Consider the following 144,179-nt stretch of genomic DNA (forward strand, 5'->3'; position numbering starts at 1 on the left):
GAGATTAAAAAAGGGAGGGTTATTCAGCTAAAATCCCTTCCTGGTTTAAAGTTGGCTGACATCTCTCCTATGAGATGGGGTCAATTGTTATTAGATTCAAAATCAAATTCTCCGTTGGCAAAATGAAAAATAAAGAGAGTTCTGTTGCTTCAGAATTTTTCAGCACTGCAACCACGCACAGTGATCTAGGAATAGCCCTCTGTGTGTGAGTGTGAGAAAGAGTTTCTTAGACCAACGGGTGTCCCTTGTGTATGTGGAGCAACTAAGGGATATGCTTTACCTTAATATCAAGAGGAGGCTTGTTAATCACAATATCTCTGTTCACCATCAGGACTTCACCACCACATTCTGGTTCTGAGACAGCTACCACTCTCATAATGTTGTAGTCAGAGAGGTGAGACCCATATTGGTCAAATGGTATGTGTAGTGGGATTGTTTTCACTGCAAAGTAAAATTATTGTTATCACTAATCTGTTTCTCTCAGCTGATATCTCCTGTCATTTCCATCCTGTAATTTGACTGGCACTAAACAGTACAGGTTATACAGTAGTTTGTTGAATGTCATGATATCCCATTGTCTTTGAGTGCGGACATGACATCTGCTGGTTAAAGGAGATGCATTACTATCCTTAACACTGTGGCCAGTTTCAAGAATCTTTAAGTATATCATTGCATTCACCAAGAAGTTCCTCCTTAATTAAAACTTCAAAGCAGGAGATTTCATTGTGCTGTGTTTCCTAATCCTCAGTGATATCCCAATCTCAAGAATTTAAATTTAGTAAAAATGAATCCAAACACTAAGGAAGTGATGGTTTGATATTCATATAGTATATGGAGAGAGCTTGTTGTTTCTGGAAAGAAAAATATTATTAATCACAAGCTAAGTGTTTGTGATGTGACATCCTTCCTGTTTTCTTTATTCTGTGGCTTATCTGGTAGTAATGCTTGGAATGTTCAAGGCCTGGGATCCCATTTCACTTGAGAGATATCATAATCTCCTCTAGTCGAAGATATATACAGCTATGCTCAAACCTTTGGCTGATATCACAGCTTTCAGAGAACTGTAGCTACATCAGTGTATTTAACATAAAACTGTTCCTTAGTTAAAACCCAGACCAGAAGATTTAATGGTAACGAACTTCTGTATGCTCACCAATATCCCTAACCTTTGGAATTTTGCTCTGGTAAAAATGAATCCAAATACCATGCAGGGCCTACGACCCACCCAGAAGCATACAAGCCATGCAGTGAATTTGCTGATCTTCGGAGGATTAATCCAAAAGCAATCCAACTATCAATATTAAAGGATGTAGAGCCCCATTAATTTAATCTCCTAGGGCTGTTAAAAGGCCTCTGACTAATCCTGATCACAAGTATTCACCTATCTCTTGAGGATAGTGCTGACTTTGGACCAACAAGAGTGAATTATATAGTTCCAATGTTTCTTACCTTCCCTTGGACCCAGAATGACATTCATATTGTCCTTCCAGAACTGATCCAATGGACATCCATTGCATGTCATCACCTGAGCACACAAGTTGAAATTCAGGTTCTTGGGCTCCTTACGTAAGTTTTCAAGCACCCATTGCAGATAGACATCTTGGCCATATACAGGGCAATTAGCCATCTTAAGCCTCATAGCAATACCAGCATCACTCAGGAATGGGTTTCGGAGAGATGCTACCTCCCTGTCTATATCTGAATTGGGAGCATTACAGTATCCAGAATGAATTTTTCTATAAGCTCTGTAAAATGCTTCTTTGTCTTTCAGAGAACCTGTTGAAGAAGATATGGGACATTTAACCTGTTGGAGATGCTAGAGATCGTAACTCTCTCAGTCCCAAAAGTGATTAAATTCCTTCTTCTTCTCTCCTCTCCTTAGAGCTAACCTGGTACAGTCAAGTGTAGAACTAGAACGTAAAGAAAATGCACCTCCTGTCCTGTTCAAGGAGACAGGAATGCTGAAATGAAGTCACTTGGAAAACATGCTTAGCTGCAGTTTGTTACCTTATTTTATATCTGTAGAGTAAATAAATAACAAAACAGTATTCAGCATAAGTCTCAGAACCAGCTCTACAAGGACCCCAATGTGTACAATAGACCACATTACATATATCTTTCTAAACACTAGAGATATCCATATGAAGACACTCTCGTAAATGTCCAGCTTCTTAACCATGCTCCTGTTGTCCCTCAGACATAGTCATCCAGGGGTTTCATTTTTACAGTTAGCTCCAACCCATTTCACACTCATGTAAGTGTTGTGCTGTATAATCCCTTAACTAATGTTGGATGGTGAATGTAGCCCAGTAGCAACTTACACTGACAAAAAAAAATTAATATGAGAGTACACTAGATATGTGAGGGGGCTAATTAATAATTATGTGTCTTGACATCTCTGGTACACTAGGTGAGAATGAAGAGGTTAACTCCTGCTTGAAGAATGATTTCGGGCCTTTCAGAGGTCCTAAGAAACCCCATCCTGATCTCTATTACCCAACTAAGGAACAGGCAGGGCCAGAATATGAATGAAAATAGTGGGAGTGAATGACTTTAAGCACAATCTTTAAAAAAATCAATTATATTTAGAAGCCTTTGGAATAATGTTTCTTTCCAAAAACTAGATCAGTCTGGAGAAGTTTTACTTTAAAACAGGGAACTTTCACAATGAACAGAATATGTTTATTTATATTTCTTATGATCAGCATTTCAAATTCCTGTGAATCCAGGTAAAGTCTTTGGTCCATACCTAATTCATACTTGTAAGCTCTGGTGATATCCTCACGTAGGTCACTACCAATGCACTTGGTGCTGATGTATTGCCCACAAGGCCAAATGTCGTAGTATAGTTTTGTCTTTGAGACAGAGCCTTGGGAAAGCCAGCCAACACAGCCTGCATTCAGCCGAGAGAACATATGATGGCCGTCATAGTCCAAGTCCAGATTTCCATCTTTGATGCTTCTGACCGAAGTAGGACCACAGCATATTGAACCTAACATAGATCAAGTCAACCATATTACTACATTATGTAACATAGCATGCTACTATACAACCTGAAGAATAGGACAGTAATGACTTCTACAGAACCACAGGGTTCATTTACCTCTACCAGTCTCCAGGGGTGTTGGATCCAGACACTGCCAATCACCACAGCATTGATTTAGATCTCTGCGGGCCATCCAAGATTCATTCCAGCAGTGGTAGCTCCTGTAGGATGTAAAAGTTCAGAGACTTTGTAAAGAACTTTCAGAGGCCAGTCTTTGGTACAAGTCAAAATTCTGGACCAATCCGACTAGGAACGGGTAGGGTAGGAATATGAAAGCTACCATTGGTGTGCGATAGTGATCTAGCTGGGTGTATGCTGTATTGGAGCCAAACACTACAGCCATAGTGCTCTTCACCAGTGATAAGGAGCCTCAAGAAGCCAGTTATCAAAGAAAAGATTATCAACTAAGTGATCATGATGGAAGATGATGGCCCTGATCCCTGATGGATTTGTGTTTCATGATGCAGTCAGTATTTTTGGAGCCACTCCAAGATAGATGACCTCATTTGTAGGTAGTATTAAGTACTTATGAGTTTGGTGAATGTTTTATGAGCATCTGATTCTTATGTAGATTCAGCAATCAAGCAAGTACTACTAGTGTATAATTATATCTTGTAATGTGTCATCACAAAACTGAATTATTGCAACAGTCTTGCAACACCAAAGAAATGGCCCATGGTCAGGCTTATGTGAGTTCTTGTACATCAGTAATAGCATTCACTCATTGTTGATTTCACACTTACCAAAGGCTGTCTTTGCCACGCAGGGTTTTGCCAGTACAGTCAAAAAGTTCATTGACAACAAGGGGATTCTCAGCACGTTGAGGAGAATAGAAGTTTGTGACAACACGGCTTGGGATTCCCAAACACCTCATCACTGTAAGGGAAAAAGTGCTCCAGAGTCCAGAACACTTACTCAAAAGTCCCTATAAAGAATGCTTCCCTGGAATAAGTTAGCCAATTCCTTTCCTTCCTATTTTTCAAATAATTTCTCCTATAATTGACAAATACCATGTAAATAGTTTGAGCTAAAATCTCCAACAAAAAATACTGAGTGCACATAACACTAATGGTGCAAAGTCAGCTTCTCTAGGGGACTTCATTTTGGTGTTGGGAAAGTAGCAAAGGGGGACCTAGAAGTAGGAAATAGGATGTTAGGCTTTCTTCCTGGGTCCTTTAGGAGGATCAACAATAATGGTGTCTGACTAACAAAACATCAAGAGTCCTCCATAACGTTAATTGCAAATGAAGCATAGATTCAATTGCTCTATATTACAAAACATCCCCACCAACCAACTTAGAAATTGATTTACCTCAGTAAGTAATCACTTATAACAGTGGTTCTCAAACTAGGGCCACCACTAGTTCAGGGAAAGCCCCTGGTGGGCTAGGCCAGTTTGTTTACCTGCCGCGTCCGCAGGTTCGGCTGATTGCAGCTCCCACTGGCTGCGGTTCGCCGCTCCAGGCCAATGGGGGCTTCAGAAAGGGCAGCCAGCACATCCCTCGGCCTGTGCTGCTTCCCACAGCCCCCATTGGCCTGGAGTGGCGAACCGTGGCCAGTGGGAGCCACGATCGGCCGAACCTGCAGATGCGGCAGGTAAACAAACTGGCCTGGCCTGCCAGGGGCTTTCCCTGAACAAGCGGCGACCCTAGTTTGAGAACCACTGGGCTAGCTCACTAAAATATCCTCTCTTTTCATAGGAAAGGATAGTAGTTTGCAGCTCATTGCTTTGGCTCCCAGATTTTAGGAAGAGATACAATCAAGCATTTTATTGCAATTGTCACTGCTTGTTCTTCTGATTCATCATCCAAGCTTGTGCTAGAAGAATATGCTACCACATACAGTACACTGTACTTACTCTGCCTTTTATCACTGGCGGAAATGCTCAGCAAACACTGAAGCATATAGTACTGACGGGAGTCAGGGCCAGAAGGGTGAGTACTGTTTTTCTTCCTGCTCTGATCACTGCTGAGACAAAGCTGGATCTCACCCTAGTCAGCCACTTTACAGTGAATTTATTTTGATAACAAAAAATAGATCCACTTTTTTTTTCCGGTGACATACAGATCACGTCAGCTGCTTGCTATAGGCTTGTTTTCCTTCACAGGTGTGGATATATCATTCCCCACCAACTTGGGGGGGCTAGCATACCTGTGCACATTACTGATGCAAGAGACGCAGAGTCTCCATATCTGACCGGCCTGCATCGGCCTTTATACCACTGCTGAAGGATGGGAACACTTCCATTCCATGACAGTGGTTTAGCCCCCTGAAGGTAATCATTGTTTTGTGGGACCTTCATGATGCTGTTACTGCTATGGCCACAGATCTGGAAAACAGACAACAATAAATCTAAATATCTGATCACTTCTCTACATCCTAAGACTTTTCCAAGATACAAATTCTGTATTCTGAGCTATTGAAACTGTGGAAATTCTGATTTATATGGTTAGTCAAATTCCTCCCTGTTTAGCTCCATATGTGGTATATGTGTCTGTGGTTCCTGTGTGTTTCACTCTTCTCCTACAACATAGCTCACTGCTGCTGATGCATTCAGAGGTCATATGTGATTAACCATTCACTTACCATGTGGTTTACCACCATGCTGACATGCACAGGATCATTGCGCCAACTACTTTCTCGGTCAGAGTCATGATGGTAATTTGCACCCATATCCAGGAGTTTCAGGCAGATATCCAAAATGCCATCTTCAAACTATGTGCACAAGGAAAGACGGATATTACAGACACTATGGAATGCTGGCTTTGATATGTTTCCTTTTGTTTTCCTTGTATGGCTGACATCTCTTTATGCCTGTGAGCAGACCCCTTTTTCTAAAGGCCAGTGCCCATAACTTTGCATTGTATCTCATATCTACTGGCAGAAAGGACAGAATTCCTTTTAGCACACGCCAGGGTAACTCCTTGCTTGGCCAATGGGATCATTTCCACCTTTCATTCAGAGGCTCAATGCAAGGTACCTCACCCTTTCTTCCAGGGAAGTCTCTACAGCCTTCCCAACCCCTGTCGGGCCAAAGTGAAGTTAATTCACCTTTTCCCCCAGAGATGAGTGTCTATCCTGTAGTCCTCACTAGGTCTGGGTGGGAAGTGGTTTTCCCCTCCTGTGAAAACTTTTGAGATTTCAAAATGTTTCTCGTTCTGTAGCAGGTTTAAACTGAGACCCTTCAAAATTTCCTTCTGAATTTGTTTTGTGAGAATCAGAGAGAGAGAGTCACCAACCCAGAGTAGCCAGATGGTTAGGGATCGCACCTGGGATGTGAAAGGTTCAAATCCTTGATCCGAATGGTGCAAAGCAGTGACTTTAGCTTGGATCTCCTACATACTAGGTAAGTGCGTTAACCTCCAGACCTTGGAGTCATTTTCTCTCCCTGACCCAATGAATATTGATATAAAGTGGAACAGGTCAAATAGGAGAGATTGACTGATTGACTATATAGCCCAGTGGTTAGGGCACTCCCTGTGATGTGGGAGACACAGGTTCTGAATCAGGCAGAGCCTGGGTTTCCTCGGTGAATGCCCGGTCCCTCACCACTGGGCTATCAGGTCTCTCTGCTCTAGTGATCTTATGGTGGATTTTTTTTTTAACTGTATGTTAAAGTATTGAGACCGGAGCATGGTCTGGATTGGCACAAGAAAAACTCACACAATTCTGTAATATGCCAGATATTTATGTAAATCTTGGCTTGCACCAGTGCTACAGAAAGGCAAGATCAGTCTGGCTACGCTCTGTCAACGTCATCTTTTGAATCACTGTTGGGTTCTACAAGTTCTGAACAAGTCTCACAGTGTGATATTTACCTGTCCAAAGTGCCACGGTCTAGAAGTAATGTGCTTGTGAACTCCCTGGTACAGCATTCCTTGTTCATTCAGGACATATTCTTTTCTGTGGGCCTCATTGTACATATACACAGGGTCATCTGGAAAAGAAGCAGAGACAGAACTATTAGTCTAATTTCTCTACCACTCACTTTCTCTTTCCCTTCTCTCTTTCTTTACAAATCTGTTTTTTTTTCCTGTCTTTAACTTAAACTTGAGCAACATTTTTAAGTGTGTCATCTCCTTGGAAACATTGCTGGTGTTTTGGATAAATTGTTTAATAACTCACTGTATATTTAGAAGCTTGATTTTTGTCAAATCATTTTTCCCTTAACAGGTCTCACCCAACTTTATATATGTACAGCCTGAATTTCAGAGGTCCTGAGAACCTCAGACTTCCACTGACGTGGTTACTGAGCACATCTGAAATTCAAACAGTGTGTGTTTAAATTTGGCACCTAAAAACTGAGGCACCCAAAATTACAGACTGTTTTTTAATACTTGGCACTTACTGACTCACTTAAGGTCATACAGGGTAAGTCTACACAGCCTGGATGTGACTGGTCCATGTCAGCTGACTTGGGCTCATGGGACTCGGGCTCATGGGGCTCGGGCTGTGGGGTTAAAAATTGCTGTGTTGTCATTCGGGCTCAGGCTGGACCCCAGGATCTAGGACTATTCCCTCATTGTGGGGTCCCAGAGCTTGGGATCCAGTCTGAGCCTGAAGTCTATACAGCAATTTTACAGCCCTGCATGGCCAAGCCCCAGGACCCTGAGTCAACTGACATGGGCTAGCCAGGGGTGTTTAACTGTTGTGTAGATGTACCCACAGAGTCAGTAGTAACATCCAGGAACCTACCCAAACCTACTGACTCCTGTCCTGTGCTCTATCCACTGGATAATAGTGCCTCCCAGCTTAGACTAATTTACTTTTCAGTGATATCATGAGGCGCTTTAATATTCTGATGGAAATTGCTGTAGAAGTGTGTGTGGGGGGAAACATTATACTTTAAAACTAATAGCATTAAATGACCAAATGAAAAAATGAGCTCCAAATGTCTCTGGATTTTGGAATCTTCAGAATCTAGATTGGGATATCCCAGGACTTGCAGGAGAGAAAATGAACATGCAAAATCTGAACCTGAGTTGCGCATCTCAAGTCCATCTCTTCTGAGACTATTTTTTACTATCTGACCCAAACACCCTCTCCCTTGAGCCAACTGTTCCTTATAATTTTGTTAATTTCAAACTCCTTCTATAAGCAAAATAATAAATATCTCCAGCATTTCTCTAACCACAGATTTCCTATGGGTTTCTTACCAGCACACCAAGGATTAAAGAGGATGTAAAAGTCTCCCAGGCACCGGTCATATGTGCGATCACAAGATGTGACATGCATGTTGAGAATGTGGCGGCCAATACAGGCATTGGTTGGTGGAAACAGGGTGATGTTCATGCACCTTTTTTGATGAGGTTTGTAGCAAGCGCTCCAGCAGCTGTGATCTATACATTTGCCTAGAGAGAAGTTGCACTTTGTCCCATTTGACTCACAGGGTCTGATGCCTTTTCAGGAAAGGAAAAATACAAGTCTGAATAAAAATAGACAAATCATATTCAACAGACACATACTTTGTCGAAATGCCATTTGCAATGTAAAGCTTCTAAGATATAAGGTCTCTTATTTATGTTTATTTAATAATGCACAGCACAGTTGGGGGGAGATTAAAACTCCATATGAAATACAAGGAGGCTTGGAGATGTCTATCGGCACAGGTGGTGAATGGGGAAAGACTATTTATCAGGAGAGGACTGGGGGACGATCATGCAGCTTGGAAGTGATTACCTGTCTCCACAGTGAAGGAGATGGTGTCCCTGGCATCATCCCATTCCCGGTTTTGGAAATTCACATAAAAGTTGAAGGCCTGGCCTCTTCTTACTATCTGTTTGTCAGTGCCGAAGAAATGAGTGTTATGGTTTTTGCAGTTGTAAGGACAGTTCAGGTCGACATCTGCCAGTGCAATAGCTGCAGGAAAAGAGAGGAATGAACCCAATGAGAAAAAATATATCATTGAGGACACATTATTTAACAGCTGTTGCCAAGGTTTCTGCGGGAGGGGGAAAAAGATGACAGACAAATAGGGAGCATAGAAATTAATCAAAGCAATATATTTTCATTCTGAAGAGCTAGGTAAAGAACAAGAAATATTTCAAGTCTTCAAAGGGTTGAGGAATTGGTCAGTAGAAGCAGATAGGGCATATGCCCATATGAAGTTAATTCCCTTTGCGGGCTACACAGAGCCTACCCCTGCTCCTAAAAGCATCACATGTTGAACTAAGAAAATGGCAGAACTGAACTCTATGGAAAGTCTTACAACTATTGTCAACCCTAACCAAAAGCATCTCTCAGTAAGAAAAGACTAGAGCCTCCTAGGGGTTGCAGATGAATCTGTAACTCATGGTCAGCAGTATCAAAGTCAACTTCATCTATCACCTGGAGGAGACTGACAACCTACGCACAACCAGCACATCTACACCACGTTGAGGCATAAGCCCAATTTAATTGGGGAGAAGGAAACCAGGGGAATCCAGATGCCATTTAAGCTGCCTTGCCAAAACCTTCTCAGTGAACTCTGTAAAAGTAGGTTATTCTAAACAGGGTAATAACTTGAGTTAATCAGCATAGCCAGATAGTATTTTTTGAGTAATGATCTAACAATTGCTTCTTTAAAGGAAGCTAGTATCTTGCTGTCAGCTAAGAGAGCCACTGATAATCAACTCTAGTACCTCCCATTGGTTTTCTCCAGTCAATGGGAATTTAGCTCTAAATCACTGGGAACACAGAACATTATAAAATAAACTATATGTAAAGCAGAAAGTAAAAATAATTAATTTGCCTTTTCATTCCTCTCAGAAATGGCCATCACATCATCTCCTCATCATATTTCCCATCATTCTCTAGGTTTAAAAATAACTTTTGATATCTGTAGGGTCTGAGCTATTTTTGTTGTTGTTTTTTAAAGGAGGGAAAACTGAGTTCAAATGTAAAGTAATTATTACAGAAAATATTATCTTCTTATGACAAAATGATCTCTCGGCTTGAATTTCCACAGTAGGATGCACACATTTTGTCCATGTTTCTGGCAGATTCATTAGTCTGCTTGCCTTGTCTGCCACCTGCTTTCAGATGTTAGTCACATGATAGCAAAGCTCCAAAGCACTCACCTTCCATTTTCTGTGCACACAGACCAGTTTCTTAAGCAGACTAGCACCGAGTCCAATTACTCCTTAGCAAGCTCGATGCTATACCCCAAGATCTGGTTGAGTTAATCTGTGACTGTAAACCTCATCTCCTGTCAGTAGTATTTATACTCAGAACTACAATATGCTTATGCATATTGCATCAACAAAATGCCAATTAACTAGAACATGTTTAGGGTGAGGCCTCACCCACACATTCACTGATGCTCATAAACATCTCAGAGTAATTTTCACTTCAAGCATTACCAGAGTGAGTCCTGCTGAAGGCAGGGAGGAATTTTGTTTCTTTGCCAATAGCATAGATGTCTCCAGTGGCCCAGGTCTCTGGGATACTTCAGTGCAATGATGAATCTGAAAACCTCCTGAGCATAGAAAAGAATGTGGTGATATAAGTCACACAAGTTGAGAACACTTTGTGCCCACCTTTACTTATAACAAAGAATTTACTGGACAGAAATTGGAGTGAATCAGTATAGCCAGATAACATCAAAAAATTCCTGTGGAATGTAGTCTCACGGAGCAGCCTACTATGTGGCATTACTTGCCAGAGTGGAGGCTCAGAGTGCAATATACCCAAGTGGAAACTTTCTTATCATAAACCATAATATAACTGCTTTTAGAAATTAGAGTAAGTTTCTACCTGGAAACTACACTGTTCCTTCAAAGATGTCTGTGTGTGTGTGTGTGTGTGTGTGTATTTAAATTATGCATGTATAATTTAAAGAACTCAACCCTTCACTATTCAAAGACAAGGAGCAAAAATTGAGAATATGTTAAAACTAGGGCTTCACTTTGATATAGCTATATTTAAGCCCAATAGAATATTTAGATTTTCACAAAGCTCCAGAAGTGTTCTGGAGAATTATGGTTAGTATATAGTATAGTATATATATACAGCATCAGATTCACGTATGTGACACTGAACACTTACATATATTTGTGATAAAATACATATATTCAACACTGAATAGATATATCTGAGCTGCTAGTGCCAAAGCTCCACCCTCCAAACCGGATATACTAGGGCTTTTGTCACATAGCAATAGGTGGCGGGTAAGGAAGTTAGGTAAGCACAAGTATTGATCCCCCTTGTCAGATACTTTGCAATTGATGCACAGACTTGTATTTGTTTGCATGCTATACTAGTCAAATATCTTCAAACACTCAATAGATTCACTATTAAGGAAGCTAGTTTGTGAATGTTTCACAAATCTCCCACCTGCCCATTAAATGATATGATGCATTTAATATTTATGCAATATGACTCAACTAGGTCTAACAGATATTTTAGTGGCACTATTTAAAATAAAATGATTCCATATATCACTTTTTTCTAAAAGCTTATCTTAACAGAATAGTCTCAATAAACCAGAGCAGTCTTGAAGTAGTCACATTACCTTTCTAACTAAATAATTTTCTAACGACAAATTTTGATTTTTTTCCTCTTTGGACTATATCCTTAATTAATTACATTTAAATGGTAAGTTACATGCTGATTTTTTTTACAAAATGTGTTTAGTAATCATTTGCTGAGAACAAAGAAAACCAACCTAAGGTTCTTATAAAAACTGTTAATGAGACAAAAATAAAATCTGGTGTGATCTACAGTAATCATCCACTGACACCCGTTTACACCCGTTTTTAATTGACTTTAAAGCATTATGTTTTTAATTTCTCAGAAAAGGAAAGAAGAAAGCCAATGAAGATAGCACTGCCTAACCTTGGCAGGTTCTGTAGGCAATTCAACACCACCTCATGGTCAATGATATAAATGGCTGATGACTCATTTAATGCAAATTCAACATGCACCCCTAAGTTTTGAACATAGTTTGCACCTTGTTGGATATATCAATATACTTTCTGTGCTATAACAGGACCTGGAAACAGACTGATAGCATCTAAAAAAAGCCCTCATATATACATTTAGCCCACCAGAATCTATTGTAGAGCCCTCAGAAAAGAGGGATGCAATCATTGTTTCAACAAAGGCCCAACCACTGTTTGTCCTCCCATAGAGAGCGACAATTGTCATCTAACTTTCTACAATAATTCCCCACTATCTCTCAACAATGCAAAGATCTTAGCCTCAGCAGCAAATCTGTAGAACCTCAGTAAGGCCAAATCCAAGGCCCATTGAAATCAGTGGAAAGACTCCAATTGACTTCAATGGGATTTGAATCAGATTTAATAATTTTATTAAGATGATGTTAAAATAAAAAGAAAATGGTTACTAAGGGTATATCTACACTGCACAGAAAAACCCACAACACCAAGTCTCAGAGCGTAGTCAACTGACTCAGGCTCACAGGGCTTGGGCTGTGCGGCTAAAAATCAGCAGTGTAGCTGTTCACTGAAGAGACTGAAGAAAACTCAGCTAATCCTGCTCTGACACCCTTCTCTGTCAAACTGATCTAAATCTGATCAATCTTATCAGTGAACAACAAGTTCAGCACAAAGAGAAATACTCTGAGGACTACTGCCCCTGTTGCTGGCAATACTGAATGGAAGCAGTTTGTATTTAGCAGGCTGCTCAATGCTCAGAACAGCTCTGCTGGTCCAGTTTTCATAGATTTTATGACAGAGCAAAAGAAAGATTTCTTCATCTGCACCACAACTATGATTTAGCACCAGTGTGTGTCAATAAGAACAGAGAAATTGAAAATTTCACAGGTGGAAGTGGATGTTATTTGTGGGGTAATATTTGTTGTTCACAAGCATTTGGATGGCCACAGGGTATCTGAATCCCAAATGTTTCATTAATTGTAGCCTGAATGATCAGTCATCTGAAGACACAGATGGATTTTGCAATGTAAGCTGTTTTGTATTTATTATTTGTCATTCTTCTGTTTAAAAGCTTGTAGTCATTCGACCAGAGGGCAGAAATAATATCATGTGAATTAGTTGGCCATTCAAACACCACAAAAAAGTGGCAATTAGTAAAGCGTCCAAGTGTACAAGTCACAGACAATCCAGAGGCTAATATCCCAGGTGGCTGACAAGCCATTTTTTTCTCTGCAAAAAAAAATTCAGTGAAAAATCTGTTTGATATTTTTTCTACTTTTGGAAATGAAACTAAATTGGAAATTTTAATCTCAATTTGATTTGAATATTTTTTTCATTTCAATTCAACTTTTCATTAGAGTTTTGAAAATCAAATAATTTTTGAAAACTTCAATTTTTTGTTTCTTTCCCCTTCCTCTTTTTGCAATAGAATTTAAAAATTTACATTTCACCCTCAAACTTTCCCCTTTCTTTTTTTCATTTCCCTTGTACTATTCTATGATAGCTTGGGAAGTCTGTAATTATTTTTCCTTTTGCCACTCCGTAACCATTACAAATTCAGAGAACTTTGAAAAGTTACAAGAAAAAAACCCACAAAAATTGAAAACAAAATACAAACAATCTAGGTATCCTTCGTTATGTTGAATTCAGCAGCAAAAAGGAACAATGGAAAGAGGAAGAGAGAAAAACAACAAAAATCTGAAATCTGAAATTTTGAACGTATAAAAAAATTGGTTTCCAAAAAACACACCAGAACTAAAATTCCCTTTGTTTTGAAATTTCCTTTTAAAATAATTTTAAAAATATTTTATAATCTACATTTTCCCACATAAAGTTTTGTTTCTGATGAAGTGCCATTTTTTGGTAGGAAAATATCTTGACCAAAAAATATTTCAACCACCTCTAGCTATATGTGGGTTCAGATAAATGATTCATTTAGTACTTTAAAATGATTAATTAAAAATGATGTAGTCACCAAAATGAGAACTGATTGAAAACCATTCAGTGAACAGGGGAAAAGAGGGCTACATTTACAGTGGATGACCAGACCAATGTAGGAACATTTAAATTGACTATTCGTGCCATACTTAGATTCAAAGCAGCATGATTGCTACTGGCCTTCTACCAGCAAATCTGAAATTGGTGAGATTCCCCAGCAATTAAGTGATAGCCAGAGTCTTGTAAATAGATGGAAACATTCTGATCTGCAACAAGGTTTTGTTTTTCGTCACCACAGGATTAATAACTGAAGAGCACTATACAAAAATAGTACAGCTGTGTGCAGTCCTAAAGAACAGACTAATTAAAGTCTCCACAATACCTCTACTCACTTGCCTAAAAGATCTCAATAAATGAAAGCTTGTGACAAACAGAGGAAAATAAATAAGCACCAGGAAATGGCTGGACTGCTCAGGTTCGAAGAGTGTTTGTTATAACTGAAGAACGTCAATGAATTATCAGTCTGATCCTGTAAGGTGCAGAGCATCTCCAGCATTGATGTGAGTCACTGACTTCTGCTGGAACTGAGAGCACTGGAATCTATGTCACAAAATAGTGAAGAGGCTTTATGGCTCGCCATTATTGCTATTAAAAATATTGTTGCCTAGGCAAAAAGACACAGCCGGCCTACCTTTGCCCATTAAAAGATACTTGTATAACAATTATTTTTGGCAACTCCCAGGACTTTGATAATGTGGCATTTTAGACTGACCGATACATACTGAGCCTTGGGTAAGTAAAGTGGTGTTCCTGCTAGAGTCCAGAAAACTTTCATAGCTCTCAATTGCCCATTACAACAGTAAGACGGGGTGAGAATTGAAGAATAGGACAATGCAATCACAGCAAGAATACCTGTGGAGTGCATTTAGGCAATTCCATAGTATCTCTAATGTATTCAGGAACAATAGAAAAGTCAAAGTAATCAAGAATTCAATGAAAGCCTTTCAAGAGAAAGAATACAAAATGACAGCTCAATGGGGGATATTAAAAGAGGCATTAGACTATACCTGGGTTGTGATTTTAATGTGTTTCATTGAAAGTGTCATCTAGTGGCTTGTTTCAGTAATTGCAACTGTTTGCACTTTGCCTGGCATTCTAGAAGCTGCAAGTTGTGTTGAGAGGTGCAGCATGGCTGTGACTTGGCCACAAAACATTTCACTTCCTTTAACACAGCTACATACATTCCATATCAAGAGGCTATATTGGAAGAAGTCATCAGCTGGCATCCCCCTCCACTCCCAATAGCCCAGTAGGATTCATGTGTAGCCATTAAAGGTTACAGAGCAAATATGAAAAGCTGTAGGGAAATCTAAGATTAGTGCAAATCTGCAGCGAGTTACTTGATCTGAAACTCCAAATATGCTGGGATGAGTATTCATCCAACGTGTTGTACATTCAGCTTTCCCTAATTACAGCAGTGAGTCATTGTGGACTGACTTACTTGAAAAACTGCTGCAGAACACACCCCAAAGTTTCTAATTAAAAAAATAATTTGCATTGACAGCATCTTTCATTTGAGGAGCAGAAAGCACTGAGGACTATTACATTGGGAGTGGGCAAGTAATATTAAACCCAATTTACAGATAAACAAATGCAAAGAAACAGGTATGCTCAAATAAGGGCTTAAACATTAAACAAAAATCAAATATATGTGCTAAATAAGGGTGTGGGTAGATGGCTCTTACAGCCATCTGAGTGAAAGCCTGTCTTTCCAGAAGCTGGAGAGAAACAATAGAAAACTTGGAATAGGATCATTCTGTGAGGCTCCTCTTATGTTCTTTCTTTGGAGGCCCTTTCCTCCCTGTACCAAGGCTGTTAGACTCAGGGTGCCATGTTAATTTCTCTTGTTCCTGGCCGCTCTTTGAAATCTCTACCTCTTGGCAATATGTGTCTTTAAGTGTCATAGAGAAAAAGCATTTAGACGTGTTCTGGGACTCAACTGCCTTAGCACCTGATGCACCGGAGAGGCACAGTCTGATTTTTAACAAGACTGTTTCCCATAGGCACCGTCTCCATGCGTGCTCCAGACCTGGAGCATCCACGGAAAAAAAAAATAGCAGGTGCTTAGCACCCACCAGCAGCCAAGTTTCCTCCCTCCCCCTTGTGCCTCTCACCCACCAGCAGCCCCGCTGATCAACTCCTCGCCCTCCCTCCCAGCACCTCCCGGAGTGGAGGACGGGACGTGCTCGGGGGCGGAAAGAGCCGGTGAAGAGACAGGACAGGAGTGGGGCAGGAGCAAGAAGAGGAGGGGCGGAGTGGAGACTTGGGGGAAGGGGTGGAGTGGGGGTGTGGCAGGGGGCTGAAGCACCCCTAGTAGAGAGGAAGTTGGCGCCTATACTGTTTTCTAGCATTTCATTTTTTTTTTCAAATTATTTCTGCTCTATGAGCTAAGTTTCCATGTTTGCTACATTTTATTATATAAAATATGTCATGACACCTCCTAAAAAAGACTTTATAAAAGCTGCTTAAGAGTTATTTTCTCCACAATAACCAAATGGGTGACAGTAAAGGGGTTCAGGAGTCTAGGTAGGCCTATTAACTCCTCAGGCTGCACCTAAAGGAAGAGCCACGTTCAGCTGTGCAGGAATAGGTGGGGCCTATAAAGCCAGGAAGCAGGCAACAGGAAGGGGCTGCTGCTGGGAAAGGGCAGTCACTCCCTGGGAAGAGGGAGGAAGATTTGGAGCTCGTACACCCAGAGTAAGGAGGAGAACTAGAAGAGTAGGAAGCAGGCCAGGGAAGGAACAGTGACGGCTTGGAGAGGAAAGCCCAGAACTGCTAGGTGAAGGGTTCCCTGGACTGGAACGCAGAGTGGAGGGTGGGCCGGGGTTCCCCTACCAGCCACTGAAGGAGTGGCCCCTGAGGCAGTGAAAGGGAAGACTGGCTAGGATTGCTGAAGAAAAGACTGTGATATACCCTGGAAGGGGGAAAATGCTGAGTGACCTAACCAGAAAGCTGAGTCATGAAGAGGACGCTGCAGACCTGAGAGAGAGAGACAGTGTACGACTATGGGAAGGGGCATCAGCCTCGAGAGATAATCCCCAGAGTGACCAGGAGGAGGCACCAGACCAGCGATGAATGGTGCACCCCTGTCACAGTGACCACTCAGACAGAAAGAACACTACCTCTGTTTAACTTTAAGTAGAGTTTTTATTTGATCTGAATAGCATATAGTTCAGTTCCATATATACAGTACAACTCAGTTTTGCCAAAAGGCTTTGGTTTAGCAATGGGATTTAAATTAGCCAGGAGAGGTTATTTCTGATTCATCATCGACTTTAGACAGAAGGCTTATAGATCACTGGGATGACAATCTATCCTGCTGACCAATATTGTCTCACTGTTTCCTTGTACTCCCTGTTTGTCTGTATTCATCTATTGTCTCTTGTCTTATACTTAGATTGTCAGCTCTTTGGGGTAGGGACTGTCTTTTTTTGTTCTGTGTTTGTACAGCATTTAACACAATAGGGTCCGGTCCATGTCTGGGGCTCTTAAGCACTGGAGTGATAGCCAATATTATGGGCTAAACTGCAAAACCCTACTCATGCCGAGCAGTACCCTACTCCACAAGCTCTCCCATTGAAGTCCAGTGGGACTGCTTGTCATGTAAGGTACTGTTCAGTCTGAGTAAAGGTATTGCAACCTGGTCCTACATGTTTAAAATTCAGTCCTACTTGAAAAGTGATTCTAAAAATGGCATCATGGGTTTCTTGATGCACAAGGAGGAATAGCATCTAACTAGCATACCTCCTATTAGCACTACAGAGCCAGCATAGTGCCTAAAATGCAATACGAACTTTATTTGTCATTAAATAAGCAGGAAAGAATCTACATATACACAAAGAGCACATCTTTCATGTGTGTAGGTTCCAGTTTTTCCAGATGCTTTTCTGACTACAGCTACATTTTAAGACCACATAAAAGTGCAATGAGTACAGTTTTTGTTTTCACTCTGACTGTATAAAAGCTTGGGTGCTTTTTTTTTTTTTTTTAAAGAAACATTGTTAAATTACATTATGTATAATCTTGGTTTTCTCTCCCTTAAAAAGTTATTTTAAATTGCATAACCTACTAATATTCTCTTTATTCAGGTTTTAGCTTGATCCTACTTTTGGATCAATTTAATTTTAAAACTGCTTGTGGTGTGATCTTTCCAAAGCATGGCAGTTACACACCAGAATGTCTTGTAGACTTATAGAGGAATCATTTGAGCTCATTAGTGACCAAAGGGCAAAGCATCAAAAAGAGAACTGCAAAGAGTGTGAACCCAACAGTCCTGTGCACTACTTTGAATTTTTTTTAGCTTCTTTGGAGGAAAAAACCAAGAAGACTTAGCTGCAATTTTTCCTCACCAGTGGTGATATTTGTATTAGAGCCACATTCCCTCACCACCTGCTCTCCCTTTATTGAGCTAGGCAATCATTGTGGTCTTCATATTGAATTATCACAGTATTTCTTAAGGTGGGGACCAGGGAGGTCAGACAACAATTTACACGAGTGGTGGCCAAGAGGCTACAAGATTGATACTCAGAGCAAGGTCTGGGAGCCACAAGTGACTCTTTAATGTGGCTCCTGCAGCTCTTTGTAGCACATATTAAAACACAGTGTGATTTAATTATTCCCAATCAGGATGCTTTTACTATGTTGTTAAGCAATTGTAGAATACTTGGTCAGTCATTTTGCTGTGAGAATAGCATATACAAATAGTAAATGAAATAATGAATTTACACTACTGTGGCTCTTTTGGGTTATGGTGATCACTAATTTGGCTCCTGAACCACTGAGGTCTGCATATCACTGGACTACAACTATATTTCAATAAAGGAAACATGACTTTGCACAAGTAGAATCATCCCCAAACTTCTCGCTCTCCATCCCAGACCACCACCTTTCCATATTCAAATATTAGTGTGTACAAACTGGCCACAGGCATAAATAAAACCACCTGCAACTTATTAGTATTCAGTGGTAGTGGAACAGCAGAAGCTGCCCTCCTGGCTGCCCTATTGCCTACAGCTATTTGAATGCGGCAAGGCCTTAAAGAACAAGCAACAAAAGCATGAGTTACTTTATCTTTAATGCCCTGTGACCACAAGGGTGCCTGACTAGAGCTGTTGTCAGTGGCATTTTATTTGGAACACATACCCACAGTCTCTCATATACACTCACATACAGGCACATGCAAATTCTGCAAGCACAAGTGCCTAACTTTATGTGGGATTACTGGGACTACTCACATGTGTAAAGTTAATTACATGACATGGTGGATTTATATATAGTCGCTAGTTACATCAAATACCCACGCTGGCAAAATTCCAAGATCAAGTTTATTGGAGGACTTTTATGCAAAGAACATGCAAGAATCATGCCTAGTTAAGGACAACTTTATATATTCCATGCTGGATCTCTGAATCACTCTTGTGTGATCGCTGTAGGATTATGGTAAACACATGACGATGTAAGTATTTTCTAGAGCTGATTGGAACGTTTTATATTAAAACAACATTAATACAAAAAGGGAGAAAAAATTGAACACGTTTGTGAAAACCTTTTCCTCTTTTCCAGCTAGCTCTTATTTTCTCTTGCAGGTAATATTTGATAAGTGTATGAGATTTAACCTTTCAAACTGGGTTTCTTTTTAATCCAAATACTTTTTTTTTCATGCAACAAAACACTTGAGTTTTTGCAGTCGACAGCCAATATACCACATACACACCAGGGGCATGTTAAGACATAGAGCTACACATCAGACCTCACCACACGCATAGCGATGAGGCTGCACACACGCCTGTGGAACGTATTGTTGCTTGCTCATAAAACTGACTGGAGACATTTTATTAGTGTGACTGGCTGCTTCCCAAGCTGACAGGGTAAAGAGAGTTTTAATTTAAAAGGAGAGTACCTCAAAGCACAGCACTGAGAATCTGTGTTTACAAGTCATTTTTAGCTCTGCTATATTTCATTTCATACAAAATCTTATCATCATGAAACATTACACAAGACTAAAATTACAACATGACAAGGCATGGATACAAGTTTTAGCAACACTTAGAGTCACAATCAGTTCCAAGTACAATAAACAGGTTAATAAAAGTAAGTTAACACTCAGAATATTTTGCCCCAGGAAGGTATGTGATGTTTGAAATGCAAGAAATATGTAATTATAGAGGAATTCCTATTTAGCACGGCTGTCACCAGGGCAGGGCAAGCGGGGCAGCTGCCCAGCGTGCCAAGCAGCTTGATTGGGCCGGCCCTGCACGATGGGGCTCAGGGAAGAAGCACCACCTTCACCCCGACTCACCTCAGCCAGTCACCCAGCCTATCTGAGTTGGTGGGTCACAACCAAAAAATCCAGAGAGGAGTGGGAGGGGCACGTAAGCCCAGGGTGCCAGACCACGTTGCCTCTGGGTGGAAAAATGATGAAAAAATGATAGGGGGTGCAAATATGCTTGCTCACCCCGGGGTGCTAAATGCCTAGTTATGGCTCTGTTATTTAGTTAAAGTAATAGAGAACACATGATAAAAAACACAGGAAGAAGGCACTCTATCTGTAGAGATATGCTTATGAAATATTGTGATTTAGAGATGCTCCCTTATAATCATAGAATCATAGAATATCAGGGTTGGAAGGGACCTTAGGAGGTCATCTAGTCCAACCCCCTGCTCAAAGGAGGACCAATCCCCAACTAAATCATCCAATGGATGAGGAACAGTATTATGACTGTGGGAATTTGGAGATGTGCCCTGGAGGTGGGGGTTGGGAACACTGCCTGGGTGTGCAGCAGCTCACTACAGAAGTTCTCCCATTTGTTTTATTGCAGTTCCATTCCTCTCTCATTCACTGGTTTGTTATTTAATGAACCCCAAGATCGTTACACTATCGAGCACCTCAAAGGCATATCTAATTATCATTTGCTATTCGTTGTAATGGACAAATTAACCTTGCAAAACAGATTTCCAATGAAATTCCATTGCTTTCATAGTAGCATTAGTGGAGTTTGCCACTTACTGAAGTAAAGCAATCTGGGACAACATTTTTAATATGACCTGCCAAGGAAAATATAAATCTCAAAACTGGTTGACCATCATGACAATAGTTTGAACCAATTTCTTTTTCTCCCCTGTGCCCAAAGTGATATTATAAATTGTGTTGTGTATGTTCTAATCAGATAGATACACACATATAGTTAATCTATTCTGGCACTGATTATATACATTTCTTTGTCCAATGTCTATTTATATGGGGATGGGAAGATTGCTACAGAGAATGTTTTTCCAATAAGTTTTCTTTGATGTCTGTTTAGCATGATTTCTTTTTCTTTTCTTTTTTTTTTTAATTCAAAGATCCAGTGAGAAATAAGTCAATCACATCCATAAATTTTTGCCTTTACCTCCTGACCAAAATGTTATGATCTTTCTACAATTCCAAACCACATGCATAAAACCAAAGTTCCCTATATTATATTTATTAAACAGCTGCAAAATAGAGTTATGCATCATGGTTTTTAGTTTTGCAGCCATTTATAAGCTCTACTGAAAATTAAATAATATGATCTGGTGTTTTAGTATTTATTCGTACAAATTTAACCCGCTCATATATCAATCACTGATTATCCTCTGAATAATCTGTATTTAATTCTGCATTCCACCATTTTAATGACCTTTGAAAATATCCCTCATGACCACCAATCAAAAAATGATATAAATTAGAAATGTTTAGATCTTGTTGGCATAATTAATCATTTCACTTTCCAAAACACTCAGCTGAAGCTCTTTCAGTTCAGGTCTAAAAATGCATTCAGATATTCTCAAACTAATGAGAGTCAGTAAAATATGACTAGCTGGAATGTGACAGAAAAAATATATGCCCTTACCAGACACATTATTTACCGAATTATTTACCTTTTCTTTTTGGTCCCACGGTTTATACATGGAATACTTAAAAAGCTAAGCAATCTAGTTTATACCAGGATATGAAGCCTTCAGCCATTAAGAAAACCAATTAGTACAGAACGCTGCTGTGTATCTCCACAGCAACACAGGCTACCATGAGCACATCAAACCTGTCATCTTCTCTCTATGTTGGCTTCCCATAGAATGTTAAGTCAAATTCAAGGGCTCAGTCCTTATCTTCAAAACACCCTGGGCTGAAGCAACAGAGCATTTAAGAGAACATCTAAAGCTCTGGGATGAGGTCGTGGTTGGCAACTATGCTCCTCAGGCACAAGGGAACTACATAGAATAATGGTAAAGCTCATCTGTGCAGCCGAAGAACTTTCTCAGTGGCCGGTTTGAGCATCGCCAACCTCACCAACTTTCGCTCCAAATCCGAGGTACATTTGTTGATCTGCCTTCTTTAACATAACGTGTATATTTAAAATCAAAGCAAACAAAGAAAAAACCCTAACAAAACATTGGGAAGAGGAGGAGAGAACAGACAACATATAGAGACATTAGTAATGTTAGTAACTTTAGTACTGGAAGGTGCTCAGTGACAAGCATGTACATTAAAGTAGCTATAGCAAATATATATAAGGAAGATCTATTTTGATTTATTTCTACATTACACTGATGTGAAATGAGAGCAATATCATGTAAATGAAACTTCAACCCTAATATGGCCCTAATCTATTTTGTTCCTAGTTCTCATTTATATTAAGGCCCCCTTTACAGTGCTCTGGCTTTAAAGCTGACATAAATATACTTCCAGAGTAATATGACCTAAGTGTAAACAAGAATCAAGTCACTTGTATTTAGGAAAAGGGATTTCCAACTCAAAGGGGCTGCCAGAGCCAGTCAAAAGTACCTATTATACTCAAAAAGTGCAGAAATAAGTTTTTTTTGCGATCAGTTGAATACTGCCTCGGCAATGGCTTGGATCTTCTAGTGACTGGTGTGTCCAGCTTCTTTGTTCTTCAGATACTGACTTCAAAATACAGCGGCACTAATTTTGAATAGTAATGATAGCATTGCAGTGCTCCATCAAAGTGCTGGTTTCAATCATTAGTGCAAATACTGAAATAATAAGCCTTCTCTATGGAAACAGGCATCATAAACAGAAAAGTTATGCAAATGCAAAAATGAAAAATTACTCCAGAGATTGTCATGGTACGTGGTTACCTTTTTACCAGTTCACAGAAAAAAATCATAACCAGCTTGTGGTCAGACCATAGAAGTATATTACCTTTATATGTTATAAGCATGACACTTCTATATAAAAGATAAGCACTGAAGCATGATGTATGAATGGCATTCAACCACCTGAACAAATCAGATTTTTGGCTATCTTGATGTGTGACCTTCCTTTTTTGTATTGAATCTTTAGCTCAAAGCCATCCTATGATGGATGTATTGTACTGAATCCTGTGAAAAGGAAATATAAAGCTACTGTTAGAAAAAGGGGCAAAATATCACAAGTGAAACATTCCCTTTAATAATGTACATGTCAATTATAATAGAAAGATTTAGTCCCAGATACCATTTTAATAGGAAAAAACTCAGTAATGACCAAGTTTACAAAAGTCTCAAATCATCAAATGAAAATCATTTAACAGTTCACATAAGAACATAAGAATGACCATACTGGGTCAGCCCAAAGGTCCATCCAGCCCAGTATCCCGTCTACCGACAGTGGCCAATGCCAGGTGCCGCAGAGGGAGTGAACCTAACAGGCAATGATCTAGTGATCTCTCTCCTGCCATCCATCTCCACCCTCTGACAAACAGAGGCTAGGGACACCATTCCCTACCCATCCTGGCTAATAGCCATTAATGGACTTAACCTCCATGAATTTATCCAGTTCTCTTTTAAACCCTGTTATAGTCCTAGCCTTCACAACCTCCTCAGGCCAGGAGTTCCACAGGTTGACTGCATGCTGAGTGAAGAAGAAGTTCTTATTTGTTTTAAACCTGCTGCCCATTAATTTCATTTGGTGGCCCTAGTCTTATATTATGGGAACAAGTAAATAACTTTTCGTTATTCACTTTCTCCACACCACTCATAATTTTATATTCCTCTATTGTATCCCCCCTTAGTCTCCTCTTTTCCAAGCTGAAAAGTCCTAGCCTCTTTAATCTATCCTCATATGGAACCCGTTCCAAACCCCTAATCATTTTAGTTGCCCTTTTCTGAACCTTTTCTAATGCCAGTATATCTTTTTTGAGATGAGGGGACCACATCTGTATGCAGTATTCAAGATGTGGGCATACCATGGATTTATACAAGGGCAATAAGATATTCTCCGTCTTATTCTCTATCCCTTTTTGAATGATTCCTAACAACCCATTTGCTTTTTTGACTGCTGCGGTACACTGCATGGACATCTTCAGAGAACTATCCACGATGACTCCAAAGTCTTTCTGCTGATTAGTTGTAGCTAAATTAGTCCCCATCATATTGTATGTATAATTGGGGTTATTTTTTCCAGTGTGCATTATTTTACATTTAACCACATTAAATTTCATTTTCCATTTTGTTGCCCAATCACTTAGTTTTGTGAGATCTTTTTGAAGTTCTTCACAGTCTGCTTTGGTCTTAACTATCTTGATCAGTTTAGTATCATCTGCAAACTTTGCCTCCTCACTGTTTACCCCTTTCTCCAGATCATTTATGAATAAATTGAATAGGATTGGTCCTAGGACTGACCCTTGAGGAACACCACTAGCTACCCCTCTCCATTCTGAAAATGTACCATTTATTCCTACCCTTTGTTCCCTGTCTTTCAACCAGTTCTCAATCCATGAAAGGATCTTCCCTCTTATCCCATGACAACTTAATTTATGTAAGAGCCTTTGGTGAGAGACCTTGTCAAAGGCTTTCTGGAAATCTAAGTACACTATGTCCACTGGATTCCCCCTTGTCCACATGTTTGTTGACCTCTGCAAAGAATTCTAATAGATTAGTAAGACATGATTTCCCTTTACAGAAGCCATGTTGACTTTTGCACAACAATTTATGTTCTTCTATGTGTCTGACAATTTTATTCTTTCCTATTGTTTCAACTAATTTGTCCGGTACTGACGTTAGAAATTGTAATTGCCAGGATCACCTCTAGAGCCCTTTTTAAATATTGGCGTTACATTAGCTATCTTCCAGTCATTGGGTACAGAAGCAGATTTAAAGGACATGTTACAAACCATAGTTAATAGTTCCACAACTTCATATTTGAGTTCTTTCAGAACTCTTGGGTGAATGTCATCTGGTCCCGGTGACTTGTTACTGTTAAGTTTCTCAATTAATTCCAAAACCTCCTCTAGTGTCAGTTCAATCTGTAACAGTTCCTCAGATTTGTCACCTACAAAAGATGGCTCAGGTTTGGGAATCTCCCTAACAATCTCAGCCAGGAAGACTGAAGCAAAGAATTCATTTAGTTTCTCCACAATGACATTTGCCTAGTACTGGAATTTAAGACAAATATGTATTGACATTAAGGATGCACATTCCCCACTCTGCTATGCTGTGCAAATGGGAGCTGCCATATGAATTACTTCATGTAGCTCATTAACTGGAAGTGTATCATCCTTTGTACTCTGTGATTGCCCCTCAGTGCAGCCAGTGACCCAACAACGAAAGCCAATATGGCCAGGAAGATAAGGAGGACTATCACACTACACAACCTGCCAAAGATCTGCAGGGTTTGGCTCAGGATTTCCTGCAGACCCTTGGGAATCTTTTTGGTCATATCTCTTTCCTGAGCACATAGTTCAGCAAGCACACACAAATAGCTGCAGAGTTTTTGAATGACATTAGAACCATGCAAGCATGTTTTTGTACAAGTGGAGATATGCTCCCTACCTTTTTAGAAGCCAAGATTATAGGATATCTAGTTATGTCACTCCATTAAACTTTCTTTCTTAATTTATTGAGTACTTCTGGAGAATTCTGGATTGACAGTCTTGAAGACCAACATTCTGTATGTATCCATACAATAGGCACACCACTGATAACAAGAATGCAAGCTTCCTCACAATGGCCCCAGTCAAGGAAAACGCTTAAGCACATGCTGAAATTCAAGCATGAGTAGTCCCCACTGACTTCAGTGGGACTACTCACCTGCTTAGAGTTAAACAAATACTTAAGATCTTTCCTGTATTATGCCCTATGTTAATTTATAGAGCCCTGCATGGATACAAAATTTATATCCGCAGTATATCCGTGGAGCTAGACAGCTGTACCGGGAACTGCAGTGGAAAGAGCAGCTGCCCACTGGGCAGCCACTCCCAGGAATGAGTGTCCCATGCTGGCAGCTCTTATGGCATACTGTATCGCCCCCAGCCCCACCCACTGCACTAGCGTGACCAGGGACAGCTGCCAGTGAGCCTTGTACCTGCCCTAGTGGTTGGGAAGAGGGGCGGTACAGTCATGGTGGAGGAGCTGCCAGTGCGGGGTGCTGGCTCCTAGGAGCGGCGGCCCGCCGGGCTGCTGCTTGCACTGCTGCAGTTCCTGGTAGAGCCCTGCAGCTCTGCAGATGCCAATTCACATCCGCGGATATAAATTTTGTATCCACATAGGGCTCTATTAATTTAATGTTCTTAAACTCTGAGTTCACACTGTGAAAGTAGAAAAAGTTATTCAGTTTTCAGGTCCATTCAACCTTTGGACATTCTGCTGAGGCTGCCACCAAAGTGCCAGTTGTAGTGGTGAGGTTTTGCTCTGGACACGTATCCGCTCTGAACTTGACTGAACAGCAAACTCATTGCAGAAGAGAAAACATGCACAACATCAATAGAGATGGGCCAAAAGAGGAAACTTCTCTGAATCTCCTGAAAAGTAGTGGTTCATATAAAATGTAACGTGGATTTAAAGCCCAGATAGTTTTGCAATACAAAGCCTCCTTGGTACTTCAGTAAACTGCAATAATATAACACTAGGCTTGGCTGAATTTGGACTGACAAATCAATGAAGAAAGTCTAAATATTTCCCTTTGCCAATCTCCCCAAACAACATTAATGAAAAGAGAAGAGGTTACCAAACCTTGATTATCCTCAATGTTAAGACTTTGGTCTCTAAACTTTTGCCATCCATCAGAAATAAGGGTATGTAACTAAATTATCTGAGCCAATTCACTATTTTAAACCCTGATTCATTATTTGCATACTTGGGGCATGATAATACTGTTCTGGATTTCTTAAAGGTAATCAAGGAGGATAGCTGTTCTGAGACTAGGTTCAAAAATTTGCTACACATTGCTCAGTTCTAATGAGAAACATGAATTCACAGCAAATAGGGCTTAATTCTCTTCTGACTCCAGTGTTACACCAGTGTAACTCTGACTTCATTGGAGTTGCACATGGTATGGACCAATGTACCTGAAAGGAGAACCAGGCCCATAATTTACCCAACCAGCGTAACCTCTTTTGGGGCTCTTATAATAGCTGGTATAAGATCACTTTTCCCTCAAATCTGTTATTCAAAATTATTTTAGTTTTTAAAACAATTTACAGCTCAATAATTTTCAAATATTATAAATTGAAATGGTTCGATGCTATTGGTCAGAGAAGTCATATGGTATTGTTACTGTTTGCTTCTTGAACGATCACAAGCATTTCTGTGAAATTTGTTTCTGTGAATATTTCCCATAGAACATGCTGGCTAGAATATTTGCAGAAAGTGATCACAAAGGGAGCATGGTGTAGGGGCAAGGCTGTGGAAGATCCAAGAAGCTAAGTGGTAGACTGAGTACGTGACTGGATGTAAGCGGAGGATGCAGGCAGTTTCAATGAACTTTGTCCGACAGACCCTGCCAAAAGATACCGTAGCATAGCTCAGCATATTTTTGCCTGTAAACAAGTCAGTTTATATAACAAGCATAAATTATACATGTAAGAATGTAACCAGCTGTTGACCCTATGCAACCCTGAGATAAGCGCGGAGAATATAACATCATAGAGGACTCCCCCCGGGGGACTCCTGCCTGGTCAGCTGTCCCAAACGACCAGAGTCCCCTGCAGCCCCCCCGCGCATCCTAGGGGCTCCCCATGCAGATTGGAGCATAAATCCTTCCTTCCTTAAAGCATAGTTTACTATTCTTAGGCCTGAGTATCATCCTTTCACTGGTATCTTCCCGCCGCCCTTGCAGGCACACATGGCTAAAGTACATTCATTAAAAACAATTCAAGCACTATCTGCCCAGCTTTAGTGTTTAGTATGAAATTTTAGAATATTCTATTTGGTGAGAACTCAGGGCTGGCCTTACCATGAGGCAAACTGAGGTGGCCGCCTCAGGTGCCAGACTGTTGGGGGGGGCGCCACTAGGGCACAGAGTGTAGAAAATTGTGTCTGCTGCTGGTGCATTTGTATTCTCTTTGCTCTAGACGCACAGAGATGGTGGAGTGCTGTGCTGGAGGAAGGAGGGTACAAGAGACATAACAGGCAGGAAGGAGAAAAGGAGAGAGGGAATAACAGAAAGCAGCAGGAGCTGCAGGGAGAGAGAGGAGGAGGAGCCTCTTACGTACCTCTCTAGCACCCCCAGGAGCCTGGACTAACTAACACCAGCTTCTCAGGGAGCTTCCTGTTTCCTGCTGCTTCCCTGAACCCACTTGAGGAGAACAGGCAGTCAACTGAAGTAGTAGGAGCCAGTTAGGCCCTTAAGACACTGATATCTTCCCTCACTCAGGCCCTGCTACCAGCCTGCTTATTTGTCCCCTTCAATTGAGTGTTGAGAGCCGCTATAGCTGGCACAGAACAGCAGTCATGAGGGAAAGAAGAAAATGCCCCTCTGGGGCAGCATTCAGAAAAAGAAAGAAAGCAAAGGAAGCTTTTCTATCTAAGCAGGAAGGAGCTCTCCTGAGATACACAGACACAAATGTTCACAGTGAGCCTTTCTGGCCCCAGCGAGGATGTGAGTGGTGAAGAGATGCCTGATCTTCCAGTTAGTCAGAGTGCAGGTGACCTGGCAGCTACTGCAGCATCCATATCTCCATCTCAAATGGATGTAACCATGTACATTCCTGAAGAAAAGTGTAGATCAGAGAAGAGTGTGGTAGAGTCACAAGAAACCGCTGCTGCTGAGTTTAATTCCTTAAGTCTAGATGATCCAGGATTGTGGACCCACTTGAGCAGCAGCCTAAGGGACTTCCTTTTACTGCAGGGCCCACAGCAAGTGAAAAACTTCATGTTCCCTAAAGACAATGAAAATAGAAGTTTCCATCTAACACATTACTGGTGTGAAATCCCCAATGGTAACAAAGTGGAGAGGCCATGGCTTAGATACTCAAAAACCCAGAATCCTGCACACTGTTTTTGTTGCAAACTCTTCCAGTCTAATGTTCCAGCCACATTGGGTGCTACAGGAACAAAAGGACTGGAAAAATCTGGTTAGAAATCCGGCATGCCATGAGAAGGCAGCAAATCACCAGAGAGCATTCCCTAGGTGGAAAGAGCTTGAGATGAGACGAATGTTAAAGACCACCATAGATGATCAGCATCAAGAGAAGATTGCATCAGTGTTTCTTTACTGGCAAAATGTTCTGAAAAGGCTCATTGCCATTGTAAGAATGCTTGCTGCCCAAAACCTAGCACTGCGTGGCAGTTCAAATCAGCTGTACGTGCCAAACAATGGAAACTTCCTTAAAATTGTGGAGCTGATGGCTGAGTTTGATGCTGTACTCCAGGAGCACCTAAGAGTCACCACCCACGAAATGTACACACACCACTACCTTGGAAAAACAATTAAAATGAGATCATAAAGTTACTGGCAACAAAAGTCAAACAGAAGATTGTGGCAGATCTGAAGTCAACAAGATATTACTCTGTTATTCTGGATGGCATACCTGACATCAGCCATATGAAACAAATGACTTCAATGGTGCATTTTGTAACAACAACAGAACCTAGTGAAAATGTCCCTGCAACGGTGACTGTCAGAGAGCGTTTTCTAGAATTATTGACATTGATGATACTGCAGGAGCTGGTATGACAAATGTGTTCTTAAAAAGCTGGAAGATATGGGAATTGCGAGAGATGACATGAGAGGTCAGGGCTACGATAATGGTGCCAACATGAGAGGAAAGAACAGAGGAGTGCAGACACGGATCCGAGAGTTAAACCCTAGAGCTTTTTTTGTCCCATGCAGTTCTCATTCATTGAACTTGGTGGTCAGTGATGCAGCATCAGCTTCTAGTGAGGCTGCTGAATTTTTTAATGTAATTCAAAGCATCTATGTATTTTTCTCTGCTTCAACTCATCAATGGCAAATTTTAAAGCAACATCTGGGAACATCCTCTCTGACACTGAAACCACTGAGTGCCACACGATGGGAAAGTTGAGTGGAGGCAATAAAGCCTATCAAACACCAAATTGGGAAGATAGATGATGCCATATTTGCCATTATGGAGGATAATGCTATGAGAGAAACTGTTCATGAGAGAACAGTGGCAGAGGGAAATGGAATCACCAGAAACATACATAACTTCAAATTTCTGTGTGGCTTAGTGTTGTGGCATGACATACTGTTTGAAATAAATGTTGTAAGCAAGAGTCTCCAAGGTGTTGACCTTGATATATCTGGAGCAATGGAACAACTGGACAAAGCAAAGTCATACCTACAGTCTTACCAGTCAGATGAGGGATTTCAAAACGTTCTGAAGAGTGCACAGAAGTTGGCAGAGGAACTTCACACTGAAGCTATTTTCCCACCTATTCAAGAATACAAGAGTCACTGAAGAGGAAGACATTTTGATTACAAGGCATGCGATAATCCCATAAGAGACCCCAAACAACAATTCAAAGTTTAATTCTTTAACCACGTGCTAGATTGTGCAATACAGTCAGTTGAAGAACGTTTTATGCAGCTCAAGGAACACAGCAGTATATTTGGGATGTTGTATGATATTCCAAAACTCGTCACTATACCTGAAGAAGACATACATCAGCAATGCAGGTCATTAGAGACAGTGTTGATACATAACGACATGCGTGATATTGATGCGAGTGATATAGGTGATGAACTGAAAGCCCTTTCAAGATAGATTTCAGCAGGATCAACTCCAAAGGCTGTTCTGGAATATATGCACACAAATAAAATGACCACCCTCTTTCCAAATGCTTTTGTGGTTCTGGTCATACTTCTAACCCTTCCTGTAACAGTTGCCAGTGGAGAAGGCAACTTCTCCAAGCTGAAGTTAGTAAAAACACATCTACGATCCACAATGACACAGGAGAGGCTGGTCCGCCTTGCAACCATCTCAATAAAGCATGAGCTGGCCCAGGCAGTGGACCTTCATGAAGCAGTTCACATCTTTGCAACCAAGAAGGCACGGAAAGCACCACTTTGATTATTCAAACAGATAAAAATGCCAGTGTTTACTATGCAGACAAGAAAAGTTACATTTGCTTTTCAGGCGTTTGAAAGTTAAGCATTGCTTAAAATTTTTGAACAAGGCATTTTAAGTTGTTAGTTCTCCTTTATTGGGGTAGGTAGCAGAGCAGTACCAAAGGGACATGGGGGGATCATTTGAGCTCCCCGCCTCAGGGACCAAAATGTTGTGGGCCGACCCTGTGAGAACTTATCAACCAAATTTAAAAGTTAATCACGAGAGGGAAGGATTTTGTTGCCAAGAAAACAAATCCACAGCCTATTTCACTGTGATTCTGGTAAAAGCAGATGCCAGGATTTGCCAAGTCGGTCAACTGAGCAACAACAAATTCATAGCTGGAAACCAAACCAGTTCACCTATATGTTTATATTGCTCTGGATAGGTGGTGAATTTGTAGGAATGTTTTTAGACTCTATAAAAATGCTTGTAAAATAATGCATGCATTAATCTTACTTGTAATGTCTCTATCCTGTGCTGTAAGCTTTGCTTTATAATTGTAAAAATGCCTGCTCTGAACTTGTGAACCTAGGCACCAAAAGTGGTTCCCTTGTCTATCCAGAAGAACTAGCAAGACAAAATGGGCCATTATGGGATATCACAACACAAAGCCTGGTTTAATGGCCCTCTTACACCCTTGAAAGTGCTACATGTAAGAAATCACATCCCATCAGCTTGAATTTTGGAAGAGGAAAATAAGGATACTTAACATGAAGATTTTTCATCTCTTTGCTGTTTGGACTCTTACAAAGGCTGGAGCTAAGAAACAAAAAGCAGAGGTCCCAAGGGTCAACCTGGGTAAGCCCCAAAAAGACAGATTTCTACATCCCTGTCACTTTTTCGAACCCTAGACTGAACTCATTTGTATACATATGTTGCCTGTTTTAACTTGTAAATAAGTCTCATTTTTTCTAGTTAATAAATCCTTAATTTGTGCACTATATGATTGGTTACCAGTGTTGTCTTTGGTGTGAAATCTAAGGCACAAATTGATCTGGGGTAAGTGACTGGTCTCTTGGGGCTAGGAGAAACCTGAATATTTTGTGATTTTTGGTGGAAGTGTACACTTACCACTAACTCCAGCTTGCGTGGCAAGATAGACTGGAGTGCCCAAGGGGACTGTCTGTGATTCCATGGTCAGACTGTTACAGTGATCCAGGAGCTCACATTTGTTACTGGGTTGGTGAAATTTAATTATAGAACATACCACCAGTTTGGGGTGTCTGCCCTGCTTTTAGAGTAGCAGCTGTGTTAGTCTGTATTCGCAAAAAGAAAAGGAGGACTTGTGGCACCTTAGAGACTAACACATTTATTTGAGCATAAGCTTTCGTGAGCTAGCTGTAGCTCACGAAAGCTTATGCTCAAATAAATGTGTTAGTCTCTAAGGTGCCACAAGTCCTCCTTTTCTTTTTGCCCTGCTTTTGACAGTCTGCTTCGAGGTTGGAGCTCATGGTTGTGAACCACTCCAGATAGCAATACAGTCAGTATATTCAGTTTTTGATTATTCTAAAAAAAATATTGATGTTCCTTCTCCAGGGGCTCATTTCTAAATAAGTAATTCTGTTATACAACCCCTCTAGACAAGGCCATTAAGACAGGCTAACACTAACACTAGAGGTTCCTTACTCCAAATTTTGAATGGTTCAGAGAATTCAGAATTTAATGTCATTGTCATCTGTAGATTGGAACAAAATGGTTAAACTCCATAGATAGCCTCACCCAGGAACTTTCCAGGAAGATTTTAGTTCCCATTTTAACATGCACACGGTTGCTTCCCAATACATTTTTATTTTCTTGTGGCTCTATAGAGTATTACATTTTCAATAAAATAAAATCGGACTGCACTGTATTAGGAGCATTGTATGAGGAGAAAAAAACCCAAAAAACAGACCACCTGTGGTATTGTAATTCTATTTCCCAGTCAGTAGAATGAATCTACATTTCCCCCTATCCTATCCCCTATCTCAGGAACTGAGTTAGAGACCTGTCAAAAATCTACTTGCTTGTTTTGTAGGAGAAAGAGGTCAAATTAAACTATTTGGAATGGATCTTAAAGAATGATGCAAACAATGGACAATAATTTTTAACCTGTATTTTCTCTTTAATTACCATGTTGAGGTTACTATTTTTATCTCTTATCAGACAACTTAAAGAAAGGGTAGATGCAAACCTTTTAAATGAATATTAATAGCTTTTCAGTTTCATACATTCATGCATTGAAGACAATATTAAGGAAGCATACTTAGCACAGAAGTTTAATAGTAAAACTTATGTTTTATTCATGTGATCTAGACATTAAATTTCCCATTATTAACTACAAGAAATTATTTTAACTTTTAGCCCTGGAGTCTCATCAGGCTTCTCAATCACAGAAACAGTTCAGTAGGTTCTATATTTACACACTTTACATTTAAAGAACTCGGCGCTGCCTGTGAAGCTGATGAGCGGCATCTATAAAATTAGATGTAGATTGATTACTATCACTAAGGGCTTGTTCCTGCAAGCTGCTGAGCAATAATGGAAAGGTGCTGAACAGCCTCAATTAACACTGATACTGGAGTTGTGGCAGCTCAGCATCTCCTAAGAGAACTGAGCATCTAGCAGGAGTGAGCCCAAGGAGAAATAAAGTTACCTGAGATTTCTGTGTTGATTATAGTTCACTTTTATGCTGCAAACCTTTATAATAGAGGCTTTATAACAGAGGTTGTTTTGATCTGAACGTGGCTCTTGCTGAATTGAAGCTTATTATAGAGAGGTGGCTCAGTGGGTTATTACATTAACTTTTCATTTCTGGAGACCAGAGTCCAAATATTCAAATTCACCATAATCAGGAAAATCTGTACTGCAGAAGCCCAGGACTAGGAGAGCATGTTTGGTTTTTTTGCCCCATCAAAACTGAGATTCATTGTCAGAGTTCCGTGATGAAGCGTTCACAGCATCTATGACATTTCATCAGCAAATATGAAATTAATAGATGGTCTCCATCCACTTCCTAGTGGACACTGGTATTCACTACACAAAATCCCCTCCAGAATTGGTACTCTGGCAGGTAGTCTCAGTGCAAATGCCAAGGCTTGTATAATCATGAGGACTGAACTACCTTCTCACTTCTAAAAAATGTCCCTCTATGCTGGGGTTGAATCACATTAACATGGGCAGCTGGGGAAGCTTGCAAAGGTATCAACTTTCCTGTTCCATGAATTACAGAGGATTTCAGAACTGCCACAATTGGAAAGTTGTCAATCTAGTGGCATTCACAAGCAGGCAATTCACAGAAAAAAATAAGCAATAAGGCTGCTTTAGAATGTGTTATAGTGTGAAGACTTTTGCCGCATCATTGTCAAGTATTAGTGTCTTAGATCAACGTTTATTTTTTACTTGATTATATTTTCACATCACATTTCTAACCTGGGATTATCACTTGTCCATATTACACAAACATCTTTAACACTAAATGGGAATTTGTTTGTTTGTACCTGAAATTACAAAATGAAATATTTTCATAATGAAAATTGTCCATCTTGCCTGATATTTGCACAAGAGCTCTCCTAGCTAATATCATTTTCTGTTGAAATTCTCATTGACACTGGTCAGAGGAAGAGAGAGGGTTTTTTTCCCTAAGAATAAATCTTAGCAGCTTGACAATAATACGGCAACTTAGCATTCTGGGTAAGTGTTGGAAAGTAACAAGAGCACTGGTTGTATTCAGTTAATTTTTTTTGCCAAAGGCAAGAAAATAAACTGCACATTGCATGGGACTATTATGTTTTCCACTCACAGATGAGTCAAGTAGTATCCCACCCTACCACTGCAACAAAGTGACTTGCTTCCATAACTTATTAACATTTGCTGTCTCTAGGCTTCACCCAAAACGAAAGAGGAAAACCAGTGTAAGAGGGCAAAAAAGAAAAAGAAAAACACCTTAAAAAAATCACTGCTTTACCTCTCTGAAAACTATATGCTTTGCATATATGTTTTAATTAACAGACAACAACTGAAGACCTAAAGATTGTATGTATGATCAGCATGAGTGGCAACAGATAAATCTGTCTACAGTATTTTAATCAGATAAATTAACAATTGGCTAGAGGGAAAGAAGTAATTTGCTATAATGTGTTTATCATCTAAGGTCAAGATAAAATTAATCGGCAATTGCTTATCAGCATGGTCTGCATCAAAAGGAGGTCTTAATGAATTCTTCATTAACTGGAGCACAGATTCTAAAAGGCAAATCTATAATTCCTCTGTAAATTCAAGTTTTTTTTCCAATATGGAAGAGTGGAATATGACAAACCCCAGAGTAAGGCTCAAAAAGAAGCCATTACAAGTACTGCATATAAATATTTTGAATCCTTCAGCTGGTCATTTAAATAACCTTGAATAACTTCCCATCCTCCCTCTTTTAATATGAAAATATCCTATCAGTTTCATTTCAGCCATCCAGTCTAATAAACAAACCTCTGAAGGACAGTAGAGGAGTCAGTGCATCCATCAGCAGATTGGGTCACTAAGGAAACAGTACCATTAAGTGAAGCCTAATACATAGGGCAGACTGTACCTGAATGCAGCATTTTTGAAGGGGATGATCCTTCACCATCCTCACATATTTCTGTGCATTTTAAAATTAAAGGCATGTCTACACTTACTTCCGGAGCGATTGATCCAGCAGGATTGATTTATCGCGTCTAATGAAGTTGCAATAAATTGACTGCCGAGCACTCTCTCTTTGACTCCGGCACTCCACCGGAGCAAGAGGCGCAGGCAGAGTCGACGGGAGCGTCAGCAGTTGACTTACCAAAGTGAGTAGATCTAAGTATGTCAACTTCAGCTATGTTATTCATGTAGCTGAAGTTGCGTAACTTAGATCGATCCTCCCCCATGTGTAGACCAGGCCTAAGATGGCTAATTCTAATCAAAATACATTTTGGTTAACAAAATGTAGGCTCCCTTTACTAGAGGGCCCTCTGAATTTTATTGGGAGTGTTCCAGTTGGGAAGATCCTGTGTACTGCAATCTAGCCTTAGTGACCACAGCTCCCATGATGCCTTGGGGAAAGAGTGAGAGACTGAGGAGCTGAGCTTGCTTGTGTGGAGCTCTGTACCAGGAGCTGCTGCTAACTGCTCCTAGGAAACCAGAGGCTGCTGCTGGGAGCCTCAGAGGTGGTTGGTGGCTTCACTGGGGCCAGGGAAGAGACTATTGCTGTCCCTAGAGTTGACTGAGGTGGGCCTGCATTGAAGGAACTGAGAGTAATCCCTATCTCTATTTGGGAAAAGTATTCACAAGAGAAGAGGCATAGCAAAAGAGATGCTAAGAGGTTGTCTGAGGAGAGGCAAAGTGGTCTTCTTATCAAACCAGAACCCAGGGTTGTTGACATTTGGTTCAGTCTTCAGCAGGGTTATGCAGCTTGTTGACTGATACACAGAACCAGCAGAGTGCTGTCTCCAGCTTCAGATCTTCAAGTGCACCCATGCAAGTGTCTAGAACTCTGAAATCCCAAGTAGTGTACGCTGCAGGGTAGGATAAATGGCGGCAGTGTAAATGCCAATTAGATAAATTTCATTTATTACTGTATACTATATTTGTTAATTGATTTTATTCAACTGTCCCCGTGGATTTAAATTAGTAGTGACATTTAATCTTCGTCTGTTATACTCTGTTTCTTAAGTAAAGGTGTGTTAATTCTAATTTAAGTATATTGGATGTATATTATTTATAATTGGTATTTTTGAGTCAGACCCATGCCACATATGATGATGCTTATTATTATAATAGGTTTATTCCTGAAGGTTTCCAAGACACACCACTGAGTGTGTACAGGGGCCAGCCAGGTGAAGGCACCACCAATTTTAAATTTCTTTAGGAGTAAAGGGACTTCAGCAGAGGATTCCCACCTATCCAACATAACCACTGGGATACTGAGGATCTCATTTGCTGTCAGTGACATCAGGTGCCCAGGCACACAGATAAGTGTTGCCTGCTCCCAAGTAGCCCAGGGAGGAAAGGGGCGGGGGGGCAGGGGTTACAAAAATATTTCTGTAGTTCATTTTGGTGAACACAGGAACATAGAAATTACCATAGCACATCTGAGCAGTGGTCCATCTAATCCAGTATTCTGATGGCAGCTCTACCTGGCATTGCTCTTTTGCATGCTGGTATGAACCTTGCAATGAATGCTGTGTGTGTAGTAATATAACATTGAAAATTCATCTATTACTATTATCTGTGAAGGATGTCAGCCCCAGCCAGCATATGTTGTGAACTAATAAAGATGAATTAAGTTTCCAAAAATAGACTTATTCCATACCCAGGTGAACAGACATTTATAACTTAATAAAAAACTTAATAAATAAAAGGTGAAAATGTTTGAAAGGGAAAGAACAGTCATTTCCATTTCACAAACACATACACCAACCGTGTCTTTCACAGGTCAGTGTATGAGCAGCTGTGATTGCCTGTATTCTTCCTCAGGGTCAAGTGGTGGCCCTGGACATCACACAGAGTATGGTGAGGGGAGGTCTCGGAATGCAATTCTCTACAGGCTGCAGAGGGAGGTGAGCATGGGACTGTTCAACCTGAAGATCAATAAGAGTCTACAGCATATCTGTTTGCTGCTTGAAAAGTGCCAGCATCTCCTGCTGTACGTCCCTTTCCTTTTCCTGTGCCTTTCTACTCTCCGCTCTATCCCTGGCCATGCTGTCTGTGAGGGTGATCCTCCAGAGGCTTTCAGGATCTCTTGGAACAGGTTATCCCATGTCCTCTCCCTTCACCTCCTTATCTGACTGAGCCGCTCTGCTAGTGTGGATGGAGAGACCCTTAAGGCCACATTTCCACCTGCAAAAGATACAATGCATAGAGGTACTATTGCAAGTATATTCATGTGATAAATGGAAGCTTGGTATACTAAACTCACTCCCTTTGATCCACAAACTGTGCAAGCACTGCATCCTTACTCCTCCCTAGGAAAGGGGAAATTAGGTCAAATTATGAAGAATGAATATAAACAAATAACACAAGCACGTAGGCACAAAATGAGAAAGGCCAAGGCACAAAATGATATTAAACTAGCTAGAGACATAAAGGGTAACAAGAAAACATTCTACAAATACATTAGAAGCGAGAGGAAAACCAAGGACAGGGCAGGCCCATTACTCAATGAGGGGAGAAAAAAATAAAATAAAATGTGGAAGTGGCAGAAGTGCTAAATGACTTTTTTGTTTCAGTTTTCACCAAAAAGTTTTGTAGTAATTTGACGTCTCACAAAGTAAAGGCCAGTGAAAATGAGGTAGGATCTGCTAAATTGATGGTAGAGCACTCTCTAGTCGATCCCGGTACTCCACTGGGAATGAGAGGAGTAAGGTAAATCAACAGGAGAATGTCTCCCATCGACCCAGCATGGTGTAGACACCACAGTAACTCAACCTCAGCTATGTTATTAACATACTGGTCGCCTTACCGCGGTAGTATAGACATAGCCTAGATGACCTCTCAATGTCCCTTCCAGTCCTACAATTCTATGATTCATAGAGCACAGCGGCAGTCCCAGCCATGGTGAGAATGGCCCAGGGAACAGGGGGCGAGTTGGGGAAATAAGGAGGGGATAGCTCATGGGCATGAGTATATGTATAGGGCAATTGAACTGAATACTGGCACTATTTTCAAGAGGCAGTGGTGATTTTAGCTGATATCTCACTCCTGAGAATAGCAGAGGCTGAAAGGGAATAGATCCTGCAGGCGTCTGGCCTCAGACAGGGCCCATATGCTGCTAGCCTATGTGCTGCAATACATCCCTTTGGTGGTTGCTTAAGTAATCACTGAGTGGTGTGGGAACGTGTCCTACCGCGGCAGAAAAAATAAGGCAGACCTCCCCAGAAATCTTCAGAAGAGGATTGCAGACTACTTCCATGAAAGTTTCCTCGAGATATCTACAGAGGATTCATGGGACATCCTAGTGCAGGTAAAAAAACTGTTCCACAGGGCCCCCTCTGCCTAACTCTTAAATACTTCTGCTGCCTCCCTAACCCATCACGAAATTCTCTTGGTATTTCCTAGTTCACAAAAAATATTTCAGACAAAAGTGATAAGACAAAAATGATATCATCACAAGCCATTACATTATTCCTTGCAACTTGTGGTAGCGGGGATGCAAATTAATGTTATTTCAGTCTGGTCAGTGGTGATATTTGGCATATTACATATGAGTTAAACTTTATCCTCATTTTTGCTTTGCAGTTACCTTTTCATGCATAACTTAATTTATAAGTTATTTTCTATTGCAGTAGAACTCAGACATTTATGATAAACTTATTTTGGAATTATCTTTTAAAAAGTTAATACGTCCATTTTGTTGACAAAAAACAAACAATTTCAACTGCTCCAAAACTAAAATATCAGATTTTAATTTCCATGTATTCTAAATATTATTTTGCATTTATATACAATAGTTTTGACAGATTTCAATATGTTTTTCCAAAAAATTGATATGTACACCACATGAGGAGTCACTTCAAACCCCGCTGCAATGCACCCACCTCTAGTATCAAGTGTTGCAACAATGTAATAGTACAAATCAATACCACACAACCGTTTAGGACCAAAATGTATTTTAAATTGCAAGGATCATCTAGGTAGACAGAATGTAATTACACAGTTTAGTCAGGACATTGGGTTTAATATTCTGCCCTTAAATTTAAGAAAAAAATATTGTGGGATGTTTAATGGACCCCAGTTTTACATTTCAATCAAAAGACAACACGTACAACATCATAGTACTCCTCTAACACTATGTTAGAACTGACTCAGCACTGACTTGAAGGAAAGACCACCACCTTTCTGCACCATGATAGAATGATCCATGCTGCGATCCCCGGAGAGTTTTCTCACAAGCTCCTTCCCATGGATAATTCAGGAAGAGGGCCTGAATCCAGGCCTTTAGTTATTTTCCTGTAAGTCTAAAATCCATCAGTGATTTTTGTTTTTTAAGGCAGAAGGGACTATTATGACCATCTAGTCTGACCTGCATAATACAAGCCACAGAATTTCACTAAGTGCTTCTTGCAACAACCCTCTAACTTCTGGTTGAGATAGAGAGCATCTCTTAGGAAGACATTCTAACTTGATTTAAAGACTTCAAGTGATGGAGAATCTCTCATAGTAAGTTGTACTGATGGGCAGATGTTACAGCCATACCAGCATCTTTATGAGCCTATTAATGACTTTTGACTTAGGCTCTGATCCTTGGCTCTGGCATCTGACTCTGATTCTGACCCTTGGCTCCACCCACTGGGCATAACTGCCCATGTCCCAGTCTTTGTTGCCTATGATAATTGAATTGTAGAATGTTATGGCAGAATACACTAACTCAAAATTATAATGTAGTCTGTGATGTGCCTCACTATTGGCTAATTCTGATCTTATTTTTCTTGACACAAACTCATATATGAATCCTCCCTAAGCCAATTTATTTTTTCTTCTACCTCTATTTATGGTTTATTAGCCCTGGTCTACACTAGGAGTTGAGGTCAAATTTAGCAGCATTAAATCGATTTAACCCTGCACCCATCCACACGACGAAGCCCTTTTTCCGACTTAAAGGGCTCTTAAAAATCGATTTCCTTACTCCACCCCCGACAAGGGGATTAGCGGTGAAATCGGCCTTGCCGGGTCGAATTTGGGCTACTGTGGATGCAAGTAGATGGTATTGGCCTCCGGGAGCTATCCCAGAATGCTCCATTGTGACCGCTCTGGACAGCACTCTCAACTCAGATGCACTGGCCAGGTAGACAGGAACAGGCCCGCGAACTTTTGAATTTCATTTCCTGTTCGGCCAGCGTGGCAAGCTGCAGGTGAGTGCAGAGCTCATCAGCAGACGTGACCGTGACGGAGCCCCAGAATCGTAAAAGAGCTCCAGCATGGACCGAATGGGAGGTACGGGATCCGATTGCTGTATGGGGAGAGGAATCCGTGCTATCAGAACCCCATTCCAGTTTTCGAAATGCCAAAACATTTGTCAAAATCTCCCAGGTCATGAAGAATAGAGGCCACAACAGGGACCCGAAACATTGCCGTGTGAAACTTAACGAGCTGAAGCAAGCCTACCAGAAAACCAGAGAGGCAAACGTCCGCTCAGGGTTAGAGTCCCAAACATGCCACTTCTATGATGAGCTGCATGCCATTTTAGGGGGTTCAGCCACCACTATCCCAACCGTGTTGTTTGACTCCTTCAATGGAGATGGGAGGCAACACAGAAGCAGGTTTTGGGGACGAGGAAGATGATGATGATGAAGTTGTAGATAGGTCACAGCAAGCAAGCAGAGAAATGGGTTTTCCCGACAGTCAGGTATTGTTTCTCACCCTGGACCTGGAGCCAGTACCCCCCGAACCCACCCAAGGCTGCTTCCCGGACCCGCGAGGCGGAGAAGGGACCTTTGGTGAGTGTACCTTTTCAAATAGTATACATGGTTTAAAAGCAAGCGTGTTTAATGATTAATTTGCCCTGGCATTCGTGGCTCTCCTGGATGTACTCCCAAAGCCTTTGCAAAAGGTTTCTAGGGAGGGCAGCCTTATTCCGTCCACCATGGTAGGACACTTTACCACTCCAGGCCAGTAGCATGTAGTCAGGAATCATTGTAGAACAAAGCATTGCAGTGTATGTTTGCTGGTGTTCAAACAACATCCGTTTTTTATCTCTCTGTGTTATCCTCAGGAGAGTGATATCATTCATGGTCACCTGGTTGAAATAGGGTGCTTTTCTTAAGGGGACATTCAGAGGTGCCCGTTCCTGCTGGGCTGTTTGCCTGTGGCTGAACACAAATGTTCCCCGCTGTTAGCCACAGGGAAGGGGGAGGTGGGAGGGGCTAGCCACATGGTAGCGGAAGGCAAAATGCGACCTTGGAATGAAAGCACATGTGCTATGTATGTAATGTTAACAGCAAGGTTTACCCTGAAAGAGTGTACCCATTGTTCTATAAAATGTGTCTTTTTAAATACGACCAGCTGCATGTGTTTCAAGGATCACAGGACCTTCTCCTTCCCAGAGGCTAGTGAAGATTAGAAAGCGGTAAAATGCATTCGTGATGAAATGTTCTCTGAGCTCATGCTGTCCTCCCACACTGACAGAGCACAGATGAATGCTTGGAGGCAGACAATGTCAGAGTGCAGGAAAGCACAAAATGACCAGGAGGAGAGGTGGTGGGCTGAAGAGAGTAAGTGGCAGGCTGAAGAGAGGGCTGAAGCTGATAGGTGGCGGCAGCATGATGACAGGAGGCAGGATTCAATGCTGAGGCTGCTGGAGGATCAAACTAATATGCTCCAGTGTATGGCTGAGCTGCAGGAAAGGCAGCTGGAGCACAGACCGCCGCTACAGCCCTTGTGTAACCAACCCCCCTCCTCCCCAAGTTCCACAGCCTCCTCACCCAGACGCTCAAGAACATGGTGGGGGGGCCTCCGGCCACCCAGCCATTCCACCCCAGAGGATTGCCCAAGCAACAGAAGGCTGGCATTTAATAAGTCTTAAAGTTTTAAACTTCTAAAGGGCTGTGTGGCCTTGTCCTTCCCTCCTCCACCACCCCTCCCAGGCTACCTTAGCAGTTATCCCCCTATTTGTGTGATGAATTAATAAAGAATGCATGAATGTGAAGCAACAATGACTTTATTGGCTCTGCAAGTGGTAATCGAAGGGAGGAAGGGAGGGTGGTTAGCTTACAGGGAAATAGAGTGAACCAAGGGGGGTGGGGCAGTTTCATCAAGGAGAAACAAACAGAACTGTCATACCATAGCCTGGCCAGTCATGAAACTGGTTTTCAAAGCTTCTCTGATGCGCACCGCGCCCTCCTGTGCTCTTCTAACTGCCCTGGTGTCTGGCTGCGCGTAACCAGCAGCCAGGCGATTTTCCTCAACCTCCCACCCTGTCATAAACGTCTCCCCCTTACTCTCATAGATATTGTGGAGCACACAGCAAGCAGTAATAACAGTGGGAATATTGGTTTCGCTGAGGTCTAACAGAGTCAGTAAACTGCACCAGCGCGCTTTTAAACATCCAAATGCACATTCTACCACCATTCTGCACTTGCTCAGCCTGTAGTTGAACAGCTCCTGACTACTGTCCCAGGTGCCTGTGTATGGCTTCATGAGCCATGGCATTAAGGGGTAGGCTGGGTCACCAAGGATAACTATAGGCATTTCAACATCCCCAACTGTTATTTTCTGGTCTGGGAATAAAGTCCCTTCCTGCAGCTTTTGAAACAAATCAGAGTTCCTGAAGATGTGAGTGTCATGTACTTTTCCCGGCCATCCCACTCTGATGTTGGTGAAACGTCCCTTGTGATCCACCAGTGCTTGCAGCACTATTGAAAAGTACCCTTTGCGGTTTATGTACTCGCCGGCTTGGTGCTCCGATGCCAAGATAGGGATATGGGTTCCGTCTATGGCCCCACCACAGTTGGGGGATCCCATTGTAGCAAAGCCATCTGCTATGATCTGCACATTTCCCAGGGTCACTATCCTTGATATCAGCAGATCTTTGATTGCGTTGGCTACTTGCACCACAGCAGCCCCCACAGTAGATTTGCCCACTCCAAATTGATTCCCGACTGACTGGTAGCTGTCTGGCGTTGCGAGCTTCCACAGGGCTATTGCCACTCGCTTCTCAACTGTGAGGGCTGCTCTCATCTTGGTATTCTTGCGCCTCAGGGAAGGGGAAAGCAAGTCACAAAGTTCCACGAAAGTGCCCTTACGCATGCGAAAGTTTCGCAGCCACTGGGAATCGTCCCAGACCTGCAACACTATGCGGTCCCACCAGTCTGTACTTGTTTCCCGGGCCCAGAATCTGCGTTCCACCGCATGAACCTCCCCCATTAGCACCATGATGCCCATATTGCTAGGTCTGTGGCAAGAGAGAAGTCTGTGTCCATGTCCTCATCACTCTCATCACCACGCTGACATCGCCTACTCGCCCGGTTTCGCTTTGCCAGATTCTGGTGCTGCATATACTGCTGGATAACGGGTGTGGTGTTTAATGTGCTCCTAATTGCCAAAGTGATCTGAGCAGGCTCCATGCTTGCCGTGGTATGGCGTCTGCACAGAAAAAAGGCACGCAACGATTGTCTGCCATTGCTCTGAAGGAGGGAGGGGCGACTGACGACATGGCTTACAGGGTTGGCTTATATGGAATTAAAATCAACAAAGGGGGTGGCTTTACATCAAGGAGAAAGAAGAACTGTCACACAGAATGGCCCCCTCAAGGATTGAACTCAAAACCCTGGGTTTAGCAGACTGATGCTCAACCCACTGAGCTATCCTTCCCCCTGGTATTTCAGGCAGGACTGAATCACCATTAAATTTTTCAAGGTGCCCCTGACAGACCTCACCGAAACAATTGTCGGCCGTTGATTTCACACAGGGAGGGAGGGGGGAGCAAATGAATACAAAACATATCTGGTGTATTTCTTGTTTTGATCCACTCCATCTATCTTTTACATCTTTGGCTGGCAGCAGATGGTGCAGTAGCACTGCTAGGCATCCGCATCTCCTGGCTGCTCAGCAGAAGATGGTGCAATAGGACGACTAGCCATCCTCATCTCCTGCCTGCACGCCATAAGATGGTATAATAGGACTGCCGGCGGGACTAAAGAGAATGACCTGGTCGAGTCACTCCTAATTTAGTCCCATGTCTGCCCAGGCACTCCTGACCAACCTTACTGAGGTGGCCAGGGGCACCTCGGACTCGATGAGGATGGTTTTCAGGCCTATTGCACCGTCTGCTGCCACAAGGCAATGGGTTGCTGCTGCTGTGTAGCAATGCAGTACTGCGTCTGCCAGCACCCAGGAGACATAGGATGACAGTGAGCTGAGCGGGCTCCATGCTTGCCGTGGTATGGCGTCTGCACAGGTAACTCAGGAAAAAAGGCACAAAACGATTGTCTGCCATTGCTTTCACGGAGGGAGGGCGGGCCTGACGACATGTACCCAAAACCACCCGCGACAATGTTTTTTGCCCATCAGGCATTGGGATCTCAACCCAGAATTCCAATGGGCGGCGGGGACTGCGGGAACTGTGGGATAGCTACCCACAGTGCAACACTCCGGAAGTCGAAGCTAGCCTCGGTACTGTGGAAGCACTCTGCCACGTTAATGCACTTAATGGACTTAGAACATTTTGTGTGGGGACATACACAATCGACTATATAAAAATGATTTCTAAAAAACCAGCTTCTATAAATTCGACCTAATTTCATAATGTAGACATACCCTTAGTCTTATGTTTTGCCTGCTTACATTTAAGATTTAATTTACCATCTAGATAATAAACGTAAAAATATGGGAACTGGTGTGAACTCAAAACAGAAGGAAAATATTTCTTCTAGCTGTAGGTGGATATTGTAAAGTACTCCATCATGCTTTGAATATACTGGTGTGTAAAACTGGTATTCAGGAGGGAAAATGAATAGTGTTGCTTAGAGGTGGGCACAGTACAGGGAGAAAACGGAGTTTGCTTTCACATACAAGTTTGCTAAAAAGTAGCTCAAGCGGATCACTCCCACACCATGTTCTGAAGCTGGCAGCGGAGAAATTTGTAGGCAACAGGAAACCTAGGAGCTAGAACCAAAATGGTGCTCCAGAACTCTAAGGGTGAAAATAAAGAAAAGTAGCAGTAAAACTAAAGTTAAAAAGTGGAGAAAAAAGAAGCAGCAAAGAATAAGAACCTGGGGGTGGAACAGAGAAGAGACAAGTAACAGAAAGGAGGACAAATGTGGAGAAACACACAAATGGCTTTTTGTTACAGAACTAGAAGGAACACGAATAATAGTTGTGCTCTGCTGGTACACATCACCCCTCCCCGCCATGGGAATTTCATTGGTTTCAACACCAGGAGGAACTATCGCAAATTCAACGTTTTGGTAAGCCGCTAGCCTATCATGCAAGAAATTGCTTCACCTCAGATGGCCAAGGAAATGTTTTGACATGAAGGCAACAAAACATTTTCAACAAAGGGAAATTCATAAAGTTAGTGCCTGAGTCTTAGGTGCTAGAGAAGAGCAAAAGATTATTCTCTTTTACCCAGTGTACTTTGTGCTTGGAAAACCCCAACCCTAGCAGTTTCACAATTTTGGAATGTCTATACTGCCCAATAGACCATATTAGGAACCATCGGATTTGGAAAACACTTAAGAATTTAACCAAGTTCCACAGCCCTGGCAAAAGCCCACTGTAGACAAGGTTTTGGATTTCAGTCAGTACGTACAGCCACATTTAAAAAGATTATCCAATGTAACAGTTATGGGCTGTCAATTAATCACAGTTAACTCACGCGATTAATTAAAAAAAAAATCAGTTTTAATCGCATTGTTCAACAATAGAATACCAACTGAAATGTACTAAATATTTTGGATTTTTTTTTTTTTTTACATTTCCAAATGTATTGATTTTAATTACAGCACAGAATGCAAAGTGTATACTGCTCCCTTCATATTATTTTTTATTATAAATATTTGCACTGTAAAATGATAAACAAAAGAAATAGTATTTTTCAATTCAGCTCATACAAGTACTGCAATGCAATCTCTTTATTGTAAAAGTGCAACTTACAAATGTAGATTTTTTTTGTTACATAACTGTGCTCAAAAACAAAACAATGCAAAACTTTAGAGCCTACCAGTCGACTCAGTCCCACTTCTCATTCAGCCAATCACTAAGACAAACAAGTTTGTTTACACTTACGGGAGATAAGGCTGCCCACTTCTTATTTACAATGTCACCAGAAAGTGAGAACAGGCGTTCGCATGGGACTTTTATAGATGGCATTGCAAGGTATTTACGTGCCAAATATGCTAAACATTCTTATGCTCCTTCATGCTTTGGCCACCATTCCAGAGGACATGCTGATTACACGTGGTAAAAAAATATTGCAGTATTTAAATTTGTGACTGAACTCCTGGGGGGGGGGGGGGAATTGTATGTCTCTGGCTCTGTTTTACCTGCATTCTGCCATATATTTCATGTTATAATAGTCTTGGATGATGACTCAGCACATGTTCATTTTAAGAACACTTTCACTGAAGATTTGACAAAACGCAAAGAGGGTACCAATGTGAGTTTTCTAAAGATAGCTACAACACTCGACCCAAGGTTTAAGAATCTGAAGTGCCTTCCAAAATCTGAGAGGGATGAGGTGTGGAGCATGTTTTCAGAAGTCTTAAAGGACCAAAATTCCAGTGCAGAAGCTACAGAACCTGAACCACCAAAAAAGAAAATCAACCTTCTGCTGCTGGTATCCGACTCAGATGATGAAAATGAACATGCGTCAGTCCGCACTGCCTTGGATTGTTATCGAGCAGAACCTGTCACCAGCACGGATGAATGTCCTCTGGAATGGTGGTTGAAGCAATAAAGGGACATATGAATCTTTAGCACATATGGCATGTAAATATCTTGCAACACTGGCTACAATAGTGCCATGAGAACACCTGTTCTCAGTTTCAGATGACATGAACAAGAAGCGGGCAGCATTATCCCCTGCAAATGTAAACAAACTTGTTTGAGTAATTGGCTGAACAAGAAATAGGACTGAGTGGACTTGTAGGCTCTAACGTTTTACATTGTTTTATTTTTGAATGCAGTTATTTATTGTACATAATTCTACATTTGTAAGTTCAACTTTCATGATAAAGAGATTTCACTACAGTACTCGTATTAGGTGAATTGAAAAATACTATCTCTTGTTTTTTACAGTGCAAAAATTTGTAATAAAAATAAATATAAAGTGAGCACTGTACACTTTGTATTCTGTGTTATAACTGAAATCAATATATTTGAAAATGTAGAAAACATCCAAAAATATTTAAATAAATGGTATTCTATTACTGTTTAACAGTGCGATTAATCACAATTAATTTTTTAATTGCTTGACAGCCCTATAATAGATATACAAAAGACAGTTACTGCCTGATGTGCTTTAAAATATTGGGAGAAGCTGTGGTTAGAGCATAACACTGCAAAGATTTCTATGTTCTATCATTGGACTTGGGAGCTATATGATCTATAGTCAGTTTTTTGTACTGCTATGCATCCCTGAAATATGCATAAACTTTTTATATTTAAAACTCTTTGGGGAAGGGATCTTATGTTTGTACAGCTACCAGCACAATGAAGTTTCAATCCTGCCTGGGGCTTCTAGGTGCAACTTCAATATAAATACCAATCAGCTACTACCAGTAAGGTATTGGACTTAGTCAAAGAAAGAGAAAAAAGCAACCAACTTGTTTTTTGACCCAAACAGAGCATGTTGAACTTTTCTACCCTATTTACAAAGGTAAGCATTTTTATGTCACTCATACAAATGGATGAATTTTTGACTTAAAGTATCAAAAGCAATACTTTAAAACATTTAATTTTTGAACACTAACTTTTTAGTAAGTGGGTACCCCTGTTTGGCGAATAACATCTCTAAACAGATACTGAACCAGTAAAGGAGCTTTTGTGTAAGTGTTGTTCGATAATAATTAGTACACAAAAAACATGGGATGTATAACTTTTCAGAACTGCCTTTAGAAAAAAGTTTCAAAATATTGTTTAAAAAGGGTGCATTAAACTAAAGCCCTTCTGCCTCCTTTGGCTGAAGAAACACCTGTATGAGTTTGAGGAAAGCCGGGGGACCAGCATTTTTAAAATTTCATTTCCTAAGTGCATTTTTATACTGTTAGTTATACTGAATAACTCAAGAAGAGGAATAGGAAAGATGTCTATGGAAAGAATTTAATGAAGAAGTTCAAAATGCAGGAAGTAAGGTATCAGATTGGATGAAGCCAGTGTTCTTTTTGAGAGCTAACATGTAGATTTCCAGAACAAGATAAGCACATTTTAGGCACAGAATAAGGAACGTTATAGGAAATGCTGGCACTTCAAAAATAATTTGTCCAACCATATACAATGCAGCATGACCAAAAAAATAAAGGCAGCAAACTCTTTTCAATTTCTTTATTGTAGAAAAACAAAGGCTTACACTTGACTTTCAAAGCAGCAGCATTATTTCATTCATTCAAGAAGTTAGTATATTAAGTTATCTTCAGAAACCTTTAGAGAATGCATCCATCCAAGATAAAATAGAAAACCTGTTCCACCTCTCAGTGTACTAAATTTTTTACATGATCAAATGAAAATCCTTTCATTTTACACCACAAGCCTGTCTTTGCCCATGTTTCAAGCTAAAGGGGAATTTTAAATATAATAAAATTGTGTGTCTGATTTCCCCGTCCTAGGCAGACACAGATGGGAGCACAGCTTGATGAAAACGGCAGTGCATTTAAAGCTTGGATTTCTGTAGGTTAGTACACATCTCGTTATCCTGACAATTCATAAAGTGACTGACAGACACGTGCCCTTCTATTAAGTCTAACTGATCAAACCACCAGAAATTTGGCAGCTTAATGTTCCATACCAGGCACTAGTGAGCCCTGTCTTTCATGGGGTATGTAGGTATCATCTCCAGTTCCATTTCCCACTAGACCATTTCTCAACAAAGTGTTTGGCTACTATTGTAGCAACAGAAACTACTGACAATATAAGACTATGGAAAATTAAGTCATATGGGGTGGTGGTTAAAAGTGAATTCTATGCAACAGAATTCGGGGGGGGGGGGGGTTAAAAAAAATCTAGATTTTTCTAAACACAACACAATGAGCAGTGAAGTCCCAAAAAAGCCACTTTAACTTTTGACCTTGTACAAAATTATATATTCAGACTCTAATAACTAACTGAAAAGACTGATATCTTAACTGAAATCTCCACAGCAGAATAAAAAGGCAGAATCACAGATAATGGATAAAGCAGCAAGATATTCCTCACTGCTCAGACTCACATTTTGAGTATTTAGCACTGAGTTGTGCCAACACTGAAAGTTACTGGAAACTCAAGTGGCCTGCTATTAAGTGAAGTGTTTTGTAACATAATACAACTGTACCTGCACCATGTTTAAAGAAGTTTTGAAACAAAATATAAAATAACTACAAGCATCTCACTCTTCAAATGTAAGACAACAAAGACTAAAAGGTCTGGAAAGTCTTCCACAGCTTAAAAAAAAGTGTTTAAAAAGATAACTCAATTTTCTATTTACAACCAAAGTTAAAATATGTATTTCTATTTATTATAAATGAAAAGAGGAAATTCATATTGGGGGGGAGGGGGAAAAAAACCATACTACACACCTGCAATTTTTACATTTGCTAAGTAAAAGTACACATGTTTCTCTCTTCTACAGGAAGATAGTCATTTCAAGGGACAGTAGGAGAATCTCTTTCCTAAAGAAAATGAAAATGCAGGATTCCAAATTTGTCAATTACCACAGCTCAAAGAAAATGAGCTTTCTGAAAATAAGTTCAGAAAAATAAGTTTCTGAAAATAAGTTCTTAAGCTCTATGATGGACTCATCTGCCACCCTTTCACTGCAAAGTCTCTCAAGTCATGCATTTAGTTTGTGTTCTGCACTACAGCTTCTGCACAAAGCCAGATGTTACTAAACTATTTTAAAAGAAGCAACTTTCTTCTACAACAGGGAAAAGAATGCTGTAGCTGCTGACTCAAATTCAATTTACCTGTAGATTAATACCAACACAAAATCTTCTATTTAAGATTATCCATATTTATATTTAGAACTACTTCTCTTAATTCAGTGTTATAGCATGTAATATATTAAGTGATTAAGCTGCCTTATACAGAAGACATTATTATATATATTATATTGTAATATGTCCTTTAAAAACATCAAAGCTAGAAAAACTCATGGCTCACTATCCAACTGAATCTTATATAGCTTCAGTACTGAGAGAAAGAGGAGCATAAGTTTGTTTGCTATGGAAATCTCCGTGGCATCAATGCCAACCAAAGAATCACAGGTTATCCCTTGAGATCTCAACTCTGGAAAAAATGTAGTCCCGTTCAGTGTCATGGGGTTGTATTAAAAATGACTTTCATGATTAAATAGCTAATGAAAATGCATTCCACTGACAAATATCCCTCTTTCTATCAGTGCTAACAATGGCTCCATTAACTTTTCTTCCACAGTCTACAACTTGTAGGTTCAAACGCAAGTATCAACACCAACCCTTGCTCAAAAATTTCTTTTTAAATAAAATGTTTTTCTCTTTAAAAAATAAGTCACAATCTGCACTTAAGGTCTGGTCTTCACTGGCAAGTTTTTTCATCCGAAGGAAACTTTTGGCGACAAAACAGCAGAGGCGTACGTGCTGAAAAGCACTTTTGCGCTGAAAATCCTCAGTTGCAGCGCTGTAATAAAACCACCCCAATGAGAGTTATTGGGCTTTTTGCGCCGAGACTTTGGCCCCTTAGTGCCAGTGTAGACACCGTGCTTGATTTTAGCATTGCTATTGGCCTCCGGACGGTCATCCTGACCACTCTGGTCAGCAGTTTCAACTCTGCTGACCTGACGCCAGGTAAACAACATTCTGCCACTCCCCCTTTAAAGCCAAGGGAATTTTGAAATTCTACTTCCTGTTTGCTCAGCGTGCAGAGCTCACATCGCATTTTCTCAGCTGACCATGGAGGCTCCATGCAGCAAACCATCTCCCGCTTGGACCACTGCAGAGCTACTGGATCTGATAAATGTTTTGGGGGAGGAGGCTGTCCAGCCCCAGCTGGGCTTCAGCTGAAGGAATTTTGATACCTACGGCCAGATTGCACGCAGCTTGCATGAAAAAGGTATGACCAGGACACGCTGCAGGACAGAGCAAAGGTGAAGGAGCTGAGGAACGCATACCACAAGACGAGGGAGGCAAACTGTCTCTCCGGTGCTGTGCCCCAGACCTGTCGTTTTTATAAGGAGTTGGACGCTATCCTAGGTGGCGACCCCACCTCCATTGCAAAGAGCACCATTGATACTTCAGCAGGTCTGGAGCCAGTGGGAAGTGGACCTAACCCAGAGGTCATTGATGAAGATGTGGAGCCCGAAGATGATGTGGAGCCCAGTCAGAAGCTGTCCTCCACTCCAGTCTCTGAAGTTGCTCTCTAGCGAACCAGACGCAGGAGAGGAGACCCCTGGTAAGTGCTTTGTGAATTTCTGAAGCGGGTTGAAGGCAGAGAAATGTAGAAGGCTGGCTTTGTTTCTGTGTGCTGGGCATTTCCCTGCACAGTTAGGCGGAACAGGCAGATGATGCACGCCAAGATTTCGTGGGAATCCTCCATAGAGATCTCTAGGAAACTTTCCTGGAGGTACTCAGCAATCCTCTGCCAGAGGTTCCTTGGCAGAGCTGCTTTTGTTCCTTCCCCCATTGAGAGACACTTTCCCACACCACTCTGCAATTACTTGGGCATGGAGCACACAGGCTAGCAACATAGGAATCGGGTAGAAGCTGCAAGCATGTAGCAGATCCACCCTTGCTTCCCTGCTTACCCTCAGGAGTGAGATATCTTCCATAGTGACCATCAACCGTGGAAAATAGTGAGAAAGTTTAGAGTGTTGCTCCCTGTAAGTGTCCCGCAACCTTTTCAGACTGCTTTTCTGCATAAACAAGGCCCCTGCTCCTGGCTTCACTCACCATTCATGGGGTCTTCTGCCTCATGTGTGCTTCCTAGTATCACCAAAAAAGTGATAGGTATGTTACCAGCAGTGTATTAATGTTACTGTTTCAGTGCTCCGTGTGTAGTTGACAATAGTGCTTCTGTTTATTGTTAATTATGCCTATCCAGACTTGACCTTGAGAATCAACCCCCCAACAGCAACAGAGCATCTGCACAAGACAATAAAACAGCTGAGATGGACCAAGGAAGATATGTTCCAGGTGGTGCTGCAGCAGTCAGAGGCAGAAAACACTGAACGCAAGAAGTGGAGGGAAAGCAAAAAGCAGAAAAAACAAGAGAAGAATTCTTACAATTGGGATGCCAGAGAGAGGCTGGAGTGCTGGAGCATCAAACAAACATGCTCCAGACTCTCGTAACACTGCAGACTGAGCAGATGTGTGCCCGCCCTCCCCTTCAGCACATTCAGAACTCTTTCTCATGCACTCCCCAAACTCTCCCTACACAGTCCTTTCTGGCACTTGACGCTTTACTCAACACTTCATCCTCGCAGACAGCTTTTCAAATGAAAGCTGGACCTATACTCAGCTATGAAAATCATCCCCCCGCCTGTACCTTCTCCCCCACCAAAAGTGTGTCTGTGTGTATGTGTCAATGTGGTGTTGTGGTTTATTTGGCAATAAAAGCAAAGTTTTTTGAATTATAAGCACTCTTTATTTGTTTCCATGCAAGGTATGATAGATACCTCATAGCACCTGGAAGTCAACAGGCACTTTTATTAGTTCCTTACGTTGAATCCTAGGTCTTAACCACAACTGTTTCCTAGCATACCAAATGTAATTAATCATTGCAGTACCAAGCATAGCAACAAACATTAGTGATTTTCATCTTCAAAGTGTTGCCTCAAGGCATCCCTGATTCTTGTTGAGCCCCTCTAATAGCCCTGGTATCTGGCTGTTCAAAATCAGATTAATGTGAATCATAAACCATTCAAAATCAGCAGCCAGGCGTTCTGCCTCGGCAGTCCACCCCTGAGTAAACCGTTCGCCTTTCCCTTCACAAATCTTACGCAGCGTACAACATGCAGCTATAACAATGGGAATATTTTCCTCATTCAGGTCTAGCCTGCCATTTAGGCATCACCAGTGTGCCTTTAATTGGCCAAACACACGTTCAACGGTCACTCTGCTCTACTCAGCCTGTTGTCGAACAGCTCCTTACTGTTATCTAGGTTTCCAGTGTACGGCTTCATGAGCCACGGCATTAAGGGGTATGCTGGGTCTCCCAGGATCACTATGGGCATTTTGACTTCCCCTACAGTGATCTTCTGGTCTGGAAAGAACATCCCTGCTTGCAGCTTTCTGTACAGGCCAGTGTTTCTAAATATACATGTGTCATGCACCTTTCCAGACCACCCCGCATTAATGTCAGCGAAATGCCACTGTAATCCACAAGCGCCTGAAAAAACATGGAGAAGTATCCCTTCCAATTGATCGCAAAGTGGTCCGGTGCCAGATTTGGAATATGCATGCCATTTATCTTCCCTCCACGGTTAGGGAAACCCATTTCTGCAACACCATCCACAATTTCACGCACACTGCCAAGAGTCACGGTCTTTTGCAGCAGGATGCGATTAATAGACTTGCACACTTGCGTTAACACAGGCACAACAGTCGACTTCCCCACTCCAAACTAGTTTGCGAGTCGCCAGTTTCCACACTGCGATTGCCACATGCTTCTCTACCGAGAGGGCAGATCTCATTTGGGAGTCCTTTTGGGTCATTTGCACGGCAGGGCTGGGGCGAGCTCAGCACACAGTTCCAGGGCATCTGAAAGTTCTGCAGCCACTGCTTGTCACCCCAGACTTTCATAACAATGCAATCCCACCACTCTGTGCTCTAGTTTCCCGAGCCCAAAAGCGACGTTCCACTGTGTTCAGTTCCTCTGTGAATGTCAAAAGCAATCTAATGTTGCTGCTTTGAATGTCGGACACCACGTCAGGCAATTGTAACTGCTGCTGCCTTTGTAACTGCAAGAATAACTCCACTGCCACTTGCAATGTGCTAGTGAGAGCTAGCAGAGCAGTGGAGAGCAGTGCAGGATACATTCCTGCAGATAGATGTGGCGGGGAAAGCAAAACAAGGGACGTTGAAAAATGCCGCGAACTGAAGACAGAAGCACACGGAATGCTGGGACGGGTCATGGGTCAATGAAGCCTCATCCGCTGCGATCCCCTTTGCCTTCCCACAAAACCTAGTGGCAGAAGGGGGAGAGCTGCACCGTGGGATAGCTACCCACAGTGCACTGCTCTCATTGGCGATGCAAGTGCCGCAAGTGTGAGCATGCTATCCCGCCAGTGGAAGACAATGTGAACACATAACAGCGGTTTTCTTTAAGCTCTTGGCGAAAAAAACTCTGCCAGTGTAGACATAGCCTAAGATTAATAAAAAGAAAAGGAGTACTTGTGGCACCTGAGAGACTAACAAATTTATCTGAGCATAAGCTTTCGTGAGCTACAGCTCACTTCATCGGATGCTGGACTGAATGCATCCGATGAAGTGAGCTGTAGCTCACGAAAGCTTATGCTCAAATAAATTTGTTAGTCTCTAAGGTGCCAAAAGTACTCCTTTTCTTTTTGCAAATACAAACTAACACGGCTGCTACTCTGAAACCTAAGATTAATATGAATCATAAACCATTCAAAAAAAGTTTTGAAAAGGTATTTGGTTAAAGCCTGTCCTTACAGATCTGTATGAGAGGATTAGACGACTGTGGATGCTTATATTTATTCTTCCACCATCAAGCTGCACCCAGATTTTTCAGAATCTGTAAATAATTTATACTAGGAAAAAAATTAGTAAGTTTTACTTGTAAAGCCCAATCAAGGACTAGCATTCCCATGACAAAACTTCTTTACAATGCAATCCCCAAACAATTTTTACTTGTTTAAAATATTAGTTAGTAAGGAACTATTTTAATAAATAACTCTCTCTTAGGTCTTGCATTTAACACAACTTCTGGGGAAAACTGCCAGTAATTGATTTTAGTACTGTCATATAACAAAGCACTTCTGTAAATAACAACAAATTATCTTTAACTTTAAAACGTACAAAAGGTATTTCTTTCAAAATAAGGTGCAGTAGCTAAAATAAGAGTGTTTTTATGGAAAGCTCAAGCCATCTTTAGCCATCACAATTTCAAAGGGTCTGTAAAATTTACGTATTTCATTCTAAGCTTTCCTGCAACTTTTCCACTTCTGTTCCCACAAAAAGATGATCCTGATGTATGTCGGCCACAACGTTACTAGATTATCACATGTAGCATATTTTACCTGATTGTTGCCTGTGAACAAACAGTTTAGGAATATTAATCTTCAGAGACAATAGTCAGAATAATAAAATGTTAATCAAAAATAATTAAGAAAGCATTTGGGTCCCCACCCTTCCCCCGACCGTATTTGAGAAGAAGATCTGAATACATGCAAGTCAAAACTAGCAAAATACAGACAAAAGGTCCTCTTCTGTGAAGATCATCATTAAATGACTCACTTCAATAAATAAGGCTATTTGGAAATTCTACAGAATTCTTTAAACTAGGCAACTTAGTCTTTTTTCTTATCAAATATATGTTTCTGTCCATGTTCTCCATCTGAAAGTTCTGCAGATTTTTCTTTGTTTTCCTGCTCTTGTTCTTCCTCACTGCCTTCATCTGTAAGTTCCCTATCTCCAGTTTCCTTTTTAGATGTCTCATTTTCCTCTACACCTCCATCGGTATCAGCTGTGCAGATTCCATAACACATGAGGCTAATGACACCCAGTGGCAGACCAAAGAGAAAGCAGCCCAGAAGTGGAGAACTCTTGAATACAGACTGTTGAAATATAATTGAAGTCAAAAGCACTTTAGGGGATATTTAAGATACCTTACAGCATTTCTTACAAGTTTCACTATATTTATTTCTGAACACCCTAATAGATTAAATCAGTTTTCTTGGAAAAGGTGTAAGAGCCATTATGCCAATGCTGTTTTTAACTTATGAAAATCTTTGAACCTGAAGAGAAATGGTTTCACTAGGAAGCTGAAAAGTAGTATGACAACTATGTATTCTGTAATTTGAAAAGAGGCATGAGAAACTGTTGAGTTTCATATTGAGACTCATATTCAGTTAAAAACACACTGAAGTTTGGAATGTGCCAGCATAGAACCTAATACTAAAGTTGCCTGACACTTCCCATTAAATGACCCTGTCTTTAAGTACTTTGCCAAACTTTAACTGTTTGGGGCTGAAAGTTTCAAAGCCAGGTTTAGGCTGGCTTTAGGCTGATTTTTATATATTACTTACTTACACACACAGACACTTGGCATTGAAAATATATACATCATATATAAAGAGAGATATAGATATATACATTTTATCCAAAACAGTTGAGACATTTCTGAGAATGAGTTTCTAGGGAAAGTAACATTTTTATATGTTAAAAGAATTCTGGCAATCTTTTCTTTGGAAAGCTCTAGTGCCCCAGGCTTCACAGCCTTTGTGCAGAGATGGCCTTTTAACATTCCCAGGAAAATCTGTCCGCATTTGGCCAAGTTGTAAGCCTACCTCAGTTAGTACAAGCTCAGTAGAGACTTGCTAGAGTTTAACAACTAAAATCTCAAAGATTCCATCCTCACTAAGCATGCTTGAGCATGCTCCCACTTTGTTTCTCCAATGTTGGAAGTTATGGAGTAAATGAGGCAGGGGACAGAAGGAAGAAAAAGGATGGTCTCATGGTTTAGACCGTTGAATGTTGCTTTTGAAAACTGGATTCTATCCCTGTCTCTGACACAGACTTCTTATTTTATGCTAGGCAAGTAATTTAAACCAACCTTTCATGGGTGGGCACTAATTGAGCGTTTCTTATTGTAGGAATATCTGACTTGAGATATTTGGTATGATTTGAAAAAGTGCGGAGCACTCTCAGCTGCAACTGAACTTGGTGGGAGCCGTATTCTGAACATATGAAGTGCTATATAATTTTAAATACTCTGAAAATCAGGTCCCAGATGTCTTAAATCAGGCACTCTAACCTAGTGGATAGTTTTAACCTTAATCTCTCTGTGCCTCAGCCCCGCATCTGTAAAATGGTGAGAGGAGTTATTTAAGTTAAGAGCCAATGTGGGAACAAGAACAAATGGATATAAAATGGCCATCAACAAGTTTAGGCTTGAAATTAGATGAAGGTTTCTAACCATCAGAGGAGTGAAGTTCTGGAACAGCATTCAAAGGGGAGCAGGGGAGGGGGCAAAAAACCTAACTGGCTTCAAGACTGAGCTTGATAAGTTTATGGACAGATTTGTATGATGAAACTGCCTACAATAAAAAGTGGCCCATCTGAGGCTGTTAGTAAATATGTCCAACGGCCAGATACGGGACACTAATGGGGGGCTCTGAATTACTACCACGAATTCTTTCACAGGTGTCTGGCTGGTGGATCTTGCTGATATGCTCAGGGTTTAACTGATTACCATATTTGGGGTCGGGAAGGAATCCTCCCCTTCCCCGCAAGTCAGATTGGCAGAGACCCTGTGGGGTTTTTGCTTTCGTCTGCAGCATGGAGCAAAGGTCACTAGAGTAAATGGTGGATTCTCTGTAATTTGAAGTCTTTAAATAGTGATTTAAAGACATCAATAACTCAGTGGTTATGGTCTATTACAGCCGTGGGTGGCTGAGTCAGATGATGTACAGGAAGTCAGACAATGATTATGATCTTCCCTTCTTGTCTTAAAGTCTAAGAGTATCTCACAGGGGTGTTGTGAAGACAGAGTAACTAAAGTTTGTGAAGCACTCAAACTGTAGTCATGAGAACCACCTAAAAGCCTATAAAAAATTAATAATTTGTCTTCAGGCAGGGTGCAAATAATATGCAGTAAATCGGGCTCGGGGGGCGGGGGGGCGCATTAAACAGGAAAAAACCAAAATACTGAATAACTGCTAATTAAATGAGCACAGTCCATGCTGTACACTGAATGGGGGTTCCTCTGGAAAAAAATGGTATGTGATCATGTTATTAAAGACAGTATCCTGAGGTATACGCATAAGGGGGATGAATTAATGTCTCACAGGCAACTTTAATACAGGCATTTCCTAACTTTTGAGGGCTTGACTTTGCAACCTTTACATATTCTTTTAATGTAATTTTGTGTGTGTAATTTATTATAAGATTTTCTTGCTTGTCTGCAGTGGGGGGGAAATGGTTTTATCCAAATCTTTCCACCAAGGTCTTAACCTTAATTGACTCATAAAAAGAAGGGAAACCTCTCCCAACAGCCATACATTTACACAACAGATACTCAGTACCACATCTGGACTTTTTCTAAGCAAAAAAATAAGACTAGTAACCTAAAATACACCTTTAAAACTTCACTAAGTGTAGATTATAACTTAACTGAATGGACTGACAGTAACATTTTTCAGTGTAGGTAGGTTCCATAACTGTCAGTAAATAGGTTCCAGAAATGTCAGAAGCAAAGCTTTTGAATAGCTTTTGAATCCTCCTGTGATATGTCTTTTAACTTGACCTTATTCACTTTAATTGACAAGAAATAAAAAGGAAACTGTCCATCATATTTCTGACACCAAAAATTCAACATTTCAGTACTCTGTAAAATATATTTCAAAACAATTTGTAGAATATTCTTCAATCATTTGAAGGTGTTTTTTTTTTTTAAATTCAGAATGTGTGTAATTACTGGGAATATATTCAGTGACTTTTGAGTAAAGGCATTTTTGAATCTTTTTTTGAAAAGGTATAGAAGTCTTTTTGACCTTGATAATATGATGCTATTCTACTTTGCATTCCAACTGCATGTTGGGTTTTACTTACCACTACAGTAGACTTGGCATCATAAATTATTCTCTTGATTCGCTGCAGAAACCCATCACCACCTTGTGCCTGAAATTTCAAAAGGAAACAGGTATCAAAATAATTACTGATGTTCAGTTAAATTTTATAATAAATTCAAATTTTATGTTTCATTTGCCTCCCTAATTTATGCAGCCTTTAGTCACTCTGAAAGGCTTTACCAGTACCTGTTTTTCCCTTGGAAATGAATAGCTATTAGGGGTTGAAATTCATGTACCTCATGATGCTTAGTCATTTTTCAAGTTCTTCCAAAAGTAGATGTTTCAATAATCTCTTGAAAAACTGACACTCTCTTTTCACTCACAAGTTCATTTTGCTTCAACTGAACAGGGTCAACTGCTGCAGCAGTACTGGTATTCTTCACCATCTCCTCTACCACATAGTGATATTGATTACTTACCAGTTCAACTAGCTTATCAGTACAGAGCCACTCACCTGTTCATTCGCCCTCTGGAAGACTGATAATCGTTCATGCTTATAGGCCATATGCATGCTTCCTCAAGGATTTAAACCTTGAGTATAATGTTATAAGAAGTTGTGATGCCCAGACTCTAGCCCCTCGTTCCTTCCACTATCTCAGTTTGCAAAAGAAACTCTGAAGTGGAAAGGAAGGTAGAGAGCATGAATCTATGTGTAGCAGTCTAAGAAGCAACCTCTTCTTCCTCTGAGTATTGTCAGTGAATTTCACAAGAGTGGAGACTAACATTAACAACCATTGAACAAGTTGCGTCTGATGACAGCTATTTAAATAGAGATTGACAGTCTACTCTCCTGAACTCAACATCTGATAGCCACCAAGATAGGGCCTGTAATTAGAGCTGGTCAGAAATTTTCTGTTGGAATGATTTTCTCATGGAAAATACAGTTTCCACAAAATTGAAATTTTCCATGGGAGTGGAGTCTAAGAACTACACATTCCAAAATAGAAAACATTAAACTACAATTCTAAGTAAACACAACACAGGAAAGTAAGGATGACCTAGAGAGGAGTAGTGGCCACAGCTTATTAAATAAACATATGCCTAAAGTTCAGATCAGGGAGGGAATATATGTAAATCCAACAGTAACTGCTTTTTCAGGGGTATCCAAAGCAGTGCCAAGGACACATGCACAATTTAGGAATATGGATATATACTGAGAATACACTAAAGAGAACCAGACAGATAATGTACACTTATCTATATTACAACTAAAAGTGGCCAAATGAAGTTTTCCGCTTTTAACTGTCCAGGGAATAAAAGCTAACAGTTGATTTAAAAAAATTCAGATCAAAGTGGGAGACTTACTTCGGCTGTACCATCTAAGATGTTATTAATGAACTGAACCAGGTCTTCAGGACTCTCAATGCGTCTATCTGGTAGAAAATACTGTTGGTTGGAAGTGTTCAATACGACAACAGTGGGGATTGTCAAGTCACTGAAAATGTTAAAGTCAAACAGATAAGAAACTCAAAGAAACAATATAAACTACGAATTTTCAGAGCATTTAACAGGAAATGCAATATTAAATGTTCTGTTAAAGAACAATACAGACAAAAGGAAAGTAAATTTTATGTGCCCATCTTGAGATACCCACCTCAAGTCATTCATACAAAAAAAAAAAAAACCCACCCACCCCACTATCTTTATGGTACAGATGAAAGGAGTTCTTTCACTGACCCAATTTAAAAATAACGTACTCCTTAGCATCAATATTTTGATGAGCTATTGAAGGCTATGCTATTCTAAGTGCGTTCTTATGCTGCACGCATGACCTGACTCAGCGAATGCCATACCGGAAAAGTCAGATTTTTGAAGCAAATACATACAATATAAACAAAAGGGGAAAAAGCTTACTTTTAATTCCACAGATCTGATGTGTGTTTCAATACTTATGTACCTCATGAGTTTAGGACATACTTGTGTACATGCAACCTCCAGTTAAGCAGTAGATATTCTGCCAAATGCTACAGCAGACATAACCAATTAGTTGAGCTCTCATATAGCAGACAGCCTTGTGTTTCAAAAGCGTTATGGCCCCAATTCAAAAAGGCACTTAACTATATGCATGACTAAGTGTTCTCTAACTGGTTTCAGAGTAACAGCCGTGTTAGTCTGTATTCGCAAAAAGAAAAGGAGGACTTGTGGCACCTTAGAGATTAACCAATTTATTCGAACATAAGCTTATGAAAGCTTATGCTCGAATAAATTGGTTAGTCTCTAAGGTGCCACAAGTCCTCCTTTTCTTTTTGTTCTCTAACTGGGGCACACAATTTAAGCTCAATACATGAGCTTTTGCTTGACCAGGAGAGTAGGAGCTGTGTTAAACTTCTTAAAATGTCATATATCAACAATGTAATTATAGTTAATCTAGACACAAGAGGTGAGCTACAGATGCTTGTTAAAGGCTTCAAACTATTCATGTTTCTTTGTCATTATGATTTAACAAACACACAGAACCTTTAATTAGAGACATTTACAGTTACATCAAAACACACCTCAACTCAAAACTTGAAAAGCAAAAAAAACAAATGAAGGAAAAAGTCTCCTACTTCCTTGCCACTTTTACATGACTATAAACACTGTCAATAACACCCTCTCATGTTATAAGGCTTTCACTCCGACCTCCAAGAGACTCTGAAAAGCAATACCTATTCCGATTTCATCAAACTCATACTGTAGCACAAAATCTTAACGGCTACCTCAGATGCTCCTTGTATCAACAGGTTGGCATAGCTGACTGTCACACATTCCACACACTTGGGACATATTCTGCTTTAACAATGATGAGGTCAACCTTCAATATGGAGTTGTAATTAGTGACTTCACAATTAGACTAAAAAATTAGTTAAAAGAGAAAATGCTAATTCAATAATTTCCTTTAAAAAAACTAGGAAGGAAGCAATTATAAATTCTCTCCAATATTAAGAGATTCCCTGAATATTATAAATTTACATTTTGACATATGACTGTTTTGGGCATGACAGGAGAAAAATTATAAAATTTTGGAGGTTAATCAAAAATGTTAACTAGAAGTTAAAAAGTTCAACCCTAAAACAGTGGAATTTTCTGGATGGTCAGCAAACTGAATACCACAGAAGGCATATGGCATGTGTCCATGCTCTTCCAGCTTTCAAGTGTAAAGCGTTGTGATATGCTAAAAGGCTAAAACCTGTTACAAAAATGCCAATGAAGAAGACATATATAGCAGGAATTTGAAGTATTTCAACTCTTGGAGAGCTCTGCTGCTTGCAGCACATGATAATTTCTAAGTATGGCTTTCCCCAGAGATTCCTGTTAACAAATAAAAGGAGTACCCAGTGGATAACTGTAGCAAGAGGTGCATGCAACAGGAGCCAAGCAACAAAATATAGTGTAGTTAGTTGCGTAGGGTGCCAAATTGCAAATTATCCCACACAAAGAATTGTGAAGAAAAAAACAAAAACAAAATAAAAACAAGAAAATCCACTTTCTACTCACACAACAGTGACAACACTTGCTACTGTTACACTGAAGTTTAAAATTGTACTAGGAACATTAAAATTTCCATTTAACTTGATTTATTTATTTATTTTACCAGCGCTCCCCTTTATTTTGTCTTTTGAAAATCTACAAAAGTCTGTCCCGATCAGGAAAATAAGCTGGAAGAAAAACCTAATATTCTTATACCCACCCACTTCCCCCCACCCGCCCCACCTTTTGGGGGGGGGGGGGGGAGGGAAGGAGAATAACAATTTTTTTAAAGAGTTATCTGTTGCTCCCCTGCTCCATCAGGTTTTTAAGACCTCCTAATAAACCCTTTCCAATTTTTCCTTGCTTTAGTACTTCTCTATTCCAGAACCTGATGCGTCAAACAACATGCTGGCAGAAGAACTGGATTACGCTTCCTTTAAATCATGACGTTGTGGTTAGTTAGCCAGGGTGTGGGGAAGCAATTAATATTAAGCAATTTCAGTGTAGTAGTATAGGACTGACTGAGATACCTCTGCAGCATATAAGCAGTCTAGGGACTAAAAATATAAAAAAACTACATTTTATATTATATAAAAGTATACAAATATATAAATAACCAGATAGGCTCCCATTTTGCCAAAAGCTGAGCAATTAAAAAAAAAAGGTACGCTAAAAGATGTTCTGACTTTCAGTGTTGTTGAGCACTTAGAGCTCCCACTGAAATCAATGGAAACTCTCAGAGGTGTTGAACACCCACAATCAGCACAGTAAGAATTATTCTTCCTACTTAAAAAAAAAGATTGTCCCAAGTTGGTAAGATTCTGACAAAAATCAATCTATCCATCTTTTAAAGGAGACAGACTGCTAAACAGTATAACTCCATGACTATCATAGTGCAATTCCAGTTGATACACTTAATCCTAACATCAAGCATAAAAATACTATAACAATCTCTTACCCCACCAGAAAAAAAAGTTGTTTAAGCGTGATACTAAAATACTATCCTTTGTGAAGAATGTAAAGATGTTTCTAAATGTTTCTACAGTAGTATAAAACAGCAGGTTACTTGTACCAGAAAGTAGCATCTTACATTTTTACACTGTTCTACTGACTTTCAGTTGCTGCCATCTGGTGGAAAACAGACTGAACTAAAAGTAAAAAAGTAAAGTGCCTTGGTGCCAGTTTTTAAAGTGTCAGTATATACAAAACAAATATTCTACCTCTATCACTTATATAATGTAGAAAAACACTGTTGTTTATGGTGGAGAGTCACAACTTTGAAATACTTTATTTACACCAAAGCATGTCTCAAACGTAGTTTGGTCATAACTTTCCATACACTGGAACTTATACAAATAGGACACTTTTACAGGACAGTTGAAATTAACTTCCCCCATCCTCGACTGCAAAAGTGAGGGCCTTGATTAATTACCCATTATTAGAGTAACAAAAAAAGTGCTGGTTATTTTTAGTGTTATGGGGGTAGAGGGAGGGAAAGGTTCACTAAAGGTCATGGGGGGCGGGTCCACAAACAAAGAGAAAAATGTGAAGGAGAGCCCACAGGACACACAATTGACAGCAGCAAAGGGTGGCCATCAGAAAGTAGTGTGGTGACTGCCACTGTGGGGTGAGGGAGCCCTGTCATGGTTTTCCACAGCTAGTGGAAGTCAGAGGGCATCCCTAAATTCTGCATGAACATGGGTCATGACATGCACCTGCTTCTCCCTCCCCTGGAAATACCTCGGAAGGAAGAAAGATCAGATGTCCCTAGAGATTGGCAGGCACAATTACACATGAACCTGTCTCAGGACAGCACTAGACACTATCACTCAACCAAATAATACGGATACTTGAAAAGAACATTCGGGGAGCAGAGAGAGGTTGATAGCTGCTGAAGCCGACTGACCTTACTTCCTCCTTCATACACTTGGGAGGGAACACTCCCAGGAAGAAATGTGTGATGTAGTCAGTTTATGCTTGCCCAACACAACTGCCCCTCCTGCCCTAGACACCCCATGTCAATCCCTCCCGCCGTAACATTCTTTTACCCCAATAATAAATAAATAAATCAGGACCACAGTAAGGAGAGTTGTAAGGGTGGACAGCAGAAAAACTGCATTAATTTTAATTCCTGAATTCAAATAGTGAACTCAGTATTTATTATATCCCACTAATTGAAACCTGCTACGTAATATTTCATTTTATCTCAAATCACTAACTCCTATAATGCTGGTTGTTATTTAAACTCAGCTTTACGTCTCTTGCCCACACCACTGACATACTTTTTTTTTTTTTTTTAAAAAGCAGCTGTAGTCCGAATTATGTAAAAGGCACAATTTATTAGAACTGTGCCAAATTCATCAAGGGTCTACCTTGGCTGAGGTTCTTGAGGTTGATGGACTCTTCACCAGGATACCAACATGCCTTGAAGCAAAGCAGCTGTAACCTCCACTGGGGCTCCACTGAGAATTCAGGGTGCTCCAACTCCATAATCCTAAATTAGCCTTAAATCTAAAAATGGAGCATTGGGAGCCTTGGCTAACCATATGTCCCACATTTCAGGCAATGATATACAATCATTTTATTTTGCTAGTCACTTCCTTTCCAGAAGAGAGACAAACATGAAATTCAAGTCACCCAAAGAAAGCAACAACCATAAAAAGTGCATCAGCACAGAGAAAAAAAATCCATAAATTCGCACTCATACATATACCGTCTTATGAAATGACCAATGAACATAAATAAATCATGTCAATTTAGCTATCTTTCTTGTCAATGACTTGAATTATTTCTATTATTTCACTGTTTCTTTTAAACCACATAACATTTGGGAAATATGTTAACTTCTAATAAAATTTGTAGTAGTACAACGAAATGATTTTTAAAAAGTAAGCCTCACCAGGCAGCACTGTCCTAATGGTATATTTGCTACTTAAATATCTATAGTAAACTAAAACCTTATGTACTTATAGTACAACAGACAGAAGAGGACTTGGAATTCAAGACTACAAGTTGGCCAAGAGAAAAATGTTGATGCTCCTCTTCTAGTAAGTAAAGTTATAAATACATCGGAGAAAATAAATTTCTTCAAATCTTTTTAGTCTGATAGTTTGAGTGACTAAGGAGCGCAGAAGCGGCATCAACAGAGCGCTTCTTCAAACCAGTAGCACAATTGGTACAACCACAGATCAGGGAGAATATTCAAGTCAGAATTTACTTACTCCATTAGTAAGCTATTAATATAGTCGTTACCGTCCATATAGCCAAACTGGAAGTTCCTAAGGAAGATACAAAGAAACAAGAAGTAAAGCCAATCAATTGTACATTAAAGAAATGAAAATTATAGACAACAGTCAAAAATATTCTTCCTACAATATTTCTCTAATAAAACTGAAAAACTACGTAGGGCAGCAGCAACTGCTACAGTCTTCACATTCATGTATTACTATAAAGATGTAAAAGTATGGATTGGCTGCCATAAGAGGAGAGATTAATAAGTCTGGAACTTTTCAGCTTGGAAAAAAGATGATTAAGGAGGAGGAAATATAATAGAGGTCTACAAAATCATGACTGGTGTGGTGAAAGTAAATAAAGAAGTGTTATTTACTCCTTCTCAAAGCACAAGAACCTAGGGATCACCAAATGAAATTAATAGGCAGCAGGTTTAAAACAAACAAAAGGAAGTATTTTTTCACACAATGCACAGTCAACCTGTGGAACTCCTTGCCAGAGGATGTTGTGAAGGCCAAGACTATAACAGGGTTCAAAAAACTAGATACATTCATGGAGGATAGGGCTATCGATGGCTATTAGCCAAAATGGGCAGGGACGGCATCCCTAGCCTCTGTTTGCCAGAAGCTGGGAATGGGCTCCAGGGGATGGATCACTTGATGATTACCTGTTTTGTTCATTCCCTCTGGGGCACCTGGCTTTGGCAACGGTCAGAAGACAGGATACTGGGCTAGATGAATCTTTGGTCTGATCCAGTATGGTCGTTCTTATGACTAACCTCCAAACTTACAAAACAGCCCACCATTCTCAGACGCTACTCTTTGTACCTTATGTTTTGGTCTGATACACTTACTACATGTTCCCCTGGCTTAAAAAAAAATTAAGTCTGCAATGGGAGAAAAGAACAGAAGTGAACAAGCACGTTCTTTTTTTTCTGGATTACACAGACACCCCTGGAACGCAGCAGGAAGATCAGATAGGGAGAAAAAGTGTAGCAATCGAATTCAGTAACTAAAAAACAATTTATTTATAAATAAATATTTGCAAGGAGGTCTTTTTTTTCTTAAGGATTTTTAAAAAAATCTCAAACTTTAAGTTTCAGTTGACTGACAACAAGAATCATACTTGATTTTGGCAAACTAATAGGCTAATTATGGTGAAAGTATTGCCATGAAAACATTACAGTTCATAACAGTTATGTTGCACAGTTTGCACTCCTGAAATGAGAATGTAATGAAGAACAATCCATTAAATCAGTATTTCTCAAACAGGGGGTTACAAAATGCAATTAGGGAAATTACAATCTAAAGCAAAGAAAATCTCACTCCCCTACACCTCACACACCTTTACTCTTCAAGGTGAAGTATTCTGTCAAGCTCTCAAAGACACAAACAAATAAATTACACAGGCTTATCCTTGTTATCATTGATATTTTATTGTAAATGTAAGATCATAAAATTTTTTACTTCAAATAAGGGACTGCCAACCTCAAAAGGTGAGAAACGCTACATTAAATGACAGGCATATAGGGCAGGGAATAAAAGCTATGCTACCATAGTATCACATACACATACCTGTGAAAATGGTCTCTGTAATCTTTAGCGACTTCTTGAATAACAGACTTTAGCCTATTCAAAAAAAAAAAAAAAAAAAACTGTTACAACTATAATAGAGTCAACTTTGGATTTACAAGGTTCAAATAAATAACCATTTGGCTCTTTGAATAAGGAGTGAATGCTATCTACTCAGCAATGGAAAACAGTGATTCCCCTTTCTCACTAAGAAAACTCACCTTCCTCACAAAATGAATAAAGTACCTGTTAAAATGCTATCTTCATTGGACCAGACATAATTAAATTATCTCTACTGCCACCAGCAAATGTACCATACCAACCTCCAAGAAAATCCCAGTAAATGGTACAAATTAGCACAAAAAGAACTTAAGAACATAATCATTTTTAATACATGAGTGTCTCCTGAAAAAGTCATGGTTGCCTAGAGGGTTATGTGTCCTCAATTTCCTTAGCAAATTATTATCCAGCTGGATAAAAGGCATTCCTTCAAATGGATATCCAACACTTTATTTTAATGGTACAAATGACTAAACTTACTGATGATGTCTTTTTAAAATATGTGACTGACAGTACAGAGTTGAAGATCAATCTTTAACAACATTTTTTTTTAAATCAAAAGTAACCTCATAATTGACTGACCTCTAGCATTCTTTTCTAACTTTTAAATATTTAAAATTTAATTTAATACAATGATCTTAAAAGCTACACATCCTATTTGCAGGAAGATCACAGGATCCTGGACTCTGACTGGCCCTACCTATAGTTATGCAATAATAATCAATGTTCTATCAAGATACTTCTTATAAAAGGCCCAATTTTCACCTGCAATTGCACCTGAAAAATCCTATATTTGCATTTCAAATCTATGTAAATGAATGCCCAATTAACCCTTTTAATTATGGTACTTTCTGTAGCCCTTAATCATCAAGTAGTCATATATGCCTTAGTGGGGCCACTCACTAAGGTCTACAGAATCAGGTCTTCGTTAAGTCTAGCACTCTCAGAAAATGTGCAAATATCAGTGCTTTTCAGTTCAACTCTCACTTTGTGAACATTTAAAACAGCTTCAAGAATTTGAATATTCCTTTCCGATATGAGATAAACTAGTAAAGATAAATCTTGATGACATTCCAATATCCAAACCAGCACAAATTCTTTACTTTTCACAGTGAATGTCAATAATACTGTACCTGGTATGTTCAGCTGAAGAGTTTTTGTCATCAATAATCGCAATCGCCACAAGTTTTCCTAAAATACAGAATAAGATATCTAAATTCACCATATTGCTCTTGCAAGGGAATCTTATTATTTTGTCTGGGAAGCTGAGATCACTACTACCTCCCATTCTCCAACTCTCAGATCATAGAACCATTCAGTTTTGAAAACAATTACCCAAATCTTGGGGTGTACAAAGAGCCCTTCTCAACTGTCCCAAAGAAGCTATACAAACATCTGATTACATACACCAGTTTGTACTAATCTATTGAAAATAAATGAAACGTGACTGAATGCCAGATTAGCATGACTATTGGAAAAAATAAAGAGGGGAAATCAAGTTTGTTCCAGTCTCTCTGTTCACAACCACCAGAGCTCTGTCGTTTTAAAAGTTCAAAACGTTATTTGTATCAACTCATTAATCACTGTTGTGACTTGATTCGTTTAATTAAAAACTTTGAGTATTATTCTTTACAACTTACATGAAGAAATGTTAGAATTTTATTTGAATTCTTGGCTGTGCCACCAGGTCAGAAAAATAGCTTCTTATATGGTTCGTAGTCCACTGTTAGAAGAACTTCACTTTCAAATCACCCTGTGCACAGATTTATTGAATAACCATGTAGAATGTAATGGAACCAAAATTCTGAATTTACTGGTCCTTGCTTGGTTTAGTTCGTGGAAGTTTTGAAGCACCTTTCAATCAATATTTAGGTCAAATTATCTCTTATGTCGGGCAAACTCAGCACAGGGAGTAAGAAATGCCTCAAGTTTTGACTGATTTTTTTTCAAATCACTCCTCCCCCCGTGTTAGGAAAGTTGAGTTTTCCCACAGTGGAATGAGCAGTGAATTGGCCACCTAAAATCTCAAGATCTAGGCAAACAACATAGTGCTATTTATCATCCCCAGCCTCCAAGGCTCCAATACCTCCCTACTGATTGCTGCTGCCCCTGAACTGCACCCCAGGCAAGGAGATTCATGTAGAGGGAGAACACACATAAGATGGATAATATTGACAATGTCAATATTCTCCTGTTCAGGGAATCCTTGAAGGGTTCGAGAATGAGAAAAGAGATAATGCAACTTCCACAGCTCCTCCCCATTCCACTTCTCCATGGTGCAGTTGCAGAGGGATTTCTTTGAGGTTGGGAGAAGGACTAAAAATGTGATGGGGGTAGGGACTTTCTCCCATCACCTTCCATGCTCCCACCGCAAACCCACTTGTCCTTGTTCCCTTTAGACCTTAACATATTAACATCTCAATGCCTCTTTATTAGAGACACTTCTCTCAAGTGCTTTTGAGATTTCTAGAGAAACGTGGATGAATTCAGAAGTCTCATTGTGGGCAAGATATTCCTTCATAATGATATTGGACACAACTTGAAGATACGTATTCTTTATCGCATTGACAGAATCAACTAATGTCTTTTGCTATTTCGCAAAATAATCACTGTTATAACTAATAGGATTTGCTAATACTGATGATGGAACTGAAACTATAATTAAAAGGTGTTCCAGCACTTTTATACATTTCTATTTATAATACAGAAACTGCTATACATGTTCATAATGATCTAAATTAGTTGACATTTTACTTTCTTGAATTTGAAAAAAGTCAGTGTTTTGGTGTATAAAGGCCTACATTTTCAGAGGCAGATAGCAATTTTGGATGTCCAACTTGAGAGATCTTAAAAAGGGGTTGGTTCTCAGAGAGTGACTAAGCACTTTCCGAAAATCAGGCTCCTTCAAGCCATCTTAAGTTTGGTATCTAGTTACCTCTGAAAATTTACACCATAGATGTTAAACTACACTCATGTATCTATTTTAAACACTAGCTGTAATCCTGTACCTCTCAGGTGTATAGGATAACAGATTATTCTTCTCAACTGAAATTCCACAAACCAAATAAAATTTGATTTGAAAGAAGTACCTCCATGAATATCCATTATTTTTTTCTCCTATCCAACCCCCAAATAATTCAACACAATTGAGCCAAACTAGGTTTGCAATGCTCCTTAAACATACATCACAAAACTCTCATACATACATACATGTTCACAAGGCTCCTGGAGGGTAATCTACACAACACCAATGAAACATAGTTTAGTCTAATCTCAAACTTGTAGTCTACTCAGTTTCGCTGAACAGTACAGAATTGGCAACTCTATACTGTGTGTATTTTGGAGCTAAAAATAAGGGCTTCATCCAAAGTCCATTAAAGACAAAGGAAAGACTTACACTGACTTCAGTGGGTTTGGATCAGTCCCTAAATGCAGAAGGTTTTCCTAAAATAAAGAGCAACACATCCAGATTTCCTGCAGAGTTTAGTCAGGAATCATGCATGCTTTCTATGATCTTTCTAGAAGGATGAAATTTGATTTAACTCAGCCCAATTGTGATTAGGTATTAAAGTATGTGTACTGAGGTCCACGTGAGATTTTTAGTGTACTAAGAATCAACTGGGAAGTATGAGCCTTAAATCTGAATGTAATTTCTTTTGGAGGCTTAAAAATAATTTTTATTCCATTTTCTTTGTGGCTTCAGTAAATATTGTAAATAACTTGAAGGTGGGAGCATCTTACCTGTATCTCCAAGTTCATAGAGTGTAAACCCATCTACATTAAGATACGCTTGGAATCTCTCTCGGTTTATCCAAGATGATAGATCACCATCTTCATATTCTCCAAAATGGAAAAATTGAGAATATTAACACCAGCAATGCAGTAAGAAAATTGCTAAATGGTTAGGATGGACAGTAAGAGCAGAAATATATGGCTGTATAAGGTAATACTCTACCTTCCACTTCTGAAGATATGGGTTAAAATCTTAAATGGAAAAAAAAGTTTGGTGATTTCATACATTCCTCAAATGTTTCGAAGGGGAATGACTGACAGCCTTTTCTTCAGAAAAGCCCAGAGGGAGAGTAAAAGGAAAGCAACATGGTGCTAGCAAAAGGCAGACCACTGATTATGTGTAAACTGTAAATATGGAATTTTCTTCACTGTAATGTTTTAAGTACTTTAACTGCAAATAAAACTGGTAATTTTTGGTGACTTTTAAAGACTTTGTTTTCTCAAACCACAAAATCTATTTTCGATATATCCACGATACTGTTGATGGCAAAAGGCAATTATGATGCAGCAAGTTGGCAAAAAGGAATGGTTAACATCCTCTAAAATTTAGAAATGAAATTACAAAATAAAGCAGTAAGGACACAAAAAGAAACAAAACTGTGACCTAATATGGACTTAAAATACAACAAAATGCCCTGTATGCCGGTAGGTGCAACCACCACCACATGTTGAGCTGAACAACAGATATTTGGACACAATCACACAGAATGAGTCATATTGGGAAACTCTAACGTCGACTATTAAGAGGTTAACACTTCCGGATATGACTAATCAAACATTTGTTATGGCGTGAAGGGTACAGCTAACTTAAGATTTTAAAAATAGACCATTCTTGAGTTAACAAAGCACCCTTCATTTCCTATACCAACTCTCAAAAGTTCTTTATGCTGAAACATGCTTCCCTCCTTTCTTGTTTGTTCAGATAACAAAACAAAATAAAACAATGGCATAACAGTATTATAACAAACTTTTAAAGTGAATTTATTATGGAAAATGAAAATGAAAAAGAAAAGGTATGGGAAAGTTCATTCCCAAAAGGTAATTTCTTTACTAGTGAATAGTTTCTCTTGAGACTATGAATTGCCTTTTTTTTTTTTTTTTTAGCTTAAACAGTATTAATGTAAGGGTTTCAAACATTGAAACAGGTTTTAATTAATAAAACAATAGCAAGTAAACATTAACCCTTCTAGGACTGTCATTTTCCAGAGGACCCAATAAATGAATAGGTAGGAGGATATAATGATACATTTATGCCCACTATCTCACTCAAATGGGTTTATAGCAGAACTACAAATTCATTAAGGGGGTAGTGTAGTCTAGTGGTCAGGATGCTAAACTAGGAATCAGGAGATATGGATTTATTCCTGGCTCAGACATTAAACCATTATGTGACCCTGGACAATTCACTTTACGACAGTAGAACCCAGTTTATCCAACACTTCGTTATCCAGCTCTCCGTATTAACTGAAAAACCGGCGTGCACAGGTCCAGAAGAAGGCAATATCTCTGTTGGCTGCTAGATAGAGCTGCTGCCTTGCACTTTTTCCATTCTCCGGATTATCTGAATTTTTGATGATCTGATCTGGCCCTGGTCCCAATTAGATTAAACAGATTTCTGCTGTACTTTGTGAGTGTTTCCCCTCTCATTCTTTGTCACCTCTACTTAGATTATGAGCTCTTTGGGGTCAGGGACTATTTCTTAATATGTTTGTATAATACCTAGCACTGGTACCCTGATCTCAGCTGAGATGTATAGGTGTAAATGTAATACAAATAAATCATAATAATTAATAATGTAGGCACATTTATAAAACAATAAATCATTTAAATGAAGTGATAGTCCTATTGCACAACTTTCTGGCCTCTATATTAAAATTGCTTTTATTATATCAATGTGTTTTCTTTAAGAAACATGAGACATCACAGCTTGAGTAAAATTTACTAAGACTAAAATTTAAAAAGACTGCCAGCAGTGACAGGAGCTCCATGCAGCTGGACCCTAGCACCTGTGCAAAGACCCACTGATGTTTGGCACAGATATCTGCATGGAACTGCTTGAACAGTTGGGTTTAACTGTAGACATGAAGTAACTAGTACTTCTTGGCTTTGCTTTTTCTTTTGCTTTGTGGCAAAGGTACACCAGAGCCTATTTTTAACTAAATGGGACAAGGAAGAAAAAACATTTTATAAATAGGTCCCTACAACAAATGATGTTTTAGTTACACTAGATTAAGGTAAAATATAGCCTAATAGGGAGGGCATTTTAGGAATATTTTGCTTGTTTTCCTACCTTGTTATTCTGTGAGGTAGGAGGACTTAAATAATTGCATAGGGAATTGAAGAAAACCTAATCCCAGATACTTACTGTTTAGGTATCTTTGAGAATATCTACTGGATAATGAAAAAAAGCCCTCTAAAGCAGATATGAATGCATATGTTGCTAACCTATCTAGAGTTATTCTATAATGAGAATTTATTGTAAAATAATTAAAAGTAAATTTGTCAAATGAAAGACAGAAATTATTTTTTGAAGAAGTTGATTTTAGATTTCTTTAACCATTCACAGTTTTGTCTAAACATTCTTTTGATACAAATCAATAGCTGATTTTGAAAATACTTCACTGCTATATTTCTATGTGGCCACTCATCTGGTCTACACTGTTTTGGTGCTTTATCACACAAATTGAAAAAAGGCATCTTAAAACTAAAATTATACTTTTCAACAATTTTTCATTTCTGTTCTGACAGCAGCAATTGATAAGATTAACCCAGTGCAGTTTAAACTTGTAAAGTTTCAGTTTTGGTTTCCATTCTCAAACAGGCTTCTGGGGAAATCCGACCTCCAAGTCTAAGCCAATAAAACAAGCACACGTAAACAGACTATTTCAGTTTGGAGGAAAGCACAAAGAGGCAAAGCATTAAGGCAAGCAAAAGATTTTCATTATCCTCATCAGAAATGTCTCATTCCAGTCTACTGTTAATCTTATGGTAAGTGAATATTTAAATTTATACTTTGCCAGTATGAGATAGTGAAATAAAAAAAGAGATATAATTTTATGTTTCTTATTTCTGATTAAAATAAAAAAAAGAAAGTGTAATCCTTTCTATGTGTCAGTCTAGGTATCTAACGTTAAAAAATGCAGGTAATATTTTTCCATTTAAAATTTCAAAATTAAGTTGACTGTTGTCAAGACCATCTGCTAAAAACAATTAACACATTTTAAACAGCTGAATAAGGAAAAATGTTTTCTGAGTTTTGTTTGTTTGATTTAAATAAACCCGAGCACTATTAGGAAAAATGTCAGGTTAAGTAGATGCACAAATGTCAGACAATCCACTAGTTTTATTAATAAATTTATGCTTTTTTTATAGGCTAACTTCTCAAATGCATTACAGAAAAAGCATGAATATAACTATTAAATTCAAGCTACTGAGTCAAATAATGGAAATACAGCTCAAGAGTGAAGATCAACAATTAATAGACACTTTAAAGAGGATTCACTTTAGTCTTCCTTGTGGTATCCAACAAAGGGAGACCACAGTCACTGATAGAAGACTGCTGTCTTATATGTTTTTAATCAAGAGAGCAACTAGAGTGGATATATGGAGATCTGCTCATTTAATCAAAAGAATTTTCCTGCAAATATCAGAGGCATTACGTTCTTCCACCACTGGAAACAAGTCTATGAAACAAACCATGATTTACCACCAAACTAAGCCACGCATCTATCAAGAAGTGATAAAATACACTGGCACAGTGGTAAGAAAAGTAGTGAAATAAAAACATAGGGTATCGGAAATGGGGTAAGTGTGCAAATAAATTTTTGGGAGTTGGGATTTGAACTAGTTATCATATACCCTTTCCAAAATTCAGACAACCATAGTTAATACCATTGAGGATAGCAACAACTTTATCTAGAACAATCTGGAGGAAGCATTCATGGAAACTAGCAGTGGCAATGTCTCTTGAATAAAAGCCTAAAGAATTCTGATTAAAATCTGTGTGCAGACACCCTCAAGTTATCTCATGTACATTATAAAACACTTACCATTTTATAGCACTTCTGCTCCTCCTTATTGTTTTCATGTAAACAACTGACATTATTTTGCAATGTGAAATTTCTAACTTTTTCCCAATGTTTACAAAAATAAATGTTTTTTAAAAATATAGCTAAAAAGTGTAAATCTGTTCTCTTTCCTGTATATCTTTTTGATTTATTAAAGAAAGGTTACCATACCAGTTGTTTTGCAACACAAGTTGGTCTCACAGCTGAAAACTACTTTTCACACCCTGCCCTCCCCCCCCCACACTTGTAGAATATGTTATTAAGTCTAGTGGATTGTCACAATAAGTTATAGAGGTCAGTCTGGCCACGGTGGGGAAGCAGGGAGACTAATGTATTTTACAGAAAGACATTCCAAGTTACTGTTTAACACCATTTAACATGTACAGAAAGATGTTAATACTGATAAAAATAGTATTATAATTTATTCTTCTAATTAGAGGTTATTACAAACTCTCATTTGATTTTACTGAATTTACAAAGATAAAATTATTTTCACATATACAATACTAGTGGAATGAGATAGCTCACATAATTTCTTTTGATTACTTATTTAATTAAATGAAAATTTCAAGCTAATTAAGGAAATTCCTAAGAAATCTCTTTTTGTGAACCAGTGACATCTTTAAAAACATAGTAAACAAGGGAGATATGGCCAGCCTGACACTGCTACAAAGGCAGTTTGATGCGTACATTTTAATTTCAGGGCATACACACAAATTTGAGACATCTGAGCAAGTTATTCCAACTTGTTCTTTGATAGAATATTTGACAGGAGTCTTTAATTACAAACATATACAAATGGAAGGTGGTAAATCTAGAAACCGTGCCATCTCACAGAACAGAACACCTCCCCTTGTGCAAGACATCAATGTAGTACAGACATGACTTATCTCAAGAAAATAAACTTTTTAAGATGTTTATGTTTTAGAGAAAGACTGGCTGTGTAAGAGAATGTGGGGATGTTCTTTATTTAGGATATTCAAAAGAGGAGAGATCCTTAGGATGTGTTTTCAGAGCTATAACCTAAATCAGCCCCCCCCACCCCTTTGCAAAGAAAATCTTTAGTTTAAATCCACACAAAGAATTTTAGAAATATCCTTGTTGAAACTGATTTATTTAATAAACATTCTGAAGTCTTCATTCTTCAAAAGTTAAGGAAAACATTTATTGATGGGAAGTATTTTGCAGAATATATTGGTTCCTTCAACACGCAAATGAAAGCCTTTGTTTTCCCTCAAATGCTTCAGATGGCAAAAGCGTCTTCTGAGATGTATATCTGTGAATATTTTGTACCTATAGTAGAACCTCAGAGTTATGAACATGAGAGTTACAAACTGACCGGTCAACCATACACCTGATTTGGAACTGGAGGTATACAATCAAGCAGCAAAGCAAAGCAAAAGGTAAAGGAAAAAGCAAATACTGTACAGTACAGTACTATGCTAAATGTAAACTACTAAAAAAAACAAAGGGAAAGTTGAAAAAAATATTTGACAAGGTAAGGAAACCATTTCTGTACTTGTTTCATTTAAATTAAGATGGTTAAAATCAGCATTTTCTTCTGCACAGTAAAGTTTCAAAGCTATATTAAGTATTAAGTCAATGTTCAGTTGTAAATTTTTGAAAGAACAACCATAACGTTTGTTCTCAGTTACAAACATTTCAGAGTTATGAACAACCTCCTTTCCTGAAGTGTTTGTAACCCTGGGGTTCTACTTCAAATGCAAGTCTTCATATAGTAACACCCTGATATCAGTATCTGAATATTAATATACTTTATGAACATAGGAAGCTTGTTTGATGTTATAACTGAATAATAATGTAAGAAGCCATGTGAATATGAAATACTTATATGAATTGGAGAATTAACTAGTTATCTGGCAACTTTTAAGCAACTTCTTTACCAAACTCAAGAAGAGATGAAAATCCTCCCCACCAAGATTAGATTGGTAAGAAGAGACAACATATTCTCTAATGACAAGTTAAGTTTAAAGACGCTCTTTAAGAATCATTTACGTTTAAACAGACCATTTTAAGAGCTGAAAGATCTTTTTATAGGACATAGGAGCGTCTGGGCTTACTTGAATTTCAACTCGTATTACACCCTAAAAGAACCAAAGGGATCTCTCAGAAAATAAACTGAACAGAGTAAAAACTTTATCTTCAAAGATGTTCTAAGAAATTCCCACCAAAAAGACAAAGGCCATATAATCCTGAAGTTGATGAATTACAATCCTGATGCATATATATTAGGAGATCGCATATTCATAAGCTGAAGATTCATAAGCCACCAAGACTATCCCCTGAAGCGGACAAACAAATGAAAGGTGACAGAAGCTGGTATATTAATTTACTGGACCTCTTGAAATATGTGCCTTTCTCCTTCAGTGAGACTGTGGAAAAGTATAAATTCCTCTCAATTGAGACATGCACTCCTAAGGTTATAGGTTTTTATTTTTTAATCCCTAATCATATTACATTTACACTTATACCGCTCTTGAACCATTATAAAGTCATACACTCTTACACACACAAACTCACAGCACTCATCTTGGCACACCCTGTTCATCTCATCACATCTTCAAGACAACCCCTCGATAAGCAAGCAAACAGCAGCAACAAGACAGAAAGAAAGAAAGCCACTACATTGAATCAACACCACCTTCCAAACCCAGCACTTCTTCACCATGACTCCATTACTGACACTTCAGCATCACTTGCAAGAGGAAGTTTGCAAAAGCACTGTCTAGAGAGTAGATTTAATATTTAATATTTCTTGTTAATTTTAATGGAATACTGAAGTCCTACCGTAATTTAAGGTATTCCCAGCTTCTCCTGTTAAAAACCAGATTATTTAGACTATGTACTCCTGGGGAGGAGACTTGCTAATCTTGGTAAACAAATGAATAGTGGGATTTAATTTGAAGGTAAAATTCTTAATATTTAATTTGCCTGCCTCAAGACTGGTCCTTAAATGGCTTCTTTTCAGTAAGAATTAAAACCTTCTTCAGTTTCACAGAATTTAGTTAAACTCACTTACATTTGCCCATTTATAAACTGTTTAGATTATCCATGCTAAACCAAATAAGATTCACCAACCTTTCAAACAAAGTTTCATTGCCCAACTATAATATGTTTTATTTATTAATGACCAACTAATACACGACTCTGCTGATTTTGGGAATAATGTACTTTGCTCTTATCTCAACTAGAGAAGATTGTGCCCACCAGAGCAGATCTTCTCTTGAGGTGTAATCTCTGTTGAAAGATCTCCAGAGAGAGACTACAGAAGAGTCTGTAGTGGAAGTAACCATTGTTTATTGCTTGTGCTCTGTTTTTGTTTCATTTTGTTCAATTATTGTTTTCCTTTCTTTCTCTTTCTTTCGAAATAAAACAGTCACAGTCTGTGCTTGTCTTTAATTGCGGTGTCCCTTACAGCATGGTAAAAATCTAAAATAGTATGAGTCATATCCCTGAACTGGCATTGAGACAATTATTAATATTTGGCCTAACATTTCTCGTTTCTCCAGACCTCAAGTTTTAGTAATTTGGGGGATAAAATTACGTTGCGTTCAACACCTGAAAACATCCTTTCTAGCTACCACAGCTTATAGTTTTTTGTATTACAACTGGTATCCCCATGACTGCCTATTTCACCCAGCAGAAGCAGGAGGGCAGGAAGGTGGATGAGAGATAGCTATTATATCTTCTGTGTTGATTTCTAGTCTCATCCTCTACAACTACACTAGCAGGAGCAGTAATGCTGTCCAGATACTTCCTAAACCATCTATACACACCAGCCCATGACAAACTACTACTCTACTTATGCAGATTTCTAAGGGAATCAACTTCTGTAAAAGTTTTAAGCCTGATGCACCACACATTTTTTGGGACCAAAAAAAGTTTTAAATTAAATTTCTGAACTCAGATCATACAAAAAACATTACATTTTACATGAGGTCAACTACATTTAAACCTCAAAAGGGACAACATATAGTCAGCCAAATTTTAGCCTTGCTGATAGTAAGCTACTGAGGTTTCAAAAGAGATAAACTGATGTCCCCATATGTACAGTGATTTCAGTACAAGGATTTTAACAAACAAATCTTTGCTGTTTCAGACTGCCTAGGAATAACAGTTACAGTACCTACCTTTCCGTGACTGTTGTACTTCCAGATGTGTTGCACATGTCCACTCCACTTCAGGCGTGTGCACAACTCAGGCACAGCTGCTGGAGATTTTTCCCTCAGCAGTACTCGCTGGGGCAGCGCAAGTGCCCTCCAGTGACTTGCACTACTACACGCAGCCATGCTGCCCCTGTCCCCTACCCCCTCAGTTCCTTCCTACCAGAAAGATTCAGTGAGGGGAAGGAGGGTGGGTCATGGAATAGACAAGTGCAACATATCTAAAAGAACAACAGTTATGGAAAGGAAAATAACCATTTTTTTTCTTCTTTGAGGGATTGCACATGTCCATTCCATTGTAGTTGACTCACAGGCAGTTCAAACTGGAGACGGGCTCTGACTCTAACTGAACAGAGACTGTAGGACCACTCACTGAAGTCTGGAATCATTTCTAGATTAACAAGAGACGGCCTTGTGAAACAGAAACATATAGTCTGATGACCAGGCTGCCACCCTACAAATGTCCAGTATGAGTACATGAGCCAGAAAGGCTGCAGAAATTACCTGTGACCTGTTTGAGTGACCAACTGCTTTACCTGGCAGTGCAATATTAGCCAATCAGTAGCATCAACAAATAGAGATCCAAGTAAAAAGCCAAAGCTCCAACATCTGTAGTGTGGAGCTTCTCTTCCCCTTTACTGGAATGTGGCTTTGGAAAGAAAGCTGATAAATAAATTGTTTGATTAATGTGAAGATTGGAACCTATGTCATTGAATTTTGGGTGACGGCGAAGGAAAATCTTGTCCCTAAAAAAACAACTGTACAGGGAGGCTCTGATCCTAAGGCTCACAGCTCCCCTAGTCTTCTGGCTGAGGTTATAGCAACCAAGACAGCCACCTTCATAGACAGGTGTACCAGCAAACAAATCGCCAGCGGTTCAAAGGAGAGATCCACCAACTTTGCAAGTACTAAATCTAAACTCCACTGTGGAACCAACTTGTGAACCTGTGGGTATAATCTGAGCAAACCCTTTAGAAATCTGATGGACATGGGATTTGAAAAAAACTCATTGGTTATCCATGGGAAGATGGAAAGCTGAGATAGCCGCCAAATGGACTCTGATGGAACTAAGAGCTTACCCCTGTTTTTTTCAGAAACATAGGATAGCCCAAGACATGGCAAATTGGTGCTTAAGCTAAGGGGAATACTTCTGTGTATGGACCAAATGGAAAAATCTCTTCCATTTAGCAAAAAAGTAGACCTAGTTGAAGGCTTCCTACTATTTAGCAGAACTTCCTGCACCCCCTTAGAGCAAACTCATTCAGAGTTTGTCAGCTATGAAACATTCAACCTGTCAAGTGGAGGGCCCGAAGATTGGGATGAAGGAGGCGGCCATGGTCCTGAGAGATCACATACACATCTTTCAGGAGAGGCAGCATATGTCTGACGGACAGGGCTAATAGACTCAAAATCAGGGCCACACTGAGGCTGTTAGAAAAAGGTGAGCTGAATCGTACTTGACTTTGGACAGGAACAGAACCTGAAGGAAAGCATACAGCAGGCATTTTGAACAGGGTAGGAGGAAAGCAACTGTCAGTGAACCCAGGCTGTGACCACTCAGGAACAAAAAATGACATTTTTTGTTTGGTCTTGTTGCAAACAGGTCCAATTTGGGGAGTGTCCCATCACTAGAAAATGGACAGGGACACATCTAGGTGAAGAGGCGACTTGTGGTGACCTGAGAATGACCTACTCATGTGGACCGTCCATGTGTTTTGAACTCCTGGAAAGTAAGCAACTCTCAGGCTGATAGAACTGGCGATGCAGAAATTCAAAAGGAGAATCGCCTACTGCCATAAGTTTTCAGAACGCCCTTCCTCCCACTCCACCACGCTTGTTTACACAGAAGATGGCTACTGTGTTGTCTGTGAGTTTCAAAAAATTCCGCCATTTAATATTCATAAGGAACGCCAAGCAAACTAAACGGATGGCCTGAAGTTCCCTGATATTTATATGGAGACCTATACCCTGAAAAGACCAAAGGCTCTGAGAGTCTGAAAGGGACCTAAATGAGCTCCCCAATTTAGACCTGATGCATCTGTGACCAGCGTGAGTGACTCCTATCATAAGGCAAAGAGAACACTCCTGCAAACATTTGCAGATTCTACCCACCAGTCAGAGAGGACAAGACCTGAGCAGGTATTAGAACTACCATGTCCACATGATGATGGGTCAGTGAGTACACTGAGGCTAGCCAATCCTGTAGTTCTCTGAGGTGTAGCCTGGCATGCTGCACCAAGTTTGCAGCAATTTTGAACCACAGTGAGAGGATGCACCTTTAGATCTAGAACAATGACCTGCATCGTTTGGAATCTCTGAATCAGCAGGAAACCCCTGACCTCTGTAGAATCTAGGACAGCCAAAATAGATTTTATTCTTTGAACAGGTATCAGGATAGATTTCTCTGTATTGATTAGGAGCCAAAGAGTGTCAAAAGTAGACTAAATAGTGGCTAAGCTGGAGAGTACCTGAGACCCGTACTTTCACCACCCAGTCATCCAGGTAGGGGAACACTTGGACTCCTGACCTTCACAAGAATGCTACTACTACAGCCATGCATTTTGTGAATATGAGGGGCTGCTGGTGGGCCAAAAAGCAGTACTCCAAATTGGTAATAGGACCCACTGACCATGAATCTGAGAAACTTTCTGTGGCTCTGGTGAATCATATGAAAATAAGCATCCTTTAAGTCAAGGGCAGCACTCCAGTCCCAAGGATGTAAGGAAGGGATTATAGATGCTAGAGCAGGGATCGGCAACCTTTAGCACGTGGCCCATCAGGGAAATCCACTGGTGGGCCAGGATGGTTTGTTTACCTGCAGCGTCTGCAGGTTCGGCCAATCGCAGCTCCAACTGGCTGTGGTTCACCATTCCAGGACAATGGGGACTGCATGAAGCAGGGGCCAGCACATCCCTCGTCCCACACCGCTTCCCGCAGCCTGGAACAGCGAACGGCGGCCAGTGGGAGCTGCGATCGACCGAACCCGTGGACACTGCAGGTAAACAAACCGTTCCAGTCCGCCAGCGGATTTCCCTGATGGGCCGCTTGCCAAAGGTTGCCGATCCCTGTGCTAGAGTAACCCTCCAGAATTTTGTTTTTTTTAGGAACTTGTTTAGCTGCTTTAGATTTAAACTAGGTCTGAGACCTCCACCTTTGCCCTCAGTATTTGAAAGTAACATGAATAAAATCTCTTCCCTCTGAATGTTATGGGAACTTCTTTTATGGCTCCCTGTGGAGGAGAGGCTGGATCTCCTGAAGTAGCATGCACTCAAGAGCCCAGTCCATGAAGAGGGATGCGGAATGGGCAGGGGGAGAGAAATAAATTGAAGAGAGTGTATCCCAGCTCAACCAAACTTAAGATCCACTGATCCATGGTGATGAGAGTCCCATGCTTAGGAAGTGGGATAGATGGTTGGCAAAATTTGGTGTGGGGAAAGATGGTACTCTGATAAGTGGTAGCTTGCTCTCAATCAACAGGTCAAAATGACTGTTTAGAGGACCCAGTTTGCCTAGAAGAACGGCAACTTCAGAAGAGGGAGGAAGAGATACCTCTTGTAATTTCTGCTCCTCTATTGGACAGGTCCTGGGTGCTAGGCAAGCTGGGCTGGAACTGCTGTGGGTGGAACAGTTTTCTTTTAGCCACAGGTATACAGATCCTCAGAGACTTTAGGGTCACTGTTGAATCTTTTAAGGCTATGAAGCTGCTCATCTGTCTTATCGGAAAAGAGCAAGGGGACTTCAAATGGGAGGTCTTAAACGGTCTGTTGAATCTCTGGAGAAAGATCTGATGGCTACAGCCAAGATCTATGCCGCACAGTGATGGAGGAAACCTTTCCTCGAGCTGCATCCAAGTTCACCTGCAATGCCTTTGTAGCAACCAATTTGTTCTTCCACCATAACAGTGAACTCCTGTTTTGCCTCATCAGGAAGCTTCTCTTTCAACTTCAGGACTTTATCCCACAGGCTGAAACCATAACAACCCAAAGCCTGCTGGTTCATGATCCTAAGCTGTAAATCTGTGGAATACAGCTTCCTGCTGAATAGGACTACCTTTTTTTCCTTTTGGGGTACAGGCCTGGTGTCCCAATCTCTCCCTTTCATTAGCAGCAGTGACTACCAGGGATCTTGGAGGATGGTGGTTATAAGAAAGCTCAAATCCTTGTGAAGAGACAGAATATCTTCTCTCCACCCTTTTAGCAGTGGGAGGCAAGGAAGATGGGGGTTGCCATAAAATTTTGACAGGTTCCAGGATAGCCTCATTAACTGGGAAAGCTACTCTGAAGGGCCTTGCAAAGGCTAAAATGCCCACAAGCCTGTGTGACCTTTCTGGCACCTCTTGTAGATGGCTATACAGAGCTGCAACCAACCTTCTCAATAAGTCTTGATGAGCACTGAAACCATCAGGGGGGAGAGAAGTAGATTCAGTCACTACTGCCTCACTGGGTGGCATAGCACCCCGCTATGTGCAGGCCATTGATCCTTAGAGTGCTAAGTCTTGTGGCAGGTACTACAGTGGGCAGGAACCCCACTGGGCTGCTGGGCATGCTCAGGTAGAGACATGAATGATCTGACCTTGGAGTCTGATGAGGAGTCCACTTCCTCAGACCACGGTGACTCCTTCAGTTCCAGAGAGACCTGTTTTGAATCTGGAAATCAGGGTTCTGCGGGATCACTGCTGAACCCTACAGAAAGGAGACGCAACTGTAGAAGTCACCGGTACTGAACAATGTTCTGGGGCTGTTCTGTGGGAGCGTGCTGTTCCAATCCCGGTACTATGAGAGATTTCTGAACAGCAGGGGAAACCAGCACCAATAATTAAGCAACTCTCTGGCTTCCTCAAAAGCTTCGGGTATAGACGGCACTGGAAAGGGCTCCTGAGTCTGTGATACCAAAAGGTGCACCAGTCTTTTGGGAATTAGCCTTCATGGGCTCCAGATTCAGCAGTCCCTCTTGGCTTATGGACTGTGCCTGGGTGAACTTCTTTGAGCATGCCGTCGAGTTCTTGCCTCTACTTGGTGCCTTCACTGTAGACTTTGAAGGCCCCAGTACCGAGGCTTCAGAAGACTTAAGTTGCTTCTTCTTAGGTACCGGTGACAAGGATCTGCCTCTGGACTCAGTCAGAACATGGAAGCACTCCTAACAGACTCAGATGTGCTAGATACTGTAGCCCATAGGACTGGCTTGCTAGCTTAGCCTTCATTATATTCAGCTGTAACACAAGAAACCTGCAGACCTGTATACTGTAAGACATTAGCTTAAGCAAGTTAGCAGAAGTTAGCATAAGTGTGTTTCAGTAGGCCTGTAAGCTTTGGCATAGATAGATGTTCTGACAGTTATCCTCAGAGTTTGGGGAACTCAGTCTAGCTTACTCAATGGTAGAAGCTGGAGCTTAACAGTAAATACCTGCAGAAACATGGAAACAATAACCGTAAACTGGCTTAAGCAAGAAGTGATGGTTATGATAATGAGTTAAAGTGGTATTAATATGTATTAATAGGTTGACCTCAGGATAAGTACACCTCAGTATTACGTGAGTGAAAAGAATAAATTTGGGCATGGAGGAATGAGCAATAGCATAAATATTCAATATGGTGCTCAGGTCCTATAATAGGGCATACCACCATGTGGAGAGGAGTCATTTAGCATTTGGCAGCTTTCCATCATTCAACCCCTCAGCTCTACTATCAATCTTGGGTAGTGAGTAACTGGAACTATTGGATTCATTTGGCATGCCAGTACTCTACCTGTAACATGCAAGAGTACATTCGAGCAAAAAATGCAAAGTCAAATTTCAATTGCTTCCATCTTTACTACATTTATCGCAGCTGAACAAAATTCTCACTCCAGTGCTTTATTTGTTCCGTTAAAACAATCAGACTTACATAACAGAGATATAAACAGCAATTCTCCCTTTCTCTCCTTCACAAAGAAAAGATTATCCAGTATAAACCTGGTCAATCTTTTTTAAAATTTCTCCTTCAAAAAGAATGCCTGTGTTTTGATTTCCCTCAAACATACTTTGAGTATTTTGCCTGTAGGTGAACAGTACACACTTGTACTTACCATCATATACAAAGTAAGTCCCATCTTTGAAGACCACAACAGCAGGCAATTCAGGCAGTGTCACATACTAAAAGAGTGAGAGATGACTTTTAATCATCCCATGGATGATTAAGACAGGCATTTTAACTGCACAAACCTTAAACTCACCAGTCTGAAGTAAAAAACCCCTCAAATAATTAAACAGGACACTTACATATTCTCTCAGCCTTGTTTATAACATAGACGCTTGGAAACATACTCCCTTGCTTCCCCTTTTAACAATTTTATCTTTTTTACATTCCAACTTTTTTAAAAAAATCTAATTTTATGTGGAAATTACATTTTTGTTTAGAGTTCTAATATACTAATATACTAATTTATATTAGTACTTTCTCCAGCACTAGGAACTATATTTCTTACTCAAACGCTGATGCATTCAGTGAAGAGAAAACAAAAGGTTTTTGTACATCCTATTAAAAAATGTTTTAGGAGGATGAGGTTAGTTTGACAAAGTTGTGGATTTTTAACAAGTATTTTAAATCTCTGTCTCTCCCACAAACAGGTGGCAATTTTAAAACAAAAAACATTTTCAAAATAAAAATGATGACATTCTTCTATCATACCTGAGAAAGTTAGAAACCCAGCTCTTTTTTGGCTTGTTTTACACTTCTTGGCCCCATTCTCTGTGCCCCAGGAAGCTCCACAAAGGGCAGAGGTGACTAAGGCTGGTTTGGTCCCTGGCGTAAATTACAGCAGACTCATAAATGGGAGCTAGCAGCTTTAACTCTACCTTCACTACTCTGCTCTAGAGCAGAGGTGGGAGTTGTGAAATAAAATAGCATACAATAATGAATTAGTGCAAATCGGCAGGGTTGAAGTTTGTGAGAGCACCTTAAGTGAGAATTACATAAAATTTAAACTCACCTGTTTTACAATTTGCTTATTTTCCCGTAGGATATTTTTAAAAAAAACTATAGCTACTTGGCTCTTCTGCAGTATACTTGTGATCAAAATATCTCATAGAGCTTGGCTTTACAAATGTTAAACCTCAAAGCATTTGTGACTATACTGTAAAGTACATACAACTACAGCAAAAGAAGGTTAGGCTCTTAACCAAGTAACCTAATTTTCAGAAGTGCCATCCACCAATAAATTCTACTGAGGCTGATAAAAACTGCAGATGCTCAGCACCTCCAAAAATCAAGCCACAGGTAAATAAATACAGATTTAGAAACCTAACTTTAAAGAACATTTTTTGAAAATCTTAGACAAGTGACTTATCAAAGTTGTTACAGCGAGTCAGTGGAACAGCCGATAATACAGCCACAGTCTCCGGACTCCAGCCTCTAGACAACACTTGCCTTATAACGTCAGGAAAATAGTGACGTAATGTGGTTTTTCTAACATTTTGTATTTACAACCAATTTTATTGTAGCAATAGGCTCAGTAGGTTTTAAACAGCTGTTTTATAAAAAATAATGCATTTATTAAAGTTACAGGATTTTTCAAGTCATGCAATCTCAAGTCATTTAGCATTGCAGACATAACCCCTTGACAAAACCACACCATATGGTTTTTATACACTTCTTTATGCTAGTAAAGTAGTATAACATTCAAATCCCATTCCCTAGTATCAAGCACATAAAACTGCCCTTTCCCAGCTACAAATGCACGAGACTTCCCACGTCTCAACTCCTTCTTGGAAAACCTGATTAGCACAGTTTGGCTTCCTCGGGGTTTGTCACTGGGACTCAGACAGCTCAGTTAATGAGGGACAACTGAGTATGAGAATTGGGCTTTTGCACCTGTTTTTTGGGTGGTACTTTGAAGCATCTTGGGAACCCATTTCTGGGCTGGAGTTTGGGGTGAGAGTTCCTCCTGTCCTTTCCATTCCAGGGACCATTTTTCCTCCCCAAAATCTGCTATCTATTCCCACTAGAGGAGAAAGCATGCACAGATAATTTTCAGCATACTATATTTTAAGGTTCTGAATTTATTTCTTCAATTTTGTCAAAAGCTACTAGTCCTCATTAAGGATTCAGTGAATGGCAATTCCGATTTTGTTTTCAAAAAATCATTAGTTACTAGCATAAAAATACAGCTCTTAAAAAAAATGTATTTCAGAAATGGGTATATGTAAAGTCTGGAATAACTCAGTTTTGGATCCAAAATCAGTTCTGATAAATTAGATGATCTTGAAACTAAGATTATAACAAACTGTCTTCTGCAATCCTACTTATTCTATTTAAGTTCCTATTGCACCTCAATGCCTTCTCTGAAAAAGTCATGTGGTCAGTGCAAAACAGGACCGCCTGATCAACCTAACAAATACTGCAAGAACAAAAAAAGTTTGTAAAACTTTTCAACTGTATTTCAAGCTATTATAATGAATAATTTGATAGGATTTTTCCCTCTTTTAAAGACAGAGGTTTTAATATTGCTGGTGATCAACATGCTAACACGTATATAGAAGGTAACAGTGTATTCCGTAACTAAGTCAATTCCAAATCCATGTTTTCTCTATGAGATTCTTTATTTAGAAATAGCTATTCATTAGAGTGATTACTATTACTGACGAGTGATTACTATTACTGACCAGTTTTCTGTAGTGTTTGAGGTCAGAAACAGCAAGAATTAAAAGGCTACGGTTATGCTAAATACAACTTAAAGAAGAAGAGGAAGTAGAGGTTGAAGTATCTGATAAAGTGAATTTACCTCAGGTAGCACCTCTTCTGAGGCAGAAAAAAAGTATGTATAGACAATTAGTTCTGAAGCAACTTCTATGTATTTCTCCTGCAAAAAAACAGAGACATTTTTAAAAAATTTCTCAAATCTTGGTACAAACATTAACAGAAAAAAGTCTATCAAAATACAAACATTTTCTTCTACTTTTTTAAAAGTAAAATATAAAAAGATAATGTAACAAAATTAGAATAGAAAGCTTACCTGCGGCCCATCTGCACTACATGGCTAAACATGCCAGTGTAAAATGATGTATCTATGTTAGAGGCATCCCTTTTATAAGTTACAAGGTGTAGAACAAGGTGTAGTACACTGGGTGTAGAACAAAAGCTAGGCAAGTAATACTGTTCTGAACCATGGTTCAGTGCCCGGATTGTTCCATTCAAACTAAGAAAAAAAACTTGACAGACCTCAACGAATCTAACTGGTTTATTTGGAGTTGTACTACAGGAGTATTCTTAGACAAAGACAATTTGAATTTTCTGTATTATGTTCATTTTATTTTGGCAGTACATGGATCTTAAACCACAAATAATGTCTACTAATAAGTAGGACTGTCGATTAATCACAGTTAATTCATGCAATTAACTCAAAAAAATTAACGGTGATTAATCACACTGTTAAACAATAGAATACCAAATGAAATGTATTAAATATTTTTGGATGTTTCTACATTTTCAAATATATTGATTTCTATTACAACACAGAATACAAAGAGTGCACTTCTCACTTTATATTATTTTTATTACAAATATTTGCACTGTAAAAATGATAAACAAAAGAAACAGAATTTTTCAATTCACCTCATACAAGTACTGAGTGCAATCTCTTTATCGTGAAAGTGTAACTTACAAACACAGATTTTTTTGTTACATAACTGCACTCAAAAACAAAACAATGTAAAATTCCAGAGCCTACAAGTCCACTCACTCCTACTTCCTATTCAGCCAATCACTAAGACAAACAAGTTTGTTTAAATTTACAGGAGATACTGCTGACTGCCTCTTAGGGTATGTCTACACTATGGAATTAGGTCGAATTTATAGAAGTCGGTTTTTTAGAAATCGGTTTTATATATTCGAGTGTGTGTGTCCCCACAGAAAATGCTCTAAGTGCATTAAGCGCATTAACTCGGCGGAGTGCTTCCACAGTATCGAGGCAAGCGTCAACTTCCGGAGTGTTGCACTGTGGGTAGCTATCCCACAGTTCCCGCAGTCGCCGCTGCCCATTGGAATTCTGGGTTGAGATCTCAATGCCTGATGGGGCTAAAACATTGTTGCGGGTGGTTCTGGGTACAGATCGTCAGGCCCCCGTTCCCTCCCTCCCTCCGTGAAAGCAAGGGCAGACAATCGTTTCGCGCCTTTTTTCCTGAGTTACCTATGCAGACGCCATACCACGGCAAGCATGGAGCCCGCTCAGCTCACTGTCATCGTATGTCTCCTGGGTGCTGGCAGACGCGGTACTGCATTGCTACACAGTAGCAGCAACACATTGCCTTCTGGCAGCAGACGGTGCAATACGACTGGTAGCCGTCATCATTATGTCCGAGGTGCTCCTGGCCACATCGGCCAGGAGCGCCTGGACAGACATGGGCGCAGGGACTAAATCTGGAGTGACTTGACCAGGTCATTCTCTTTAGTCCTGCAGTCAGTCCTTTTGAACCGTCTTATGGTGAGCAGGCAGGCGATACGGATTGCTAGCAGTCGTACTGTACCATCTTCTGCCGAGCAGCCATGAGATGTGGATGGCATGCAGTCCTTCTGCACCGTCTGCTGCCAGCCAAAGATGTAAAAGATAGATGGAGTGGATCAAAACAATAAATAGACCAGATTTGTTTTGTACTCATTTGCTTCCCCCCCTCCCCGTCTAGGGGACTCATTCCTCTAGGTCACACTGCAGTCACTCACTGAGAAGGTGCAGCGAGGTAAATCTAGCCATGTATCAATCAGAGGCCAGACTAACCTCCTTGTTCCAATAAGAACAATAACGTAGGTGCACCATTTCTTATTGGAACCCTCCGTGAAGTCCTGCATGAAATACTCCTTGATGTAAAGCCACCCCCTTTGTTGATTTTAGCTCCCTGAAGCCAACCCTGTAAGCCATGTCGTCAGTTGCCCCTCCCTCCGTCAGAGCAACGGCAGACAATCGTTCCGCGCCTTTTTTCTGTGCGGACGCCATAACAAGGCAAGCATGGAGGCCGCTCAGCTCACTTTGGCAATTAGGAGCACATTAAACACCACACGCATTATCCAGCAGTATATGCAGCACCAGAACCTGGCAGAGCGATACCGGGCGAGGAGGCGACATCAGTGCGGTCACGTGAGTGATCGGGACATGGACACAGATTTCTCTGAAAGCATGGGCCCTGCCAATGCATGCATCATGGTGCTAATGGGGCAGGTTCATGCTGTGGAACGCCGATTCTGGGCTCGGGAAACAAGCACAGACTGGTGGGACGGCCTAGTTGCAGGTCTGGGACGATTCCCAGTGGCTGCGAAACTTTCGCATGCGTAAGGGCACTTTCATTGCTTTCCCCTGCCCTGAAGCGCATGAATACCAAGATGAGAGCAGCCCTCACAGTTGAGAAGCGAGTGGCGATAGCCCTGTGGAAGCTTGCAATGCCAGACTGCTACCGGTCAGTTGGGAATCAATTTGGAGTGGGCAAATCTACTATTGGGGCTGCTGTGATGCAAGTAGCGCACGCAATCAAAGATCTGCTGATATCAAGGGTAGTGACCCTGGGAAATGTGCAGGTCATAGTGGATGGCTTTGCTGCAATGGGATTCCCTAACTGTGGTGGGGCCATAGATGGAACCCATATCCCTATCTTGGCACCGGAGCACCAAGCCGGCGAGTACATAAACCGCAAAGGGTATTTTTCAATAGTGCTGCAAGCTCTGGTGAATCACAAGGGACGTTTCACCAACATCAACATGGGATGGCCAGGAAAGGTACAGGACGCTCGCATCTTCAGGAACTCTGGTCCGTTTCAAAAGCTGCAGGAAGGGACTTTATTCCCAGACCAGAAAATAACTATTGGGGACGTTGAAATGCCTATATGTACCCTTGGGGACCCAGCCTACCCCTTAATGCCATGGCTCATGAAGCCGTACACAGGCAGCCTGGACAGTAGTCAGGAGCTGTTCAACTACAGGCTGAGCAAGTGCAGAATGGTGGTAGAATGTGCATTTGGACGTTTAAAGGCGCGCTGGCGCAGTTTACTGACTCGCTTAGACCTCAGCGAAACCAATATTCCCACTGTTATTACTGCTTGCTGTGTGCTCCACAATATCTGTGAGAGTAAGGGGAAACATTTATGGTGGGGTGGGAGGTTGAGGCAAATCACCGGGCTGCTGGTTACGCACAGCCAGACACCAGGGCGGTTAGAAGAGCACAGGAGGGCGCGGTACGCATCAGAGAAGCTTTGAAAACCAGTTTCATGACTGGCCAGGCTACGGTGTGAAAGTTCTCTTTATTTCTCCTTGATGAAACCCCCCGCCCCTTGGTTCACTCTACTTCCCTGCAAGCTAACCACCCTCCCCTCCTCCCTTCGATCACCACTTGCAGAGCCAATAAAGTCACTGTTGCTTCACATTCATGCATTCTTTATTCATTCATCACACAAATAGGGGGACGACTACCAAGGTAGCCCAGGAGGGGTGGTGGAGGAGGGAAGGACAAGGCCACACAGCACTTTAAAAGTTCACAACTTTAAAATTTATTGAATGCCAGCCTTCTTTTTTTTGGGCAATCCTCTGTGGTGGAGTGGCTGGTTGGCCAGTGGCCCCCGCACCGTGTTCTTGGGCATCTGGGTGTGGAGGCTATGGAATTGGGGAGGAGGGCGGTTGGTTACACAGGGGCTGTAGTGGCAGTCTGTGCTCCAGCTGCCTTTGCTGCAGCTCAACCATACACTGGAGCATACTGGTTTGATCCTCCAGTAGCCTCAGCATTGAATCCTGCCTCCTGTCGTCATGCTGCCGCCACCTATCAGCTTCAGCCCTCTCTTCAGCCTGCCACCTCTCCTCCCGGTCATTTTGTGCTTTCCTGCACTCTGACATTGTCTGTCTCCACGCATTTGTCTGGGCTCTGTCAGTGTGGGAGGACAGCATGAGCTCAGAGAACATTTCATCACGAGTGCATTTACCGCCTTCTAATCTTCACTAGCCTCTGGGAAGGAGAAGATCCTGTGATCACTGAAACACATGCAGCTGGTGGAGAAAAAAAAAGGGACAGCGGTATTTAAAAAGACACATTTTATAAAACAGTGGCTACAGTCTTTCAGGGGAAACCTTGCTGTTAACATTACATACATAGCACATGTGCTTTCGTTACAAGGTTGCATTTTGCGTCCCCCCACCGCGTGGCTACCCCCTCAACCCTCCCCCCTCCCTGTGGCTAACAGCGGGGAACATTTCTGTTCAGCCACAGGCAAACAGCTCAGCAGGAATGAGCTCCTCTGAATGTCGCCTGAACAAAAGCACCCTATTTCAACCAGGAGACCATGAATGATATCTCACTCTCCTGAGGATAACACAGAGAGAAAAAGAACGGATGTGTTTGAACGCCAGCAAACATACACTGCAATGCTTTGTTGTACAATGATTCCCAAGTACGTGTTACTGTCCTGTAAAGTGTCCTACCATGAAGGACGCAATAAGGCTGCCCTCCCCAGAAACCTTTTGCAAAGGCTTTGGGAGTACATCCAGGAGAGCCGCGAATGCCAGAGCAAATTAATCCTTTCACATGCTTGCTTTTAAACCATGTATAGTATTTTAAAAGGTACACTCACCGGAGGTCCCTTCTCCGCCTGGCGGGTCCAGGAGGCAGCCTTGGGTGGGTTCGGGGGGTACTGGCTCCAGGTCCAGGGTGAGAAACAGTTCCTGGCTGTCGGGAAAACCTGTTTCTCTGCTTGCTTGCTGTGAGCTATCTACAACCTCATCATCATCATCATCATCATCCTCCTCATCCCCAAAACCTGCTTCTGTGTTGCCTCCATCTCCACTGAAGGAGTCAAACAACACGGCTGGGGTAGTGGTGGCTGAACCCCCTAAAATGGCATGCAGCTCATCATAGAAGTGGCATGTTTGGGGCTCTGACCTGGAGCGGCCTTTTCGCCCCTCTGGTTTTCTGGTAGGCTTGCCTCAGCTCCTTAAGTTTCACGCGGCACTGCTTCAGATCCCTGTTATGGCCTCTGTCCTTCATGCCCTGGGAGATTTTGACAAAGGTTTTGGCATTTTGAAAACTGGAACGGAGTTCTGATAGCACGGATTCCTCTCCCCATACAGCGATCAGATCCCGTACCTCCCGTTCAGTCCATGCTGGAGCTCTTTTGCGATTCTGGGACTCCATCATGGTCACCTCTGCTGATGAGCTCTGCATGGTCACCTGCAGCTTGCCACGCTGGCCAAACAGGAAATGAGATTCAAAAGTTCACAGTTCTTTTCCTGTCTACCTGGCCAGTGCATCTGAGTTGAGAGTGCTAACCAGAGCGGTCACAATGGAGCACTCTGGGATAGCTCCCGGAGGCCAATACTGTCGAATTGTGTCCACAGTATCCCAAATTCGACCCGGCAAGGCCGATTTAAGCGCTAATCCACTTGTTGGGGTGGAGTACGGAAATCGATTTTAAGAGCCCTTTAAGTCGAAATAAAGGGCTTCATCGTGTGGACGCGTGCAGGTTTACATCGATTTAACGCTGCTAAATTCGACCTAAAGTCCTAGTGTAGAGCAGGGCTTATTTACAGTGTCACCTGAAAGTGAGAACAGGCTGGCACTTTTGAGGCTGGCGTTGCAAGGTATTTATGTGCCAGACATGCTAAACATTCATATGCCCCTTCATTCTTTGGCCACCATTCCAGAGGACATGCTTCCATGCTGATGATGCTTGTTAAAAAAAAAATACGTTAATTAAATTTGTGACTGAACTCCTTGGGGGAGAATTGTATGTCTCCTGTTCTGTTTTACCCACGTTCTGCCATATATTTCATGTTATAGCAGTCTCGGATGATGACTCAAGACATGTTCGTTTTAAGAACACTTTCACTGCAGATTTCACAAAACGCAAAGAAGGTACCAATGTGAGATTTCTAAGGATAGATACAGCACTCGACCCAAGGTTTAAGAATCTGAAGTGCCTTCCAAAATCTGAGAGGGGAGAGGTGTGAAGCATGCTTTCAGATGTCTTAAAAGAGCAACACCCCGACGAGGAAACTACAGAACCCTAACCACCAGAAAAGAAAATCAACCTTCTGTTGGTAGCATTTGACTCGGATGATGAAAATGAACATGCGTCGGTTCGCTCTGCTTTGGATCGTTATCGAACAGAATCCGTCATCAGCATGGACACATGCCTTCTGGAATGGTGGTTGAAGCATGAAGGCACATACGAATCTTCAGGGCATCTGGCACATAAATATCTTGCCATGTCGGCTACAACAGTGCCATGTGAACGCCTATTTTCACTTTTAGGTGACATTGTAAACAAGATGTGGGCAGCATTACCTCCTGAAAATTGTAACCAAACCTGTTTGAGCGATTGGCTGAAGTAGGACTGAGTGGACTTGTAGGTTTTAATGTTTTACATTGTTTTATTTCTGAATGCATTTATTTTTTGTACATAATTCTACATTTCTAAGTTCAACTTCCATTACAAAGAGATTACACTATAGTACTTGTATGAGGTGAACTGAAAAATTCTGTTTATTTTGTTTTTTACAGTGCAAATATTTGTAATAAATATATAAAGTGAGCATTGTACACTTCGCATTCTGTGTTGCAGTTGAAATCAATATATTTGAAAATGTAGAAAACATCCAAAAATATTTAAATAAATGGTATTCTATTTCTGTTTAACATGTGTTTAATCATGTGATTCATTTTTTTTAATCGTGCAATTATTTTGTTTTAATCACTTGACAGCCCTACTAATAAGTATTAGAGCAAAAAGGACACACACCATAAAGGTACATATGCACATTATGTCAACATAATGGAAGTGATACAGTCAACAACAGTAAGAGTTTTAGAAATCTTCTGAGGATTTTGTTAAAATGAAGACCAAATACACACAGTTTCTTTCCACCTAACTAAAGTGAAACTTATTAAGACGTAGCATAGAACTTCAGTATAAAAAAAAAAAGACCATAAAACCTATCACATTAACAAAAAAATTCTCCCTTCAGCATAACTGTGCCACACAGTAAATGCTACATTAAATAACTTTTAAGTTTAACTATTGGTTGAAAGCATGCCTTATGCCTCAAAACAACAAAAACATTTGGCATATCTAAGGTTAAGTATAATTTTAAAATACTGTTTTACATTATTAGGACTTCGGAGTCCCACGACACAATGATTACAAGAGGAGAGACAGCACTCAGATCTAGAGATTACCAGCATGTTTGGTAAATGTCTATAAACACATACATTAAGATAAAAAAAGTGTATATATTATGCCATTATCAAAGTAGTTCTAAAATTAAAACATATTCAGCTTCTTACCTACAACTATAATCTCTTTAAAATATACAATTACTTTCTCACTTTTTTAGGAGAGATATGCATAAGTCACTTTTAGACTGCCTCTATAAAGATCAAAAACAAAAAACAAATGAATTTAATGAAGTTTCAAACCTTTAAAGGAGATTCCCCACCAACATACAAAAAAAGTACACGATGCCTCTTGTGCACATGTTCAAACATTTGCTGGCTAGGAAGTGGCCGGATAAGAGGCCTGGGGAAAAGGGAAATATAAAGAAACATTCAGGGTTTTTTTGAAAATTCAAAGAAAACATATACGCTCATCTAAATTGTACAATTCTGACTGCCCATTCCACAAGTCTAAACTTGAAAATGCTAGAACTCTGTATTTAAGAAGAGCAAACAGTGACTGGTGCTACAGTGCAATGGAATTTACCAATTATATCAACTCTTAGTAAGAAGAATTAAACAGTAATCCTGACACTACATACAAGCCATCTGATGTATGGTGTAGTTATTTCTGAAAGAGGCATAGCAACTCGGGAATATGGGTTTTGTAAGTGATTCTAGTTTGGAGATTACCGGTATTCATAGACTACTGGAAAGTACGGAAAAGCAGTTTAGGTCCATGTCCCTATTTTTATGCTCTAAACCCCAGGTAAGTGAGAAGAGAGGAAATTTGAATAGTCCCAAGCAGAAACTGTTCTCTAGAAGATTCTGAGCTCGTGTGCCAAGGTTGCAATTATCCGTATGGGGGGAAATCTATGTTGGCAATTTTTTTTTTTTTTTTTTTGGGGGGGGGGGGGGGGGGAGGGGAAGAAGCCACAACTATTTCCTTTGCTAGATTGCTAATTGTCCCAATAAAACTTCATATAAAATCCCCCTCCCTCCACTTTTTTTTTTTTTTTTTGGGGGGGGGGGGAAATGGTGAAATCCTTGTTAATGCTGTATTAAATTTTTAAATACAGTCTGTGCATTACTTAATAATGTATACAACCCACAGATTAATTTGCCGCTATTTCGCCATCTTCCCGTAAGTAACAGAATAGATAAATACTGCATCATCCCAGGAGAGCTGACGTGTGACAGCTGAGAAAAAATAATTTTCTCAATAGCTCAGTTTAACACCAGTGACTCTTTCACTATTCAAAAACATTTCATTTTAATTTTATAATTAAAAAATAAAACTGAGTGACAGAAAATGAGCTTCTAACTGATATAGCCCATATGATTAGAAATAATGAAAGACTACTAACATCTTAACTAAACATACTTTTTCACAACTGCAGAGGTAAATCTGCAAACCATATATGGTGGGGCATTTTTAAATCTCTCTCTGACACCTTAAGCAGTATCTGTTCCAAAAAACAAGTGCAGTCTCAAGGATCTATTTCAGGCATTGCATCATTCTGCCTAATGTAACTTGTTCAGTAATTAATTGCTAATGTTGCATCATTACTGAAATCAATGTCGAAACACATTAAAAACCTAACTATGGAGTTTAAGAGCAATTGCATCAGAAACACTCACGTTACATATTATGACTCTATAAAATCTCTTACAACCAGGTCAGCATAGCCAAAGTATAAATGAAAATAACTAAAAATGTATTCCCGTCTTATCACACTTAATTGTTTGAGAAATAATCACCCCAACTCCTCGCTTAACGTTGTAGTTATGTTCCTGAAAAATGCTACTTTAAGCGAAACAATGTTAAGCAAATCTAATTTCCCCCTAAGAATTAAGGTAAATAGGTGGAATTAGGTTCCAGGGAAATTTTTTTCGCCGGACAAAAGACTATATTTTAGGGTTTTAATTTAATACTGTACACAGCAATGATGATTGTGAAGCTTGGTTGAGGTGGTGGAATCAGAGGGTGGGATATTTCCCAGGAAATGCCTTACTGCTAAATGATGAACTAGCACTTGGCTGAGCCCTCAAGGGTTAACAAATTTTTGTTCATGTAGCCTCACACTCTACAAGGGAGCAAGAATGGAGGGAGGAGACACAGCATGACAGAGAGAGAGAGAGAGAGAGAGAGACAGACAGACACACACTGTGTGAGAGAGAGAGAGAGAGGAGAGACAGAGACACACACCATGAGTGAGAGAGAGACACGCGCATTGCCCCTTTAAGTACACTGCCTTTTTAAGTAGATCAGCAAGTTGAGACAGCAGCTGCTGCCAGCAAGCTTCCTCCGTCCTGAGCCCTGTCGTGTCCCCACCCGCTCTGTGGAGATGGGGTACAGGAGTGGGGTGAGGGGGACACACTGACATTAGACCCCTTGGCCCCCCTGTCCCCTCCCAGCAAGCAGGAGGCTCCCAGGAGAAGCTCCAAGGCAGAGGGCAGGAGCAGCACACGGCAGTGGGAGGGAGGGACAGCCTAACTGCCCGGCAATTGATAGCCTGCTGGGCAGCTGCCTCACAGGGAACTTAGGGGGGCTGTCAGTCCACCCTGGTTCCAAGCCCCCATGAGCTAGCTTCAACAGGCTGCTCTTTCTGCAAGCAGTGGACAAAGCAGGCGGCTACCAAACAATGTTATAAGGGAGCACTGCACAACTTTAAGCAAGCATGTTCTCCTATTGATCAGCAATGTAACAACGAAACAACGTTAACCAGGATGACATTAAGTGAGGAGTTACTGTATTTTAAACAAAAGGAAGTATTTCTTCACATAACGTACGGTCAACCTGTGGAACTCCTTGCCAGAGGATGTTGTGAAGGCCAAGACCATAACAGGGTTCAAAAAAGAACAAGATAAATGCATGGAGGATAGATCCATCATCAATGACTATTAGCCAGGATGTTCAGGGATGGTGTCCCTAGTCTCTGTTTGGAAGAAGCTGGGAATGGGTGACAGGGGATGGATCACTTGATGATTACCTGTTCTGTTCATTCCCTCTGGGGCACCTGGCATTGGCCACTGTTGGAAGACAGGATACTAGGCTAGATGGACCTTTGGTCTGACCCAGTATGGCCGTTCTTATGTTTTGTGTACACATTAAGACTTCCACTATGCAAAATTATAGACGGGAACTTAGATGGCTTGCACTTAACACTTTCTCCTGTCCTCCAAACCTGACCTATACAAACACTTGCATTAATCTAAAAAACAACACATAAATGAGAAACACTGCACTAGACTATGCCACAGACTTCCCCTCACTGAAATAAATGACTACTAAATCAGATGGGGTAAAGATTATGTTACCTCTTTTAAAGGTAAATTAGAAAGTAAACTTGATCATCATTTTAAACCCAATAGGTTCTAAATGTCTCCACTAACCAGGCTGTAGGAGGCAGGCAATACAAAAAAGTTTTGCAGAAAGATTGATTAGTAATCTGTATTTACTGCTAAGACACTGTCTTTACTGAGGAGTCCAGTCACTGTTTAATACGTATTCCATTACTGAATGACCCCCAACTCACCTCCCAGCATGGTTAGTGGAGGTATTTAATCTATTTCTGGGCTTAACTCAATTTTCTTTACAGTTCACATCTAATTCAAACTATAATAAATGAACAAGATGGATGCCACTGATTCTTACAAAGTATTGTAAGAATAAAAGACTACATTAACAGGTCAAGGACATTTCTGTCAAAGAAGCCCAGCTTTTGGCTCTCCTTTGAAAAAATCAAATGGGGCAAATTCAATAAAACCATGTAAATCACTGGTATCTTCAAAGAAGATTATAAATACTTACCCTGCTACTCTGTTAGCAAATTCAATTATATCATCTTTGGTTCTAGGTCCTCTATAGTTGTATGCCAAGTCACCTTTTAAGCTAGAGGGGAAAAAAACAAAATTCTGAGGAATTGTTTCATTATCTTTGTTCATAACTAAAATAAATCAGTTAGCTGCATATGCAAAAACACAGCATCCCCATATTTCTAATATTCAATTATTAGTAAGTGCTGAGCAACTTTATTTTTCAACACATTAGACAAAAGAATCAATCTTTAAATAGAAAAAGTAGCTCAGTGGAACAGTACAATATAATTAGAATGAGGGAGGAAAAAAAAACACACCACACTGTTTGTCTTCTGAAAATAAGTTCTGTTGTACATGCTAGCTATCATGTGCTTTCTAATGACAATATATTAGAACTACAAAAACTAGAGAAGATTTGCTCTCAGACTATGAAAAATAATTAAGCATTTAGACCCTATAAAGAGATATTAAAAATTTCCATTTATTACTCCTTATCAAAAAAAAGCCTTAGGATACCCTTCTACTATTTGAAAAAAGCCAAATAGAAAGGGCAAATGAAAATGGTATTCCGTTGTGATAATCTGCAAAGGTTTCTTAAACTGAACACTCAGTTAATCCACCCTCCAGTGAGGCAGACAAGAAACTGTAATAGGTTACTGTATGTAATTGATGGGGTGGGATCTAACTTGCTTTTATTAAATCAGAAAAAATATTCATGTAGGATTTATGACAGTGAAGAACAACAGGATTTCCTTTAAAAGAGAACCCATCTGGGTCAGTTACATTATTTTTTGGTGTCCTTAAGACCAATTTTCAGAGCCTGAATATTCATGACAACAAAGTTTTTCACCTGCAGCCTGTAACAAGCTACAATATTTCAATGCCACAGCCCTTTGGAAATATAACTAAAGACAATCCAAATCCTTTGATAATTGCAACACACATGGGGAAATAAAGAATTCTAAGTCTGACCATTTCCCAAATTTTCATTTTTAATAACTGCACCTGAAAATTGAGAGAAAAATACAGTTTTCTGTTTTTACTTTATACCATTGTGTGTACAGACACTTTCACCTTTTACCTTATACAGCAGTTAGTTTCCCTGGCTCACATAGCTCGGGCCCTACCAAATTCATGGCCCATTTTGGTCAATTTCACAGTCACAGAATTTTAAAAATCGTAAATGTCATGATTGCAGCTATTTAAATCTGAAATGTTACAGTGTTGTAATTGTAGGGGTCCTGACCCAAAAAAAAGGAGTTGTGGGGGGATCACAAGGTTATTGTAGGGGGGTTGCGGTACTGCTACCCTTACTTCTGCGCTGCTGCTGGTGGCAGTGCTGCCTTCAGAGCTGGGCAGCTGGAGAGCGGGGGCTGCTGGCTGGGACCCCAGATCTGAAGGGAGAGCCGCTGTTAGCAGCAGCAGAGAAGTAAGGATGGCATGGTATGGATGCTGCTGGTGGGGAGCTGCCTTCAGAGCTGGGCGTCCGGCCAGCAGCCCCTGCTCTCCGGCTGCCCAGCTCTGAAGACAGTGTAGAAGGGTGGTAATACTGTGACCCCCCTAAAATAACCTTGCAACTCCATGAAACTCCCTTTTGGTCAGGACCCCCAATTTGAGAAAAACTGGTATGCCCTGTGAAATCTATATAGTATAAAGTAAAAGCACACAAAAGATCGGATTTCACAGGAGGGAGACCAGATTTCATGGTCTGTGACACTTTTTCACGGCTGTGAATTTGGTAGGCCCTACTCATAGCAATATGGGACGGAAAAGTCATTAAAAATGGGGAAATGCAATCAGAAAGTCAAATATTGGCAGGGTGACTCAGGTATAGGTTTCATACCTGAAACTATGTTTAATTTGTCAACTGAAATTTACTAGATTTCAAGTTCATTATGTCCCTTTAAACAATATTTTATGAGACTATGGTTTATATGATTATATAAGCTTGTTTCAGCTTAATTAATACTCGACTTACTTATGCCACCACCTTGTTTAAAAGCTTAGCATAACAAAGAACCTTAAATGTAAACAAAAGAATTTTTAAAAAATATTATCCAGTTCAGTAGTAACTGATTCAAAACTGGCTCCAAAATGAATTGTCATTTTCTTTTCCTGCTTCTTAGTGGTATCAGCTGTTAAGATTTTTCTGTATATTCGTTTGGTTTTTGTTCCCCTTTTACAAAGGAAAGTGAGTGATAGTGAGGATTTATATATAAAAATATAATGCAGAAAAGGTCAACTTCTAGCTTAATTGATGGATAACCTCAAACTCCATTGTGACGTTGCAGTCCATAATGTTTTATGGAAACATTCTTATGAATGTGAATATGATGTAACTGGAATATGCTTTACGCAAAAGGTCTCTTGTAAGGTATCACAAAGCTTATAATCTACTGAGTGTGTTCATCCTATTTGTATGCATGTATCATTCTTGTATCTGAAGTTAGAAATATGAAGTATAACTCTGAGGTCTTATTGTAACTATGCAAAGTGTGGGCCATTAATAGCGATTTAGAATCTTGATGGCTCCCATTGACTAGGACAATTGGTTGCGGATGGTTTATTTACTTGCAAGCCTTCCTGTGTGCCTGTGGGCCAGCCCATGGGTAATGAAGAATGAGATCTTACAGCGACATGTGACCACTTCACCTGGTAATGAGATCTATCTTAAATCTGGTACTTTTCCATTTAGAAGGAGGGATGGGGACCCAGAGAAACCAAAGTTTCCAAATGTGCCAAAGCTATAAAAGGGGTGGAAAAGAACAAAGGAGGCTTCCAGTTAGGTGGAAACTCAGGGTTCTCTCATAAGATGTTTGCGGCAACTAACAAAGACTGTACCAGGGAAAAGGGTTGGGCCCAGACTAGGAAGAAGTCTAGTCTGTGAAACAAGCTTATTGCAACATCTCTGAGGGTCAGATTTTACCTGTAAACAGTTTTTTAATATATTAGGCTTAGACTTGCGTGTTTTTGCTTTATTTTGCTTGGTGACTTATTTTGTTCTGTCTGTTATCACTTGAAACCACTCAAATCCTACTTTTTGTACTTAATAAAATCACTTTTGTTTATTAGTAAACCCAGAGTAAGTGATTAATACTTGGGGGGGGGGGGGGGGGAAGGGGGGGAATAGCTGTGCATCTCTCTCTATCAGTGTTATGGAGGGCAGACAATTTATCAGTTTACCCTGGATAAGCTTTATACAGAGTAAAGCAGATTTATTTGGGGTTTGGATCCCATTGGGGACTGGGTGTCTGGGTGCTGGAGATAGGTGACCTGCTGAGCAGTTTTTGGTTAAAGTCTGCAGCTTTGGGGGCTTGGACCAGACCTGGGTCTGTGTTGCAGCAGGCTAGTGTGTCTGGCTCAACAAGGCAGAGTTCTGGAGTCCTAAACTGGCAGGGAAAATGAGCTCAGAGGTTATCTCAGCACGTCAGGTAACAGTCCCAAGGGGGGCGGGGGGGGTCTCTGTGACCGAACCCATCACAGTGATATATAAAAATATAATACAGGAAAGATCAACTTACAGTTTAATTGTTGGATAACCTCTAACTCCATATTCAGAGGCAATACCTGAAAGACACATTTGGTTAGGTTTCTGTTTTCCTCTCACGTATGCAAAAGAGGAACTAAATGGTTTGTATAATAAATACCGTTTAAACGAAAACATGCATATGTTATCATTTTTCTTACCTCAAAATCAATTGATTTTCAATCATCACTGGAACTAAATTAGTCATTTTATTAATTAAGTGGAGACATGTTACAGACTCACTGTCATGAAAACGTAGCATACGTGCACACTAGTAGTATGTATACATGTCAGCTAACACACAAAATATATATTTTAAAAAGCCTTATAAAAATATCCAGATTCTTTTATCTTATTATCAGTCTTAGCAGACAGATAATAAAGGCTTCTATTCCTTGGTGATCAGAGTAGTAAAGGAACACAGACAGATACAGCATTATACTATGACTTTTACTGGAAAGTCAGTCCCTGAACCCGCATTGCATAGGGAGATGGGAGTGATGAGAAGAGTGGGCCACAGCCATTACTCTATTCAGTGTAGAAACAGCTGTAGTCAAGCTGAGTGGACATGCTGTTTAGTTGCAGCAAAGAATTGTTTCTCACCCTGATGACATTTATTCAACTAAAAAAAAGTTAAATGTTATATTGCCTGCTTAAGGTGACACCTCTCTCATAACCTTAAATCCATTCCTTTCAAGGTGCTTGTCATATTATTACTGGAAGTTGGAAATACTTGTAACCTGTGTAAAGTTCATGAAATCAAATGTGCTGTAAACGTCCTAACTGAAACCATGCTGATGAAGAATAGTAGTGAGACCAATATTTCTATTGTAATCTCTATAAACCAACAGCAACTAGTTAGCGATACACAGTCCAACACAAATGCCATGTAATATACTGTTGGGACTCAATGAACCGTAGTCCTGATTTAGATTTCTGGCAGACTGAGAAAGTGGTAGATTTTTTTTTTAGGACGGGGAAGGTCTGACGTTCTCTGGGCAACCTTGTGGAGACAGATTTAAGGCTGTGTGTTTATTTTGTGAAGCATGTGTCACCTTAACTCAGCATTTCCTATTTTTTGTACTGTCTGTGTCATTTTTGTCAAAAATGAGATAAATTAAATGCACAGCCACATTAATGTGGCTAAATTTATGTATACAGTGTGCAGGGCAATTAAGTAGCAGTACTACTAGTATCAGTAGTGGTTCAAGTCCCCAGAATTGATGTGGTCATTGCACAGCTGTGAGCAAGCAGCATAATCCTATTTGGGACAGTGTCAGCTACAGCAGAAGGAAGAGAACAGACAAGTTCTTCTTGACCCTGAGAGAGGCTCTGGAGCACTGGTAGCCACCAACATCAACACATCTGGACCACAGCTGTCCAGAATGTATGACACTCTGCAACATGTTTTCGCATGTGCTCAACTAGGTCCCCCCGCCCCACAAAGCATTATAGTATTGCCAATGTCGTGCATTCAAAAAATCATGAGATTTACATAAACCATAAATCATGAGATTTTTAAAAATATGTATATTCCAATTCTTTTTATTTGCTTATTTGGTTCTAAGCCTTTAGAGTGCACATTTTTAAGCTTCTCTCTGCAAGTCTGGGGGCTAGAAACTTATTTCTTTTTAAATGAAAGCTAGGATTCTCACATAATTACAGGACTCTACAAACCAGAGCTTAATTTAAAATACACCAAATAAACTGGCAACACTAGCATTGTACATGCTTTTTGCTCTAGTGTCCATACTTTAGTGGCTTTTTTGTACTACATTTTATGGGATCGGTTAAAGCCTAGGAGAAGAGGGTATCACTGAATGTGACTTATTAAGGAAGCCAGATCTCCACCTCCACCCCCACCCCTTTGTCTCACCGTTTTAAATTAAGACTAATTCAGTAGTAGTGAGATTTAGGGATGTAAACAGCATTTAAAAAGTTAACCGTTTACATAATTAAAAATGCATAATTAAAAATGTCGTTTAAACTGTTAACTGATTAAGCGGCTGGGGCCGATACACTGGCGTAGCTGGGGCTGTGCCACTCTGACCACTCAGTGCAGCTGGGGCTGCTCCAGCTGGTGCAGGGCCACTGGAGTTGGCCGCTTGGCCTGGGGTTAACAGGTAAGGTGGGTTAACCAGTAAGGCTAATGCTTACCGGTTAATCAGTTGACCGGTTAACCTTTTACATTCCTAGTGAGATTTAGTACTCCCTAAGTTTTTTATGCATCTTTCAGGACATGGAAGCTTGCAATACTACTCTGCCATGAAAAGGTAGTTAAAATGCCATTTTTCCAGGTCTACTTTATTGTCAACATGGCTATTATGTATTGATAAAAATGTCTTGCAGTCAACAATATGCTGGCATACTTATATCTGAAGCTCTTAGCTTAACCTCAAACAATCTGGGCTGCTTCATGTACTTCTTAATAGCTCGCTGAGTTTTAGTGAATGCCATATCCGTCACTACCACCTAATTCCAGGATATTTCCCCAAATCTAAATGGCCATACCTCCACTCTGCTCATTTTGTATGGGATTTTACTCTAAACGATGCTTGCCACAGCCTACTACGCTAACCAATAGTGCGTTATTGTTTCCTTGTACTCCCCCATATGTCTGCACCTGTTGGTCCTGTCTCATACTTTAAACTCTTTGGAGTAGGGACTGTCATTTGTTCTGTATTTGTACAACATCTAACACAACACAGGTCCTGACTGATAACAGAGGCTCCTAGAAACTACGATAATGCAAGTATCTGCTGACTCACATGGGACAGGGGCACCACAATTTTCCATCCAAACAATGTTACCTCAAGAAATTAGCAAATCAGCAGCAAAAATAACATCATCAAAAGTGCCGGTGTTAACTCGGCTCCTAAGTCCCATTTTTAAAAGAGACTTAGGCCCTAAGGAACAGATTTTCCATGGTATATAAACACCTAAAGATACATGCTACAAAGGAAGGGATCCATCTGAGCTGGGGGAAAATTCCTTCCGAAGCTCACATAGGGCAATAAGTTAGACCCTGAGCATATGAGCAAGAACTAGTCAGCCAAGCACCTGAGGGAGAGAATGCTCGGTGCCACCTCAGAGCCCCGGTCCTCCCACCCTCATCATCCCATTTAATTGCTTAGGCACACTTGAAAATCCAGCTTGGTGCCTATCTGCATCTTCAGGCACCTAAATATCTTGGTAAATCCTGACATTACAGCCTAAATTTCCTTGAAAACAGGATTTAGGCGATTAAGGCACATAGGCACTCTTGAAAATCTTACCTCAAATCCCTATTCATCTGTTAAATTACTGCAGCTGGCAACCCCGGAAGTCTTTCAGAATCTAAATAGAGGTTTACATCATTCTAGGACAGCCAGAGATGATTCCTGCAAAGGACCTGGTGTGTTTGCTTGTGGTAGGGCTGTTATTTCAAGACCTTTTTCACCATAAGGATAATGAGTTGTTGAGAGGTGAAGCTGAAAATTGTAGTCCTCTGTCCCTTTACCCCAACTATAAAACCTGCAAAATGAACTGTGGTTCTACATACAAGGTAGGATAGTATTGCAAAGTCAAAGTTTTGAGATACTGGTTGTAAGGAGTGTTTTGTTTAAGTGTCCATAGCAGTTAATTTGTGTAACACTCTATGCTGTTGGAGTGCTTACCAAAACAGCATTAACTGATCAAGAGCAACATACTTGTAAAATGAATGAATAAACCCAGAAGCTCTTGAGTAGGAGGTTTCTTGCTAGTTTTCAGCTGATCTCCTATCCCCCTCTTCCCGCAAGATTAATTTTCAATTTCTACATGCCATGGTGGAGACATACAGCAATGCTAAAAGATTTTCCACATCCCTATTGACTGTGGACTCATTGTGATGCACTAACATCCCCTTCTCCATTGTGGAAAAAGAGCCCTATCCCCTATTTGACCTAGTCTTAGTATGCCAATGTACAAATGGTGCTATAGCCAGCCCCCTAGGTGCAGGCAGCCATGCATGATGTGTGAGGGAGTTTTATTTGGCATATGCTAAAGAGGACTTCAAAGTCAGAATCCTATTAAGACTCATGGCAACTGATCCAAGAGTCTGTGTATTTAGCCATTAAACCCCTATGTTGTACTGAGCTTTCTGCTCAGTACTAGCTTAACACTATATATACCTTAACACAAGTTGCTGCTTATGTTTTCTTCTTGTGAGGACACATCTGATGTTCTCTCTCCTCCAATGCTGCATCATTTCCCTCTATTCACTGGCTTGTGCACAGCCATCCACTTCTAAAAAACTACCCAAGCTTCCTGTGAGCTAGACTACCCCCTTCATCTGTATAGTTTAGAATGGCTTGCAACATCACTCATTACCAAGAAGATCCCCAATTATTCTCTTTCCTAGCAAAGAGATTCTCCTAAAAACAATTTAGGATATTGGTGAACTTCACTGATGTGTTTCATGTCTGTACAATGTCCACTTTAAGCAACCAAAGAAGTTACCAATTTTCAGACTAAGCCCTGGCAAGATTTTGAGGCATTAACTCCGAATGCCACACCTGTTTGACTAAGAATGGGAACTGAACTGCAACCTCGCTAGTGCTGGACAAAAATTCCGATGTCTCCCTTCAGAAATGGTCTGGAAACACCTCTCCTACAGGTATAATAAATTAAAATAAAGTGAAAACAAGAGAACTGAAGGATGAAAGAACTGCTTAAGCCCCAATCCTACACTGGACTCCTAACAGGCATATGCACTTCAGGATGGGAACTCTTATTCAGGTGGCCTAGTAGGCAGAGCACTTGACTGGGAATCAAGAGAGCTGTGTTACATTCCCAACTGCCACTAGCCAACTGGGTGACCTTGATCAAGGCACTTCACCTCTCTCTGCCTCCATTTCCCTCTCTATAAAACAGGGATAACGATACCTTCTTCCTTTATAATGTGCTTTAAGAACTACTGATCAGTATGATATGGTCACACATAATCAATCATGACTGGGACTCTTGGGAATTATCACAGTACAAAACCAACCAATAATACATTTTCAACTTAAAAACAGTCACACTTCCATTTGAAAACACTGTACAATAATCCAGGGTTAGAAAAAAGATTTTTGTTCATTTGGTTACACTCTGCATTTGATGGCACTTTGCACAGTTTCAATTTTCATCGTCTGCTGCGCTATCTGTCACAAGTACAAGCAGAATGATATCTTCATGCACAGCCCTAGGGAAGCTCTCCTGCACACTCTTCCATAGGCCTTGCAAGAGTATATTTATAATAAGTGTACCAGCACAACTAAAAGTGAAATCAGAATAGGCAAGTGTGTGCACAGAGAGGAAGGGGAGCCCTAGGACATCTGGTGCTATTACCATCTGGCACGCCCAAAATGACACTTTTAAATATAGCAGGAAAACAAAATACAAATATTTTTTCTTAACAGTTTTTTAAAAACAGAACATGGATTTTTTTAAGTTAATCAATTTCAAATACTGAAGATGACAGTGTCTTTTTAAGAGAAGGCTTAATGAAAAGGTGGACAGAAATCTGCTGTCCAGTGAGGCGATGATTTCAACAAGATGTGTGTAATACCTTAAGGATTGACCATGCGAAAGCACTTTACAATTCTGAAAGTGCAAGTAGATCTATTTGGTCTAGTAACAGTAAAGTAAGGAACCTAAAACAGACAAGTTGTATCTTATTATGGTGGGCGCTGTAAATCAGATCAAGCACCTTAAAAAGAAATTAAAGAAACTTGTACCAAAGATAGCACTTTTCAGGGCCTTCTATGAGGTTACTCCTCTCTTCTTATTTGTTTTAAGTGTATAAGGATCTGAGGTTTCGGTTGAAGAGGTAAATCATAGCAGCATGAGTTGAAAAGTCACTAACAGTGGGATACGATACAGTCACGTCTTCGATACTTACTGCTACACTTAGCCAGCAGATCCTTCAAGACAAATCCATTTGTTTATATGATATAGTTTTTTTTTAATAGTAATCCTTCTGGCTATTTCATTTTCAAAACTAGTTGACAATGAAACTATGCCTACACAACACATACTTACTGGAATAGGAAGTCGCATCCATCTTCCCAACTTTTACTGGAGACCCACTGCTTCTTATCTCTACACCAACTTCATTCCACACAGGCTCCAATTTCTTGCAATGGCCACACCAAGGTGCATAAAACTGAAAACAAGTCAGAAGGGTGGCATTAAACAGAATCAGTGAACTCTACATAAACATGGAACTTTCAAGCCACACATTTGGAAAACCAACAAAAGTTGCCAAACAGATAATCCTCTCTTGGTTTATTTTTATTTTTTTAGGAAAAACCTGCTAGTAATTTATATTTCTCTTCAATGCAGTGCTCTTGCCTATGAAAAGTCACAGGACAGAAGCAGACTATGCAATCTTATCTTCTAAAAAAAGTGTACCTGGGGGGGGAAAAAATGCATCACCTTGATATAGTATTTGATGGGGGACTAGATTGATATCAGTATAAAGGAATTTAAGCTTATATAAGGTAAGTTTAATTTATTTGCCATCTCTATCGCCTGCCAGAGAAGCCTGTTTGGTGGAAATCTCAAAACAAGAAGCAGATTACCATGACTTCAGATTTCGAAAGGAAGGAGGGTGCTGAACACAAGTGAGCAAATATCCTGTAACCATAAACATTTATGTTATAATATTTGCATTTAGTAGTGTGTAGTAGTTGCACAATCACTAACAGTACCACCAAATGGTTAGGCGGGAATTTGGCAGAGCACCTGCCCTTTGAAAACACAGTCCAGTTCTTCTCTGTCCCTGCCCCAATGATTTCCGGTCCTTCCCTTTAGCACAGAAACTTTGTTGAGGGTGGGTCCTTGAATAGCCAAGGCCTTTTCCAGACGGTGTCTCATCTAGGTGAAGACTCCTGGGATGGTAATGTCCTTTCGGAGTGGGTAGGGGAGCCAGGTCCATCTCTCCACTATGCTGTTCCAGGGCATAGTGGTAGGCAGCTACACTTGACACCTCGGGATGCTAAGCCGCTGCCCCCCCCCCCCCCCCGACCACTTCCTACCCAGTCTACTTTTGTTTCCTAAATAACTCACTATAGTCAAGTCTCTGGCCTGCAATCTCAGTCGCCTGCCTCTCCTACATGAGTTTGCACAGGCCTGCGTTGCCAGATCCCAGGGAATGAGCTCCTGGGCATTATTTTCCCTTCAGAGCAGCCCTCTGCTTCCTCCATCTGAACTGCTCTGCTCTCCTTTTTAGTGCACTGCCTCCAGCTTTTACGAGCTTAGCAGGTATGACTGGGCGGGACTGTCTGGGCCCAGAGCTGTTCCTTAACCCCTTGCTCTCTAGTTTGTATATCTCATCACATAGTGCGAACCAACTCCTATTTCCTTCAGAGCCAGGATGCAGCTGGACGAATTCCTTCCATCCTCCTACCTACCAAGGACTTAATCCTACACTCACTGAAGTCAGTGCTGAAGGATCACGGGCCCAGGAAATTGATTTCCCAGTTGAGAAGGGGGTTGGTCTTGCCTTTGTGGAAGTTTCTGATTCAGAAGATACTATATATAATTTGCCACTTATTTCTCAACAAATATGGTTAATATGAGCTATTTGGCAACTGTATTCAGTTGCACAAACCTTACTTTGAATTCAATTTTCTGTTCTACACCTAACCTAGAACTAGAGAATACTGAACATAACACTTTCCAAGTATATTAGACAGTAAAATAAATTTTGAACAATGAACATGATACAAGAGCTAAAATCTGAAGTACACACATTAGCACATACAGCTATGGGTTAGTTTTCCTCTTTAAAAAAAAAGTTCCTCCAATATCAAATTACTTTATAAATGCAAAGCAAAACAGTAAGTGCTTAATGCAAGCAGACCAATTCCTGGACCATCCTGTACACAGCAGACAAACAGCTTATCCATCCTACCAGCAGATGGAACACAACAAATCGTTTTTCACCACGATACAGAAAAACTCTGATTTCAAATTACTGAGCAGCTTTGTAACATTGTGTAGTATATACTGGTTCTTTTATTTTTCAAACGAAACTAATGGAAAGCTGTTAAGTTTCAACAAAGTGTGAATCTTAATACTTCTCACATACTCACATCTACAAGCCAAATGTCATCTTTACGATTGTCTTTAAACCTAGAAAAGAAAAGCACAGCTTGTGACATGTCTATACACAAGCAAACAAATACACTATTTGTTTCTGAAGGAGGGGGATATTGGGACCTGGTTAGAAAAAAAGGAAGAGAAGATCAAAGCAAAAATATGGAAGGCATATTAAGCCCATCAGCATTTTACTATTAAAATTCCTTGTGTACTTCACACTGCAGTGTATTGTATTAGTCCAGCAACACCCACTGCCTCCGATAAAAAAAAAAAATCCCAGAACTACTGAAGTAAGGGTAAATGACAATAAGAAAAAATGGTTAAGATAGCTAATAATACTAATCTATATTTTCTGGCTTTATTTAATGTTAGAGTAATGACTGACAAGATAACAAATTGACTAGTTTTAACAGTATTGTAGAGTTTGCATTAAGTTGAATGTGAACTGGAAGTCTATGACATGGCTACCAGGGAAGTCCTTATGAAATACACATTATAATAGGTTTAAATGAAGTACCTAACAAGCTGAATTTTGTATGTATTTATGAGTCTATTTTGCTTGTCATTGCAATTAGATGACAATGAGAGCACTTACTGGAAAGTTATTTGTGAACAGACTACAGTTTATGATAGTGAGGACCTAATAGCAATCAGATCCAAAGGTAACAACATTCATGCATTGCATAGGCTTCCCTACTGAAGTCTGCCAGCACATCTCAGTTTTGGTTAGTAATGCCCTTGCTACGACAGCTCCAAGCTTCTCCCAAGGAAAGATCACTAAACGCATCTAGGTGTGTAAAACACATTTGTTCTATGGCTTGTGTTAGGCAGAAAGTCAGACCAGATGAGTAAAATCTGAGTCATAATGATCATTGTAAGGGACAGATCACAGGCCTGGAAGCGACACATTTAGGACCTAACTGGTGCAAGAAAACAAGGGATGAACTTGGTTAAATGCAAGTAAGCTGAGATTTTCTGATGGCTGTAGGCAAGCAATATGAGACCACCACAGTCACATATGATCTAGAACATGGTTTTATCTCATACACCTACAGAGAAGGAGGCTGAGCTACCTAACTCACTATACCACCTAGATTTCCCTCCTTTCACCTTTTAGTTTTAAATAATCAAAAGAAACCTTAAAAGCAAGTTTTAAGAAGTTAACCAAATGCTTGGAGGGGAAAAGAAAAGATTTACCATTTGCTTGCTGAAGTGTTAACAAGTACTATCTTTTAACTATATTTTGTCACAGCCATAATGTTATGGCTGAAATGCTTTATTTCGCCCTCTGCTCCGAGGTACTGGAGCAAATGCATGCTCAAATGTCTGGAGGGGACTGGGGGAATTTAGTACAACCTGTTCAAACAGTTTGTTGAAAGAACCAAACATGAAACAAAGATGATGATGACAACTGTCGAAAGACTATTTGAAATACCTGATTATGTTAAAGAAACTATGCAAAATGTTTGCAGGTTTTTTTAGCCACACATGCCTTATCTACTTATTTTACTGAAAATCAATTTTACTGTTGTTTGCACTGTAGAGCTAATGAAAGATATAAGTGGATTCTATTGTCCCTTGTGCATTAAATATATGTTGGCAACCTCTAATTATGAAATCTTAAACATTGGTGATGATGCAAGAAGAAGAAATCAACAGTTTGATTTTCAGATCCCAGGTTCTGTTTGCAGTTAGAATATATCCTCTGCAACTTGTAATCTGAAAATATGACAAAGAACCCATCCCTGCCACCTCCAAAGCAACTACAGACATTTTTCATATATATGTTACTTATGCAACCAAAGCATTCTGCTTCTAGCTCATACGGAATATTAAGGCACACAGTCAAAGATGTGAATAAAAACCAGCGGATGGCAGGGCACAAAAATCAAGAAAGTGGACAGAACAGGATGCAATGCAATAAGCAAGTTTAATTTCCCATTCAGACCTTGGACTGCTACCCTCACACATTTTTTTTTCTTTTTTAAGTACCGAATAACATCTTCACAAGAGGCTAAAGAGACAAGAAATTTCAAAGATATATTATAAATCATTTTAACCTATGTTACTATTCGCACTATTTATGCCATATTACTTTTTTCATTTCTCTCAGTTTGACCTGAAAAGAGCTCTGTGTAAGCTCAAAACAGAGTCTCTCTCTCTCACCAACAGAAGCTGGTCCAAAAAAAGGTACCGTGTCACTCACCTCCTCACTCTATAAAGGAAGTCAAGTCAGTTTCTCATTCAAGCTCTTAATGCTATACTATCTGAAGGGACGTGTTTGTTGAGAAACAATTGATACCGATAGAATCTAAACCAGTATGTCAAATTAAGCTTCTATAAAGCTTGTTTACACAAAATGTAAATTTTAAACTGAATTTAAGTGTCCTTTTTTTACTAAGAGATGGACTGGCAAAAATATAAGAGCTGAAGACTTATATTTTGATATTCTTATCTTTGTCAGTTTTACATTATTTAAACTTAATTTAGTTTAAATTTCTAAGAAAGAATCACATAATATAAACTCCCCCTTGCCAAAGATACCTTTTATAAATGTGTATGAAATTTGAAAATGCATTTTATGGAGTCCTTGGTAGAAATTATGGTCGATATTTTAAATTCATATTGTCACTTGTGTTAGACTAAATTCCTGTGAGATAGTGCACATTCTCTGTAGCAGGTAGCAATTTTTCAACATTAGTATTATTGACTGTTACTTCCAACATTAAACCTTATAAATCCCTAGTAAATACTATTATAAGCAGTGAGTGCCTGAATTAGGCAAAAGCAAAATATTATTTTAACCCAATGTAAAAACTATTTCAAACTTTTTAAAAAGCCTTAATTATGAAGCATCTACATATGTGTTCCTGACCTGACACATAATAAACCAAATCTGAGCCCAGAGATAATTTTTACAACCAAATTATAATACTGTATTTTCAGGACCATGTAAATATCAACATAGCATTATATAGGGTCATGAATAACTCCATAATACCCAATTAAAGTTGTCATAGGACAGATGGCTGGATGTAAATCAAGCAGCAAGAGTAGCATGTGCTACAGCCTGGTAATTTACTAATCTACAGCAGGGTCGGGCAAACCTTTTGGCCTGAGGGCCACATCTGGGTATGGAAATTGTATGATGGGCAATGAATGCGTATGAAATTGGGGGTTGGGGTGTGGGAGGGGGTGAGGGTTCCAGCTGGGGGTGCGAGCTCTGGGGTGGGGTCAGAAATGAGGCACTCGAGGGCTGGATTAAAAGGTTTGACAGGCGCCCACCCCTGATCTACAGACATCTGATAAATGTGTATGATAGAGAACCTAATATAGATAACAGGGATTGGGGAAATGGAGGTTACTGACATGTACATTTACAGAACTTCCTACAGATGCTGTTTTTAGGCCACATGTACCTGTTTTTGAATACAAAATTCTTCCATCTTCAGCTAAGTACTTTATCAGCAGATACCGCTTTTTAAGGAACTAGTACACTGAAGCAGAGTGATCTAATAGACTGAGAGTCTAGAGACCTAGTTTCTATTCCCACCTCTGCCACTGGCCTGCTGTGTCATTTCACTTGTTTCCCCTACCATCCTTTTTCTCTCTCATATAATTAGGTTGTAAGCTCTTTGGGATAAGGACCTATTATTACCATGTGTTTGTATAATGCCAGGCTACCCAAATGGGACCTCTATGAACTAATATAATTCAAATCAATGAAAACTATGCAAAGCTTTCACCCATAATCTACTTTCATAAATCTTTGCTGTATATGCACTAGTACCTGCTGCTGGACTTTTGACATAAACTGAAAATGTTTACCCTTCATACTTTCCAGTTATTTATATGCAGATATGCCACAGATTTGTGGCCCTATACTAGCACTTGTTTGATAAAGAACCACAACATACACATTTGGACAACTCAAGCTTATTAAATTAAGTTTCCAAGGGCACTGAACTAGAAGTTGTCAACACTTTCAAATACAGATATTTGCACAATTCACTAAAGACTTGCAGATACTGTAGGAAACTTCTACTAAAAACATAGAAACCAAGCAGTGCTTTTCTTTAACAGATGTTTTACAAAAATTCTCTAGCTATGAAAATGTGCTTCTTCCTCACTACAACCCTTGACCAGATTTGAACGCACTGCCATAGTTAGAAACACGGGAGGAAAAAAGCATATTTATTACTGTGTCTATTTAGTCTCTTATTCTTCAGTCTTCCAAAATGGTGATCCCTATTCACAGCCTCTTAAAACAACACGCAGCCTTTGCAAAGCTAAGCCATGCTCATTGTGCTTCAACTTACTAGTTATGAGGTACTATTTATACAAACCACATCCTTTTCTTTCATGCATTTCACGGTTGCTGAGAAAGAAACAACACTTATTCAGCATTTTCATCAGAGTAATACCACAGAGCACCAAAGCAAGAAAGGAGCAGAACCAGGAAAACAAACAAAGAAACACCTAGGCAACATTTCATGTGACAATAAAATAGGAGTACTTACGAGTCATCTAAGTCTTCCACAAAAGCTGCATCTAAAGTCAAGACAAGTGCAGCAGCTACCAGAAAAAAGGGGAGAGGGCAGGAAAAGTAGTAAGTAGGTTGCAGGACAGGGTAATGGCATTTACTCTGATTAATTCATTGTCACTACTGTCCCCTCCAATTGATCCCTTCACCCCTTACGCTTTATCATAGGGGCGCACTGCTGGCACCTCTAATGTGCCCCATACTTATGGAAATAATCTAGAGAAGTATTTTTCAAAGTTCGGGTCATGACCCAGTACTGGGTCGCGGCATATAAGGCACTGGGTCGCCTTGTTCAGCACTCAGGAACACTAGCGGCTCTGGTCTGCACCACCGACCAGGACGTTAAAAGTCCCGTTGGCAGTGCTGCCCAGCTAAGGAAGGCTAGTGCTGCCCAGCTAAGGAAGGCTAGTGCCTACCTGTTCCAACACCACGCTGCACCCCGGAAGTGGCTAGTAGCGGGTCCGGATTCTAGGCAGGGTGGCCATGGGCTCCGCAAGCGGCTCTGCACGGCTCTCGCCTGCCCCGAGCACCGGCTCCGTGCTGCCATTGGCCTGCAAGCGAGAGCCATGCAGAACTGCTTGCGTACCTCCGCCTAGGAGCCGGACCTGCTGCTGGCTGCTTCCAGGGTACAGTGCAATTTGCGGTGCCAGGACAGGCAGGAAGCCTGCCTCTGCACCCTAACTTCGCCGCTGACCGGGAGTCGCCAAAGGTAAGCCTACGCCCCAGCCCTGAGCCCCCCCACCCCGAACCCGGAAGCCCTCCCTGCACCCATCCCAGAGTCTGCACCCCAAGGCCAGAGCCCTGACCCCTCCCACATCCTAAACCCCTGCCCCATCCCTCAGCCCCCTCCAAACCTGGAGCCCCTCCTGCACCCCCAAATCCCTCATCCTGGGCCCCAGCCCAGAGCCCCCTCCCACACTCTGAACCCCTCATTCCCAGCCCCACCCCGCAGCCCTCACTCCAACCCCTATAAGGAAATCAGAAATAACCAAGTAACCTCCCACACCCCAAACCCCTCATCCCCAGCTCTGCTGGGTCGCGGACATCAACAATTTTCTTCCACTGGGTCCCCAGAAAAAAAGGTTGAAAACCACTGAGCTAGTGAATTTACCCCGCCTGCTTTGCATCATGCTTGGTCCGACCACTCTTATTCGGAGGGTCTTTGCCCCGCCTCGTCCCCCTCCCCGCAACAGACCCACAACCCGATTCTCTCCCCTCTCATCCCTCAGCCTTCCCGCCTGCAAGGAGCTTTGGGGCAATGACTCCTGCCCCCAAACCTCCTCCTCCCCCCCCCCGGTCTTCCTAACATCCGCTCCCGCAAAGACCCTCCCCCCACGGCCCAGCCACGAGCTCCCCACGCGCGCGCGCATCCCCTTTCCCTGCCCCTCCCCCCGCTGGCGGGCCGCGGCGCGGGGAATGACGCGCCCCCGGGTTTACCTGCTGCCCAGATAAGCCGGCGCCGCCCGCTCGCCGCGGCCATGTTGACAGAAGCACTCGGGAAGGCAGCACAACTTCCGGCCGGCAGGGGAAACCAAAGCGCACGCGGCGCCCCGGCAGACGCCCCCCGCGCAAGCGCAGAAAGAACGGCGGGGGGGGCGGGTTAGGGAAAGAGAGGCGGCGGTCAGGACCTCCGGCCACGCCCCCGCAGAGACCGTTCCACTCCGAACGCCCAGCGCGAGCCGGTTCTGCCGGCTGCTGCGCTCTTCTGGGTGCGCGGGCTCCCCGCCAGCCGGCTTGGGGGGGGCAGGGCAGAGACACCCCCCACCCCCACCCAGCGTTGGGACCGCCTAATGGCAGCGGGCGCTGGTCGCCAAAATCACGCGCACGCCGCTAACGTGAGGCCCGTCTGCGGCAACGCACGCAGCTGAGAGCGGACTCCTCGCCCCCTGCCGAGCCGCGCTCCGGCTCAGCAAGAACTAAACCGTCCCTTCCCCGTACTGCTGCCCGTGAGCGCTCCCCTCTCTGCATTGCGCCGCTGCTGGGGCTCAGGTTCACAGGCACTCTGGGTTCCCACTGCACCCCCGACTGTACAGATTGTTCCGGCAGCACCCCTGCGCACGGCTGTGCTGGTTTGGTTTTAGACACCGCAGTGGAGTTTGTATTAGTTAAAAAATCCACTTTTCACTGAGACGTCTTTAAAAAGAAAAGTCAGAACCCATGATGGGCAGGTCAGTCCGAGAAAGGAGATGAAACATTTCTGAGAGAGCAAGGGTGCCCAACTTTACAGGGCAAAGTGGGCTCCAGCAAAAAATGGGAAGCTGCTGCACAGCAGCTCTCCAACTGTGGGTGTTGAAACCCTGTTTTAATGGGGTCACCAGGGCCGCTGTTAGATTCACTGGGGCCCAGTGCTGAAGCCACCCCCAAGTGACATAAGTTACACCCACGTGTGGAGAGCTTCTCCCACCGACATAGCTGTGGCTGCTTGCTGGGGGTGGTTTGATTAAGTAAAGGAGAGAGCTCTCTCCCATGGGCTTAGAGTGGCTACCATAGAGAGCAGACAGCGGTGCAGCCACATCTGTGCACTTGCACTGCTGTAAACTCTCTAGAGGGCGGACTTACTGTGGTAAGTATCTATGCTACAGCTGCACTGCAGCATGAACATAAGAACGGCCATACTGGGTCAGCCCAAAGGTCCATCTAGCCCAGTATCCTGTCTTCCAACAGCGGCCAATGCCAGGTGCCCCAGAGGGAATAAACAGAACAAGTAGTCATCGAGTGATCCATCTCCTGTCGCCCATTCCCAGCTTCTGGCAAACAGCCTAAGTCTTTGTAGTTCTGGGCCTTGTTTAACAATTCCAACAACAATTCACAAACCAGAGGAAAATATAGCTTTCTCTCTTATTTATCCTGGAATATTAACAGGAGTGAAAAGCAGGAAACTTACTGTCATTACATAGAGAACAGCATATGCTCTGCTAGATATAAATTCGGCTCAGGTTACTTCCTCTCTAGACTGCCTCCAGGGTTCCTGTCGGACAGCATAACAACACATTGTCCCTTTTCAGGGCAGATATAATCATGATCTAGCTCTAATGTGCATGAGGATTAGAGCATGGATAAACCATTGGTGATCTGCTTATTATGCTAATCATCATCTCATTGCTAATTTGTACTCTTCCCCTCACTGCCTTCTTCTAAGCAGCTGTTGTGTCATCTTTTACTGAGTTTGTAAGCTTTTTGAGTAAGGGACCATCTTTTCACTGTATATATGTTCAGAGTTCCTATCACAATAGGGTCCTCTTCCGTGATTGGGGCTTCTAGGTGATAAATAATAAATCATATTTCCCTACAGAATCATTTTTGACCCTAACTCTGTTTTACAATTAGTCCCCTTCTGAATATAAGTAATAACTTCTGTTCCTGTTTTCTTTGTAAAATATAAACATTAGCATATTATTATTCATGAAAGTTCCCCATAAATTATTCAATCACACCACATCGATTGTGTTCATTTCTAATTTGAGGATTATTAATTATTATTATTATTACCAGCCTTACAAATTTAAACTAAGATATGAGCTGGGTTCTTTTCTTTTCATGCATCACCATCAGTAATAAAGGGCCAAATAAACCATCAGTGACACTTGTTCAACCCTCATTGTCTTTAATGGATTTCCACAGATATAACCAAATGGAACTTAATAAACAGGGTCTGCAGACCACTTTTCCGGAGGCCTAATTTAATAACTACTGTCCATCTCTCCGAAAAGCACCTTTTGTCCTCTCCCCTAAGGTTCAGAGTGCCACAGTCTGTGACCTGTGGTTCAATTCCTAGGCTCACTCGCCTGCAACCTCTCCCATTAAGTCTAGGGTTTCAAAGCCCAGCTGGGGACTGCATCTTGGAAGACTCCTTCTTCTCAGAGAGTTCTCAAAAGTAGATATGTAACTCGAAACACACAGGCATACAAGATATACTATGTGCCTTCCTTCATCCTAATGAGTCAAGTTCAAATCCAAAATGTAATTCAAACATGGGGGAAGTTGTTTGTTTATGCATTTATTTATTGGTTAAACAAACAGATCTTTTGCAACAAAAAAATTTGTAAAATCCTTACAAACAATTTACAAACAACAGACAGAATTCAAGTGTGGCGTAGTTTTGGGTAAAACATTTAACTCAGATCTAGGAGACAGATTAAGACCTAAATTTTCTAAGCACTAATTATGAATGCCTTGGTTTGGAGGGTCCAGCTTGGGATGTCTCGGGCCTGATTTTCAGGGGTACTGAGCATCTGAAACCGTCATTAACTTCAACTGGAGTTGTTGGGTGCTCATAACTTCTGAAGTGTGGCAAGTTGGACACTCAAAATTAGGGTTGCCAACTTTCTAATTGTAGACAACAAGACCCCCATGCCCCGCCCCCCTGTCCCACCTCTCCCACTGGAGGCTCTAGCCCTGCCTGCCTCTTCTGTGAGGCTCCACCCCTTGTGCTGCCTCTTCCCCCAAGGCCCCACCCCCGTTCACTCCTCTCCCCCTGTCCCCATCCCCCACTCACTGCTCTCACCCCTCCCCCTTCTTCGTACCTGGCTCCTATCCGCCTCCCTCTCCACACCCACACTGGGCTCCTTCTGCCCCGGAGCTGTGGCCTGATGCGGAAACTGCCTGCCCACTAGATGCAGGTAGGAGGCGGCCCCGGCTGTGCAGACCGGACACTGACAGGTCCCCTTTTCGACCAGACTTTCTGGTCGAAAACTGGGCATGTGGCAACCCTACTCAAAATTATTAGCCACTTCTGAAAATATAGGCCTAAGCAACTTGTTCAAGAACAGGGGATGGCAATATCAGAATAGACATTAGAACTCAAGAGTTCCTGACTCTCAAACTATGGTTCTCATTCCAAGTTTGATTTAAATATTAAACAGCACAACACAACAGATCTTTTGTCATGATGACAACCTTTCATAAACACAATTTTGTGTTCATCTTTAAACTTAAAAACCAGCCAATTATTATTTACTAACCAGTGACTGTATCAGAGAGCTTACTATTCGCTAAATATGCAGAACTCCTGTGGCCTTCAATTTCCATTTTCTATAGCCTTTAGCCAAGCAACATCAGTGCATGCCTGGCACTATCAGAACTGACCTTTGTTTTGATCCTATGATGGCCAATTTCTAGATTGAGACAATGGAAAGAATTTACCTCATCAGTTCCTGAGTGGAAAACCATACAGAAGAAACTGGGAATGGACAAATAGTTATTGAATTAATGTGACAGTGGTCCTTTTAGACAGACCAGGTTCCGTTTTGTTTACGTTATATTTAAAGTGGAAGCAACATACTTTATGCCTTGATATAGATGTGGTCAAAGAGCTTTTTGCGCATTACTGAAGCTACAGAAATCTTATTCTTCCAGTTTTAATGTTATTGTTGCGTTTTACATTCAGAGCCAAATTCTGCTTCTGCAATCATGTACACCTTGGTCTTCTTTAAACACAAGGGGCTTGTCAAGGCTCCTTCCCTACTCTGAACTCTAGGGTACAGATGTGGGGACCTGCATGAAAGACCCACTAAGCTTATTCTTACCAGCTTAGGTTAAAAACTTCCCCAAGGTACAAACTTTGCCTTGCCTTGAACCGTATGCTGTCACCAACAAGCGTCTTACACAAAGACCAGGGAAAGAGCCCACTTGGAGACATCTTTCCCCCAAAATATCCCCCCAAGCCCTACACCCACTTTCCTGGGGAAGGCTTGATAAGAATCCTCACCAATTGGTACAGGTGAACACAGACCCAAACCCTTGGATCTTAAGAACAATGAAAAATCGATCAAGTTCTTAAAAGAAGAATTTTAATTGAAGAAAAGGTAAAAGAATCACCTCTGTAAAATCAGGATGGTAAATACCTTACAGGGTAATCAGATTCAAAACATAGAGAATCCCTCTAGGCAAAACCTTAAGTTACAAAAGACACAAAAACAAGAATATACATTCCATCCAGCACAGCTTATTTTACCAGCCATTAAACAAAAGGAAATCTAACGCATTTCTAGGTAGATTACTTACTAACTAACAGTTGTAAGGCTACGTTCCTGATCTGTTCCCGGCAAAAGCATCACACAGACAGTCAGACCCTTTGTTCCCCCCCGCCCAGATTTGAAAGTATCTGGTCTCCTCATTGGTCATTTTGGTCAGGTGCCAGCCAGGTTATCTTAGCTTTTTAACCCTTTACAGGTGAAAGGGTTTTGCCTCTGGTGAAAGGGTTTTGCCTCTGGCCAGGAGGGATTTTATAGCACTGTATACAGAAAGGTGGTTACCCTTCCCTTTATATTTATGACAGGAGCATTTTGTATTTGTTCTAAGAATAAGGAATTTGTCTTTTTCTTTCTTTTGTGTAGCTTTCTGTCTGCTCATCTAGGATCTCAGATTTAATAGCTCTCATAGAATCCAGTTCTGAAAATACTTAAGCATGGGTGTAACTTTATCTGGATAACCTTTGTCCACACATTTGTTGACCTCCTGAAAGAATTTTAATAGTTTGAGGCATGATTTATCTTTACAAAAGCCAACAAAAGTGTTGGCTCTTCCTTAACAAATCATGTTCATCTTTGTAGCTGATAATTCTGTTCTTTACTGTAGTTTCAACCAATTTGCCTAGTACTGAAGTTAGGCTTACTAGCCTGTAATTGCCTCTGGAGCCTTTTTTAAAAATTGGCATTACAACAGTTCCTCAGATTTGTCAGCTAAAAAAGAATGGCTCAAGTTTGGGAATCTCCCTCATATCTTCTGCAGAGAAGACCGATGCAAAGACTTAATTTAGCTTCCCCACAATGGCCTTGTCTTCCTTGCGTGCTCCACTGTTCCCTCTAAACTGTGCACGTGCACACAGATCCTAAACCCCACGCACACGGCGAAACACCCCGCGCACAAAAATTTGCACAGAAGAAATTTTTTGTGCACACGGCCTTGTCAAAAATTAGAGGGAACATTGGCATGCTCCTTTAGTGCCTTGATCATTCAGTGGCACCACTGATTGTTTGGCAGGGCTCCTGTTTCTGATGGACTTAAAAAAAAATTGCCATTAGTTTTTGTGCCTTTAAGTGGTTGCTCTTCAAATTTTCTGTTGGCCTATTTCATTATAATTTTGCACTTGACTTGTCAGAGTTTATGCTCCTTTCTGTTTTTCTCAGCAGGATTTGACTTCCAATTTTTAAAGGATGCCTTTTTGCCTCTAACTGCCTCTTTGTCTTTGTTGGTTAAACATAGTGGCATTTTTTTGGTCCTCTTGCTATTTGTTTATTTATTTGGAGTATACATTTAATTTGAGACTCTAAGGTGTTTTTAAAAAGTTTCTATGCAGCTTGAAGGCTTTTACGCTTGTGACTGTTCCTTTTAATTTCCATTTAATTAGCTTCCTTATTTTTGTACAGTTCCCCTTTTTGAAGTTTTGTGGTGGGCTTCTTTGGTATTTTCCCCTGCACAAGGATGTTAAATTTAATGACATTATGGTTTCTATTACCAAGTGATTCAGCTATATTCACCATTTGGACCAGATCTTGTGCACCACTTAGAACTTTATCAAGAATTGTCTCTACCTTTTTGTGGGTTACAGGACTAGCTGCTTCAAGAAGCAATCGTTAATGGTGTCTAAGAATTTTGTGTCTGCATCCAATCCCGAGGTGACACATACCCAGTCCATATGGGGATAGTTGAAATCCCTCATTATTATTGAATTTTCTGTGTTTATAGTCTCTTTAACCTCCTGGAGCATTTCACAATCACCATCACCATCCTGGTTAGGTGGCTAGTAATATATTCCTACTGCTATACTCTTATTATTCAAGTATGGAATTTCTATCCATAGAGATTCTTTGGTACAGTTTGTAGTATTGTAACTGAGAGCAGAATCTGGTCCATTTCTCTTCTGTTGACATTTTATCTCTCTTTATAACATAAACGTTTAAGCTGTTTTAATTGGCAAGCCTTTTTATATTACTTCTTCATTCCTTATACTAAAGGGACATCTTGTGGCCATTGGGTATATTTACAAAATGTCATCTTCCTTTTTCCTTCTGTGTTTCCATTGTTAAAGGTTTCAGAGTAACAGCCGTGTTAGTCTGTATTCGCAAAAAGAAAAGGAGTACTTGTGGCACCTTAGAGACTAACCAATTTATTTGAGCATAAGCTTTTGTGAGCTACAGCTCACTTCATCGGATGCATACTGTGGAAAGTGTAGAAGATCTTTTTATATACACACAAAGCATGAAAAAATACCTCCTCCCACCCCACTCTCCTGCTGGTAATAGCTTATCTAAAGTGATCACTCTCCTTACAATGTGTATGATAATCAAGTTGGGCCATTTCCAGCACAAATCCAGCACAAAGATTCCTTTACCACTGATAAAGTATCACTTATGTTTTATGCTCTCGAAAATATACTCTATAATTATAATACTTGAAACTTATATGCAGAGTCTTTTGATACAAACAAGCATGCAATGGATATTGATGCTCTTACTTTTGTTCATGAGTTAAATGTTTTCTCTCACTTCCTTTCTCCTCAAAAAGAAAAAAAAAGAAAAGAAAGAAAGGAAGAGAGGTGGACATTTTTAGAACTGGCTAAATATAGTGAAAATAGTTTTTCAACATGTCATGCAACATTTGTCATTAGTTTGTTTGCATGTGTTTTTACATCTCCAAGTTTCTGATTTTTCTTAAGTTTAATAGACTGGAAATCATTTGTAGTGAAGTGATCAAAAAAACCCAGTTTTGTACACATATCCACACACATGAAATGCCAAAAGATCAAGATTTGCATTTGGTAATTTTTAAAGGAAAAGGGTGTCAGATTTGCTAAAGCTCACCTTGCCTACACAAATAAGCACAAGGTTAGGGGACAAAAAGTCCTGCTTTATTTTCACTGCTACCATAAAAGGGCTTCAATAACAAAGTGCACTTATTTAGCCCTTTATAAGCATTATTTAATTATCCCTTACAAAAACCCTAGGAAGTAAGTAAATATAATTGCAGAAAGATGGGAGAGAGATATTAAATGTCATGCTCAAAGACACACAGCAACCCAGTGTCAAAACCAGGATTGGAACCAAAGTCTCCTAACCCTTAGTTTAATAGTTAATTGACTAGATTACAAGGTCAGGCATGTAGGCAATTTAGCTTTTCTGTACCTCAGGTTTTCCAAGTGCAAAATGTGCCATTGCTATTTACTAGAGAAGCTCTGAAAATATACTGATTTAAGATGCCTGGAGCAGTATATTGGTAATTATAATCCCTAACTCAGGAAGGTGAAGTGAGAGGCCAAGGCAGTCAGGAATCAGCACTACAAAGTTAGGTTGATGCAAGGCAGTTTTTGTCAAACTAGTTGTGTAAATTTGACTCCTGCCAATGTAAGTGCCGTGTTACACAGACACGTGTTACACAGTGGTAACACCACTTCCCTAAGCGGCATAGAGCCAAGGTCAATGTACTTAGATTGATGCAGTGTGAGTGTCGACACTGCAATACTTACATCAACCGCTACTGTCCTCCAGCAGCTGTCCCACAGTGCCCCACACTGACCACTCTGGTCACCATTGTGATCTTCGCTGCCTAAGGATGATGGAGACTGGAAGCATTCTCCTCTGCTAAAAAGCCCTGCAAATTTTTGAAATTCCTTTTACTGATTGCCTGGCTTGGCGAGCACACCTTGCTGATCTCCATTGTTCAGTGCAACTGCCCAGCTGAGTATGCTGGCTACACGCTCCAGGCATGCTTGTGCCTGGAGTAGACGGGAGATATTGGATCTCCGGGGTCTGTGGGGAGAAAAGGGTGTGCAGGCACAGCTCCAAACCAGCTGTAGAAAGATGTATCTAGTAGCAGATTGCTCGGGGGAAGTAGGAGAAGGGCTATAACAGGTACCAGCAGCAGTGCGGTGTGAAAGCTAAGGAGCTGCAGCAGGCATACCTGAAGTCAAGGGAGGCCAACAATTGACCTCGTGCCGAGCCACAGACCTACCACTTTTACAAAGAGCAGCATGCCATCTTCACTGGAGATCCCTTAACCACCCCCAACAGCACTGAAGTAGAGGAGTCTGAGTCATAGGCCCCTGCTGTGAACAGCAAAGAGAAGGAGGTTGTGGACAAGGAAAAGGAGGAGGAGTATGGGGTCAGGCAACTGAGGGATTCAGCTGTGTGATGAGCTAGGACCTGTTTTGGACTCCACCACAGTCCAGTCAGTCCTGCCAATCGAGTGTGGGTCAGCCCGATGCATGGGAAGGAACCTTGGGTAAGTATATAGTTTAATTTTATATACGAGAGATGCCCCCACCCTAAGTATGAGGACACATCTTTTGACTTATTAATTTACTCATGCTAGAAGAGGTAATGGTATCTACTTTTAATTTCCCTCGTGAGTTAGGTGCGGGGAAGGGAGGAGGGGAATATAGAGCAGTTTCTGGAGAGATCGCGATGAAACTTCCATGGAGGTACTCTGCAATCCTCTGCTGAAGGTTTCTAGGGAAGGCTGCCTTATTTCTTCTGCCGCAGTAGAACACTTTCCCACATCACTCAACAATAATTTCAGCAGGCACCACTGCAGTACACAGGCTGGCAGCATGCGGGAAACCAGCAGCAGCTGTGCTCTCTCTGTATTTGTTACCCTCAGGAGTGAGATATCAGCCAAAATCACCATTGCCTATGGAAAATGATGCCAGTATTCAGTGCCATTGCTCTGTACTACTAGACATAGGCACCGACTTCTACTCGTGCTGGTGGCTGCTTGACCCCCCACCTCTGCTTCCTGCCCCGCCCTGACTACACCCCTTCCCCACCCCCATTCCAACCCCTTCCCCAAAGTCCCCACCCCAATTCCACCCCCTCCCTGCCCCTATTTTGACTCCTTCCCCAAATACCCGCTCTGGCCCCACCTCTTCCCCTGAGTGCACCACGTCCCTGCTCCTCCCTGCTCCCTCCCGGAGCTTGCTATGCCGCCAAACATCCGTTTGGCAGCAGCAAGCTGTTTGGCAGTGGCAAGGTAGGCGGAGGAGCCGGGACGTGGCATGCTCAGGGGAGAAGGTGGAGCAGGAGGTGAGGCGGGGAGGGGAGCTTGGCTGCCAGTGGGTGCAGAGCACCCACTAATTTTTCCCCGTGGGTGCTCCAGCCCCGGAGCACCCATGGAGTCGGCACCTATACTACTAGAAACACGCAACTGAGCTATTCCCTCCCTATTTCCCCAACCCACAACGAAACACACTCACCATGGCTGGTGCTCTGACGAGCACCGTGCACAAGCACTCCTAAGCAGAAGTGGGAATGTAGTACTTAAAACTTTTGGGGAGCAATGGGAGTGAATTCAGCATCTTAAGTTTTGCTTTCCAGAGTGAATACGCTGACAATGGTACCTCTGTTTGTTGTATCTTCAGCTGCTACCATTGTGACGTTCAGGGTCTCTCCCTCTACACTCATGGAATCCCTGAGCCAGATAAGGAGTTGAAAGAAGAGGACTCAGGATGACATGTTCCAGGAGATCCAGCCAGCCAGTGCTGCATCGGACAGTGAGCACAGGATGAACATTGCCGACAGCCCGGAGAAGGATAGAATGGAGAGGAAAAGGAAAATGCAGGGTGGGATGTGCAGGAGGAGTTGCTTGCACTTCTCAGACAGCAGACAGAGATGCTGAAGACTCTGGTGGACCTGCAGGTACAAAAATCCCAGGCTCACCACCCCCTGCAGCCCATTGAGAACTCAATATAGGGAGGTTCCATGCCATTCCAGGCAGCATCTGGGACCATTGCACTACCACTACCACCCCACCCCAGGGGTCATTAACCACCACTCACAGCATCACATACACCAACCATGACTTTCACAGGTCAGTGAATGTGTAACTGAAATGGACATGAATGTTCTTTCCCCTTCATAAGTTCTTTTCCCTTAATTTGTTAAGTTTTATTAAGTTCTAACTGTATTTGGTTTTGAATTGCCTGTGGGTTTTTTTGCACAGATTTTGTTACAAAATAAAATTCTATTATTTGAAACATAATTCATCTTTATTAGTTCACAACGTATGCTGGCTGGTGCTCAGCAGTTCTGAAAGCAACCAATTACATGTTAATACAGAGTATCACACAACTCATAGGATCATTCCCAAACAAAATTGATAGGCACATTAACAATGTCGTATTCCTACATTTATAGCAATGACCGCACAATTCATACTGGGCCACAAAAGAGCAACGCCTGGTAGATCACATTACTGCAACACACAAATACTCTGCTTCACTATTAAAAGGGTCTTTCAAAGCCTTCCTGAGCTGTTTAGCTCCACATTGAGCTCTTCTAATAACCCTTGTGTCTGGCTCTTCAAATTCAGCACACTTCCTGAAATCTGCCCTACTTCCCCCTCCACCCTGGTGGAAAGTTTCCTCCCTTTTCTTCATATATATTATGCAGGACACAGCAGACAGCTAGAACCAGCTAGATATTTTTTCTCACTGACATCCAATTATGTCAGTAAAGAATGCCAGCATCCCTTCAAATGACCAAAAGCACATTCAGCTGTCCTTCTGCTCCTGCTGATCCAGTAGATGAAGTGTTCCTTGGTGCTGTTGAGGTGGTAAGTGTATGGCTTCATGAGCCAGCGGAGCACGGAACAGGTTAGGTTGCCCAATATCACTACTGGCATTTCAACACTGCCAATGGTAATCTGCCGGTTGGGAAAGGAAGTTTCTGCTTGCAGCTTTCTGAACAGTCCTGTGTACTTAAAGATGCGAGTGTCCGGCACCTTCCCTGACAAGCCCACACTGGTGTTGGTGATCCACCAGTGCTTGCATACGTGTGAATAGAAAAGTAGCCCTTTCTCTTGATGTACTCGGTCTGGTGACAAAATAGAGATGTGTGTGCCATTTGTCACTCCACCGTAGTTTGGGAACCCCATGGCTACAAAGTTATTCATTATGTCCTGCACATTTCTGAAAGTCAAGTCCTGCATAGAAGGAAGCAATTAATGGCACTACAAACTTGCATCACAGAGGCCCCAGTGATGGATTTCATGACTCCGAATTGATTCCCAACTGACTGGTAGCAATCTGGTATTGCAAGTTTCCACAGTGCAATTGCCACTTGCTTCTCCACTGTCACTGCACCTCTCATTTTGGTGTCCCTGCACTGGAGGGCTGCAGCAAGTTCAGCACACAGATCCAGGAATGTTGCTTGCACATCTGAAAGTTCTGCAGCCACTCCTTGCCATACCAAAGCTGTATTATGCTGCAATCTCACCAGTCAGTGCTTGTTTCTTGGGCCCAGAAGCGGCGCACCACCATCTGCAGTTGCTCCGTGAATGCCACCAACAACTTTGAATTGGTTCTTGCTATGTTCCACAGCAATCTGTGCTCCAAGGAACTGTCATATTCCCCACATCTGTTCCTGTGGCTCTGCAAATACTGCAGAATTGTGGGCCCTGTACTTGCAATGCTCATGACAGTAGCTATGCTGGCTCCATGTTTCTGTCAGAGATGCTTCTGACAGGAAGGAGTGCCGTGTGCATTTGTCGGATTTTGAAAAAAAAAAAGGCACCAAAATTATGGGATACAGACGACATTATGAGATGCAGACAGTTGCAAACCAGAAAGTTGACCCCATGCTTTCAGTTCCTGTGTGATTCGTTTCAGCCCCACCATGCATTGCCAGAACTTCCCAAAAGATGGTGGGTAGTTGCACAGTGGGATATCTACCTATGGTGCACTGCACTCTGTATCAATATAAGTGCTCCTGGGGAGTACACACACTGCAACACAAGGCGCCAAGAATGCACACGCACAAGCAATTTACTGACTGCAGCAGGTGTATGCTGATATAACTTGAGTTAACATAACTTTGTAGTGTAGACGTGGCCTCAGTGGTTACAGTCAGTGCACAGCCAAGATTTAACCTGCTCTCAGGGCACAGCCAAGATTTTATATGCTCTCACCACCTAACCCCACTCAAAAGGGAGATAGGCACATTCTACATTTCTGGGTGGCCCTCAAAGGTATGTCCATATAGCTTGCAGCTCTCTACAGTAGTGCAACCTAGAGATTGAATACAGGAGCAAAGTATATCAATGCTATAAAAACTTTAAAAATTATCAGAATACTTGTGTTCTACATTGGTGTGTCAAATTATATCTCTGATTTTATTTAAACTTCTTTTTTAATTTTAGTGGGATAAATCATTCTTCACTTCTTGTCCTGAGTTCTTGTGTATTTTGCTGACACTGGAATAATCACTTATCATTTCATATGGCACGGCCCACATGGCTGAGCATTAGTGGTAGGCAAAATGACACTTCTGCACTGTACTGTAAAACCTTCAATTAAAAACTTGAATGCATTATTCTTGTTGAGAATTTGAACACACGTCATGGCAATCAGAGTTAGGGGGCCCAATACTTATTTCATTTATACTTGGATCAATGAAATTATCAGTGTAGTTATCCATTGTAAATTAGAAAAGCATAAGGGCCATGATTCTCATAGCAGCGATCACTCAGCACCCCGATCATATGTAATATGTACGTTTAAACATGCACTTGAAATAAATGCTCTGAACACATTTATCTTCATATTCTGACATTATGAAAGACTCACATATTGAAGAAATGCTCATGCGTATTTTTGAGCTCTGCATCCTGGCACATTTTCAGTCATTTAATGGAAAAGTAATCAGCATTGCACAGGCAAAATCTGATCTAGTGAAAGAGAGGTGAAAACTCTGTCTCCCATTGTATCATCCAAATGATGAAAAACCCATCCACCCTTTTAATCTTTCATACATATTTTAAGTGCTGAATATTTGTACTTTATATGGCTCTCAAGCAATTAAAAAAATTGATTGTGATTAATCATGTGATTAATCACGCTGTTAATAATAGAATACCATTTATTTAAATATTTTTGGATGTTTTCTACATTTTAAAATATATTTATTTCAGTTACAACACAGAATACAAAGTGTACAGTGTTCATTTTATATTTATTTTTTATTACAAATATTTGCACTGTAAAAAAAGAAATAATATTTTTCAATTCACCTCATAGAAGTACTGTAGTGTAATCTCTTTATCATGAAAGTTGAATTTACAAATGTAGAATTATATACCAAAAAACCCCAAACTGCATTCAAAAATAAAACAATGTAAAACTTTAGAGCCTACAACTCCACTCAGTCCTACTTCTTGCTCAGCCAATTGCTCAGACAAAGAAGTTTGTTTACATTTGCAGGAGATAATGCTGCCTGCTTCTTGTTTACAATGTCAGCTGAAAGTGAGAATAGGCATTCGCATGGCACTGGTATAGCCAGCTTCACAAGATATTTACGTGCCAGATGCTCTAAAGTTTCATATGTCCCTTCATGCTTCAACCACCATTCCAGAGGATGCCATGCCAATGACGGGTTCTGCTCAATAATAATCCAAAGCAGTGAAGACTACACATGTTCATTTTCATCATCTGAGTCAGATGCCACCAACAGAAGGGTGATTTTCTGTTTTGGTGGTTCGGGTTGTGTAGTTTCTGCATTGGAGTGTTGCTCTTTTAAGACTTCTGGAAGCATGCTCCATACCACATCCCTCTCAGATTTTGGAAGGCACTTCAGATTCTTAAACCTTGGGTTGAGTTCTGTAACTATCTTTAGAAATCTCACATTGGTACCTTCTTTGCATTTTGTCAAATCTGTTGTGAAAGTGTTCTTAAAATGAACAACATGTGCTGGGTCATCATCCGAGACTGCTATAACATGAAATGTATGGCAGAATGCAGGTAAAACAGAGCAGGAGACATACAATTCTCCCCCAAGGAGTTCAGGCAGAAATTTAATTAATGCATTATTTTCTTAATGAGCGTCATCAGCATGGAAGCATGTACTGTGGGATGGTGGCCGAAGCATGAAGAGGCATACAAATGTTTATCATATCTGGCACATAACTTCCTAGCAATGACGGCTAGAACAGTGCTATGCAAACACCTGTTCTCATTTTCAGGTGACATTATACATGAGAAGCGGGCAGCATTATCTCCCATAAATGTAAACAAACTTGTTTGTCTTAGTGATTGGCTAAACAAGAAGTAGGACTGAGTGGACTTGTAGGCTCTAAAGTTTTACATTGTTTTGTTTTTGAGGGCTGTTACGTAACAAAAAAAATCTCCATTTGTAAATTGCACTTTTTCAATAAAGAGATTGCACTACAGGACTTGTATGAGGTGAAGTGAAAAATACTATTTCTTTTGTTTGTCATTTTCACAGTGCAAATATTTGTATCAAAATAATAATATAATGTGAGCAGTGTACATTCTCTATTCTGTGTTGTAATTTAAATCAATATATTTGAAAATATAGATAAACATCCAAAATATTTAATAAATTTCATTTGGTAGTCTATTGTTTAAAAGTGCGATTAAAACTGTGATAAATCACGATTAAGTTTTTCAGTTAATCTCGTCAGTTAACTGTGATTAATCGACAGCCTCCTATTTTGTACTAAAGATATTTTTTTCAAACTCTGATTTAACAGCTGAAATGAACATTATTAACTTAAAAATGGAAATATTTGTATTTAACATGCTACTTTCTATTTTCATACCTAACAGTAAAGAGGCGTAAATTGTATTTTAGTTACTGATATTTGTAAAATCTGTTCCTGATTTTAAACTTTGCAACAGTTTGCATGTATCAAGATTTATGCCCATAGCATAAGTTACTCTACGTTAAAATCAAAAGCTTTTTTTTTTTTTTTTTTTTTTAAGGAAAACTGTTTACAGATACTTCAAAAGTGATTTATGCTCTGCTGACAATTGCAGCACTTCTGCTGAACAGGAGTGTAACATCTGAATCTCTGTTTTGCTTAATGCAATGATTTTCAATGTGATGCAACATTAATTCAATACAATTTGAAATGCAAAAGGGATATTCCATAGAAAAGAATGTATGTGGTTTGCACTTTAGAAACTTCAGGGAGCTATTTCATGCAAGATTTATATATAACTTTATTATATTTTGATTTTCATTGATCTGCTGGCTGCCAGCAAACTTGCCAAGCATTCTGACTGTAGCCGCCACAACAAGCTTGAGGTATTACTTGGAGAGGTATAGCTAATGCAAGAAACTGCTCTACCCTGTGGTCTCTAGACTTTTGCTCTTTGTACTATGTTTACTGTTTCTTGGCCTGAAATAATCAGGGCAAGATGGGAAACAAATTCAATGAGGACTTGTCTATTTGGAGATGGTGGGTATGTCTGCCCCGTATTCTGGAGTGAGGAGGAGAGAGCCTCCCAGCCCAGGTTGATAGACTCAGGCTAGTGGGACTCACACTAATGCTCTAAAAATGGCTGTAGCCTGTATAGGTAGAACTTTGAAGTTGAGATTTGGGTCAGTGCTTGGTCTGTGAAGTCTAGGGAGTGGGTGAGCTTTAGAGCCTGGGTACCAGCCCAACCCAGAACTTCAAAGTTCTGTCTATACAGCCATTTTTCAGAGCACTATTGCCAGCCCCACAAACCCAAGTCTGTCGTCCTGGGCAGGGAGGCTCGCTCCTGCTCGCTCCAAAGAGCTGTATAAATATAGCCTTGGCACGCAGCAAGCCAGGGTGTAAAACTGTAGCTCATTGGCCTGCTGCACACTAAGTCACTGTGTGGACTCTGCTAACTCACACTTGAACAGTGGTGCCCACACTTTTCTTGTCGCGCCCCCCTCCCCCACTTACCAGTAATCAAATCTGTCTGCACCTCCCTCCATTACTGCACAGTTGGCTCAGCAGAGGAGTTTGGGCTGAAGGCAAAGCTGGGGGCTGAATTGGGGACAGGGGGATGGGCTGGGGGCAGTGGTGGAACTGGGCTGGGGGTGGAGACGGAATGAGGGCAGAGCTGGGCTACAGGCGGAGCAGGGGGAGAAGCTAAGCTGCGGCTGGGGCCAGAGCTGGGCTGGGGGTGGAATGCAGCTGTGACTGGGGGCAGAGCTGATCTGGGGGCAGAATGGGGCTGGCCAGTGCTCACGGCCTGGTCCCATGGGGCCTGGCCCAGGCACTCCTGCATGCCCCCTCAAATGTTCCTCCATGCCCCCTCTGGGGGGGGGCGTGCCCCACAGTTTGGGGACCACTGCACTAGAAGTTCTATAGTGTGCTACTGTGCAGTAGATTTACATGTGAGTTTTCTGAGCACTAAGTCTCCTTGTGAACAACCTATAATTATAAAACATTTTGAACATGAGAAATTCTGTATCAATAGTATCAATTGTATCAATAATGTTACTATTCTATGAAAGTTAGTAGTTTTGGTCCAATTTGTACTGATGAAACAGATGCTACCTTTTAACTGGTAACTTTGTTGTCTGGATCAGTGGAAAAGTAAAGGGTTGAAAGGATATACAGATAAAAATACCATCTAATTCCTAAGGGCCTGATCCAAAGTCTGTTGAAATCAATAGAAAGACGCCCATTGAGTAGAAAAGTTTTGGACCAAGCCCTAGAGCATTAAATGTGTGCATTTGCTATTTTGTTTTCATTAAGACTTAAGAGACTTGCAGCCAAAGAAATAATGCCTTTGGACCTTACATCATTCATATTTGTTGAAATGATTTTCCTTAATTTGGTGGAATTATGCCTATTCCATAATCAGAGAGTAGGTTTTCATGACTGCTGTTCATCTAATAAGGAAATTACTCAAATGGATATGAAATGCATGAATTATTTACTTGGCTCCATATAAACACACCCCAAATGGAAAATTAAAGCTAGGGCACAATTTCTTGTTAGGCTTTATCATTAAAAAATATTAATTTCCCACCATAGGGAGTAGGGGGTCCTCTTCATCACTGACCTTTCAGCAGATGATGTTAGGGGGTTCCTTAAATGGTGGTGGATTGCTGATGAGCAATAGTATGTACTCTTTCCCTGTTCTCGCCAAAGGATGAGTGTATCAGTTATTTCAGTTTGAAGTTACAGATACTAAAATACATTAGCTGCTCAGAATAATGTTCATTTATGGAAAAGGATTATAGTTTGGTATCTCTCACTTTGGATATGTCTATACTTCGAGCTGGGTGTGTGATCCCCAGCTCATGGAGACATACTAGTGCTAGAGTGCCAAGACTAGAATGGACAGTGGAAGCGTGAGCAGTAAAAAGGACTAGCTGCCCAAGTAAGTGCTTGTGGTCTTAGACGGGATTGTACTTGGGGCAGCAACCCCCCCTCCCCGCCGCCACCCTCGCTGCCACCCTCACTGCCACCTTTGCACACTAGCTCAATGAGAGCTCAGACAGGTATGCATAGGTGCTGACTTTTGTTTTTGCCAGAGGGTGCTTTGGAAGAGGTGTGTGTTTGGGAGGGGGAGGAGAGGGCACTCTGCCAGTTTTGGGGGGAGCATATTTTCAGCATATTTATACACTTCTTTCATATTCTAGTTACTGAATGTGTCTACCATTGGTATCTTTACTATTTTAATAACGATTATATTGTTGTGAATTACATTATCATGAATTACAGTACTGTATATTAAAATCATTGCAATCACTCATAAGCTGTCTTTATTAATTCCAAGTTTAAAGACATTATGTCTCACTGTAGCTTTCTGGATGAAACTGTCAACAATCTTATTCACATCTAGTTCCCTGGCATTGTCTTGATGCACCTTAAGGACAGCTACATTATTCAGTTGCATCTGTCCCATTGATGACTGGAAATAATTTTTAAGTCTCCTGAAGCTGGAGAATGAGTTCAGGATGATACAGGCACAGTGAGAAGGAGTACTGCAAATGACTCCAAGATCTCTTTCTAGATGGATAACAGCTAATTTAGGCACCATCATTTTGTATGTATAGTTAGGATTATATTTTGTCATGTGCATTACTTTGCATTTAACATTGAATTTCATCAGTTTTGTGAGATTCCTTTCTAACTGTTTGCAATCTGTTTTGGACTTAACTGTCTTGAGTAATTTTGTATCATCTGCAAACTTTGCCACCTCACTGTTTACGCCTTTTTGCAGATCATTTATGAATATGTTGAACAGTACAAGCCCCTCTGGGACACCACTATTTACTTCTCTCCATTCTGAAAATGGTCCATTTATTCCGACCCTTTGTTTCCTATCTTTTAACTGGAGTGTCTGGGAATGCTTTCAGGATCAAATAATGCCCTTAATTTAATTTAACGACAAGCCTTTTGTTATCTTAATTACCCTGCCTCTATTTATAAACAAACTCCATGCCCCAAGGGCAGAAGTTGTTAGCAGCACAGAACTCATCACATTCCACACTCAAGCTCTGGCTCCTGGCTCCCGCTATTTCCCCCTCTTCCCCCCATGGGGGCTTGAGCCGCGGAGCACACAGGAGTTGGCACCTATGCAGGTATGTCCACTCAAGCTGGGAATCAAACCTCCAGCTCAAGTATAGACATACCCTTTATTTTCATTGCGCTTCAGTTGAGTGTTTAACAATGAAATTTTGTTTGCAGTGAGTCGATCTAACAGCGCTGTTACAACATTATTTATACAGAGATAACCATGCAGTTTACATCTGAAGAAGAAATTATTTACATTTCTGAAATCAAAAAGAACACGTGTTCTACATAGGCAACTGTTGACATATCGTAATGATCTGAATGACTAAGGAATAGAATTGGGTGAATAATGCAACACACTTTCCGCAATTATTCTTTCATTTAAAAAAATAATAATTTGCTTAAATTGCATTGACACCACTTTTGAGTAGGATGGCATATTTGTCAATAAGTGAGTTTAAGCAAATATTACAGACTATTGGGAGAAAATAAATATAAGATTCAAATTGCAGGTATTTGCATCAGAAATCTGATTCTAAGTAATAATCATCCCATGAGGGAACAAACAGACCACCTGACTTGTGTCCTATCGAAGCAGTTTGGATATCAAATATGTAATACTCACAATGAATTGCTTGTGAATACTCAATAGACCAAGAATTTCACAGAAATAATTTGGCAAATAATTTTGAATAGGAAAAAAATCGAGAGAATCATTTTTGTAGGGGGGAGGAGGACACAATTTGCTAACAGAAAGATTAATAAATGACTTAATAATTATTCATTGTAAATTATTTGCTAAGAGCTAAAAAAGCTATATGAAATACTAACTTATTCTGGGCTGCCTTAGTGACCATATATAGATCATGTCATTATTATGGAAGGAATAGGGATATCTTGCAAGCATGTTGATTTAATTGCTTACTTATCACTTACTTATTCATAAGATAAATATTTTTAAAAACCCTAAAAACAAACATTTGTTCACAGTAAGAACAGGAAATAATTTTGGAATTTCAGACCATGCTGGATCAAGTGTGGATAAACATTGACTTTTTAATGGATACCATTGTAACTTCAATTTCTGAATATCTCATTAGCTTCACAAGAACAACTCTCATATTTAATAATATACTTATGTTAGTTATGTGTCAACATGTGCATGGAATTCACTAGCCCTTTCGGAATTTAAATGAGGTGATTTATTATATTTGGACTGTGTATGTGCTGACATTACTGAATACTTGAAGTATTTTTCTTCCTCCTCCTCCTCCTAAGTGAGTCAAGACACAAGGATGTGTCTTAAAGAGCAGCTATGGCATGGACCCCAGTATTATTACATATTTTATTTTTTATGTACTTTTTGGCATTTAAAAAGAACAATGTTACGTTCTTTTAAATGAGGTTCCAAATGTAAACATATTTTCATTTGTAGTGATGCTGACATTCCTGCTTCTCAAAGAGGGTGATTATTTCCCAAGGGTTTTTTCTTTTGTGAAATAATTTCTAAATTACATATAACAAGAAACATCTGCAGAAATTGTTGCATATAGAGCCCTAAGGATGTAATTGGATTGTGGGGTGCCAATGCAATTGTTCCCCTATAGTGATGAGAAGTGGACAATATATTTTTGAAAAAAAGATGTTGTGGCTGTGTAACTGGTAACTGTTATGATGTTATGATTCTCATATATGTGTCCTGCATCCCTACAGTGCTACAGGTTTGCAGTCTGCATAGGACAGTTGCCGTTTTTAGAGGCAGAGTTGCTGCAGCATGTTAAACCGGAGGCACACATTGTCCTCTTTATCATGAAGACTTTATATTTGTTTTATCTTGTTTTGTTGGTCTTAATCTAAAAGTAAGTCACTCAAGGCTTGTTGAATTGAAAAAATGGTACTGGTTTAATTTAAGGTGTGATTATAAACTAATTTAGTTAAACTAGTGCAAAAGGCTATGTGTACACTCTTATTTTAGTTTAAACCAGGTTTATTTTTTATTAGATTATATCAGATAGGACTTGGCTTCAGATAAACCAAATTAAGACACTATTCATCTGAAATAGAGATGTCCACATTGCCTTTTGCATTGGTTTGATTCAATCAGTTTAAAACACATATTAAGTTAAACAGGTACAATTTTCTTGTGTAGATGAGGCTTCAAATGGACAGTGTATGATTGTTCTAGGTGAATGTAAAAGCATAACAGATTACACAGACGTTTTAGCTGGCATATTAAACATTAAAGCGGACTTAACAGCACTATGAGTAACATTAATTAATCACAGGTTTCAGAGTAGCAGCCGTATTAGTCTGTATTCGCAAAAAGAAAAGGAGGACTTGTGGCACCTTAGAGACTAACAAATTTATTTGAGCATAAGCTTTCGTGAGCTACAGCTCACTTCATTGGATGCATTCATTCATTTTCTCTCATCTAGGCATCACAAGCAAAATTCTACATTCACATTTAAATTGTGACATTCTGGTCCTTCCTAAATCCTCTTTGTAGATCTTTCATTGTCCAGATGGCAGAGGGCAACTATGGGATCCAGTAAGTTTCATATTTTTCCAAGGGCTGTAAGATTTCTTTTTACTTGAGATTTTATTAAGTTATTTTAAAGTAGTTTTCATCACAGTTTGCTATTTGACTGGTACACTATGTGGTGGAGCTATATGTAATTCAGCATTTCCCAAGACACTAGGGCAGGATTGTCAAAAATTACTAGTGATTTTTAGATATCTCAGGATTTCAGGTACCCAGCTTGAGACCGTTAAAGGAGTCTGATTGTATGAAAGTACTGTGCACCCATCCTTGAAAGTCACGTCCCTTTAAAGCAAGTTAGGCACAGAAAAATCAATTGTCACTTTTGAAAATGGTGGTTTCAGGACCAAGATTTCAAAATTTGACATTCATTTTGCCAATACAATATCCTTGCACACAAATGACAGAATTTACACACAGAGACCCACACACAAACCAATCGCAAATTAAGTTTTGTGCATATAAACTCTATCATTGGTACATTAAAGTATCAGTGCACAAAAAATGTATGCACAAATGGGTATCAGGCTAACGCCCATTAGAAAATCTTTTTTGGTATTAGAACCAGTTCTAATGGTTTTTCAGTTCCTTTTTTTTTTTTATGCCGCATCTTTTGAGGTTTCACAATTTGTTTTCATTCTACATTGGAACAAAACCTCTAAAATGTTTCTGCCTTCATCAACTTGTCTCAGGGTAGAAAGTGTTGTGTATGATTTGATTGCCCAGTGGAAGGCCCAGGTTCAAGTCCCTACTCTATTTGATTCAGAATAGTCTTTCATCCCCAAAATCACTCCAACTCATGCAATGCAATAAATACATAAATTTGAACTTGGTTCTTCCAGATCAATACACTAATCATGAGATTATAATGTCCACATGTAAAACCACATCCTTTCCCCTCCCCCATACCCTGATATAATTCCCAGACCAGTATCCTAAACTACTCAGCTAAAGTTTTCTCTCTCCAAAATCCTTCCCATTTTCACAAAACAGCACACTTGGTCTGACCAGCTCTACTCAGTATAGTCTTCTTTACAACATGTGTGGAAAATTGCATTGATGCCAGAAGTTTTGCTGGAGATAGTTCTGTGACATCCCCTTTGGTAGCATGAACAAAAACACTGTAGCTAACTTAACTTATGTGTTAGCTTTCCAGGATCCCACTGACTTTGCAGAACTCTATGTCCTCCTTTCAAGCTTTGAAGCTAGAAAACAAGATGAAGATGATGTTTTGTTGGCTTGTGAATCAGCCTGTCAACATCTTGAGAGTTTAAATTAAAGCACATTTGATACAATTTGCTTGAATTGGCACAAACTGACTGCAGACATGTCAGCATTCTGTGATTAGCAGCAACAGCAGTATTGGGAGGAGCTAACAAAATCAAGGTCTAAGTAAATCATCTGGTAAAAGCCTTTTGGTGGGGTGCTTTTCCCCCCTGAGGTCTGATTCCCTTCTTCATGTGAGAAATTATTGTTTTTATAGGTTCTAAATTTATATTCTTTTGCAAATTCTCCACAGAGAAAGCAGAAAATCCTGTTTCGCCCAAAAAAGAATTTCTTCCCCCTAGCATTCATGTTTGTACGCCTTCCAGATTTACTTGCTTGCTTTGAATCTGTGTCTTTATGTATAGCATGGTGAACATTTTCGAGTGATGTGGACCCTGAGAAACTTTTGTAAGTTGGCTGACTGAGGTTTGGAGTCTGGACTCCAGAAATCTATGCTCAACTCTGTCATTTACTTCCTGTGTGACCTTGGTTAAATGGCTTAAGTTCTTTGTCTCAGTTATGCCATCTACAAAAGGAGCCTAATAAACACGTACATCATAGGGAGATCGTGAGGCTTAACTAATGTTTGTAAAGCGCATTGAGACTCTTGGATGAAAGGGACTGTACAAATGCAAAATTGCATTATGATTCAGAACATTGCCTTAAGGATAAACTACACATATAATTAAAAACTTCAGTCTGGGTGTATTTATTGGCTTTGAATTATAGTTAAACAAGCCAATATATTATGTGTAAATCATAGTAGTTTCCCATATTATATTTAATAGTGATATTAGTTGTATACAGCATTTCAAAATCAAAAGTCCACTTTTGAATATAAGGAGTGTATTCGTTAATATTGATGCAGAAGAATGTGGGTTGTGGGGGAGATGGGATTTATTGCATATAACTTCTCATGGAATTGACAGTAGTTAGCATTATCATTTCTTCCCACAAGCACACTCACCCAGCGGTATAAACTTCCTCAGATTTCAGTGTGTATGAGAGTAATCTCTGCATTATTGTAGCATGGCTATGGTTTTGCAGCCTTGCCATCATAGTGCTGTAGCGGAGATACTTCCTACATGGACAGAATGGGCTTTTCCACTGATGTAGTTAATCCACGTCTTTGAGAGGCAGTAGCTAGGTTGATGGAATAGTTCTTCTGTCAACCTAGCTCCATCCACAGTGGGATTTAGGTTAACCTAACTACATCACACAAGGTGCAAAATTTTTCACAGCTCTGAGTGATGTAGCTTGGTCAATAAAAGTTTGATGTGTATATCAGGCCTGAGATACCATGGGACACTATTCCTTTTCACTTGCATTAGTATATGTATTCAACCTGTGCTTATGGACCCTATTCTTTTCCTTATGTCTCTTTGGTGGAGGTGGGCTCAAATTGTTCATAGGACTATCAGCATTCAAGTGATTTAGTGTATGTCTTCCCAGTAAAGTGGGTAGTTTACCAGCTTAAGTGAAAATCTCTCTACAGTTTCAGGTGAACCAGCTAACCCAGGCTGACAGCACCAATAGATTTAGTGGATTTTGTGTGTGGACAGGAATTTGGAGAGGGTAACATTTGAGTAAGAGCCCAGGGTTAACTCTGCAGTGAAGACATACCCGCATTGGATCACAGCTTTTTGTTTCAATTGCCATAACAACAAAAGCTTACATTTTCAGAAAGTAACTGGTGAAGACTGGGAAACTCAAGGACTTCTCCATATGGGGAAGAGTAACAGAACACTGAGGAGAACCAGCCCTAAAGCATGGAAGAGTCAGATGGGAAGCTTTGAGGAGAACACAGGACTCAACAAGAGCTATCACCTTATCTCTGCAAAAAACAATCGGCTGAAACAAAGGATCTATGACTCACTGTATTGCCTATGAGAACTGCAGAAACCAAGAAAGGAAAGAGTGACTCTCTGATATAATAATTTTATTAAGAGAATGTTGAAGTAAAAAAGAAAACGGTACAGAGTTTAGGCATAGAAGTTTCTGGTTATCAGGGAATAAGGTACAGATTATCAAGGGGTGTGAAATTCGGTTTAGGAATGGGTGGCATAAGGATTACATAATCTGCAGTCTCCCCGATTGAGGGTAAAAGTTTAACCAGTCAAAGTACAGACATTGAGATATGTGGGTATGTTGTCCATATAATGGCTATGTTCACGTGTAGAGTATAATGAGTGGATACGATGATGGGGATGGATCTACCCTCATTTGGTGGGATTTAATGTTCAGTGAGTTTATGGTTCCAGTTCATATGGTCCAATGGAAAAAACCTCTCAGTCCCTTTCCCATAGTGGATGCATGATGTCTATTGCACTCCTCAAAAGCACCTGGGTCCCTGCATGAGCCAGGAGAATGGAAAATGAGTGGATCTGGGTAATAAACCTGAATTAATTTAAAGTAGGCTCCATAACCTCACCCTTCACAGGTATTCAGTGTTTCCTACGCTGTCTCCATGCAATAGCTACATTGACGAAAGTCTCGAGTGTACCATCACTTGCATCATTTACGCAGTGCAACTGGCTCCACTGTCTGCAAGCCAGCAGACATCTATGCATGTAAGACTGGTGGGCATGGAGGGGGGGAAGGTGTTGTAATTCACTACTTTCTAACACTAGTTAATGCATAATGTATATGGGGAATTAGTCTTTGCATAAAAGGGGCCATTTAGTGGAATGTGTTCAATGGGGAAAGCTGGATTGTGGGGGAGAGGTTAGATTTTTAGCCTGTTCTCCATGTCTTAACACAAGAATAAAGGAATAATTAACTAAATTAAAAGGCAAGAAATTTAAAACTAATAAAAAGAAATAGTTCACACACTGCATTAGACTGTGGAACTCATTGTCACAGGAAATCATTGAGGCCAAAAATTTAGCAAGATTAAAAAGGGATTGGACATTTAAACGGAGACAAAGAATATCCAGAGTTATAATTAATTATAAGACTTTTGGAAAGACTATTAAACTTCATGGTTTAGGGCTTAGTCAGTCTCTCATTATTAGAGACCAGGACGATAGCTAATGTGGGTGTAGATTGTCATTTGTTTCTGTAGGGTTCTTACATTTTCCTCTGAAGCATCTGGTACTGGCCACTGGACTAGACTGGATACTGGACTCAATTTTTTTTTTAATATCTGTCTCTTGAATTTGTATACCAATTAAACTGAGCTGTGACCTTCATTAAAAAACATTAATGATGCAAAGTGAAAGATTCAGAACTGTAGAAACAGCAAAGGAAAGATTTCCCATAAAAAGCCAGATCCTTAGCTGGCATACATTGGTGCAGGTCCACCTTAAACTTTACTCTTCTTTTTAAACTGAGTTAGTGTGACCTTATGGATAGGGCACTGGAGTGAGATTCAGGAAACCTAGGCTCTGTTCCTGGCTTTGGCTCTGGCCTACTGGGTGACTTTGGGCAAGTCATTTGACTTCCCCGTGCCTCAATTTTTCCATCTGTAAAATGGAAATAATGATAGTGATCTCTTTTGTAAAACTCTTTGACAATTATGGATGGAAAGTGCTGTCTTCCCAGCTATTATTATTTATTCCTTGTGTATGCATTATGGGCCTGACCCAAACCTACTGAAGTCAATTGAAAGAGACCCATTAACTTCAGTAGGGTTTATATCTGCCCCTTTAATAGTCTTATATTACATGCTTACTGTAATCAGGTTCTCTAGGCAGTCACCCCACCTCAGATGCCCAAGCATCACCCCTCAGAGATTAGGTGTCACAGCACCTTCGCCCTCAAGCCGTGGCAGGTTCAAGTCCTACCCATTTCAGAAAGAGTCCAAAAACAAAGAGGAAAACAGGTTTGTGAGGAGGATCCTCGCCTATCTGTTCTAGGCTGGTCTTCAGGCAGCTAATCCTTTTCTGACAGTTTGCTTGGGCCGAATCATTCCATGCACCACATGACTTGCGCGGGTAGCAAGGTGCCCTAGGCTCTCAGCTGGAAACAGGCTTTCCTCATTGAGGCAATAACAGAGC

The 144,179-nt window shown here is 40.5% G+C and overlaps 1 protein-coding gene and 2 long non-coding RNA genes across 12 annotated transcripts; 1 reads left to right on the forward strand and 2 right to left on the reverse strand.

Moving 5' to 3' along the window:
* Positions 1-19,486: 19,486 nt before the first annotated feature.
* Positions 19,487-30,525, reverse strand: LOC122464509. The gene is made up of 2 exons (XR_006288603.1): positions 30,471-30,525; positions 19,487-23,280 (listed from the first exon to the last, which is right to left on the reverse strand). It is a non-coding gene; the product is annotated as an uncharacterized LOC122464509 (long non-coding RNA).
* A 6,893-nt stretch (positions 30,526-37,418) lies between these two features.
* Positions 37,419-117,956, reverse strand: TMX3 (thioredoxin related transmembrane protein 3). Of its 10 annotated transcripts, none has more exons than XM_037892897.2 (16): positions 117,579-117,722; positions 116,119-116,173; positions 111,592-111,631; positions 109,535-109,658; positions 103,485-103,530; positions 99,956-100,036; positions 96,406-96,505; positions 88,747-88,824; positions 86,053-86,119; positions 71,688-71,786; positions 69,080-69,137; positions 67,890-67,943; positions 66,306-66,362; positions 60,940-61,069; positions 59,615-59,683; positions 37,448-38,060 (listed from the first exon to the last, which is right to left on the reverse strand). In XM_037892897.2, exons 1-16 carry the CDS (start codon positions 117,619-117,621, stop codon positions 38,043-38,045), a joined length of 1,119 nt encoding a protein of 372 aa, XP_037748825.1. In that variant the 5' UTR covers positions 117,622-117,722; the 3' UTR covers positions 37,448-38,042. The 10 variants fall into 10 exon arrangements, 9 of the variants coding, with proteins under 9 accessions (XP_037748827.1, XP_037748825.1, XP_043395859.1 ...); XM_043539924.1 differs by lacking the exon at positions 37,448-38,060 and adding an exon at positions 49,186-56,619 and having other exon boundaries at positions 117,579-117,956; XM_027829005.3 differs by lacking the exons at positions 37,448-38,060; positions 117,579-117,722 and adding exons at positions 49,186-56,619; positions 117,253-117,482.
* LOC122464510 lies at positions 74,567-79,212 on the forward strand. Its single transcript, XR_006288605.1, has 2 exons — positions 74,567-74,726; positions 75,111-79,212. It is a non-coding gene; the product is annotated as an uncharacterized LOC122464510 (long non-coding RNA).
* Positions 117,957-144,179: the final 26,223 nt, after the last annotated feature.

This window comes from Chelonia mydas, chromosome 2 (genome assembly GCF_015237465.2).
Source record: "Chelonia mydas isolate rCheMyd1 chromosome 2, rCheMyd1.pri.v2, whole genome shotgun sequence".
NCBI classification, from domain to species: Eukaryota; Metazoa; Chordata; order Testudines; family Cheloniidae; genus Chelonia; species Chelonia mydas.

Coding starts and splice junctions, on each gene's coding strand:
- TMX3 (XM_043539924.1), bottom strand. CDS start 117,621: ATGGCCGCGGCGAGCGGGCGGCGCCGGCTTATCTGGGCAGCAG. Junction 100,037..103,484: donor GGTTATCCAACAATTAAACT/GTAAGTTGATCT, acceptor TTTCCCCTCTAG/CTTAAAAGGTGACTTGGCAT. Junction 71,787..86,052: donor GACTTACTTTGTATATGATG/GTAAGTACAAGT, acceptor TCCATTTTGGAG/AATATGAAGATGGTGATCTA.